The sequence below is a fragment of the Gorilla gorilla genome, chromosome 2 (assembly GCF_029281585.2).
Source record: "Gorilla gorilla gorilla isolate KB3781 chromosome 2, NHGRI_mGorGor1-v2.1_pri, whole genome shotgun sequence".
Taxonomy (NCBI): domain Eukaryota; kingdom Metazoa; phylum Chordata; class Mammalia; order Primates; family Hominidae; genus Gorilla; species Gorilla gorilla.
This window is the reverse complement of record NC_086017.1, coordinates 133,423,768-133,524,965: the sequence shown is the minus strand read 5'-3', so window position 1 is coordinate 133,524,965 and position 101,198 is coordinate 133,423,768. Positions and strand designations below refer to the sequence as shown.

Here is a 101,198-nt window from a genome sequence, read left to right as displayed (position 1 = left end):
TAGTTTGGAATTGGAACTCTGTTATAAGCTGAATGCTTGTATCCCCCCCAAATTCATATGTTAAATCCTAACTCCTAATGTGATGGGCATTAGGAATTGAGGCCTTTGGGAAGTGATAAGGTCATAAGGGTGGTGCCCTCATAAGTCAGATTAGCGCCCTTATAAAAGAGAACCCAGAGGGCTCCTCTCTGCCTTCTGCCATAGGAAGACATGGCAAGAATATGGCCATCTGTGAATCAGCAGTTTGGGCCCTCTGTAGACATGAAATCTGCTGGCACCTTGATCTTAGACTTCCCAGACTCCAGAACTGTGAGAAATACATTTCTATTGTTTATTAGCTAGCCAGTCTATGGTACTTTGTTATAGCAAAACTGAATAGACTAAGACAAACACCAATACCCAATACCATTATCAACAACAAATCTACTAAATAAAGATTTCCTTGTAGTTCTTTTTATCCACTGAATAGAAACTATTGAGGCTGTATAGTAAGAGTACTAGGCTCAAAAGTTACTTGGAATACTTTTTTCCTGAGTATGGTTTTGTTATAAGACACATAATCAGGGTCATCATTTCTGTTTGGATTCAATTTTAGGGCTTTTCCTCATCCTTGTTGACTTTCTTTCTTTTTGGAAATGATAAAATTTTAACACTCAAAAATCAAAACCATATAAAGATATATATTCAGAGAAGTCCCCTAATCCTCTCACTCCATCTCCACTATCTCTGTAGGTAACCAGGTAAGCATATCATCAGTTTCTGGAATATTCTTCCACCGTTTTCTTTTTGCAAAAATATGTGTTTTGTGTATGACCTTTTCTTCTTTTCATGCAATAGGTAACATGCTATAAATAAGTAATCTATATCTGTATCTATACACACAGTTATACTTTGAATTTTACATTTAATATATGCTGTAAGTTATTCCATATCAGATCACAGAGATCTTCCTCATTACTTTTTACAGCTGCCCAGTTCACTGAAGTATAGATATATAGAGTTTATTTAACTCATCTCCTAGGCATGGCATTTAGGGCATCTCTAATATTTTGCAATTACAAATAATGTCACATTGAGTAATCTTGCACATGTTTGTTTGGTTATTTGTTTGTTTTGTTGGGAGTATATTTTCAATGTAAATCCCTAGATGTGGGAATGACAGGTTAAAGAGTAAATGCACATACACTTTCCTTATATATTGAAAATTTCTTTCCATAGGTGTTTCAGTTATCTGTGGTTAGATAACAAACCATCTCAAAATGTAATGGCTTAAAACACAACCATTTTATATTTATCACACTCTGTGAGTTGGCTGGGCAGGGATCAGCCAAGATGGTTCCTCTCTGCTATCGGAGGTGCCAGTTAAGCTTGCTCATACAGCTGCTATTTGGTCTAGAAGATCTAAGATGGCCTCACTCATACCTGGCCCCTCAGCTACGATGGTTAGAATACAGAGCCTTCCTTTGATGTGATCTCTCGGGCAGGATATCCTAGACTTTATATGGCCCTGGCTTCACGGTGAGCAAAAATTTAAATTGCAAGGCTTCTTAAGGCATGGGCTTTGAGGTCACATAACATTGCTTCCCCCATTTGATTGGTAAAAGCAACTCACAGGGCTAGTTCATATTCATTCACATGGAAGGAGACTGATAAGGTTTGGATTTGTGTCCCTGCCCAAATCTCATGTCGAATTGTAATCTCCAGTATTGGAGGAGGGGCCTAGTGGGAGGTGATTGGATCATAGAGGCTGATTTCCCCTTTGCTGTTTTTGTGATAGTGAGTGAGTTTTCATGAGATCTGATCGTTTAAAGGTGTGTAGCACTTCCCCCTTCTCTCTCTTCCTCCTGCTCTGGCCATGTGAAGACATGCCTTCTCGCTTCCCCTTTGCCTTCCACCATGATTATAAGTTTCCTGAGGCCTCTGCAGACATGCTTCCTGTACAGCTGGCAGAATTGTAAGCCAATTAAACCACTTTTCTTTGTAAATTACCCAGTCTCAGGTATTTCTTTATAGCAATGGGAGAATGGACTAATACAGAGACTACACTGGGTATGAATACAGGAAATAGAAGTTATGGGGGCAGCATTTTGTAACAGTCTACCACAATAGTAACTGTACCATTTTACACTGCCACCAGCAATGTATGAGAGTACCTGTTTCCCTATAGCTTGCCAATAGAACATCTTATCATAAAAGTATTGATTATATTATATTTCATGGAAAAAAACAGACTGAAACTCACAAATTGATTTTACAACCCATTATTACAGTAGGATCTACAGTTCATAAAACAGTATAGTAACTCATTTAATTCTCACAACAAACTTATAAGATGATTAATATTATCTCCACTTTATTATGAGGAAACTGGTTAACAAGAGACGTGCCTAACCTAACTGGTTAACAAGAGATGTACCTAACTAAAGACACAGAAAATATCTTGGTTATCAAGAAAATACCAAGGTTAAATATCTTGCCCAAGGTCACACAGCTAGAGAATGGTCAAGCTAGGATACAAACCCAGGCTGTCTTGCCATAGAGTTCAACATTATGCTATACTTTCATAGTGCATACTGCAATGCTCTGCTTGGATCCCTTCTTCAGAGTTATAAGCCCATTCCCCAGCTGCTGGAAATATTGGCTGCTGGCAACTCATAGCAGCATCTCTCATTGGCCTTGCCTTTGCCTCACCTCTCCCACCTATAGCAGAGAATACTGTTGACTCTTATGTTTGAATCCAGGTCTACCTCAAGGCCAAGTTAACTGTATCATGTTTATATGGCCTGAATAACAAAGCTCTGGTAGTGAGTGTATGGGAAAATAGAGACTTTCATACCCGGTAGATGATTTGTTAATTTTTCCTTGTAATATTGCCACTTTCTGCTTATCTTCAGATAAGCAAAATCGATTTTGCTTAATTTGAGGCTATACAGTTTCAAGACTTTTATCTTTTCTTTTAAGAGACAGGGTTTTGCTATGTTGCCCAGGCATGTCTTGAACTTCTGGGCTCAAGTGATCCTCCCACCTCAGCCTCCCAAAATGCTGAGATTACAGGCATGAGCCACCGCACCCAGCCTCCAGTTTCAAAATTTTTATATCTTCCCAGTGAATTGTTCCTTTTTGTCATCAGTGAGTGTCTGCTGTATTCTCATTGCCCTAATGTCCATTTTGTCTTATATTAACATTTCTATGACTACTTTACTAGTTCTTGCCAAGTGGGGCAGATACTTCGAGTAGATTGATTGCTTACTCTAAGATACTCTTTTTTTTCCTTGCAAGGGGAATTTCAATTTTTTTTAGATACTGAGTAGCAAAGTGTTTAGCTAAAATAGATGTTCTTTTGACCCACAACTGACTGATGCTTGGGCTAAGCCAGTTTTAATAATCCAATTCCCTTCTAGTGGGATTGGTTTAGGGATGACCATGTGAGCCAGTTCTAGGCAGAAATATAAAGGGAAGTCCATTGTCTGCTTCTGGAAAACTCTTTCTTCCTCCATAAATAGAGACATGTGAGAAGAAATCATTTTTCTCCTTTTTTTTTTTTAAAAAAAAAAATGTTATCAAGTAGGATGTGACCAGCCATTTTGTAACCTTGAAGGCCAATCTCTCAGAAATCTACAAAGTGCCTGGATATTTGATGGCACCATTGAGCTACAGAACCAACCTTAGAACACCTACCTCAAAATTTCTTGTGAAGTGAGTCAATATACATCCCTGTTATTTAAGCCTGTTTTAGTTAGTTATTCCGTTGCCTATTGCCAAAAGCGTTCTCTCTGATACACCTGAAAAACTTTTTCATCCCTTTTCTGTCAAATTTTCTATGTCTTTAGTTTAGGTAAGTCTCTTGCTAACAGAATATGGCTGGATTATTTTAAATCCAATCTGTCTTTTAATTGGCAAACATAAATTTCTAGATATTACAAATGACTGGTATAGTTAGACTTATTCCCACCATTTTATTTGTGGGTTTTTAAATAAACTGCCTTCTTCCTTGCTTATTTTTCTTCATTTCTTAGATTAGATTGATAGTTTGATATTATTAGATTATATCAAATATTATAGTTTTTATTAGATTGATAGTTTTTTTTTATTCCCTTTTTCCTTCTCTTTTTTGATTGAATTTCTGTATCTATTCTTTTGCGGAGTTTAGACTAAACAAAGTATAAAGCTAGTCAATACATCTCAAAAGACACAAAGACCTGAGAAAAACTTGACCCCTATTTTGCTATCCTTTTGCTATTGTTAACTGTTTTTTAACACTCCAAAATTAGTCTTTTCAGAATTAGTCAATATTTATTTAGCAATATGTTTAACAATTAACAATTATTTTGTTCTAAAGGACTCTTTTTTCTTCCTCATTCAATCTTCTTTTTCCTAAAGTAGATACTTATTCTTTGCAGTTCTTTCTGTAAGAGCTCATGAATGATGAGATTTCTCAATCTATTGGTCTGAAAATGTCTTTAATTTCAATAATTTTTATTTTGAAATAATTTTGACCTCACAGAAAAGTTGCAAGACTAGTATAGAGAATTTTTTATTTCCTGAACAATTTGAAAGTAAATAGCTGACATAATACCCCATCACCTTGAGTATGTTGGAATAGGGCATCGCAAAATATGGCATGCTGCCAGTCAGAATGGCTATTAAGAAGTAAAAAAATAACAGATACTGGAGAGGTTACGGAGAAAAGGGAACACTTATACACTACTGGTGGGAATGTAAATTAGTTCAACCATTATGGAAAGCAGTGCGGTGATTCCTCAAAGACTCAACAGAACTACCATTTAACCCAGGAATCCCATTATTGGGGTATATCCCCAAAGGAATAGAAATCATTCTACCATAAAGACACATGCACGTATATGTTCATTGCAGCACTATTCACAATAGCAAAGATATGGAATTAACCTACATGTCCATCAATGACAGATTGGATAAGGAAAATGTGGTACATATACACCATGGAATACTATGCAGCCATAAAAAAGAACAAGATCATGTCCTTTGTGGGAACATGGATGGAACTGGAGGCCATTATCCTTAGCAAACTAATTAGCAAACTAATGCAGGAACAGAAAACCAAAAGCCACATGTTCTCACTTAAAAGTGGAAGCTAAATGATGAGAACACATGGACACAAAGAGGGGAACAACAGACACTTGGAGCCTACTTGAGGGTGGAGGGTGGGAGGAGGGAGAGGATCAGAAAAAATATCTAGTGGGTACTAGGCTTAGTACCTGGATGACAAAATAGTCTGTACAAAAAATGTCTGTGGCACAAGTTTGCCTACATAACAAACCTGCACATGTACCCCTGAACCTAAAATAAAAGCAAATATATATATATGTGTGTGTGTGTGTGTGTGTGTTTGTGTGTGTGTGTGTGTGTGTGTGTATCATGCTGGCCAAATCCAGCATACTACTTGTTTATGTAAATAAAGTTTCGTTACTTCCCTAACTTGAGCCTGGAATCACTCATTATTCCAATTAGTGCTGTGTTCATCGATTTTAAAGTGTTACTGTCTCAGGCTTTCTCAGTGGACAGTGCTAGGGAATACATGTGTACACACACAAGTGCATTTTTTATTTCTCTCTCTCTTTACATCTATATATCTATATACATATAAAATGATGAGTTTATACTGATACCTCCAGTTCCAAGCCAACACTACAAAGTTCATTCTGGTTTTTTTCCTTTGCATATTTGTAACTTCTTTCTCCAATAGTGAGAAATCTGCCTTCCATTATCCTCAATATATTTACTTATTGGGTCAGTTCCTTCTACATAACTGTGTTGGAGTCTATATAACTGTGCAATATCCTGTGTTGGTTACATACCAATCTCCTGTTGCTACTACCATATCCCCATGCAGCCACCCTCCTCACATTGCTCAGGCATTCCTGGAACTAACCCAACTTGAACATAATGTTATACATAAACAATATATAAATAATATGTATTATTATGTTATATGTAATATATATTATATATAAATAATATACATAATAAACATTATGTTTATGAATAAACATAAACAGGGAATAAACATTCCCTGGGAAAGGCTGACATTTTAAAGCATCTTTTAATGCCACTGAACGGAAGGCTGGTCAGTGGCTGGGAATAAGTGCCATCTGCTCAATCCATGTGTTTTCCACAGCCTAACCAGGAACACCTTGAAGAAAGCGGTAGCGTCCTTCCTCCTTGCAGCCTCAAATTCAGAGTATTTGGACGTTGCATCTATCATCCGCCAAAAAGTGCAATCTTGTGAGCTATTCCACACACAATCAGGTAGTAGATATCTCAAAGCCCTTACATACAAAAAAAATTTGCTCTGAGGAAGAGATTTGGAAGATCTTTTCTGTTTCTAAAAATCAGTCATAAGCCCAAATTAAAATAAATTAAATCCCCATCCTACGTATCAACTTCTTCCCTAAATCCCATAATCTTTTAGTCATTTAAAGACATGAACATGAAAGAAATTTCAGTATAAATGACTCCCTTTTTATAGTAGGCAATGTAGCTAACTTAAAACAATTTTTTTATATACAGCAGGAGGTGAGAACATTATTCCAGTTATCTTTTCCTGCTTAACAATCCTCCCCCAAATTTAGTGGTATTATCCCTCAAGATTCTGGGGGTTGACTGGGCTAAACTAGACAATTCTTTCTCAAGAATTGAGAAAATTGTAATCAGACTGTGGCTGAGGCTGGAGGCATCTCGAAGCCTACTTACTCACACATCTGGTACCCAGCCTAGGATAACTCAAAAAACTGGGGGCTGGACCCTCTGGAGCTCCTCTGGTATCTCTATCAATACGTGGGCTCACCACATGGTTTCTCCAGCATGGTGGCTTCAGAGTAGGTGAACTTTCAACTTGGTGACTCAGCTCCTAAGGCATGTCGAGAGAGAGCAAGAGAGAGTCGAAAGCTCTATTACTTTTTATGACTTAGCCCTTAGAAGTTATAGTTTCACTTCTCAAGCATTCTATTGATTAGAAGTGAGTCACAGCCTGAACAACATAGCTAGACCCTGCCTAACAAAAAACATTTTTTAAAAATTAACTGAGCATGGTGGCGTGCACCTGTAGTCCTAGCTACCTAAAAGGCTGAGGCAGGAGGATCACTTGAAGCCAGGAGTTCAAGGCTGCAGTGAGCTATGATCGCACCACTGCACTCGAGAGAGAGACCCCATCTCTAAAAAAATGAAGTGAGTCACTAAGTCAAGTTCATAGTCAGGGAGAAGAGAAACAGATTCCACATCCTCACTGGAGGGGTATTTAAGAATTTGCAGACATTTGCCTCTCTGTTCTGAGATGGCTGAATAGGAACAGCTACAGTCTGCAGCTCCCAGCGTGATCAACGCAGAAGATGGTGATTTCTGCATTTCCAGCTGAGGTACCTAGTTCATCTCACTGGGACTGGTTGGACAGTGGGTGCAGCCCACGGAGGGCGGGCCAAAGCAGGGTGGGGCATCACCTCACCAGGGAAGCACAAGGGGTTGGGGGATTTCCCTTTCATAGGCAAGGGAAGCCATGACAGACTGTACCTAGATAATCAGGACGCTCGCACCCAAATACTGTGCATTTCCAACGGTCTTAGCAAATGGAACACCAGGAGAGTATATCCCGCACCTGGCTCGACAGGTCCCATGCCTACAGAGCCTTGCTCACTGCTAGTGCAGCAGACTGAGATCAACCTATGAGGCAGCAGCCTAGCAGGGGGAGGGACGTCTGTCATTGCTGAGGCTTGAGTAGGTAAACAAAATGGCCAGGAAGCTCAAACTGGGCAGAGCCCACCACAGCTCTGCAAGGCCTGCTGCCTCCGTAGACCCCACCTCCGGGCAGGTGAACAAAAGGCATAGCTGAACAAAAGGCAGCAGAAAGTTTTGCAGACTTAAACGTCCCTGTCTGACAGCTCTGAAGAAAGCAGTGCTTTTCCCAGCATGTTGTTTGAGCTCTGAGAACGGACAGACTGCCTCTTCAAGTGGGTCCCTGACCCTCGTGTAGCCTAACTGGGAGACACCTCCCAGTATGGGCTGACTGACACCACATAAAGGCGGGTGCCGTATGTAGAAAGTTAAAACCGGATACCTTCCTTACACCTTATACAAAAGTTAATTCAAGATGGATTAAAGACTTAAATGTTAGACCTAAAACCATAAAAACCCTAGAAGAAAACCTAGGCAATACCATTCAGGACATAGGCATGGGCAAGGACTTCATGTCTAAAACACCAAAAGCAATGGCAACAAAAGCCAAAATAGACAAATGGGATCTAATTAAACTAAAGAGCTTCTGCACAGCGAAAGAAACCACCATCAGAATGAGCACGCAACCTACAGAATGGGAGAAAATTTTTGTAATCTACCCATCTGGCACAGGGCTAATAACAAGAATCTACAAAGAACTCAAACAAATTTACAAGAAAAAAACAAACAACCCCATCAAAAAGTGGGCAAAGATATGAACAGACACTTCTCAAAAGAAGACATTTATGCAACCAACAGACACATGAAAAAATGCTCATCATCACTGGTCATCAGAGAAACACAAATCAAAACCACAATGAGATACCATCTCACACCAGTTAGAATGGCGATCACTAAAAAGGCAAGAAACAACAGTTGCTGGAGAGGATGTGGAGAAATAGGAAAGCTTTTACACTTCTGGTGGGAGTGTAAATTAGTTTAACCATTGCGGAAGATAGTGTGGCGATTCCTCAAGGATCTAGAACTAGAAATACCATTTGACCCAGCGATCCCATTACTGTGTATATACCCAAAGGATTATAAATCATGCTACTATAAAGACACATGCACACGTATGTTTATTGTGGCACTATTCATTCACAATACCAAAAACTTGGAACCAACCCAAATGTCCATCAATGATAGACTGGATTAAGAAAATGTGGCACATATATACGATGGAGTACTATGCAGCCATAAAAAAGGATGAGTTTATGTCCTTTGCAGGGACATGGATGAAGCTGGAAACCATCATTCTGAGCAAACTATCACAAGGACAGAAAACCAAACAGCACATGTTGTCACTCATAGGTGGGAATTGAACAATGAGAACACTTGGACACAGGGTGGGGAACATCACACGTGGGGGCCTGTCGTGGGGTCGGGGGCAGGGGGAGGGATAGTATTAGGAGAAATATCTAATGTAAATGATGAGTTAATGGGTTCAGCAAACCAACATGGCACATGTATACCTATGTAACAAACCTGCATGTTGTGCACATGTACCCTAGAACTTAAAGTATAATAATAATAATAATAATTTGCAGACATTTTTCTTTTCATTTTTTATTTTTTTGAGACAGGGTCTCACTTTCTTGCCCAGGCTGGAGCGTAGTGACTCAATCATGGCTTACTGCAGCCACTACCTCCTGTGCTCAAGTAATCCTCCCATCTCAGCCCTGAGTAGCTGAGACTATAGGCACATGCCAGCACACTTGGTTAATTTTTAAATTTTTTTTATAAAGATGGAGTCTTGCTGTGTTGCCCAGGCTGGTCTTGAACTCCTGGGCTCAAGTGATCCTCCTGCTTCAGTGCAGACATTTTTTAAACCACGTATACTCCAAGTCTTTTCCTTTGGATTTGAAAAGTGATTGCGCTTCCTTTGTTTCTTGGCAGGTGTTGCATCCTGGCCAAGTGATCTGAGTTTCCATACATATTCTAGAAAACAGTAGTTAATTACAAGAGCTAACGTTTATTGAGGGCTTGCTAAATGTCAATCATTATTCTAAGTCCCTAAGTTCTCTACCCTGTTTGAATTGTATTTCACTTGATATCTAAATAAAATGTCCGAAATCCCCATTCAGTGCACTGTGGAAAGGCCCAGAGCTCTCTGCAATATCTGTTTTCAGGGACCTACATTTTTCCAGAGAAAGTGCGCAACTAAATCTGCTTCATGGCTCCTGTCTCTGTGGTCCTGTTTTCACACTGCTTCTACTCTAGAAATACTACCCCCATTTCTTACCCCCAAATTATCACTAACATACTTACTGAAAATTAATTACATCTCAATGTAGAAATCAACTCCCAGGTCAAAGTTCACACATAACTATTTCTAGGAATTAATTTATCAGGCAATTCCTGCCAAAACCATTTAACAGTTAACATGGAAAGGTCCTCTCCGACTCCCTCGCTTGAGATCAGAAGTCACAAGTTGGTGGCCACCAAACTGAAGCCTGCCTGAGACCTGCTTTTGAAAAATTCAAATTAGATGCTAACATTTTAAAAGTGAGTCTTCATATAAAACCTCAGATTTACAGCTTATTTGGGGAAAAACAAACAAACAAAAAAACAGATGGTTTGCCATCAGCTGCAACCAAGGGTCCTGGCTCCAGTTCAGCAAAATTTCCATTTGGCTCACTTTGCTCATTGGCATCCCAGCCCCTCTAGACATTTGGGTTTGCAATGCCTTGCCCTAAGATCCACCTCTTCTGATCACCCCCTTCCCCATGTTCCCAGGCCCCTACTGCTTCTCTTTAAGCCACCTAAACAAACTCAAAATCCCTCACTTTATTATACTAAATAATTTAACTTTCTTTAAGTATCTTGCATACACATCTAGTTACCTAGCCCAAGTTTGACTGCAAACTTTTCCCTTAAAGAGAGAGAGAGTAAATAGTTTAGGTTATGTAGGCCATATGGTCTCTGTTGCAACTACTCAGTTCTGCCATCCAAGACCAGAAGCAGCTGTTAGGGAAATATAATTAAAAACCAAATCTCCTGCTGACCCGGAAAACCTCTACACAAGGCAGAAGAGAAAGAAAATAGTATATTATTGAATAAGCATTAAACCAGAATGTGATGCTTATCACAGGTAATCCACTAAAAAGATTTCAAAGATAGAAAGAAATCTCACCTTTTTATGTAGTCCAGTAGATACACCCCATTACACACATGTTCTCAGTTGATAACTAGCCCTCAAGTAAGAGGATTTGACAATACCATTTGTCACACATAGGTCATCCTAAACCACCCAGTAATTGGGTTGGCCATCTGTGTTAGCTAATTGTCTTTATCCAAAGAAATAATAAAATTTCTCATAGTTCTATGACAAGTAGGTAGTTATGATTTGGAGCCAGATGCCAGCTGAAGTCAGGCTCCTGCCCTCCTGTGGAAACCGGGAGATGGGGCACCATCTTCCTTGATGATTACATTTCAAAGAGATGGCTCCCAGGTCCTTGAGAAAACACTCCTGGGTTGTAAAACTGGCGAGAGGCTTTAAAAAAAAAAATGCCTTCAAAAGAGATTTTTATACATCTCAAAAGGGCAGAAAGAAAATTAACAATTACAAATTTTCAAAAATAAAAATGGGAGGAGAGTTTCCTCTTGTGCACCTGAGAGAATTAGATTTTTAATTTTGATTCATATTCACCCATATGCAGCCATAGAATGTACATAAACGAGTGAGTATGGCTGTACTTCAGTACAACTCTGTTATGGACACAGAAATTAAACTTCCTTTTTTTCTTTTCTTTTCTTTTCTTTTTCTTTTTTCTTTTTTCTTTTTTCTTTTTTTTTGTTTTTTGTTTTTTGAGGCAGAGTCTCACTCTGTCACCCAGGCTGGAGTACAGTGGCACCATCTTGGCTCACTGCAACCTCTGCCTCCCGGGTTCAAGAAATTCTCCTGTCTCAGCCTCCCAAGTAGCTGGGACCACAGGCTCATGCTACCACATCGAGCTAATTTTTGTATTTTTAGTAGAGATGGGGTTTTTGCCATGTTGGCCAGGCTGGTCTCATACTCCTGAACTCGGGTGATCTGCCTGCCTCAGCCTCCCAAATTGCTAGGATTACAGGTGTGAGCCACCACACCTGGCCTGGCCTTTTATCTTTCTATCAGAATATAGATTCAACAAAGTCCCTATAACTAAACAGAAACATAGTCATCTGTCCATCTGTGCAGTTTAGGAAGGCAGCAAAAAACTGTATTTTTATAAGCCAATTCAGTGTCCTACAAAGACAATCTCATCATAGCAATATTAAAGTTTTTTAAAAATCTATTTTTTTAAGATCAGATTTTTTTGGAGGAAACAAAAAACTCACAACCCAAAGGATGGGATTTTACATCTCAGGACATCTCCCACATAATAAGTCTATAGATTATAAATCATTTTCAAATTTTACATGTATTTAGGAGAGGGACATTAATCAATCCCCATTTCTATTTTAACAGGGGGGCAAGGTAGGGGAGAGGGAAAAACAGTTTGGTATCTATTTGGAGGGAGAGTAGACATGAAGAGGGCAAACCCTAGCTTCTCATTATCTACAATCAATGTTTTTTTTTTTTTCTTAAAAAAAAGCTTTCAATCTCTCTTTAAAAGCCTACTTCTTAGCTACCAGCCAGTCCACCCTAATTATTTAAATTCATTTGGTACACACTTTTGTTCACTGGGCAAATTATATTCATTATGCCCACTGCTGCAGCACGCATAAACCAACACCCCTGCATGGCTGAGCAGGGCCTAATCTAGGACTGACAGGAGAAGTGCTTGCAAACCAAGATCAAGGTTCTCTGCTAATACTGTCTACCAAGCTGATCCCTACAAAAACGCACACAAAAGCAGGCAAGTTTAGCTACTGTGTTGCAAGAGAAACCAGGACCTTGTTAAATAGTTCTCTCCATTATCATTTATTCTCTCAAGGGAGACTTAAAAAAAAGAAAAGAAAAAGAAAAAACAACCCATTGGCCTGGCCACCTCATAAATCCAACAACCATTGGTATGTCATTTCAGTGGAGAAGGAAACTTGGGGGGAAAAAAACCATCAAGGTTGTGAGAAAGGCTCCCAATTTAACTGTCCCTGTCCCTATTTACCCACCTTTATTCACCACCCAAGATCATCCATTACCCTAGAGCACCCTGATCTATAAAAGGGGTCAAACCATTAGGAGTAGGCAAGGAGTGAGAACCAAAAGACATCAAGAAACCGATTTGCTTGAGAAAAGCAGCGATTCTGCCTTTCACACCTCTCCATGGCTGAGAGAAAATGCCCAAGAGATCATCTATGTGACTTAGAGACTGCTTTTTGGGAGGTTAAGAGTAGCATGAAGAGCTTAAGATGACGACAAGAGTCTAAATTTTTAAAGTTTCAAGGTTTCAACAGAATGTGGATATATTCGAACTTTCAAAAAGGACAGTGTTTAAAAAGGGTAAAACCAGGACACACAAACATTGGGAATTATCATGACCCCCAAGTGCTTCTGGCTCCGGGAAATAACCATTCTTGTGTTTGCTGGAGGTCGCACAATTTTCCCCTATTACCTGATACAAAATGACCCATTACCTCCCAAAAGCTTCTTTTCAAACCACAATTTTCCCATTTATCTTGGTCCAATGCAGTCCTATTCTTTATGGCCTATAGACTCACTCCGAACTACCCCCTTGGAGGGTAAAAAAAAAAAAAAAAAAAGAATGAAAGAATTCCCTCTAGGCTGGCCCCTAAAACTCAGAATTAAATAACAGGAGGGGCTGGGAGCCTCCTGAAGACTAAAACAACTTGAGGCTAAATCTACCTTTCCAAGAGTGAAAAATTTATTTAGATGTTTGAGAATTCATATATGCCACAATAGGATAAAAAAATAAAAGGTAGAAATCTCACACTTTTTCTTATACTTCCTTCCCCTACTGTCCAACCAGATTCCAGACCTTATCTCACTGTCATTACCATTTCCACTAAATGGAGGCTCCTAGGTATTAATCACTCTGGCAACTGCATGGTGACATAACGCACCACAACTTTTCCACTAAAAAGCTGTAGTCTCTTTCTCTCTGGCTATATTGGCGATTCTCCAGTTACTTCAATACTTTAAAGGCTGCAGCAGCATGCAAAATAATTTCACTTAAAAAAAAAAAAAAGAAAGGTAAGAAAAGTCTCCAGGAGATGGTAAGTTTTATTTTGTCTTGTCTGGATAGAAGTTTGATTTGCTCTCGAACGTTCCAGGGTGGAGAGAAACTAGGAGAAAGCACAGGATGTCTAGGTCCACTCGGCGTAATCTTCTCCCTTGTTTTCATCTTCACCAGAAACGGAGACAGCAGCATACTTGCTTGCAGAACTGAACTTGGAAGCTGGATTTTCCTCAGGTTTCTTTGGCTCAGGTGCAGATCTGGAGTCTTGATCCTTTTTGCCATATTTCCTATCTGACTCCTTTCAGTGGTCTTTGTTCCCTCCATCTCCTGGACCACAGCTAGAGTTCCCAATTTGACCTTTTGGGACTTTCATCCCATCCACTTTATTTTCATCTTTCTTTGCTGGTCCTTCCTCAGATGATCGAGCTGGAGCTACTTTTCCCCCACCACTTGTAGGGGATTGCTGCTCTGTGTCTGAGCTCTGAGATGGAGCAGGAGGGTTAGAACTTCACTTCACCGAAGCATTCTCCTTTGGTGGAGGGGCTGGCATTACCTTTGGGTCTGGTAGGATCAGGTTTGAGACGTTTAGAAGTTAGAGAGTGACAATCTTCCTCCTTATTGAGTGTTTCATTTTCTAGAGACTTCTCACTCTTTCCTTCGTGCATTTCTGCTGGATGTGGCGGAGGTCTCAGTCTGCGATGACTCACTTCCTGTCCGCGACCGTTCCATTCTTGAGTTTCTTCACTTTGCCAGCTTGGGTGTCTCTCCCGAGGTCGTCGTTCTAGTTATGGCTCATCCAGCTGACGCTGCAACTTCTCTTGTTCTGTAGCATTTCTTCTACTTCTCTTTCTCTGGCAGCTGTGTCAACGGGCTTTGCCCCTCCAAAGATAGAAGCAGCTCGACTGGACTGGGAGGTACTAACAGAGGAATCATCTTCCTTGGGAGTACTCCAAAGCTTTAGATTCAGTTTGGGTCTTTGCGGGGACCTCTATCATCACACCTATAATCATCCCAAGTGTAATCATCTCTGGAGCTCCATGACCGATCATCCCGTCTGTTGTATCGGTCTTCAGAGCCGTCCCTGCCTCCTCTGTAGTCATTATCCCTGCGGTACCCACTACCAAATGCTCTTCTGCCATTGCCTATCTGGGAATCATAGTCTCTATCATAGTGTCTGCTGCGTGGGTCATCATAGCAATCCTGGCCGCCATATCGATCCATATCCCAGCGTGGGCCATCCCGATACCCCTCCCGATACCCATCGCGATACCGGTCTGAATCATAACGATCTTGATACTTGTCTCCAAAGCAATCATCACCTCTTCTAGGCGAGTAGTCATCCAAGCTGTCTGTGACAGGACGAGCCCTCCAGTCTGTATTTGTTTTGTCAAAATCCCGATTTCTCTCATGGCCAAAAGAACGATCGTCCCTGTCTTTATCCTGTGCTTGATCAGCAACGTCCACTTGAATTCTCCTGTTACCTAGAGATTCTTTATTGAGACTCAGGGCACTGAACAGGGAATCCACGTCGTCAAATTCAGCATAACCAAAACCTTTCAACCTCTCTGGATTGCTGGGTTCACGTGGTAAACGCACTGCACTGATATTTAATCCTCTAAATAATTCCTTAATTGACTCTTCTGTCACGTCTTAGGGTAGGTTCCCTAGAAAAGCAGTGTAGGGTGGCGATTTGGGAAGACCGCTCCGGTCGATAATGGGTTCCCTAGCAGCCCGTGGAGCAGTGGGAAGGATGGAACGGTCAACTGGGGGCGCCCTATACACATCGTCATCGTTACTGTGCCAAGTTGAAACATCTCCTTCCAGGTCATCCGTTTCATCAACCCAGCTGACTGGTTTGGATACATAGCTACTTCCTCCACCGGTCCGCCATCCTCAGCCAGAAAGTCTGTTAGGGAGATAGTCTTCCCCTTCTTATTCTTCTTTTTCGCTGAGGCAGCCATGTTGGGAGAGGGAAAGAGAACGCAAAGGGAAATCTAATGTCTTAACAACTTGACAGAATAATTCACTGCAAGTCTGTTGATCTTAACCCAGCTAGAAACATTTCCTAGGTGTGTCCTTTTCTCACTTTGCTTATGTATATTCATGGTTCTGTTATAGTCATAATGGGTGTGTATGTTCAATTTGGTATTCTTCCTTTTATGTAACATGATTTATCCAAATATTTTCTATTTCCTATAGCACCTTTATATTCATCATTTTTAGTATATCACTAGAGTATATCATTTTGATATGCCATAGTTAGCTTCTTTCTATATATCTGTATTGTTGGGCTCTTAGCTTTATTCCAATGTTTGCCATCATAAAATAAACATTATATATACATATACTTTTTATTAAACATCATTTCCTCAGGATAAATTCTATTACTTGGTCAGGGGTTAGGCATATTTATGATTCTTTCAATAAAGTACCATTTTGCCCTTCAGGAAGACTGAATCAATTTACACTGCTTTCATTAATGCATGAGCATATCTGCTTCCCAAAGCCTTGCAGGCTTTGGCTTTTACAACTTTTTAAAAGTTTTTCTAAATTTTTTTAAGGCACAAAATGAAACTTCACCGTAGGTTTAATTTGCAGTTATTTTACCAACAAGGTTGACTGAATAGTTTTAAAATTATGATTTACTGACAGTGTTTCTTGTTGTATGAACTGTTTTTTAATCATTTGTTTAATAGACAGTTGGTACTTTTACCTATTTGTATGCACTCTTTATACTTTTTAGTTATTGAACTTTGTCTTCATTTGCAAACTTTTTCTCCAGTCTTCTGAATTTTTAAATTTCAGCTTTATTGGTATTCATTCCACCAAAGGTAAAGCTATCTAAGTAATGAACCTGTCCATCTTTTTTTCATTTATATTCCATCGACAGTCAAAAAGTGATTTCCCCTAGTGCTAGTCTTTTATATATGTGTATTTGGGTTTTTTAAAATGTATTTAACTCCCAATCTACCTGGATTTTTTTTTTCAGAGTGTAGTGCAAAGTGTGGGTCTTTTAAATATTCTCATTATTGATATTCCTGTACACCAAGTGTTTCAAATTTGTTACCAGTACATTAAATGTCTGCTAGGACAAATTCTTCTCATCACTCTTTTTGAATCTGAAATACTCTTTGATGTACTTGCTCATTTATTTTCTCCACATACAATAAAAATTATATTAATTTTATAAAGCATCTTGCTTCTAATTGGTGACTTGTATCTAATTCTAATTTAGAATTAATTAAATCTAACCCTGAATCCTCTATGCACTGTGGTGAGTTGAGGCTGAGTTGCGTCCTTGGTAAGGCTCAGCCTGCATTGATTTTACTCCTGCTTCTTCAGGATTTTCAGCAGAAATCCTAGTGTATTCTCCATGCTCTTCCACCTGGTGGGCCAAGGATTCTAATCTTTGTCTTTACAAGACTGCCAAAGGCTCTGTTCCGCTTCAGAGGTTTTCTGCTTCTCTTTTTAGACTCCAGCCTCATGCACCCCTGTAATTTAACAGATGTTCTGTGGAGACCTTCCAAATCTCCTCCCATATCCCTCCTGGCCTCTGCCTCCCAGCAGTGGTCTTCCTTGGGTGCAAGGCCTGGGGTTATCAGTCTCCTTCCCAAGCACAGAATCAGCAGATGACCCCTGGGCACAGTGGCTGCAGAACTCAGCTCTCCCTAGCTGTGATTCTCCCTCTCTGGAGTTTTGGCTCCTTCAGTTATTGCTAACTCAGAAGCCCTTTTCTGCCTTAAAATAGATGCCTCCTCTATTTTGTTCTAATTTTCTGCTTATTTTAGGTGGGAACACACTCTGTCACTAGCTAATTCATCCCACTTGGAAACATAGGTTTATTTCACCTTAAACATTTTTCTTCTACCTTCTTATATTTTAAAACCAAAAAATCTTATTTCTGTTTGACATATTCCTCAGAAAAGCCTATCCTGACTTCTCAGACTCAGTTAAGCAGTACATTTTATATCACTCTCTACCTCTTTTTAAATATTTATTGCAATTTTAATTACTTAATTCTGTAATTTATTTTTTAATTATTTTATTTTATTTTATTTTATTTATTTTATTTTATTTTATTTTATTTGAGACAGAGTCTTGCTCTGTCACCCAGGCTGGAGTGCAATGGTGTGATCTTGGCTCATTGCAACCTCCGCCTCCCAGGTTCAAGCGATTCTCCTGCCTCAGCCTCCTGAGTAGCTGAGATTACAGACACCACTACGCCCGGGAATTTTTTGTATTTTTCATAGAGATGGGGTTTCACCATGTTGACCAGGCTGGTCTCGAACTCCTGACCTCAAGTGATCCACCCACCTTGCCTCCCAAAGTGCTGGGATTACAGGCATAAGCCACTGCGAACTGTAATTTATTTATTTATTTTTAGAGACGGTGTCTCACTCTGTTGCCCAGGCTGGAGTAGAGTGGTGCAATCACAGCTCACTGCAGCCTTGCTCAACCTCCTGAGCTCAAGCAATCCTCCCACCTCAGCCTTCTAAGTAGCTGGGACTGCAGGCACGCACCACCACGCTCAGGTAATTTTTGTATTTTTTGTAGAGACAGTGTTCCGCCATGTTGCCCAGGCTGGTCTCAAACTCCTGGGCTCAGGTGATCTACCTGCCCACTCCTCCCAAAATGCTGGGATTACAGGTGTGAACCACTATGCCCAGCCTGTAATTTATTTATACAATGTCAACACGTCCTGTTGGTTCTGTTTCTCTAGAGAACCCTGACCAATACAATTATTTAGTATCAGGCCAAGTTAAAGGTTTTTTTTGTTTTGTTTTTATTTTTTATTATACTTTAAGTTCTAGGGTACATGGGCACAGTGTGCAGGTTTGATACATAGGTATACATGTGCCATGTTGGTTTGCTGAACCCATCAATTCCTCATTTACATTAGCTATTTCTCCTAATGCTATCTCTCCCCCAGCCTCCCACCACCTGACAGGCCCTGGTGTGTGATGTTCCCCACCCTGTGTCCAAGTGTTCTCATTGTTCAGTTCCCATCTATGAGTGAGAACATGCAGTGCTTGATTTTCTATCCTTGTGATAGTTTTCTCAGAATGATGGTTTCCAGCTTCATCCACATCCCTGCAAAGGACATGAACTCATCCTTTTTTATGGCTGCATAGTACTCCATGGTGTATATGTGCCACATTTTCTTAATCCAGTCTATCATTGATGGACATTTAGGTTGTTTCCAAGTCTTTGCTATTGTGAATAGTGCCACAATAAACATACGTGTGCATGATTTACAATCCTTTGGGTATATACCCAGTAATGGGATCGCTGGGTCAAATGGTATTTCTAGTTCTAGACCCTTGAGGAATTGCCACACTGTCTTCCACAATGGTTGAATTAGTTTACACCCCCACCAACAGTGTAAAAGCGTTCCTATTTCTCCACATCCTCTCCAGCATCTGTTGTTTACTGTCTTCTTAATGATCGCCATTCTAACTGGTGTGAGATGGTATCTCATTGTGGTTTTGATTTGGATTTCTCTGATGACCAGTGATGATGAGCATTTTTTCATGTGTCTGTTGGCTGCATTAATGTCTTCTTTTGAGAAGTGTCTGTTCATATCCTTTGCCCACTTTTTGATGGGGTTGTTTTTTTCTTGTAAATTTGTTTGAGTTCTTTGTAGATTCTGGATATTAGCCCTTTGTCAGATAGGTAGATTGCAAAAATTTTTTCCCATTCTGTAGGTTGCCTATTCACTCTGATGGTAGTTTCTTTTGCTGTGCAGAAGCCGTTTCGTTTAATTAGATCCCATTTATCTATTTTGGCTTTTGTTGCCATTGCTTTTGGTGTTTTAGTCATGAAGTCCTTGCCCATGCCTATGTCCTGAATGGTATTGCCTAGGTTTTCTTCTAGGGTTTTTATGATTTTAGGTCTAACATTTAAGTCTTTAAACCATTTTGAATTAATTTTTGTATAAGGTGTAAGGAAGGGATGCAGTTTCAGCTTTCTGCATATGGCTAGCCAGTTTTCCCAGCACCATTTATTATACAGGGAATCCTTTCTCCATTTCTTGTTTTTGTCAGGTTTGTCAAAGATCAGATGGTTGTAGACGTGTGGTATTATTTCTGAGGCCTCTGTTCTATTCCATCTGTCTATATCTCTGTTTCGGTACCAGTACCATGCTGTTTTGGTTACTGTAGCCTTGTAGTATAGTTTGAAGTCAGGTAGTGTGATGCCTCCAGCTTTGTTCTTTTTTCTTAGGATTGTCTTGGCAATGCAGGCTTTTTTTTGGGTCCATATGAACTTTAAAGTAGTTTTTTCCAATTCTGTGAGGAAAGTCATTGGTAGCTTAATGGGGATGGCATTGAATCTATGAATTATGATATTGATTCTTCCTATCCATGAGCATGGAATATTCGTCCATTTGTATGTGTCCTCTTTTATTTCATTGAGCAGTTGTTTGTAGTTCTCCTTGAAGAGGTCCTTTACATTCCTTGTAAGTTGGATTCCAAGGTATTTTATTCTCTTTGTAGCAATTGTGAATGGGAGTTCACTCATGATTTGGCTCTTTGTTTGTCTGTTATTGGTGTATAGGAATGCTTGTGATTTTCGCACATTGATTTTGTATCCTGAGACTTTGCTGAAGTTGCTTATCAGCTTAAGGAGATTTTGGGCTGAGACAATGGGGTTTTCTAAATATACAGTCATGTCATCTGCAAACAGGGACAATTTGACTTCCTCTTTTCCTAACTGAATACCCTTTATTTCTTTATCTTGCCTGATTGCCCTGGCCAGAACTTCCAACACTATGTTGAATAGGAGTGGTGAGAGAGGGCATCCTTGTCTTGTGCTGGTTTTCAAAGGGAATGCTTCCAGTTTTTGCCCATTCAGTATGATATTGGCTGTGGGTTTATCATAAATAGCTCTTATTATTTTGAGATACGTTCCATCAATACCTAGTTTATTGAGAGGTTTTAGCATGAAGGGCTGTTGAATTTTGTCAAAGGCCTTTTCTGTATCTATTGAGATAATCATGTGGTTTTGTCATTGGTTCTGTTTATGTGATGGATTATGTTTATTGATTTGTGTATGTTGAACCAGCTTCAAATCCCAGGGATGAAGCCAACTTTATCATGGTGGATAAGCTTTTTGATGTGCTGCTGGATTCAGTTTGCCAGTATTTTATTGCGGATTTCCGCATAGATGTTCATCACGGATATTGGCTTAAAATTCTCTTTTTTTGTTGTGTCTCTGCCAGGCTTTGGTATCAGGATGATGCTGGCCTCATAAAATGAATTAGGGAGGATTCCCTCTTTTTCTATTGATGGGAATAGTTTCAGAAGAAATGGTACCAGCTCCTCTTTGTACCTCTGGTAGAATTCGGCTGTGAATCCATCTGGTCCTGGACTTTTTTTGATTGGTAGGCTATTAATTATTGCCTTAATTCCAGAGCCTGTTACTGGTCTATTCAGAGATTCAACTTCTTCCTGGTTTAGTCTAGGGAGGGTGTATGTGTCCAGGAATTTATCCATTTCTTCTAGATTTTCCAGTTTATTTGTGTAGAGGTGTTTTGTTTGTTTGTTTGTTTGTTTTTGAGACAGAGTCTCGCTGTGTCTCGCAGGCTGGAGTGCAGCGGCACGATCTTGGCTGACTGCAACCTCCACCTCCCAGGATCAAGCGATTCTCCTGCCTCAGCCTCCCGAGTAGCTGGGACTACAGGGGCATGCCACCATGCCCCAGCTAATTTTTTTGTATTTTTAATAGAGATGGGGTTTTACTGTGTTAACCAGGATGGTCTCAATCTCCTGACCTCGTGATCCACCTACCTCAGCCTCCCAAAGTGCTGGGATTACAGGCGTGAGCCACCACGCCCAGCCTGTGTAGAGGTGTTTATAATATTCTCTGATGGTAGTTTGTATTTCTGTGGGATCAGTGGTGATAATCCCCTTTATCATTTTTTTTGGTGTCTATTTGATTCTTCTCTCTTTTCTTCTTTATTAGTCTTGCTAGCGGTCTATCAACTGTGTTGATCATTTCAAAAAACCAGCTCCTGGATTCATTGATTTTTTTGAAGGTTTTTTTGTCTCTCTATCTCTTTCAGTTCTGCTCTGATCTTAGTTATTTCTTGCCATCTGCTAGCTTTTGAATTTGTTTGCTGTTGCTTCTGTAGTTCTTTTAATTGTGATGTTAGGGTGTCAATTTTAGATCTTTCCTGCTTTCTCTTGTGGGCATTTAATGCTATAAATTTCCCTCTACACATGCTTTAAATGTGTCCCAGAGATTCTGGTACGTTGTGTGTTTGTTCTCATTGGTTTCAAAGAACATCTTTATTTCTGCCTTTAGTTCGTTACTTACCCAGTAGTCACTCAGGAGCAGATTGTTCAGTTTCCATGTAGTTGTGTGGTTTTGAGTGAGTTTCTTGATCCTTACTTCTAATTTGATTGCACTGTGGTCTGAGAGACAGCTTGTTGTGATTTATTTTTATTTTTTATTTTTATTTATTTATTTTTTTGAGGTGGAGTCTCGCTCTGTCACCCAGGCTGGAGTGCAGTGGCGAGATCTCAGCTCACTGCAAGATCCACCTCCTGGGTTCACGCCATTCTCCTGCCTCAGCCTCCTGAGTAGCTGGGACTACAGGCACCTGCCACCACGCCCGGCTAATTTTTTGTATTTTTACTAGAGACAGGGTTTCACTGTGTTAGCCAGAGTGGTCTCAATCTCCTGACCTTGTGATCCGCCCGCCTCGGCCTCCCAAAGTGCTGGGATTACAGGCGTGAGCCACCATGCCTGGCCTGTGATTTCTATTATTTTACATTTGCTGAGGAGTGCTTTACTTCCAATTGTGTGGTCAATTTTGGAATAAGTGTGATGTGGTGCTGAGAAGAATGTATATTCTGTTGATTTGGGATGGAGAGTTCTGTAGATGTCTATTAGGTCTCCTTGGTGCAGAGCTGAGTTCAAATCCTGGATATCCTTGCTAACCTTCTGTCTCGTTGATCTGTCTAATATTGACAGTGGGGTGTTAAATTCTCCCATTATTATTGTGTGGAAATCTTAAGTCTTTTTGTAGGTCTCCAAGGACTTGCTTTATGAATCTGGGTGCTCCTGTATTGGGTTCATATATATTTAGGATAGTTAGCTCTTCTTGTTGAATTGATCCCTTTACCATTGTGTAATGGCCTTCTTTGTCTCTTTTGATCTTTGTTGGTTTAAAGTCCACTTTCTCAAAAACTAGGATTGCAACCCCTGCCTTTTTTTGCTTTTCCTTTGCTTGGTAAATCTTCCTCCATCCCTTTATTTTGAGCCTATGTGTGTCTCTGCACGTGAGATGGGTTTCCTGAATACAGCACACTGATGGGTCTTGACTCTTTATCCAATTTGCCAGTCTGTGTCTTTTAATTGGGGTATTTAGCCCATTTACACTTAAGGTTAATATTGTTATGTGTGAATTTGATCCCATCATTATGATGTTAGTTGGTTATTTTGCCCGTTAATTGATGCAGTTTCTTCATAGCATCGATGGTCTTTACAATTTGGCATGTTTTTGATGTGGCTGGTACCAGTTGTTTCTTTCCATGTTTAGTGCTTCCTTCAGGAGCTCTTGTAAGGCAGGTCTGGTGGTGACAAAATCTCCGCATTTGCTTGTCTGTAAAGGATTTTATTTCTCCTTCACTTTTGAAGCTTAGTTTGGCTGGATATGAAATTCTGGGTTGAAAATTGTCTTCTTTAAGATTGTTGAATATTGGCCCCCACTCTCTTCTGACTTGTAGAGTTTCTGCCAAGAGATCCACTGTTAGTCTGATGGCCTTCCCTTTGTGGGTAACCTGACCTTTCTCTCTGGCTTCCCTTAACATTTTCTCCTTCATTTCAACCTTGGTGAATCTGACAATTATGTGTCTTGGGTTACTCTTCTCGAGGAGTATCTTTGTGGTGTTCTCTGTATTTCCTGAATTTGAATGTTGGCCTGTCTTGCTAGGTTGGGGAAGTTATCCTGGATAATACCCTGCAGAGTGTTTTCCAGCTTGGTTCCATTCTCCCTGTCACTTTCAGGTACACCAATCAAACGTAGATTTGGTCTTTTCACATAGTCCCCTATTTCTTGGAGGCTTTGTTTGTTTCGTTTTACTGTTTTTTCTCTAACCTTGTCTTCTCGCTTTATTTCATTAATTTGATTTTCAATCACTGATACTCTTTCTTCCACTTGATCAAATCAGCTATCAAAGCTTGTGCATGGGTCACGAAGTTCTTGTGCCACAGTTTTCAGCTCCATCAGGTTATTTAAGGTCTTTTCTACACTGTTTATTCTAGTTAGCCATTTGTTTAACCTTTTTTCAAGGTTTTTAGCTTCCTTGCGATAGGTTAGGTACACGCTCCTTTAGCTCAGAGAAGTTTTTTATTACCGACCTTCTGAAGCCTGCTTCTGTCAACTCATCAAAGTCATTTTCCGTCCAGCTTTGTTCCATTGCTGGCAAGGAGCCGTGATCCTTCGGAGGAGAAGAGGCACTCTGGTTTTCAGAATTTTCAGCTTTTCTGCTCTGGTTTCTCCCCATCTTTGTGGTTTTATCTACCTTTGGTCTTTGATGTTGGTGATCTACAGATGGGGTTTTGGTATAGATGTCGTTTTTGTTGATGTTGATGCTATTCCTTTCTATTTGTTAGTTTTCCCTCTAACGGTCATGTCCCTCAGCTGCAGGTCTGTTGGAGTTTGCTGGAGGTCCACTCCAGACTCTGTTTGCCTGGGTATCACCAGCAGAGGCTACAGAACAGCAAATATTGTAGAACAGCAAATATTGCAGAACAGCAAATATTGCAGAACAGCAAATATTGCTGCCTGATCCTCCGTCTGGAAGTTTCATCCCAGAGGGGCATCCACCTATACGAGATGTCAGTCAGCCCCTACTGGGAGGTGTCTCCCAGTTAGGCTACACGGGGGTCAGGGACCCACTTGAGGAGGCAGTCTGTCCATTCTCAGAGCTCAAACACCATGCTAGGAGAACCACTGCTCTCTTCAGAGCTGTCAGACAGGGACATTTAAGTCTTCAGAAGTTGTCTGCTGCCTTTTGTTCAGCTATGCCCTGTCCACAGAGGTGGAGTCTATAGAGGCAGTAGGCCTTGCTGAGCTGTGGTGGGCTCCGCACAGTTTGAGCTTCCTGACCTCTTTGTTTATCTACTCAAGCCTCAGCAATGGCAGATGCCCTTCCCCCAGCCAGGCTGCCGCCTCACAGTTCAATCTCAGGCTGCTGCCCTAGCAGTGAGCAAGGCTCCGTGGGCATGGGACCCACCGAGCCAGGCACGAGAGAGAATCTCCTTGTCTGCCACTTGCTAAGACCTTTGGAAAAGCATGGTATTTGGGCAGGAGTGTCCCATTTTTCCAGGTACAGTCTGTCATGGCTTCCCTTGGCTAGGAAATGGAAATCTCCCAACCCCTTGTGCTTTCCGGGTGAGGTGATGCCCTGCCCTGCTTTGGCTCGCCCTCCGTGGGCTGCATCCACTGTCCAACCAGTTCCAATGAGATGAACCAGGTACCTCAGTTGGATATGCAGAAATCACCAGCATCAATCATGCTGGGAGCTGCAGACTGGAGCTGTTCCTATTCAGCCATCTTGGAACAGAGCTCAAGAGTGTAAAGTGTTTTAAAAACATTTTTTGAAAGATAGAAATGGTCCAGAAGGGTTTTTTAAAGCAAAATATGTATTTAAATTATGGTAGATATGAAACCATATATAATGAAATATTAACATCTGGATTTTAAATTTTTATTGTTCTTTAAAAAATACATCAGAGAAATTAAGGAAGGAAGGAAGGAAGGGAGGGAGGGAGGGAGGGAGGGAGGGAGGGAGGGAGGGAAGGTATTGCCTTCCATAGGACAAAAATACCTTCATGTTCTCTTCCTTTCCTCCATCTCCAGGCATTCAGCCTCCAGGTCTTTCCATCCAGTAGCGTGGAAGGGCTGGGAAGTTAAGGCTATGACTTTCAACTGACACTGTAGGTTACAACGATTTTGTAGATACTAGAGGAAACATGGGCCTTGCCAAATGCTGAGGAAATGGTTAATATGGTTTGGCTTGTGTCCCCACCCAAAATCTCATCTTGAATTGTAATTCCTATAATCCCCATAATCCCCAAATGTCAAGGGAGAGACCAGGTGGGGGTAATTGAATCATGGGGGCAGTTTCCCTCATATTGTTCTCATGAGATCTGATGGTTTTATAAATGTTTGGTAGTTCTTCCTGCATTCACTCTTCTTCCTGCCGCCTGCTGGAGAAGGTGCCTACTTCTCCTTTGCCTTCTGTCATGATTATAAGTTTCCCGAGGCTTCCCAGCCATGCTGAACTGTGAGTCAATTAAACCTCTTTCCGTTATAAATTACCCAGTCTCGGGCAGTTCTTTATAGCAGTGTGAAAATGGAATAATACCAAGGTTGTAGTCTGGAAAAGGAGGGAAGGCTCAAAGTTGGGAGAAGTTAAAAGAACATGGGAGAAAGGAGAACACAGTAGCACAAGGAAGGGAGGAGTGTTCTGTATCCCACTTGCTTCACCTGGTTAAGGCCTGGACAAGGAGACTGCCCATAGGGATGAGTTCCAGTAAAGACATGAGGTCTCTTTTTCCCCCTTACAGTATGGCTACTTCCTTGGGGTACTCAGAGTAAAGAGCACACGGGGTATCTGTTGCAGTTGCATGGTTGTGTGCTCATACCACAGAGAGAAGAGAATAAAACAAAGTCTCTCACCCCAGTCAGTGACAGACACCTGAGTCACCTTCAATGTGGATGAAAAACTGGACAGACCCTCTTGGAGATGACTGTCAGATAGAGAGTAAGGTTGAATTACCTAAACAGCTTCCATCTTTCTCCATGGGCTGAATCGCAGTTGAGACTTTCTCTTCTTCTATTTGGGAATTAGTTTGCTTAGAGTTATAAAATGTACAATCCATACCATCTTTCCTTTTACTTTTTGTTTGGTGTGTTTTAAATGATGCCTTATCTATAATACACCTAAAGACCCTGACTCGCTCTCCAAAGTGATTACTCTAATTAGTACTTCCACCAGCTATATGAGAGCTCCTGTTCCACAGTCTCAACACTTGATATTGTCGGACGTTTAAATTTTCCTAAACTGATACATACGAAATAATATCTTATAGTTTTAATGAAGTTGAATATTTAAGAAATCTATTTATTGATCATTCAATTTTCCTCTTCTGTGAATTGCATCTTCATGGTCTTGCCATATATTTGTGAGGAGTCTTACTTTTTCTCTTGATTCATAGGAGTTCTTTAGTATTATCTGGATACTAGTCCTTTACTGGTTATATGCACTATAAATCTCTTGTTTCAACATGTGACTTGTCTCTTTCACCTTATTTATTGCTTTTTAAAAATTTTTAAAGAAGTTGTAAAATTTTAAGGGATAGTATTTGTTTTTTTTAAAAAATAGGTAAGACATTGATATGATTTGGCTGTGTCCCCACCCAAATCTCATCTTGAATTACCACATGTTGTGGGAGGGACCCAGTGGGAGGTAATTGAATTATGGGGGCAGGTCTTTCCCATGCTGTTCTCGTGATAGTGAGTAAGTCTCACGAGATCTGATGACTTTATAAAGAGGAGTTTCCCTGAATACTCTCTCTCTCTCTTTGCCTGCTGCCATCCATGTAGATATGACTTGCTCCTCCTTGTCTTCTGCCATGATTGTGAGGCCTCCCCAGCCACGTGGAACTGTAAGTCCATTAAACCTTTTTTCCTGTATAAATTACTCAGTCTCAGGTATGCCTTTATCAGCAACGTGAAAATGGACTAATACAGACATTCATGAAGTTCAAAATTCAAAGGCATGAAAGTACCCAGTGAAAAATCTCCCTCAGGCTGGTCATGATGGCTCATGCCTGTAATCCCAGCACTTTGGGAGGCTGAGGTGGGTGGATCCCTTGAGGTCAGGAGTTCAAGACCAGTCTGGCCAACATGGTGAAATCCTGTCTCTACTAAAAATACAAAAATTAGCCAAGTGTGGTGGCAGGTGCTTGTAATCCCAGCTACTCAGGAGGCTGAGGCACAAGAATCACTTGAACCTGGGAGGAGGAGGTTGCAGTGAGCTGAGATTGTGCCACTGCACTCCAGCCTGGGCAACAGAGTGAGACTCTGTCTCAAAAACAAACAAACAAAAACCTCCCTCCTACTCCATCTAGCCTTCTAGTTTCCTTTCTTGCAAGGAAAACAATGCAAAAAAAAAGCTATGCTGCTACAATAAATAACCTTTTACAAATAATCGTTCTTCAGTTTTATCTGTATGACAAATTCCTAGCAATGGAATTGCTGGGTCAAGGATATATGCACTTGTAATGTTGATAGTTATTGCCAAATTGCCCTCCATAGAAATTGAACCAATTTACCCTCCCACCAACAAAGCCCCCACTTTCCTGCACCTTCGCTGGCACAGTGTGTTACAGAACTGATCTTTGCAAGTCTAATAGGTTAAAAGGAGGGATATCTCAATATAGCTTTTAAAATAAAATGTATTTTATTTTATTTATTTTTCAAATAGGTGATATATGCACATAGTATAAAATTTAAAGGAAACAAAAAGGTAAACAGTAACAATTAAGTCTGCCTTACACCTTTATTCCATAGCACCCAGTTCTGTCTAGAGGGAACACAGTTACTAGCTTCTAGTATATCCTTCTAGAGATATTCTATGCACATCCAAACACATATTTAAATATGGGAGGATTTCTCTTATTTGGACAGACTTGTGTTTTCTTTTGCGTTGCAGTCTACAGTGATCAAAAGGCTCTTGCCATCACTATAGTTAGAAATATCTTCCTGTTGGAATTTTTCTTATTTTTGAGACAGGGTCTTACTCTGTTGCCCAGGCTGGAGTGCCGTGGCACCATCAATGCAGCCTTGACCTCCCAGGCTCAAGCGACCCCCAATCCTCCTTCCTCAGCCTTCCCAGTAGCTGGGACTACAGGCATGTACCACCACACCTGGCTAATTTAAAAATTTTTTGTAGACATAAGGTCTCACTCTGTTGCCCAGGCTGGTCTCAAACTCCTGGGCTGGGCTCAAGTGATGCTCCTGCCTCAGCTTCCCAAAGTGCTGAGATTACAGCTGTGAGCCACGGTGCCTGGCCTCTGCTGGAATTTTGAAAGCATTGTTCCATCGTCTTTAAGCTTCGTGTTGGTGCTAAGAAATCTGAAACCATTCTGATTATTGATCCTCTGTAGATAACCTGTTCTCTTTTCTTCCCTCTAGAAGTTTTTCCTTCGTGTTTCTGAAATTTCCCCATGGTATACTTTGGGGTTGGTCTGCATTTTTTTTTCCATTATGCTGAGCACTAGGTACAAACTTCTAATCTGAAAACTTGTGTTCTTTAGTTTGAGGATGTTTTCTTGAATTATTTCTTTGATTTTTGTTTTTCTCTGCTTTCTGATCTCTCTTTCTGATGTTGGACAACTTGGCCCGGTCCTCTAATTTTATATTTGGTTTTCTATTCTCCACTTCATCGCCTTTTTACTCTACTTTCTGAGATTTCCTCAACTTTATCTTCCAATGCTTTTTTTTTCATTTCTGTTATTATGTTTAAGACCTCTTGCTTGTTTCCTAAATGTTCCCTTTTTATGGCATTTTCTTTCTTATTATAGTTTTTTTTAAAAACCTTTATATTCTGAGTTAGAGATTTTCCTGCAATGTTTGTTAAACCTTGGTTGTCTGTTTCACAAGAGTTTAAAAAACTAGTGAGAATTCTGAGCTGGTGAGTGGGGCTTATCAACTTTGAGTTTCACTCTACAGGATTTGGTGGCCTGTGTGTTGATGAATCTCTAACGTCAGTCTCTTTAGGTAAAATTTCCACTTGTATAGAAATTTTCAGTCTCTTGCTTGGTGAGTAAACTTCTGGCTGCTGCTATTCTGGGAGCCAAATGGTGGAAGGCAGTTTGGGAAGGGCTGTCATTTCAGGATTAAGCATTTAGTGTGCTTTTGGCTTCTGATTTGCCTATTTTTGGTACAGTACCAAATGCCTTGTCTGTGCCTGATATCCTGCTCAAAGACCCTTCAATTTACTTTTTATAGGGAATAGCTTCGAGATTTCTCCTGGAGTAGGAGAAAGGCAGTTATTCTGGGGAAAGAAGGGGCAGAGAGATCTAGGGATGTACTGTTTCTTAAATGGCTCTCATCCTATCTTTCTTATTTTAGCACCTGCCATGCTTTGCTGCTTTACTGTTAGCACCAGAGACACTCTCATTCTCAGTTCCTGAGACTTTTAAAAGTAAATCAGGTGGTTTCTCAGCTTTCCCTCCACTTGCCAACTTAGGGTTGAGCTGTTGTAAGTCTGCAGTCATTATCACAGATCCATCTGCCTCTAGCTTCTAATATGGTGTAGCTACATTTCCTCTTCTACCTCCCTGTTCTGGAGGGGATATGTGTCCTTTAAAATCACATGAATGTGGTTTTCCTAGGTTAGAGAAAGCAAAGTTAGATGCATCTAATTCAATCAGACATCTTAACCCTGAACCTCAATTTTTAAAATGTTAATGTAATCAAACGTATTTATGGTTGTCTCTATGGTTTGTGCTATTCATGACTTCCCTTCCAAATTTTTGGTTTAAAATAGTAATGTGTTTTTTTCATTATCATTTTGGTATTATCTTTAACCCTGGAAGTTATTATTTCAATTTATTTATTTATTTGTTTATTTATTTATTTATTTATTTTGAGATGGAGTCTTGCTCTGTTGCCCCGACTGGAATGCAGTGGCATGATCTTGGCTCACTGCAGCCTCCGTTTCCTGGGTTCAAGTGATTCTCCTGCCTTAGCCTCCCAAGTAGCTGGGACTACAGTCATGTGCCACCACACCTGGCTAATTTTTGTATTTTTAGTAGAGATGGATTTTCACCATGTTGACCAGGCTGGTCTTGAACTCTTGACCTCAATTGATCCTCCTGCCTTGACCTCCCAAAGTGCTGGGATTACAGGCATGAGCCAGCTCTCCTGGCCTATTATTTCAATTTAAATATGAGGAATTGAGGCTGAGTGTAAATGACTTGCCCAAGTTTACCCAGTTAGCACATTATATTAGTTCTAAGTTTAGGACTGACCCCTCCAAGTTTGCTGATGCTAGGCCAGGACTACATGGTGCCAACTCTTGATATTCTGAAATGAATTTTCTTTCCTTCTCTTTTTTTAATTTCTAAATTTTTTTTGTACTTAACCTCTTGAATTTTTACTGTGTTAGGGACTGAATTGAGCTACCCCCAAATTCTTATATTGAAGCCCTAACCTTCAATGTAACTGTATGTGGAGATAGAACCTTTGAAAAGGTACCTAAGGTTAAACGTGGGCATAAAGGTAGGGCCCTAATTCGATAGAATAAGTATCCTTAGAAGGAAACAAAGAGACACCAGGGATGTGAGCACCGAGGAAAGGTCACGTGAGGACACAGTAAGAAGGGCCATCTGCAAGCCAAGGAGAGAAGTCTCAGGAGAACCAAACCCTGGTGACATTTGGATCTTGCACTTCCAGCCTTCAGAACTATGAGAAAAATAGATTTATCTTGTTTAAGCCATGCAGTCTGAGGTGTTTCTGTATGGCAGCCCTAGCAGATTAATGCACTGTCTCTCAATCTGCTTTGCACACCAACCTCTTTTGTTAGTGCATTGGATTAATATTTATTACCTATAGAAAGATAATGACGACCCCCAAATCCCTGAATTGTCTGGCAGCAAAGAACAATCTCAGCAAATGGGTTGTCCTCAGTTCTGTTTCTTGGTTGTGTGGCTTCCTGAATCATAGGCCGCTTGCCTGCCTAGTTTATTCTCTAGGTCTTCATATGATGTAGGAAGAGTCAACATGGTGGAAAGATGAATCCAAAGAAGAAAGGTTTTTTTTCCCTGAAGCCAAGAGCCCAAATGGCCAAGTCTCACACCCCAAGCCTCCTTTCCCTCGGATCTCACCCTGGCCCCATTAGCCTTTCTTCTTTTCTCTTTTCTTTTTTCTTTTCTTTTCTCTTTTCTTTTCTTTTCTTCTCCCTTCCTTCCTTCCTTCCTTCCTTCCTTCCTTCCTTCCTTCCTTCCTTCCTTTCTCTCTCTTTCTTTCTTTCTTTCCTTCACAGAGTCTTGCTCTGTCATCCACACTGGAGTGCAGTGGCACCGATCTTGGCTCACTACAGCCTCCACCTCCCAGGTTCAAGCGATTCTCCTGCCTCAGCCTCCCAAGTAGCTGAGAGGCAGGGTTTCACCATGTTGGCCAGGCTGGTCTCAAACTCCTGACCTCAAATGATCCACCAACCTCGGCCTCCCAAAGTGCTGGGATTACAGGTGTGAGCCACCACAGCCAGCCCCCATTAGCCTTTCAAAGTGAGATGGCTTCTCTGGGGAAGAGCCAGCCCCATGCTTTTCCCATCTCCATTTCCTTCTTACTGCCCCACTTCCCTTGTATGAAAGAGGGAGAAAAAGGAACTGGGAAAAGAGAGTAAAAAGGGTCAATCCAACAGAAACACATCCCTGAGTATCTTGTCTCAATTATTGAGAGATATCCCTGAGAAAAGCGTTCTCCCTTGACTCACACTGGAGTACTTTTCCTTTGCAGGTAGACACACAAGGAAACCATTTAGTTTGTAGCTAAAGTATGCATCACTTAACTTTAGTTAAAAGCTTACTGGCAGGGTGCAGTGGTTCACACCTGTAATCCCAGCACTTTGGGAGGCTGAGGCAGGCGGATCACTTGAGGTCAGGAGTTCAACACCAGCCTGGCCAACATGGTGAAGCCCCATTTCTACTAAAAATAAAAAGAAAAAAATTCGCTGGGCGTGGTCGTGGGCCCATGTAATCCCAGCTAGGAGGAAGGAGAATCCCTTGAACCCAGGAGGCAAGGTTGCAGTGAGCAGAGATCGCACCACTGCACTCCAGCCTGGGCCACAGAGTGAGACTCTGTCTCAAAAAACAAACAAACAAAGAAACAAACAAAACTTAATTTAGGCCAGGCACAGTGGCTCATGCCTGTAATCCCAGCACTTTGGGAGGCCGAGGCAGGTGGCTCACTTGAGGTCGCGAGTTTGAGACCAGCCTGGTCCCCGTCTCTACTAAAAATACAAAAATTAGCCAGTGCCTATAATCCCAGCTACTCAGGAGGCTGAAGCAGGAGAATTGCTTGAACCCAAGAGTCAGAGGTTGCAGTAAGCCGAGACTGAGATCATACCACTGCACACCAGCCTGGACAACAGAGCGAGACTCTGTCTCAAAGAAAAAAAAATTATTTTAAAGTATATTTTAAAACTTGGGGGCTCTTGGTGGACAATCTAAGGTAACAAAATAAAAGTTATTCTAATGGATGTGATTATTATGCAATCCCCCTTAATTGAATGAAGTATCGTTTTTCCCCCAAGGCTATATTCTTTTTTCAATTCCAGGAAATTTTCTCTTTCATATTCTTGACCTGTGGTTTTTCAAGCTGCCTGTTGGTTATGTTTACTCAGAAACCCCTTTGGTTAGGACTTTGAATTTGCATACCCTGTTTTCTGAGTTAATTAAGCCTTCTTGACTTCTTGTGATAGGACTACTTAGTGCTCTTTCGTTTTTCAGTTTTTTGCTGTGTTGGTGTGTGTGTGTGTGTGTTTTTTTTTTTTTTGAGACAGAATCTTGCTCTGTTGCCCAGGCTGGAGTGCAGTGGCACAATCTCAGCTCACTGCAGCCTCTGACTCCCAGGTTCAAGCAATTCTCCTGCCTCAGACTCCCGAGTAGCTGGGATTATAGGCGTGCACCACCACTCCTGGCTCATTTTTGTACTTTTAGGAGATACAGGGTTTTACCACGTTGGCCAGGCTGGTCTCAAACTCCTGACCTCATGATCCACCCACCTCAGCCTCCCAAAGTGCTGGCATTACAGACATGAGCCACTGTGCCCAGCCATTTTTCATTTTGTTTGTTGATTCACCATTTTGTAAGTCAGTATACTGTTTTCTGTTTCCATTCATGCAGTGTGGAGTCTATCAACAACTATGGTCTTTCTCAGAGATTTGACACCCACTCCCAGCACTGCCACTTACTAGCTGAATGAGAGAGGCATGTCAGTTGATCCCTTTGAGGATCAGCGTCCTCCATCAAAGGGTCCCTTCCTCAGAGGACTGCTACAGAGAGAAGTGAGATACTGTATATATTAAAATGCTTGTTGGCTGGGTGCAGTGGCTCATGTCTGTAATCCCAGCACTTTGGGAGGCCAAGTGGAAGGATCACTGGAGCCAAGGAGTTTGACACCACGCTGGGCAACATAGGGAGACATTTTCTCTACTGAAAAAAAAAAATTATTCCAGTGTGGTGGCACGTGCCTGTGATCCCAGCTACTTGGGAGGCTGAGATGGGAGGATCGCTTGAGGCTAAGATGGGAGGATCACTTGAGCTTGTGAAGTCAAGGCTACAGTGAGCCATGATTGCACCACTGCACTCTGGCGTGGGTGACAAAGTGAAACCCTGTCTCAAGAGTAAAAAACAAGGCCTGGGGCAGTGGCTCAAGCCTGTAATCCCAGCACTTTGGGAGGCCAAGGTGGGCAGATCACCTGAGATCAGGAGTTCGAGACCAGCCTGGACAACATGGCAAAACCCCATGTCTACTAATAATATAAAAATTAGCCAGGCATAGTGGCACATGCCTCTAGTCCCAGCTTCTCAGAAGGCTGAGGCACGAAAATCACTTGAACCTGGGAGACAGAGGTTGCAGCGAGCTGAGATTGCACCACTATACTCCAGCCTGGGCAACAGAGACTTCGTCTCAAAAAAAGAAAAAAAAAAAAAGAACAAACAAACCTCTGTTAACAACAGAAGATTTGGCCAGGTATGGTGGCTCACACCTGTAATCCCAGCACTTTGGGAGGCTGAGGCAGTCAGATCACCTGAGGTCAGGAGTTCAAGATCAGCCTGGCCACCATGGTGAAACTCCGACTCTGCTAAAAACACAAAAATTAGCCGGGCGTGGTTGTGAGCACCTGCAGTCCCAGCTACTTGGGAGGCTGAGGCAGGAGAATCGCTAGAACCCGCGAGGTGGAGGTTGCAGTGAACCAAGATGGCACCACTGCACTCCAGCCTGGGCAACAGAGTGAGACTCCATCTCAAAACAAAAAAAACAAAAAACAAAAAACAATAGAACATTGTAAAAGTGTTATTGCTCTATGATGTTTATCTGTTCTAGATTCTAATACTCCTACTTTTACTTTCTGGGTTCTTGCTTTTATCCCCCCATATTTACACTGAAATTTTGTTTTTGTTGTTGGCCCCAGATGTGTTAATTTTATGTTGTTCTTTTTGTATTGGTACTTCCCTTATCTCAGGCACTTTAATTGGAATTTTAGTGGAATTAATATGAAAAAAAGAGCTCCATCTAACACCATAAACTACAAAGACCTAAAGAGAAGCATTTTCATTATTTTTTTTTTTTCCATTTAGGTGGAGGGTTGATCTCGCATTGTACTAATTGAGTAAATTGAATGTGAAAAAGGTGTTGAGAGTTGAGCCATCTAGGTGTGAAGAGACAAGAACACATTAAGCACATGAAAAGAAAAGCTCAGATTGAAGAGGTGGTTGGATTTTGTGGAAGCCAAAATCACTCCTCTGATAGGTCTTAGTTATAGAGTGATAATTTTAGGAACAAGAGACTTAAGGGAGTTAAATACTGTGTAGAAAATGCCCTTCTCAGTGAAATAAAGAAAAGAAGATTAGAGAATATTTATACCCTAGTGACCACAAAAATAACATAAACAAAGAGAAATGGGCCAAAGGTCTTTTAAGTTATTCATACTTTGAATTTAGTTGCAAGATTCCCCTCCTATGTTTACTAATGTGGTGAGACCAAAGCTAGGATATGTAATAATTTAATCAATTAAGCTTGTAAAGCATATTTACTATAAAGCTTATTTACTAAAAGAAACTGTATTTGTTCTAGTAAAGTACTCAGAAGAAATTGAATTTGATCATACTAGCTATGAATGATCTCACCAGCCCTGTGATAGCCTGCCACACTGTAAATGAATTTGTAAACCTTGTGTTCAATTAAGACATTACCATATATACTATGTGGAATTTGAGTGGCTATCTACTATTGGTGCAGAAAAAAATGAAAATATTTCCTCTGATTCACCCAAGCAGAGTGTGTGTCCTTTTTTTCCACAAGTGAGAGAAAGAATTAAAAGAAACAAAAAAAGGAATAAGAAGGAGAAGAATGGTAAGAAAAGCAATAAGAGAAGATATTTGAGACTGTGAAGGCTTCTGTGAAAGAAGGCTGCCAGTCCAGAATTAGAGCTCATGGTCTCTGGTCTTGGATTAATCAGGTACCATTTGCTTGAACTCTGAAGATACAGAGAAAAGAGATGGATTTCTTCAGTAATTAACAGTTTGACAAGACTTCTAATTTTGATACTAAGCTAGATGACAGTTCTTAAGATAAAAGTAGAGACCATTCTAGTCATATAGAGAGAAAACATCAAGCCAAGTGGGAAGGAGATGGACTTAAAGGATGGAAAGATACAATTTAGCTTCAGACTGATGGAAGGTAGAATTTCTAAATAACTATAATTATTGATTGGTTCATAGTTTGTTCCTCAAGAAAGCATAACAACTTTAATAACATGGGTATACTTTACTCAAAACTTTTTTTTTTTTTTGAGACAGAGTCTCACTCTGTTGCCCAGGCTGGAGTGCAGTGGCGCAATCTCAGCTCACTGTAAGCTCTGCCTCCCAGGTTCACGCCATTCTCCTGCCTCAGCCTCTCGAGTAGCTGGGACTACAGGCGCCCGCCACCACGCCCAGCTAATTTTTTTTCTATTTTTAGTAGAGACGGGGTTTCACCGTGTTAGCCAGGATGGTCTCAAACTCCTGACCTTGTGATCCACCCGCCTTGGCCTCCCAAAGTGCTGGGATTACAGGCATAAGCCACCACGCCCGGCCCACTGTACTCAAAGCTTCTGTGTCTTACTCCTGAAGTAAGGGTACAGCAAAATAAACAGGGGAACAACATCCTTGAGTAACAACATTGGAGGAGGCAACAAGTCAGCAGCAGACATTGTAAATAAGAGTCCATCTAACCTAAGTAAAAGGGTCTTTTCTTTTTGAGATAGGGTTTTGCTCTGTGATCCAGGCTGGAATGCAGTGGCAGGATCATAGCTCACTGCATCCTTGACCCCCTGGTTCCAAGCAATCCTCCCACCTCAGCCTCCCAGGCAGCTGGAACCACAGGCATGCGCCACCATGCTGGGCTAATTTTTTTATTTTTGTAGAGATGGGGTCTCCCTATGTTGCCCAGGCTAGGAGTCCTTTCTTGTTCTAACATGGCTCACTAGAATTCTGCACTGGTATTGAGAACCAAGGCCCAGGCAGGAACTGCATTACTTAACCATACTTTGTTCTCTGGGACTATATTTCCTTCAGGCGTGCTACAAATTGCAGCAATAGAGCATTTTAACTGTCTTGTTGAAGGTAGATTAGGATCTTTGCATCTCATATTCTAACCTCATATTTATCAAAAATATAGGTACCTTATTTTGACATGACATGTAGGTAAAAACAGGCAATGAAATACTGTGCAACCATTAAAAATGATACGTAAAATATTTAATGACGAGGAAAATGATACACTGCAAGATGAAACTGATTATTAAACTATAAATAACGATGATTACATTTTTTAAAACTTTATAATTCTATATACATAAAAATAGGGAAAAGATATAAAGCAGAATAACTCTGCCATTAAAATTATGTTTACAGAAAAAATAAGAACACAAGAGAACAACTTGTAATGTTTAATGAAAAATGGTAGAAATATGGGATCTAATTAAACTAAAGAGCTTCTGCACAGCAAAAGAAACTACCATCAGAGTGAACAGGCAACCTACAAAATGGGAGAAAATTTTTGCAATCTACTCATCTGACAAAGGGCTATAATCCAGAATCTACAATGAACTCAAACAAATATACAAGAAAAAAATAAAGAACCCCATCAAAAAGTGGGCAAAGGATATGAACAGACACTTCTAAAAAGAAGACATTTATGCAGCCAAAAGACACATGAAAAAATGCTCATCATCACTGACCATCAGAGAAATGCAAATCAAAACAACAATGAGATACCATCCCACACCAGTTAGAATGGCAATCATTAAAAAGTTAGGAAGCAACAGGTGCTGGAGAGGATGTGGAGAAATAGGAACACTTTTACACTGTTGGTGGGACTGTAAACTAGTTCAACCATTGTGGAAGACAGTGTGGAGATTCCTCGGGGATCTAGAACTAGAAATGCCATTTGACCCAGCAATCCCGTTACTGGGTATATACCCAAAGGATTATAAATCATGCTGCTATAAAGACACATGCACACGTATGTTTATTGCGGCACTATTCACAATAGCAAAGACTTGGAACCAACCCAAATGTCCAACAATGATAGACTGGATTAAGAAAATGTGGCACATATACACCATGGAATACCATGCAGCCATAAAAAATGATGAGTTCATGTCCTTTGTAGGGACACGGATGAAGCTGGAAACCATCATTCTCAGCAAACTATCGCAAGGACAAAAAACCAAACACCACATGTTCTCACTCATAGGTGGGAATTGAACAATGAGAACACATGGACACAGGAAGGGGAACATCACACACCGGGGCCTGTTGTCGGGTGGGGAGAGGGGAGAGGGATAGCATTTGGAGATATACCTAATGCTAAATGACGAGTTACTGGGTGCAGCACACCAACATGGCACATGTTTACATATGTAACTAACCTGCACATTGTGCACATGTACCCTAAAACTTAAAGTATAATAAAAAAAGATTAAAAAAAGAAAAATGGTAGAAATAATATTATATGATTTGTGACAGAACAAAATGTGATTTTGACTTTGTTGAATTTGGACAGAGAAGAAACTGGAAGGGAGACATGAGAAATTGGCAGTGGTTTTCCCTTAGTGCTGGAATTATGAGTGAGTTTGGTGAGCTATTTTTCTTTATACTCTTCTGTTCTCTTTAAATGTGCATGTAATTTATTTATGATAATGTAAATACTTCTTAAATGTCTGTAACTCTTCAAAAGTGATGCTTCAGGATAAATGAGCTGCTAAGCATTTTAAGAATTTACGTAACTCTAATATACTGGAGGGAAGGGATGGATCTGAAAGGCTACCATCAGTAAGAGGAATAAAACTTGCTCTGTGTCCTCCAGAAGTCTGGACAGTGATCAGCAGGTAATAGACACAGAGGAACTGATTTCAACTTTTGAAAAAGAGTTTTCCACTAATTAACGCTGTCCCACAGCAGAATAGGTTCCCTGAAGATGTTGAGTGCTGAAAGTGATCAAGCAGAGGCTAGAGGGCTTCTTGCCTGGGAGCAGGGGAGGGTTGGGGGAGAAGGACAAGACGACAGTGGGGTAGGTGACCTCTAGCATCGTCACTGCTAATATTCTATCTGTGCATTCATTTGCTCATTCACACAGCTTCCAAGATGGCCCCCAATGATCCTTGCCAGTGGAGTATTCATGCCCTTGTGCAATTCCCTCCCAGACTGAACAAGCTGATCAAAATAATCAACAGGATACTCGTGGAAAAGATGGTGTATGACTTCAATCATAAAGATTTGGTAGCTTCTGCCTTGCTCTCTCTTGAGTTGCTCACTCTGGAGTAAGCCAACTGTTGTGTCATGAGGACACTCAAGCAGCCTGTGGAGAGGCCTGAGAGGAGAGGAACTGAGGACTGCCAATACCTGACAGAAACGTGCCAGGTATGTGAGTGATTCACCTTGGAAATAGACCTCCAGCCCATACAAGCCTTCAAACGACCACATCCCCTGACATCTCGTCTGTAACTTCAGAGAGACCCTAGCAGAATGATCCAGGTAAGCCGTGCCTGAATTCCTGACCCATAAAGACTGTGTGGGATTAAGTCACTAAAATTGGGGGTAATTTTTTACATGTTAGATAACAATGCGATACATTTTTACCTGAAATGTAAACAGGTAAAATCTGTTATGATTTGTTCCATAACAGAGTTAATATTCTGTGATTCAGTCATTTCAGCTGAACTATTGACAAGTTTTCTTTAATAAGGCAAAATCCCCAACTGTGATAGATGCATAACGGTAGCCACTCCACTTAAGTAGTACAGTTTAACCCGCCACCATTCGATGTCTTAACATGTTCCAAGAAGAACAATGTCATCTTGGTGTTAAGGTGATGCATCTTGTTTTTTTCTGATAGAAAAAGAATAATGTGCTTTTTATTCTCCTAGAGATTTGGTGTCCGTGAATAGTTGTAGCTCTGTGACATTTACCATACATTTCTCAGCTTCCACCCATCAATTTGCTGAGAAAAAAAGGTATGCTACAAAATCGCAATAGAGCATTTTAAAAAGGTAATTTTCAGCATTTTGGCACCTAAAAGGGAAACTTTCATCTGCTTACACAGGCCAAAAGCAAAGACAAAGATTGCATGTTGTTCTTACTGATGACTTAAATCATCTCTTTGATGATAAAAATATTTTTAAGCCGTGAAAGTTATGAGATATTCTGGGTAAGTCTGATTATCAAAGAATACCACAAATAGCTTTGGAGATCGTGTATTGTTTGTCACTGAGTCAAAGAGATCTGTGGGATTGTGAGGATTCTTGGGTGGAGGGGTGACTAATCCTGCACATCCCTTTGTGAAGACTCCAGTAAGTACTCGCACAACGTACATGTGCTTTCTCCCATTGCTGTCTGGCTTGGAGTAGGTGTCCTTGGCAGAATAACTGGCATCCACAGCAAAATAGGTTCCTTTTCCATAGGATACAGCTGTAAAGAGAAAGACAAAAACCTTCCTAAGAATATAAAATTACACAATGTGTAGAACCATGCCCAGTCTGACAAAATTGTTTTCTAAATGCAGTTTTAGCCAGGTGTGTTGGCTCATGCCTGTAATCCCAACACTTTGGGAGGCTGAGGCAAGAGGATTGCTTAAGGCCAGGAGTTCGAGACCAGCCTGGCTAGCATTATGAGACCCCCTTCTCTACAAAAATAAAACAAAATTATTAGCCAGGCATAGTGGTGCATGCCTGTAATCCCAGCTACTCAGGGAACTGAGGTGGGGGCATCATTTGAGCTCAAGAGATCAAGGCTGCAGTGAGCCATGATCTTGCCACTGCACTCCAGTTTTGGTGACAGAATGAGACCGTCTAAAAAAAAAAAGCCCATTAAAAAAAAAACTGCACGTTAAAGTTACTTTTCATCATTTCTAAAATTTGCTCCATCTTCCCTCAGAAGGTTGCCAGTCTCCTTTACAGTGAAACATGGTGAGCTCTATTCTGACAGTGATAATACAGCTGCCAACCATGGTTCCACACTGCTTGGGTATGAAAAGTCTGAGACTATTGTTTGCCTTATTCTGATCAGCCAAATTACTCACTTCCTTACCATTCTTCCCAGCACAACTTCGATTAAAGCCGTGCTGATTGACATATGGCACTGAGTCTGCATCTGTCCCATGGAAGAGGAGTCTCTCATTATTCTTATGGTCATTCTTGATATCCATTTGCCTTTTCTTTACCTGGTAGCTCTGCCAGAGAAATGCATTCTGTATCCTCTCAATCTGCAGGTAACAAAAGACAAAATATTTCAGAAAGGACCTTGGGGCTCAGTATATTGTACTTGTTGTGGATTTAAAATAAGCAATATGAAAAAGAAGGAAGAGGAAGAGGAAGAGAATTTGGTGAAGGAAAAGGAGAAGAAAATACAAATAGACAGCAAATTCAGAGAGTAGGCAGCTTTCTGCCTTTAGAGAAAGATGGGCCAAAAGTATCTATTAGTGTCTATGCTTTGTAATAGTGCTTGTTGGTATATATTTTAAATAACATAATTTGCGGTTTATATCTAAATGATTACCAACATATATTCCCTGGAATTCCTGGAGATTCACTGACATTCAAACACCTACTCAAAAATTTGTAGTCATTCAATAGCCATGTCCTTAACTCCTCATCTTCCAACTCATTCCATGTGGCTTCTCCTCATAACAATTCTTTCTGTTATTGCTCCAATTATGGTCACAGATCACCTCATAATTGCCTAACCTTATGACTATTTTTTTCTAGACCTCTGAATAGCATTTCAAACCATGAGCCATCCCCTCCTTAAAACTCTGCTCTTCTTTCACTTCTTTTCAAAATATCACTCTCTACTGGTTCTCCTTCCTCCTAGGAAATGGAGTTAACATCCATTCAGTCATCACCTACTGAACATCTCTATGAATCAAGTTTGTGTTGGGTCTCTGTCTTCATGAAACATTCAGTCTAATGGCATGGGGGTGGTGGGCAAGACAAGAAAACTAATCACTACTGCACAGAGTGATAAGGGATGGTCAGGAGAACACACAAGGAGCTATGAAAGTATAGGAAAGGGCTCCAGATAACCTGTGTCTGGGGAAGGAGGAGGAAATCTGAGAGGATGATGTTCTAGAAACAGAGGAAGAAGAGAGGTTCAAGAAGAATGGAGTGAGTACCTGGGCAGCTGTTGAGGAGAATCCAAGCCATAAAAGCAGGTGGGAAAGTTGTTCTGCTGAAAGTAGTGGAGGCCTCCGGGAGAGTAACGAAGGTTTGCAATGGGGAATGTGTGAGGGGGTTGACTGGAGGAAGCAATGAAGGATTCCAAGCAGCCTGGAGGGTCCAGCTGAGGCTGCGGACCATGAATTAGTAAAGATTTTATCTAAGAGCAGCAGCAGAGAAGGTAGGTTATGGGACTAATCCAAAGTTGGGGATTTTCAAAAGAAGTATGAGCCAAGAAAGTGGCAGATATTGTGTAAACACATTTGAAATGAGGTTCTTGCACTTCTTGTACAGTCATCCCTCAATATCCATGGAGGATTGGTTCCAGGACCTCCGCAGATATCAAAATCTGAGGATGCTCAAGTCCCTGATTTAAAATGACATAGGACTGTATTTGTATTAATATATAATCTACACAATCCTCCCATATACTTTCAATCATCTGTAGATTTCTTGTATTACTTCATACAATGTATTAACAAATACTATGTAAATAGTTGTTATATTGTTTAGGGAATAATGACAAGAAGAAAAAGTCTGAAAAAAAAAGAAAAGGTCTGTACACATTAAGTACACTCAACCATCATAGGCCTCACCACACTCTCCATCCGAGGCTGGTTGAAATCATGGATGCAGAACCCATCGATTCAGAGGCCCAGGACTGTACTTCCAACAGCTTTTAACACCACGAGGTATCTCCTCCTTTAAATTCTGTCCTTCCTGCAGGATGTCTCTATCTCCTGGCTCCCCTTTCTCAGGAATTAAGCTCATTCGTTCAATCAAGTTTACTCAACACATATTGTGTCCTACTGTGTGCTAGACAGCTTCCTAGGCACTGAGAATGAAGAAATGAACAAGATGCGACTCCTACCTTAAGCAGCTCAAGCTCACTGTCTAGTTGGGGAACCAGGTATGTGAAAAGTTATCAAAGTACCTTATAAGTGCTGTAATGTAAGTACATAGTTACAAAGTACCACTTTATAAGTGCTCCAAGAGGTAAGTACACAGTTCTATGGAAGCGGTAACAAGATTTTAAATTACTAGGATGCTACACCCTGTTCTGATACACATGGTATGATAATGACCTCGTGATAAACCCCTATAGTTTACTAATATTTTTATGCAGCATAGTGGGCATTGTGGTAATCTTCTAAACATGCATTCTACCCCATCAGCAACCTCTGGTTTGAGTGGGATTGGCCCTACTTATAGTTCTAGGATGGAGTCTAATTGAGTTAAACTGATCAGGATTTCAATATGGATCACACATTGATGGGATCTGATAGCTCAGGCCCAAGCCAACCAGAACAAGGTATTCCCTAGACACGGAGATGGTTGCAGTAGTTGGGATTCTCGTCCAGTAACTGCGGGACAGGACACAGTTGTCTTCTATGGGTTGTGAATGAGAAAACAGAGACCTCCTAATTGCTGCCAGCAGCCATCCAACAACCACAAGGAGAGTCCAGCCTTAAAACAAAGCTGACACAGGACAGCAAAGTTGGAGCAACTGGATCCAGGACACCATCAAGCCGCTGGATCAGAGTTCTCCAAAGCCCATCCTACTTTGGGAATTTCCATTAATTTCCGACACAGTTCTCCTTGTTTAATCAGTTTGAGTGAGTTGGTTTGTGACTTGCAACTGAAAGTATCCTAACAAACACATGTGACTTGGAATCTCCTTCATTACTGCTAATGAATAAACTATGAGATTTGAAGTCTATGGAGCTTGAGTAAGTCTAATTCCAGTTAAAATAAACATAGTAAGGTACAAAGGAAGGAAGGGTGTTATTTAAAAAGAGATAGCTTTTATGTTAGTTCATCAACATTTTTGAACAGTAAATTTTAACACAGTATTACCTTCTCTATTGCGTAGGAAGAACAAGTTTGGGTGAACTTGTCCTTTATGGTATTATATTCTGATTGTCCTGGCTCTAGCTGGACCATGCAAAACAGCTGATGATTCATGTCAGTCCAGTGTTCAGGAAGATTACCTGGAAAGTCAGCATTTGGTCAAAACACAACATTCATTTCCAAAGACCTCTGAAAATCAGGGCACCTCCTCTGCACTTGTCTCTCGTCATCCAAACCTGGTCTTTAAAGTAGAAGTTACACATTTCAGAATTGCTTCTTCTATTATCCTCAGTTGAGTAAATCCAGATGAAGTGAATGGTCTGACACAAATATGACACAATATATTCATTAATGCTCTAGATAAAATATTTAGATAAATTTAGATCCACTGTAGCTTGAAATTATAATTTTCCCAGAGAGTTCTATGGAATTAATTTTGTAAGAAACTAATATGTAAACATTAATGCTAATTTATAGATGCTTTTGCTTTTATCAGTAATATTTAATGTAGTTCTCTTCTATTTTTTGAAAATGAGTACCTTGCTAAAGATATTTAAAGCACATTGTTCTGTACCCCATCTTATACACCAAGTAGAGAAAGCACCATGTAAAGAAAATAGCAGATGTGCTGAGAGAATGCTTTCCCATAAGGTGACCATGCCCGGGTTTCCTTTGTTTTCAGTGGCTTCCTGGAACTTCTAAAACACCAAGGCTAGACATCAACTTGCTAAGATAGCAGGACTAGTGTGAATACGGACACCCTGCATTACAGATACACCACCACAGGTAAAAACCAAAGGATTTCTTCCTTACAAACAAAGCCACAATTTGCTCATTTTTAGTGAAAGATATACCTGGCCTGAGAGAGGGATCCAGGGCACTGTCTTCCTGTTGAGCAAGTCCATCCAGGGTAAGTTCTCGTGACACAGGGAGGCATCTAACCCTAATCAGTAAGCTCTTTTCAAACTCCATTTTAAAAGTCATTCTGGCAGTTTCCCACCAATAAGGTGCGTGATTTCTGAAAGCTACATTCCTTCCTTTCCCCACTGTCCATCTCCTTCAGGATCTTTCTGCCTAATCATTTCTAGTCCAAGGCCTTATAATCCTTTTGGATCTGCTGCTTCCTTTCCCCTGAATACAGCAGGCAAGCCTGGGAAGTAAGGAGGTGAAGGTTTTTTGGGGGCCTTCTATTCCTTTCATGCCCTGAGGCTGGAAAGCAGGAAGCTATCAGGACTTGGAATCAGAAGACCACATCAGCCTCAACCTGTGACCAGCCATATGACATTGAACACATATAACACCACTTCTGGGTGAGTTTTTATTTTCTCATCTGTGTAATGGGAATTATAAGATAGATCCCATGAGCTCTATCTACCACCTCATGGGATTGTTGCAAAGTTAAAATATAGTAAGGAGTCTGAAAGCGCTTTAGGAAATGCCAAGTCATTTGTAAACACAGGGTTATTATTCTTAAAAACCAATCAAGCTTCACATTTTTTACATCCCAGAGGTATTTGTATATTATTATTAATTATTATTTTGAGACAGAGTCTCACTCTGTTACCCAGTCTTGAGTGCGGTGACACAATCATGGATCACTGCAGCCTTGACCTCCCGGGCTCAGGCAATCCTCCCACCTCAGCCTTTCCAGTAGCTGCAACTACAGGCACATGCCACTATGCCTCGGTATTTTTTTTTTGTAGAGATGAGGTTCTGCCATGTTGCCCAGGCTGGTCTCAAACTCCTGGGCTGAAGCAATCCTCCTGCCTTGGCCTTCTGAAGTGCTGGGATTACAGGCATGAGCCACAGCGCCCAGCTGGTATTTGTATATTAATAGAGAATAAAGCATAAAGCCAAAGGTATTTTCTTGAGGGGAAAGACATTTAAATCACACCCTTAAGCCACACCAAACCATGCTATCTACTCCATCTTCTATGTACAAAAGGTGACTTTGGCTAGACAATTTAGAGGAGAGAAAACAGAGTCCCAGGAATACTCACCCAGCATCACATGGAAGGTCATTATCAAAGTGAGGAGCACTGTTGACTTGCAGCCCACGGCTTCACAGAAAATAGCATGATAACTACCCTTTTAAAAGTGTTTCCATGTGCTAGGCATTTTCCTGAGCCCTCTTCCCATACAGCTCTTTGAAAAGATTAGTGTTTTTTAAGACAGGGGTCCCCAAATCCCAGGCCACAGACTAGCACTGGTCTACAACCTGTTAGGAAGCAGACTGCCCAGCAGGAGGTGAGCGGCAGGCAAGAGAACAAAGCTTTATTTGTATTTATAGCTGCTCCCTATCATTCACATTACCACCTGAGCTCTGTGTTCTGTCAGATCAGTGGCAGCATTAGATTCTCATAGGAGCTCAAACCCTATTGTGAACTGTGCATGCAAGGGATCTAGGTTGTGCGCTCCTAATGAGAATCTAATGCCTGATGATCTGACACTGTCTCCCATCACCCCCAGATGGGACTGTCTAGTTGCAGGAAAACAAGCTCAGGGCTCCCACTGATTCTACATTGTGGTAAGTTGTATAATTATTTCATAATATATTACAATGTAATAATAATAATAACAAAGTGGACAATAAATGTAATGCACTCGGACCACCCTGAAACCACCCCCTTCATAACCCAGTCCGTGGAAAATTTGTCTTATATGAAACTGGTCCCTGGGCCCAAAAAGTTTGGGGACCACTGTTTTAAAAGATAAGCTCTACTTTCAAATTCCTGGTGGTTCAGGATAAATGCCCTCACCTGTGGGGGTGGGATTAAAAACCAAGATCCCAGCTGAGCACGTAGGCTCATGCCTATAATCCCAGCACTTTGGGAGGCCGGCGGGTGGATCACTTGAGGTCAGTAATTTGAGACCAGTCTGGCCAACATGTTGAAACCCCATCTCTACTAAAATGCCTGTAATCTCAGCTACTCAGGAGGCTGAGGCAAGAGAACTGTTTGAACCTGGGAGGCAGCGGTTGCACTAAGCCAAGATTGCACCATTGCACTCCAGCCTGGGCAACATGGTGAGATTCAGTCTCAAAAAAAACAAAAACAAAAACAAAAACAAAAACAAATAAACAAACAAGATCCCTGGTTCTGCCCCCAGTCTTCCTCTCCTCACTGTTTATTCTCACACTTAAGCCAATCACACTTAAGGACTTCAATCCCACCTACTCACGTGACTTCCCAAATCTATATTTCTAATATCTGATATATACTTGGTGCTCAATAAATAATCTCTGGACTCAATAAATAGCTTTAACATACATTTGAAAAGTAATTGTGTATCATCTGCACAAATGAAACTCAAAGCTATCCTCTTTAAGTTCTTTTTGGAAAAGGGCTATATGATAAATCCTTACTAAAATTCCAGTTTATCTGAGCCAACAAACTTCCTTTTATCTGATATTTCATCTGTATTATTCCTTTTCTCTAACAACAAAGATGACATAATGCAGTTGTATTGTGGTTTGTTTTTGCCTCGGGTGCCAGAAGTTCAGGTTGAAATCAGTCTTTTCACAGCACTGACAACCCTGCTGTCTCAGAGGGTCAGTTGTCTGCTCATTTTGGTCAGTTTTTTGTTTGCTTCTCTCTTCAACTACACTGTTTTGTTTTTTAAATTTGTAAGTCAGTTTAAAATCTCGATGAAAGCAAAGAGTGATGAACCAATTAAGCTTTATTTTTTACTTTACTGATAATGACTTTACTTTTACTTTACTGTTCTTAAATTTAAATAAAAATTTTCATCTACAAGGGCCAAAGGGAAAAAATGTTAGTTTATATATCCCTAGATACTATAGTAGGTACACACTATTTTTAACTGCCCAGTATCCTTTTCTCCTCTTCTGGTAAAAGCTTTCTGAATTTCCTCTGGGGAACAGCTATTCCCCATTGCTTCGGATGGTGACCCCCTCTAGCTGAAGTGTGCAGCATGTGACTCTGGCTTGGCCAGTGTAATTCCGGTTCCCTGCCTGCAATGATAACCTAAAATGGTCCAATCAGAAAGACTCTCAGCGCTTAAAAGAGCTCTGTTCCCTGGCATCATGTTCCTGATGATGACTGTATATCTCCACCGGATATACTCTTTCCTCTTGAAACTGAGTATGGAAGGATGTGGGCCTAAAGCTGCTAGCAGCCAGCTTTCACCATATGAAGCTTGAGGAAAAAGACAACATAGCTGAGAAGAGAATGAGAGATGAAGAAATTCAGGGTCTAGATGATATTATTATATGAGCACCTGGACCAAACTGTACCTGAACCCAGGAATGTGTGGGCTTTACAATAACATGAGTTATTGAATTCTGTTTTTTGCTTAAGCCAGTGTAAGATGGACTTTCTATTATTTGCCACTGCAAGAACCTTAACAGATCCAACTATTATATTCATGTTTTTATTGTGTGTGTCCTACATGTATTGTGTGTTGTAGCACACCGAGGAGAATACTTGTCAGGAAATAAATGTAGAGAGAACTGACATTTCTTCTGACAGCAGCAGACAATCATTCTCAGTTTAGGGAGGCTGTTGATGGCATATGTGCCTTATCACTAGCAAAACTCACAGTGCTTTAAGGGTGAGTGCTCCAAATGGCTGAAAATAGTGATTGCAAGAGGAGGCTGCAATCCTAGTTATTTTAATAGCAGTACAAATGCCACAAAATAGGGGAAAACGAAATCAGAGGAACAGGTTGGTACAAGTACTTAAAGTATAAACACACCTTACAGAGTAGCAGCTGGGGATCTGGGATCTGTCTGGCTGCTTGTGATGTAGTACACCCAGCTGACCCTAGCCACTCCCTTCTTACATCTGATTCTATTCCAGGCTAACATGTCTATAGGCGGATGATTAGCAGACCAATATTAATCAGCTAGTTCACAGCTCCAAGAGGAAATGAGGGTCAATACCAACCAATCAATAAATATTGGCTAGACTATTGGCTAGAATTTGCAAAGCCTCCTCCCCTCTTTCTGCTTCCTCACTTCCATTCTCTTCCTGTTTATTTACCATTCCTATTTCTCAGGCATGATTTTGCCTCTCAGGAAAATAATCAGTTGACAGGAGGTTGCATTCTCTAATTTTTATACTTTTCCCATGGATCATAAGAAGTTGTCTGAAAAGTCCTAAAACGAATAGAAAACTATAAACTCAGTGTACATTCACACTTAAACATGTTCTAAGTGATTATCAGAGCCAGCAGGGTGATTTTTAAAAAGTGAACATCTTACATGTAGTCATGGAGAATGTGGACTGAAAGTTCGGTGATGCAGAGAGGTCTCTTTTTTTCATGCTGTCGTAGAATACATTTAGCAGCTCAGGTTGAAAAATGACAACTTTAACTGTTTTTAATGATGGGGTGGAATGTTGCGATGAGAAGTCTGCAATAGCATCGATTATGTTATCAGCAACTGTGATTGGGTTTTTTCTGGCATTTCCTGAAAAAAAAATTTAATGACAAAGAAGTTTCCACCGATGTTGCTAATATGATGAAATATGGCAAATCCAGTTCTCAGTGCTGAGAAACAGGAAAGCCCCTCACAGCCAGGAACTGATCTGACACTCACAGCTAGTTGGTGTTCTTTAGCTGAATACAAACAATTTCATAGTACATCATCCATGTAACCACTCTGACCATGATGAATTAACACAAAAACAAGACTACTCCATAATTATGTCTTATCGCAGACAAAAACATAAACCCTGTCCAAATCACAGAGATGGCCAAATATCCCCCTATTTTGACTAATAAGAGTGCCAGCTGCTAGGCCAGGTGCGGTGGCTCACGCCTGTAATCCCAGCACTTTGAGAGGCTGAGGTGGGTGGATCACGAGGTCAGGAGATTGAAACCATCCTGGCTAACATGGTGAAACCCCGTCTCTACTAAAAATACAAAAAATTAGCCAGGCGTTGTGGCGGGCACCTGTAGTCCCAGCTACTCGGGAGGCTGAGGCAGGAGAATGGCGTGAACCTCAGAGGCGGAGCTTGCAGTGAGCCAAGATCGCGCCACTGCACTCCAGCCTGGGCGACAGAGCAAGACTCCGTCTCAAAAAAAAAAAAAAAAGAGTGACAGCTGCTGCATTACCAATCATACATTTAGCCAGAATGCATCCTCCTTCCTTCTAGATAAGATACCCAATCATAGAATTATGTCTGTTTCCTAAAAGTCTCTGATCCAGAGAAAAGCCCCACTTACTTGAGACTGCCACAGAATCACCTAAAACAAGCCCAAATCCATTAAGTCCTTTCTAACACTCTCCTACTGAGATGCTGCAGAGCTCCCCGTAGTGTGTGTTCCTGGTGATCTTTAGCTGATGGGCATTGGCAGTGCAGAAATAAGAACATGTGATCTGGATGCAGAAGAGATGAATTTATGTCCTGGCTCCACTACTTACTAGCTGTCTGATCTTGGGTAAGTCATTTGATCTCTCTTGAAGTTAGCTAGGGCTGCGGTACAAAAAGCCATGGACGGGTGGCTTAAGTAAGAGAAACTGATGTTCTCATAATCTTGGAGGCTAGAAGACTGAGGCCAAGGTATCAGCAAGGTTGACCTGTAGATGGCTGTCTTCTCTCTGTGTCTTCACATGTTCTTCCTTCCATACCTGGCAGTGTCCTAATGTCCTCTTCTTATAAGGACATTAGTCATATTGGTTTGGGGCCCACCTTAATGGCCTCATTTTAACTTAATTAGCTCTTTAAAGACCCTATCTCCAGGCTAGGTGCTCACGCCTGTAATCCCAGCACTTTGGGAGGCCAAGGCGTGCAGATCACTTCAGGTCAGGAGTTTGAGACTGGACTAGCCAATATGGTGAAATCCCGCCGCCACTAAAAATACAAAAATTAGCCAGGCATGGTGGCGGGCACCTGTAATCCCAGCTACTCGGGAAGCTAAGGTAGGAGAATCACTTGAACCAGGGAGGTGGAGGTTGCAGTGAGCCAAGATCGTGCCACTGAACTCCAGCCTGGGTGACAGAGTGAGACACTGTCTCAAAAAACAACAACAAAAAAACAAACAACAACAACAACAACAAACAAAATCCTATCTCTAAATCTGAGGTACCAGGGTTAGGACTTCAACATATGAATTTTGGAGAGACACACTCAACCTATAACACCTCTACACTTCAGTTTGCTCAGCTAGAAATTGGGGGTAATAATAGAAGGTAATAGGTAATAGGGATAAGAATATGGTAGGTAAGAATAGAGTAATTAAGAACATAATGGTAAAAAAAAATGTAATAGTAAAAAAAAAAAGTAATGGTAAAATTTGTGCAGGATTTGGGACCAGGCTGCATGGCTTTGAACCTAGCTCTGTTGCTAGGTTGAACTTACCCCTCAAGTTCCTCATCTACAAAATGGGGACACAGAGTATAGGATGGATCCAGGTTTTGAAATTTATATATCTCAGAAAAAGAATAAGTATACAATTATGTATAATGGTGAATATTTAGAATCAGAAAAGAAACCACAACAAAGTGTATCTTTTCAAATGCTGAAAATTAGATTCCTAAAGCAACTTTCCTTAGCTGTATCGCATACATGTTTACAGCCACCCCAGCATCACTCAGTGCAAGGGGAAGTATGAGACGTCAAAGTGGGGGAAACAGTGGTCTTAATTCATGATGGTTAAAATATCCTACTTTTGAAATTCTACTAAGTCATATAACCAGGTGAAGACATTATTAGGGCTCCTCTCAGGATCTTTTAAAAAGCCTGTGCAAGTGAAGTCTGATCACTTAAGCTTCATTATCTTCACAATAAACTTGTCTTTGCTGATAGTTTCCATGTCACAGGTATGAAGACCAACCCTCCCAGTTTCCCCAGAGCAGAGAGGCTGCCTGCAACATGGGACTTTCAGTGTTAAAACCAGGAAAGTCCTGGTCAAACTCGAAAGAATTGATCACCCTATATAAGGTTACTGTGAGGAATACATGAGCTTTGACATGTAAAACACCTAGAACATACAGTAAGGACTCAATAAATCTTAGCAATTATTAATATTACTACTACAACTAATGTAGCTATTCCAGCTACTTCACAGGAGTTTAGTGGTATTCAAAATAGACTGCGTCTAGTAAGCATTTATTTTTTCTTTCTTTCTTTTTTTTTTTTCCGAGATAGAGTCTCACTTTGTTGCCCATGCTGGAGTGCAGTGGTGCAATCTCAGCTCACTGCAACCTCTGCCTCCCGAATTCAAGCGATTCTCCCACCTCAGCCTCCTGAGTAGCTACAGGTGTCCACCACCACGCCTGGCTAATTTTTCTATTTTAGTAGAGACAGGGTTTCACCATGTTGGCCAGGCTGGTCTCGAACTCCTGACCTCAAGCAATCAAGTGATCCACCCGCCTCAGCCCCCCAAAGTGCTAGGATTACAGGCGTGAGCCCCCGCGCCAGGTCTGGGAAACATTTCGAAAATGTCCGTTGAAATCAATGGGGAAGAGAACATCCATGAGCATCTCTGAAGGCGTCATCAAAATCACCTGTTATTCATTCATCCATTCAACAAAATTTAATGGGCAATGATTCTTCACTCAACACGGGGCAGAGAAGACACAAAGATCTGGTCGTTCCCTTTTGAGGATCTCACAATGTATTCACAGTCGAAGAGGTGTGGCACAAGCATTTCATGGCCTCCCACTTCCTCCTCTGGGGCTTTGCACTTACTCTCCTCCAACACTTACGATTATTGGTTGGTTCTTTTGCTGACTTTTCTGCCCTTTCCCTGCCACAATCTACCTGTGGGCATTTCTCACTGTTCTGGTCTCAGCCCTCTTCTCTTTCTGTATGCAGTCCCTTGACAGGCTCATTCCACCTATCCAGTTGCAACCCTTCCCACTATGTGGCTGAACACACCTACACCTGTGACCTCTGCATTGGGTATCATTTTTGGTTACTATGTCTTGCATCTGTTCCAAAATCATGAACTCCTGAAGGGGCCAGAGCTTACTCCACTCTGTTTGCCCAGTGCCAAGTAGCAGAGTGCTTGCCCTGGGTGATGGGAACAAAACAATTTGGGTTTGTGAGAGCTGTAATTTGCCAGATGGTGTGGGAGAAGCTCCAGATCGGGAGAAATGCATGAATAAAAGAAACAAAAAGTGGTAACAAAATGCCTGCAGCACATTCCCCCTGGCTTCCCTATTGGCCTCATTACCACCGATAGCAAAAGGTTATAATAACAAAAGGTTATCTTGGTGTGTGGAAGCCAGGAAGAATGTACTGCAAACATTGGAGGGTGCCCTGGGGCTCATACGAGAGGGGCCTGGGATACCTGCAGGAGCATTCTGTTTTAATCTGGGAAGAGGAAGGAAGTCTACAGAGTTGAGCTAAAATGATGGTGGTGGCTCTAAGACCAGGAATTTAATTGCTGAAAAACTCTCTTAGATTAATGGTAATCTGTGGCTACATACTATTAATACTTCCCAAGTAAGAAGCCCTCACTTCCATGAGAGTGACAGGGGACATGGATGTGAATGAATCAGGAAGTGAGTGACCAGTAGCACTGTCAACTAAGAAGAGCAGATGACTGGATGATATCATAGAGATGAGGAAAGCGTTCCTAGAAACTGTGAGCAGGACAAACCTGAGTTTGTTGCTCATGGGGAGTGACTGCATCTTACTCATGATTTTCTCCCCAGTGCCTTGCACAGAGCCTAGGTAACGGCATTTCAATTCAATGAATGAATGCACAAATGAGGAGCCGGCTGGGAGACGCTGAAGTAAACCAGATGGGGGAGGTCTGAAGGGTTTGGAAACAAAAAGAAAGGCTGGAATTCAACAACTCTCTGGAAGAAGATTCAGCAGGACTTGCTGACTGTGGGGGTCTGGGGACACAACAAAGCAAGGATGGCAGGCCAGGGCAGCTGGGAGCGTCATGGCACCACCGAAGGAGGAAACGAGAAAGCCCGGGAGCTCAAGAGGAGTGTCTGTTTTCAAGGGAGGATCATGAGTTTGGATTCTGATGTAATGAAGTTTCTGATAATAGAAAACTCCCCCAGAGGAGATCCTGGAGAGAATGAGAAATGCTGATTTGGGAGTCAATGCAGAAATGTTACCAGACACGAGACTGAATGAATCCCCCAAGGAGAAAAAATGAAGAGTGAGAAAACTATGAAGTTAAGGACCAAACTTGGAAAGATACTTAGGGAACATAAAATAAAGAAGAAAGGGGTGGGCACAGTGGCCCATGCCTGTAATCCCAGCACTTAGGGAGGCTGAGGCAGGCGGATTGCTTGAGCCTAGGAGTTTGAGACCAGCGTGGGCAACATGGGGAAACTCTGTCTCTATAAAAAATACAAATATTCGCCAGGCATGGTGGTACACACCTGTGGTCCTAGCTATTTGGGAGGCTGAAGTGGGAGGATTGCATGAGCCTGGGAGGAGGAGGTTGCAGTGAGCTGAGATTACACCACTGCACTCCAGCCTGGGCAACAGAGTGAGACTCTGTCTTGAAAAAATAAAGAAAGAAGAAAGATGGAGGAAAGAGGCTTGGGCCCAGTAGCTGGTGGTGCCCTCTGGATCTAAAAGATGGCTCCCTCTCTGATTTACATCATTGTTCCCACTTTCAGATGGATTCAGCATTGATCTGCTTAAGAGTGAGACTAATTCTAAAGGAATTTGTATCACTCAAATTTTATTATAGAATGATAAGCTGCAAACCTGTTCCGATGGCTGGAAGAGAAACCGATGTGTACTTCCTCTGCTCACACTCTTCTAGAACACTGGTGACCGTTTTCCTGACATCTTTTCCCCCAGGAACATGAATTATTATTTTGCACTTTAAGCATCCACCTGATGTAATTATAAAATCTCTGTGAGGCTGTGCAGCTGAAAAAAAGGAAAGAAAAACAAACATGCAGCCCATTAATTACTGGAGGCAACACTTTGATTTTTGAGAAATGAAAATAGCTGACATCCGTGAAGGCTGTGAAGCCCAGTCTCACTCGAGCTTGTTGGTTTCATTCACTGGACTGTGACAACCACATTTTCTTTACAATCAGAATTCTCGAGCTCAACAAATACACTGTTGAGTATTTGGGGTGCTGTTCAAAAGTACTTTATCTGCATTAATCTGCTCAATCCTCAAAACAAGCCTATGAGGCAGGTACTGTTTTCCCCATTACACACATGAAACAGCCACAGAGAGAGGTAAGGTCAGTAGCCAAAGATTGCCTAGGACTCGAACCCAAGCAGCCAGTCTCCATAGCTCTTAACCCCCACTCTGCTGTCCCAGAAGAGCAATTTCTATGCACATTCAGCCACATTAATTTTGAAGGAGGTAAAAGCAACGTACTCTGTGGCACAGAGGTATGAAAGGATGAAAACTTCTCCTTGGCTCAGGACCCTAGAGCTCTTGAGCACATGGAAATTATGAGGGCCATTTTAAGGCACTGCTTCTTTGGTTCAGACTGCTCTGAGTAAGGCTGGGGCCAGCAAAAGGGAGGAGGAAGAGAGTGGATCCCTGCCCATCCCATCCTGCCCTCCTGAGGAGCACCTGTGCCCAGGCACTCCCTAGGGCCCCTCGGGTGTCCCTCCCACCCTCCCCTCCCAGGCAGCCTCCTCAGGCTTTTCCAGCTTGTCCAGCCCACCTTCATCCTCTGCTCCTGCCTCCCAGACACAGTGAGCTCTCCCAGTACTCAAACCCCTGCTAACGTCCTCATGTTAGTAATCAAATATTACCTTCCTTTGCTGTCACTCCAGAACTTTATTCACTCCAGAGAAATTTCTTAATCAGAGGACAGCTACTAAGATAGGAGTTTCAGGCATTGTAGCAGGTCAGTTGCGGGAATACATTGTCAAACATGGTGCTCTATGACTTCCTGAAAGCATACTCATAGCTGACTGTCTACCCTACTCTGCAAGGGATATTTTGAAGGACAAACAGTTTATAATCACTACCTTAGGTTCCCCACTCAAAGTCCACACTCATTCATAAAATGATTAGAAGTTGGCTATATGCAGTTGTGCTGGAAGAAGTAGAACAAGTTTGGGGAAAGTTTGTACAGCACTTCACAGTTTACAGAACTTTTCACATTAATTATTCCTTCTGATCCTCAAAACCACCTGTGGCACAGCTTTGCCACACTACTTATTAGTAGAACTTTCCTACTGATGAGAGAAGCAAAGCTCTTAGCAGTTAGATGACGTGCCTAGGATTGCTCAGTAAATGGCAGAGCCTGGATTATTAGGACCCAGGCCTGGGTTCTTTTTACTGCTCAGGAAGTAAGAGACAGATGAGATGGTGGGATGAAGAACCTCTCCCCCATAGCCTCCAAGTTCCACCACCTCTGCCTGCTCTTCCAGTGAACCAACCTTCTTGCAAAGTTTTGCTCGCTACTTACTCCACCTCCAGTCCTCCTGTACATCCTCTCACTGTAATCTCAGCCCTCTGATTTTCAAGTTTGTAGTCAAAAGTAACATGTGCCCATACCTAGTACAGCACATTCACTTTCCACAGCTTGTCCAGCACCTTCTAAAATAGCTTTTGACACACCTAAATAAGACATGTTAATGGTAAAAGGCATCAGTTAGAATTCAATAAGTGGTTATAGTTTTTGTACATTAGACTTCTGCTCAACTCACCCTTTTGTGCATAATCCATTGACCACCCCCACGCCCAACCAACTGCTCTTTCTATAGCAACCTCCACCCAGTGGCTGATGAACAGTCTGATCTCAGTACCATGGAAGTGCCCAGGAGCTGAAAGGTTGGCGCCTGCAACTTTACCTTCTCTATTTATACAGGACTGTTTTTGCAGTTATTTGAAATTTTTTACATTCTACCCTTATTATTTTGTAAAAACGAATGAAACTATAAAAATAAAAGTTCTGATACTAATGAGAAGCATGGATCTCAAAACTGTAATAAAATCAAGCACTTTACTAAGTTCTTTGATTCCCTGCCCTGCTCTGTTAAACAGCTGGTTTCACTCCAGTGAATCTTCCAGTCAAAGTCGTAGCTTCACCACTTTGGTCAAGTCTAATGACAGCTGGGTCGAGTCGTTAAAAATATGGACTTTGCATTTTGACAAATTGGGTTGAAGTTGACTCCAGTATTTACTAGCTAGTATGTGACTAATAAGTTCCTCATCTGTTACACAGAGGCTAATATGGCACTTCCCTCACAGGGTTATTTGTACATTAAAAGAGATAATGGATGAAAAATGCTTAGCACTGAACCTGGCATGCAGAAAGTATTGAATGAATGTTAGTTGTTATGAAGATATCTATATCTCTATATCCTTGATTATATATGTGTTATAAAATGTCTCTTTTTAAAAAAATCTCTTTTCAATTTGTTTGTTCTGGTCTCTGTCTTTGCTGTGAAGATTTTCCTCAAATGTCAAGAGATCTTCACCAGTCCATTCCTATTTAAGAGTGAGCTTAGAAGCTCTATGCAAGAAGGCTTGTTGACCAGCGGGCTTCAGTGTAAGGCGAGCAGGCAGCACCTCCTGTCTGCTGCTCTGGGATCCATGCAGGGACAGGGGCTGGGCACTCGATGTTTGGTACACAGATGTTCTCTTAAACAGTTTTCAGCCTAGCTCCTCATCTCACCTATGCCTGGTGCCCTAAGTCCAAAATCCCTCTGGTTCTGTTTCTCTAGAGAATAAACCTCCCATCTCTGGCCAGGGAAGAGCAAGGAAAGTTACTGCTGTATAGGATGGAGGATCCAATCAAGTAGTCTAACTGCTACTGATCTGGAATTTCATTCAACCTTGTTTTCATCTCTGTACTTGCCCCCTGCCTTCCCAGATACCAGCAGCCTCTAATTCCTGTGTCTCTGGGGCTACTCTTCTCGCCTGCAGGTACTAAATTTTCTCTACTCCATGGCAGTTACCACCCTTGGCTAGCAGCTCCCCATCGTCTAAAAATTTGTTATCTTTTGTTCATAGTTGTTTTCCTTCCAACGTTCTTTTTTCTTGTGTGTTTATATCCTTTTCATTCCTTTACAGTTGTATTAATGGAATTCCAAAAGGGGACAGGGATAAATGCATAGATTCAACCTAGCATGTTTCAAATAACCAAATGTTCTTTATGTCTACATTTTAAATGACTGAAAAATGGAATGACCAATGAATTAAATGGATATTCTACAGATTCACTTCTGCATGGTAAGTTCCATAATATTTTTCAACTTAGAAAATATTTAAATTCTATTTCTGTTTTATTTTACCCTTTTAATTTAAAAGTCAACATTTTATAATATACAAAAGTTTAAGAGGGCTGGGCACGGTGGCTCACACCTGTAATCCCAGCACTTTGGGAGGCCAAGACAGGCAGATCACCTGAGGTCAGGAGTTCCAGACCAGCTTGGCCAACATGGCAAAACCCCGTCTCTACTAAAAAATAAATAAATAAATAAATTAGATGGTGGCACATGCCTGTAGTCCCAGCTACTCAGGAGGCTAAGGCATGAGAATCACTTGAACCCGGGAGGCGGAGGTTGCAGTGAGCCAAGATTGCACCACTGCATTCCAGCCTGGGCGACAGAGTGAGACTCTGCCTCAAAAAACCCAAAAAGGTTAAGAGTGTATGTGTATAAGTTATAAATTAATAGACATATGAGGGGAGGGCATGCCCGAATGTGTTACTATAATGGGAGTCAAACATTTCAGGGAAAATAAAGAAAAACGGTTGCGTTTCATTTCTCGGTCAGTGTAATGTAGAGAAGAGCTACAGAAGGTGAGTTGTAAATGCCAAGTAGGTTACATAAAAAGGAAAATAAAAATAGAGGAACTTAGAGGTACTAAACTATACTTGTGGAAATTCAACAGTTGAGAGCTGACACTAAGTACAATGCGTCAGTTAAACTCCACCTTTATATCAGTTAACACCCCATCTAATCCTCTCCTGGGAAATAGGTGTTTGACAGGCAAAGAAACTGACACTCAGAGAGGTTAGGTGACTTGTCCACGGCTACACATTGCTAAGTGGCATAGCTGGGATTCAACCCACGTCTTCCTGAGTTCAGGGACCACATATTTTCTACAACACTCTCTGTCCACTCAGGGCAAATATTAGCCACAATTTCCCTTCCAGAAATTAGTCATACTAATAATTACAATATATTGCTTAAATAAAGTACCTGATTTCCGATTAAATGTCCTTGCTGTTGAGTTTACAATAACATCTACCTGTTCAGTGGCTATATCTCCAGTAGCAACCTGAAAAGTAATTGCACCGATTTTCATTTCATATGCTGTGAAACAAGGCTTAGAGACAGTCCCGACCACACCTGAAAAGAAAGAAAATAGGTAAAGAATGGGCTGGCTCAGCTTCTGGAGGAAGAGCACTCATCTTGGGGCCCTATTCTCTTCCCAGCTCAGCCCTCTTTCTTTTCCCCCAACATAAACCGAAATATTGCCACATCTCCTGGCCTCTTAAACAGCTTGGTTTTCTTTTTAAAGGAAATTAGAAAAAAACGCTTTGTGACAGTAAGCATATCTACATTTTCTGAGTTACATAGGATGAGGCAGAAATATCCGATTGTGCCAGTCTGTTTACTGGCAAGAGCTGCTGGGGTGTCAAGAGAGAGGAGTGAGAAAAAAAGGGAGTGTGAAAAGGGCACTGTCCTTTCTTGCAGACAACACTGCTAGGAGGGTCTTTTATTACCACAGGTGTAGCAATATAGAGGCTGCTCCAAAATCCCAGCACTTTGGGAGGCTGAGGTGGGAGGATCACTTAAGGTTAGGAGTTCGAGACCAGCCTGGTCAACGTGGTGAAACCGTGTGTCTACTAAAAATACAGAAAAATTAGCTGGGTGTGGTGGTGCACACCTGTCATCCCAGCTACTCGGGAGACTGAAGCAGGAGGACTGCTTGAACCCAGGAGGCGGGGTTTGTAGTGAGCCAAGATCACGCCACTGCACTCCATCCTGGGTGACAGAGCAAGACTCCATCTCAAAAAAACAAAAAAGACTGCTCAGAGGAAGTTAGCTTTAACCTGTTGGCATATTACTCTCCACTCCACACTCTGAGGCTTACAACTTAGCTGTGCCACTTCAGCTCATCCCTTAAACCCTTTAGATCTACCTTTCAACGTTTATACAGTGGCAACAGAACCACCTGCCACGGGGCCATTGTACACGTTAAATAATATACTATATATGAAAGCAATCAGTAAAGTATAGTGTACCAGGCACAGTTTAGTTATTATTTTATTACCATTTCTTAGAAACTCTGGTTTCATTACCATTAATTTGGTTCATGTTAATATGCGATTGCTTCTTTGTGTGCCCAGACAATGGGACATGCTCTAACACCTCCCCCATCACAGATTTGTTCTTCATGTGAATTAGCTTTGCCTACTTCTATTGGACTTCAACTACCACTGAAGAGTTGCTCAGCAAAAGGAAATATTTCCTTAGCAGAACGACTTTACCAGACCTTGGGTATCTCCTGCCATGGGAATCCTGGCCTTGTTGGGATTTATTCTTGACCAGTTAGTGAATTCATCTAAAAATGCCTGGAAATAGAAACAGTTACTGACTACAACAATATTGTGTAAAAATATTAATCCAGTTCTTTGGAGCATTGATCATCAGATATCAAAGAGTTGATAACAATAGTTCTCAAAATATTTCCTCTTCCCTCAGAGACTTCTTAAAGGATTGCGGTTCAACCTAGGAATTTTCTCCACAAATAGCAGTGCTGATTTGCTTTACTTTGTGAGTAAACTAACACTGTCCAGGCAAGTATGTCAGCAGGGGTGCTGACTGTGGCTCTGCAGGAAGTCACATGCCTTTTTTGTGACCACTATCGTTATCCCTCCTCTTTTGAAGCCCCATAATTCTAATCTCCTACATCCAATGTGCTGAGGGAAGTGTAGAGTATTTGTAGGTGAGCAGGGGGCAGGGCAACAACGTTCCTTGGCATCTTTGCCTGTTAGGTACATTCTGGGGTTGATTAACAACAAATACATACAGTATGCTTCATCTCTTATGTCCAGCCAAAGCCTCCTGAATGAAAACACGAAAATCCACGTTAGAAAACCTCAGACATTGAAGTTTTGTTTAGAAATGGAAAAAACAAAAAGGCATTTTGGTCGTGTGAGTGATAAAATTGAGCAATGGGCGACAGAGTAGAGTTATAAAGTTTCACTTGGGTTGTCTTCATCCATTTTCTTTCTTTTCAGGTATCTTTGGGACTGTTTCCACTTTTTCTTTTTCTCTTTCTTTCTTTCTTTTCTTTTTTTTTTTTTTTTTTTTTTTTTTTTTGCAGACAGAGTCTCATTCTGTTGCCCAGGCTGGAGTGCAGTGGCATGATCTTGACTCACTGCAGCCTCAACCCCCTGGACTCAACTGATCCTCCTACCTCAGCCTCCCAAGTAGCTGGGACTACAGATGTACACCACCACGCCCGGCTAATTTTTTGTATTTTTTGTAGAGACGAGGTTTTGCCATGTGGCACAGGCTGGTTTTGAACTCCTGGACTCAAGTAATCCCCCTGCCTCAGCCTCCCAAAGTGCTGGGATTATAGGCGTGAGCCACTGCACCAGTACATGTTTCTAATTCTTGGTTAACAATGAAATTTGGGGCAGTTACTTTCCAGATTGCTACTGAAGATGTCACCCCAATAAAGGGCAGATGTTATTGTGAACTCAACAAGGACACAGATATCACGAACAGTTTGCTAATAATAATTTCCCCCAGTTTATCTTTGAGCAAAAAAATATGTCTCTGGATATTTTATATTTACCAGGGGAAAAAAACTAAGAACCTTTGAGGGTAAATGTTGTTTTTTAAAATATTATTATTATTTCCTATGGATAAATTTGCTTACAAACTACATCATGCAATACTTTGAAGTGTTTCTGGGGAACTCTGGGAAACATCTCTGGAAAGACCACACTTCCATCCAGAATGGGTAAGTATAACTAAGAACTTAAAAAACAAAATTATCTTTCATCCAGTTTAAGTGGTGATGTTAGTAAGTTGTAGCAATTGCTTGTCAGTCCTTAAAGTTGGGTAATGACTACTACCAGTTTTGGGGGGTTTCTATGTGCTAGATATCATGCAAAACACTTCAAATACACCCGTTTTTTTAATAGAACAATTCCGAAAGGTGTTATTACCACACTCATCTTACACTTGATAAAACTGAGATTCAGGCTGGGCACAGTGGCTCACGCCTGTAATCCCAGCACTTTGGGAGGCTGAGGTGGGTGGATCACCTGAGGTCAGGACCAGCCTGGCCAACATGGAGAAACCCCATCTCTACTAATAATACAAAAATTAGCCGAGTGTGGTAGCACATGCCTGTAATCCCAGCTACTAGGGAGGCTAAGATGGGAGGATTGCTTGAGCCCAGGAGGCGGAGGCTGCATTGAGCTGAGATCACACCGCTGCAGTGAGCCCAGATCACACCACTGCACTCCAGCCTGGGTAACAGAACGAGACTCTGTTTCAAAAAAAAAAAAAAAGCTGAGATTCAGAGAGGTATGTCACCCAACTTTTAAATGGCAAAACTGAGATTAAACCTAAGTATACCATTTTCTAATGTCAGTGGGAACTACTTAGTTAGTGTGCCTTAACTGCTTCTCCACTGCTGAATATGGTGCTGCTATTTCTAGTTTGTAGACACTCACAGACTTGTGTAGACTGGTCTATTCTATCCAAATAACTAAATCCTTGAGGCTTCTCTCATTCTGCCCTTTCCCCATAGATAAAGCCATGACTTAGCTTTCATATAGTCAATGTTAAAATGTCTAGGCCATTTTTATGCCAATAACTTTCCACTTCTTTCTAAGAATGCATTTATTACAGATTAGCTTGTCTCTTGATGAACTGTCTAGGAACATGAGTTACCAGTGTTGGCTCATAGTTAAGTCATATGACAACCTCCCATTAGCAGCCATCACTTATAGGCACAGGATTAGAAAACACGGTTATTCCTAGATCTATAAAAACATCTGAATGCGCTTGGGTTCACTTGCCAGAATTAACCAGATGGGATATGTAACCATACCTGACAGCCTTCATCGTCATTTGTATATACCAGAAAGTGGACTTCTTGTAAAGGGCTAGTTATCGGCCTTGTGCTGCTACTGTATTCGAACACTTCTGAAAGGATTAGTTTAGCAAAAACAGCTTTGGGAAACTGCAAACTTCCTGTTCCAATCATGGGAAATGTGATTGATGAGAAAGACAGCACTTCTACAGTTGTCAAACATTTCTTGATTATATTTGCCATGATCTGAAATGTGCAAAGTACATTTACATAAGTTAGGGCTTAAGCTAGTGGAAAACAGAAAGAGTTGTGGTCCCAGCAACTCTGACAAGGACCTCTCTGCTATTGTTGGCTTAGTCAGGGCCTGAGAAGTCAGAAAGAGGAAACAAAAACAGGGCAGAGTACTTTCCAGAGAGAGTCACACTCATTCAGGAGAGGCGGGTCCAACAGTGTGGGAATGGCTGCATAAAAATGGTAGCTCAATGTAACTAAAAGTGGTGTTTATGAAGAGTCTTTAACAACATGCAGTATTTATGTTAAGTTAAAAAAAAAAAAAATGTATTGGCCGGGCGCGGTGGCTCCCAGCACTTTGGGAGGCTGAGGCAGGCAGATAATGAGGTCAGGAGATCGAGACCATCCTGGCTAACACGGTGAAACCCCGTCTCTACTAAAAATACAAAAACAAAATTAGCCAGGCGTGGTGGCAGGCGCCTGTAGTCCCAGCTACTTGGGAGGCTGAGGCAGGAGAATGGCGTGAACCTGGCAGGCGGAGCTTGCAGTGAGCCAAGATCGTGCCACTGTACTCCAACTCCAGCCTGGGTGACAGAGCAAGACTCCGTCTCAAAAGCAAAAACAAAAACAAAAACAAAAAAACTGTATTTAAAAATGTTTAAAGAGAATATTGGTCCAAAAAAAAAAAAAAAAAGAGAGAGAGAATATTGGGCCTAACACAGTGGTTCACACCTGTAATCCCAGCACTTTGGGAGGCTGAGGTGGGCAGATCGCTTGAGCCCTTGAGTTCAAGACCAGCCTGGGCAACATGGTGAAACCCCATCTTTACAAAAACACAAAAATTAGCCAGGGATGGTGATGTGTGCCTGTTGTCCCAGCTACTCGGGAGGCTGAGGTAGGAGGATCACCTGAGCCCAGGAGGTGGAGGTTGCAGTGAGGTAAGATCACGCCACTGCACTCCAGCCTGGGCAATAGAGTGGGACCCTGTTTCAATTAAAAGAAAAAAAAAGAAGAGAGAGAAAGAGAGAATCTCAACTAAGACATAAATATGCTGTCCAGTTGTGGTGGCTCACACCTGTAATCCCAGCACTTTGGGAGGATGAAGCAGGCAGATCACCTGAAGTCGGGAGTTCAAGACCAGCCTGACCAACATGGAGAAATCCCATCTCTACTAAAAATACAAAATTAGCCAGGTGTAGTGGCACATGCCTATAATCCTAGCTACTCGGGAGGCTGAGGCAGGAGAATTGCTTGAACCTGGGAGGGGGAGGCTGCGGTGAGCCAAGATCGTGCCATTGCACTCCAGCCTGGGCAACAAGAGCAAAACTCCATCTCAAAAAATAAAAAAATAAATAAATAAATATGCATAAAGTCATAAAGTTGACTTGAAGGAAATATAGTAAAATGTTAACTAAAGTTACCTCTTAAGGCCAGGCACAGTAGCTCATGCCTGTAATCCCGGCACTTTGGGAGGCTGAGGCGGGTGGATCACTTGAGGTCAGGAGTTTGAGACCAGCCTGGCTAACATGGTGAAACCCCGTCTCTACTAAAAATACAAAAATTAGCCAGGCCCCGTGGTGGGCACCTGTAATCCCAGCTATTCAGGAGGCTGAGGCAGGAGAATCACTTGAACCCGGGAGGCAGAGAGGAGGTTGCAATGAGCTGAGATGGCGCCCCACTGCACTCCAGCCTGGGCAACAGAGCGAAATTCGGTCTCAAAAAGAAGAAGAAGAAAACAGTTATCTCTTGGTGGTTGGATTATTATTTTTATTGTCTTTTTGTACTTTTCTATATTTTCCACAATGTATTTGTATTACTTTTTTGTATTCTGAAAAAAAGTTGGGAAATTAAACTGGGAGTGGAGGTGGGAATGATGTTATCGAAAGAAGGGTACTGACTCTTTTTTCTTCTTCACCACAGTGCTGGGCGCACCTCTTTGCTGTACTGAAAGATTATTACATTACAACTTAGACACCCCTCCTGTAGAATCCCATTGAATGTTACTACCTCCAAGGGTCAATTACTCGGAAATAACTGGTAGTTGTGATGAATTCTCCATGGAATGTAATAAAGATTTCAATAGATAGACAGGGTTCAATCAGTACAAGGGTTTCACAGCCTAGGGCAGACACTTCTTTCTTGTGGGGGCTGGTGTGTGCATCATAGAATATTTAGCAGCATCCCTCGCTTCTACCCACTAGATACCAGCAGCAGTTGTAACAACCCAACTGTCCTCTGTGGGGCAAAATTGCTTCCCTTGAGCACAGATCTATACCACACCAGAAGGAGATTCCCAAAGCCACCAAATACATTGGAGAACTAAGAGCGTTCCCTACCTGCCAAGAAGTCTCTGCTCCATTATTCCAGTATGGAGCCACAGCATGGAGCACAGCTTTGCAGTCCAGATTGCAGCCGCTTGTCATGAATATGTTACCTACTTTTTCCTCTGTTTCCCGCCTTCTGTCATCTAACTCTTTCTGGAGCATGGGACCAGCTTTCTGCAAAAATGCCCGAGATAGTGGTCCTCCTCCAAGCTGAAGATTCATGGGAACGCTGTTGACAATGACATCGGCCTTAACGAAAATAGCAACAGTTAGAGATTGAATCAATAATACATAATGATGGAGCAACTGTAAATTTATTAAGTATTGTGGGGTAATGTACGGATATGTTTTGCCTGTCATACTAACATGTCAGCCCCACCCTCAAGGAGCTTACAGTCTATTGTTAGCACTGAAACACCATGATGAGGTCACTTCCAAAACTTAGACATTAAGGAAATATATTAACCACTGCTGTGAAATCAACACGTAATGAGTCAGAGTAGAGCTATGAAAATGAGTCAGAGACCAGAGGCAGAGAGTCAGAGACGAAGACTGAGAGAGAGAAATGGAGAAAGAAGAAAAATGAAAGTGAAAAACAGAGACAGAGATGGACAGAAACAAAAACACAGAAAGATTGAGACAGAGAGACAGGGGAAGGGAGAAAGAATTGCTCTCAGCCTGGCAGGAACTGAGAATACTTGTTTTGAATTTAACAATATACCAAAAGAAAGACTAGGTCGATGTGAAGGAGGGTATGGTCGGCCCTGAAGGCCTTGGCAAAGGAAAGTCACTAAGGTGAAGGTAGGCAGTATCCATTCTAGCCTGTCCAGGGATGTCGAGTTCTCCAATGTCAATGCTAAGGCTGTTCCTTTGGTGAAGTGAGGGTCATAGCCTAATGCCATGAGATGTTACATATTCAACTCATAACTCCTATTACTCAGATTTTGTGCTCTCCAGAAACCTTCTGATTCCCTGGTAATTTGGGAGTAAGAGGAGACAAACACTCTCATCATGTGGCCTTTTTTTTTTTTTTAATTTTTTTTTTTTTTTAAACACGATTTCGATCTGTTCCCCGGGCTGGAGTGCAGTGGCATGATCTCAGCTCACTGCAGCCTCTGCCTCCCAGGTTCAAGCAATTCTCATGCCTCAGCCTCCTGAGTAGTGGGGATTACAGGCATGTGCCACCATGCCTGGCTAATATTTGTATTACTAGTAGAGATGGGGTTTTGCCATGTTGGCCAGGCTGGTCTTGAACTCCTGATCTCAAGTAACCTGCCCACCTTGGCCCCCCAAAGTGTTGGTATTACTGGCATGAGCCCGGCCTGATCATGTGGATTTTTAATGTCCTGGTTCTTTGGGGAACTCTTCTTCATTGTAAATTAAAAGATGTCTATGTCCCTGGGACATATAATAGGTTATATTTCTCAACCTAATAATCGGCATTCTTGGATCCACTTATATAATGTTAGTTAGCATATGAGGTGTTATATGAAGTTAGCATAAACTAATCTCAATATCTGAGAAGCCCCTTGCAGAGACAAGAGTGAGCAAGCCATCCAAGAAACAAAACAAAACAAAACAAAACAAAATTAGATCTAGCCCATGTTCTCCTCACTCCCACTTGCAGTTTCATTCTCCATTTACTGATTCCTACACAGTTTAGGGAAGCAATATATTAACATGTAAAAAAATAGGCTGGGTGTAGTGGTTTACTCCTGTAATCCAGCATTTTGGGAGGATGAGGCAGGAGGATCACTTGAACCCAGGAGTTCGAGACCAGCCTGAGCAACACAGTGAGACTTTGTCTCTACAATTAAAAAAAAATTAGCTAGTGGCCTGTATTCCCAGCTACTTGGAAAGCTGAGGTGGGAGGATTGCTTGAGCCTAGGAGGTTGAGACTGCAGTGAACCGTGACTGCGCCACTGCACTCCAGCCTAGGTGACAAGGCAAGACGCTATCTCAAAAAAAAAAAAAAAAAAAAAAAAGTAACCTTGTTGTAATGTTTAAATCAATTCAAGGTAATCAAAAGACATTGTTAAATATACAAATATTAGTTGGTATAGAATTTCAAAAAAGATAGGAAATCATTTAGATTGGAATAGTGAGTGAAGGCTTTTTAAAGGGGATAAGAATTTCAGATTTCAGATAGGCCTTGAAGAATGGCTATAATTGGGTCAGGTAGAAAGAAGGCAGCAAGGCATTCAAGGTGTGTGGAATATTTAAGAAAGCATAGGATTGTGGCCGGGTGTGGTGGCTCATGCCTGTAATCCCAGCACTTTGGGAGGCCAAGGCAGGCAGATCACCTGAGGTCAGGAGTTCGAGACCAGCCTGGCCAACATGGCAAAACCCGGTCTCTACTAAAAATACAAAAATTAGCTGGGCATGGTGGGGGGCGCCTATAATCCCAGCTACTTGGGAGGCTGAGGCAGGAGAATCACTTGAACCCAGGAGACGGAGGTTGTAGTGAGCCGAGATCACACCACTGTATCCAGCCTGGGCGACAGAGCGAGACTCAGTATCAAAAAAAAAAAAAAAAAAAAAAAGAAAAGAAAAGAAAAGAGAAAGAAAAAAAGAAAGCATGGGATTGTGAAAGATCAGAAAGTAGTCCAAATTTAGCTAAAGCAGAGGTTCAGTAGTGAGAAGAGCGGCTGGGAAGAGATTTAGGGCCAGACGATGGAGTACTTGGAAAGCCACACTTTTTTGGACTTTGCCCTATAGGTAGTAGGAAGACACCGAAGATATGTGTGCAGAGAAGTACCTGCTAAAATAATGTTTTTGGAATATATATCAAACAGCGATGTAGAAGACAGATTAAAGAGTGACAAGGAGGTAAGGGTAGTACTGAGGCGTGATTGGAGGTTGGGAGTGGTGTGTACCGAAACACGGGTAGACAATGGCAATGAAAAGGAAAGACATGTACATGAGATATTTTGAAAGAGGGCTTATTAGGGCTTGGAAACTAACTGGATAGGAGAAAGAATTCAGAGAAGAAAGATAAAGAGGATTCCAGAGTTTACACAGCACCATCCAATGGTAAGAATAGGTAAACCCCAATATGAGTTGACACAAAATTTATAATCAACTCAGTGTACTGCATAGTGAAAAGACCTTGGTTTCTTTATCTATAAAATGTGGGTAAGTCATATATTTCTTCATTAGGTTGTAGTACTAATTGAGTAAGGTAAAATATAAAGTGGCCCATCATAAGGGGATAATGATAATAGCTACCATTTTTTTGAGTCCTTATTATGTGCAAGGCAGGGGATAAGTGGTTTATATGAATTATTTCATTTAAGCCTCATAACAACCTTCATATCATCATCATCCATATTTATAGATAAGAACTCTGAGACATAAGATGGATATTGACCAAGATCAGTGGCTGCTGAGTGGTGGAGCAGTATTTGAACCCTGCCAGAACTGACTTTAGAGTTGGTCTGCTTACCCACCACACTATGCCTACACCTAGAGTGAAAAATAAATTTACTGTCCTTTTATATCATCCAGTTCTTCTGGTCATATCACTCACCAATCACTCTCATAATACTCAGTTGCAGAGCTCACTATTACCAGTAGCCATGGCAATTATCTTTCTCATTGCAAATGAAATAATTACAATTCCAGTGTTATAAGTAAATCTCTTGAGTTTGATTAGTGTGAGTCAGATCAATTCTGTGTAAAATGACAAGATGCAACTTCTCAACCTGCTGATTTGAGGACAAGGTCCTGAACCCACGTGACAGAGGACTCTAAAAACTCTAGAGAACATGAAGAAAGCAGCCGGCCGCCTCCCCTCTGCCATCCCATTAACTACAGCAAATGCAAAGAATATTTCCAGTGGCTCATAATCCAGAAGAGTCTCCCAATTTCTCAGCAGCGTTCTCTTTCTGTTAGTCCTGAATGTCTGCCATCTGAAGGTAAACATCAGGTGTCCAAATGGTGGGGCTATAGAATTCTAAGAAGCATCTGAACCAGTGATTCTCAGCCCTAGCTGCATAAGATAATCACTCGGAATGCTTTCAAAAACTATTGTCGCCTACACCACATCCCTGACCAATTAAAGGCAGGATATCTAGGGGTGGGGCCTGGGAGTCCGTATTTTTAAAAGGTCCCCCGGATGATTATGATCTGCAGCCAGGATTGAGCATGATGGATGTCAACTATAGGAGGAATATAGGGCCTGTATCTTCTGTTAACTGGTGATTCCAAGGAAGAGGAAACAGTAGGAGAGGAGGGGTAGGCAGGAGACAGGCTGAGGATTTAGCACCTCTTCTGGTAAACTTTATCCCTCCTCATTCTTCCTGTGTTTCTGCAAAGTGCTCAGGCAGGAGCAAAGGCGTGTTTGTGAAGGGTGATTCTATAGTGTGCTGTACACATATCTTCCTCACTAATGCTGACTGATGCAGGAGAGAAAAATAGAACTGGGTTGAGAGTAAGTCAAGATCAGTTACAGAGAAATAAAAGAGATGGATTTGCAAACTCTTGTTTGTGGTTAAACTTGAACCCCTCCACATGAGTACATGTGGAAGAATATAGGGGATGGTAAGTATATATCTGCATAAACTTTAAGTAGGTTTAACTTCTCAAATTTATCTTTGATATCTTTAATCTTTGATTAAGATAAAGAACAAATTAAATCATGGAACAACTCACAGAACAAGTTAAATAGATCCCACTGTTCCTTGGTAGATTTATTAAATGGCATCACCTACCCAGATGTACAGAACATCTCCACTTATCAACTTGAGATTCAGACCTTCTTTGGTTTGGATTGAAGCTACAACATTCCTGATTGAAAGACAATCTTTCTTGCTGAACTTGTTGTCTCTGGACTGTGGAGAAAACAGTAAAGCATTACCAGCAATGCCAATTTCAAGAGTTCTCTTAGGCCAGGTGCGGTGGCTCAGGTCTGTAATCCCAGCACTTTCGAAGACTAGGTGGGAGAATCATTTGAGCCCAGGAGTTCAAGAACAGCCTGGGCAACATATTGAGACCCTGTCTCTATGAAAAAATAAATAAATAAAAAATTAGCCAGGCTCAGTGGCATGTGCCTGTAGTGCCCACTACTCAGGAGGCTGAGATAGGAGGATTGCTTGAGCCCAGGAAATCAAGGTGCCGGTGAGCCATGATGGCACCACTGCACTCCAGCCTGCGTAACAAAGCGAGACCCTGTCTCAAAAAGATGAAAAATAAGTAAATAAGTAAACTTTCCTTATAGGTGTTCATATAGAAAATAACTATTACATTTCACAGAATTCTCTAACTAAACTCATAACTTGGCTCTGAGATTTAAAAGCAGATAGTTTATTATTATAATGTTTGAATATCAATTGTATTTAATATCCCAAATGCCAGTGAGTTTTTTACTTATTCCCCCCAAGAATCCTAGCATAGCCAACCCTGTCTGTATTCCCCAGCCCTTACTACTTAAATGTACCCCGGATATATTTCCAACTGTATTTCTTGCCTGGAGACTTTCTCTAGTGCCAAATCTCATTTGGCTTGCTGGTGTAGCAGAGAGGAAGTACAGGTATACTGAACCCCCTCCACAATCCCCCACCACCAGCCCTCATCCAGTGATTGACAGGAGCTGGTATAAAAATACAGCAGCAACCTTGCCTCCCAGAGAGATTCACTATGAGTTTCCCCAGTGGGATTAAGTGGGAGCTGATTTGATGATGCGCCCTACCAGTTTCCTTTACTTTCTTTCTTTCTTTTTTTTTTCTGAGATGGAGTGTTGCTCTGTCACCCAGGCTGCAGTGAAGTGGCGTGATCTCGGCTCACTGCAACCTCCGCCTCCCGGATTCAAGTGATTCTCCTGCCTCAGCCTCCCAAGTAACTGGGATTACAGGTGCACACCACCACATCCCGCTAATTTCTGTATTTTTTTCTTTTCTTTTTGAACAGAGTCTTGCCCTGTCACCCAGGCTGGAGTGTAATGGCACGATTTTGGCTCACTGCAACCTCTGCCCCCTGGGTTCAAGCGATTCTCCTGCCTCAACCTCCTGAGTAGCTGGGATTACAGGCACTCGCCACCACACCCGTCTAATTTTTTGTATCTTTACAAAGATACAAAAATTATCTTTTTAATTGTTGGCCAGGCTGGTCTTGAACTCCTGACCTCGTGATCTGCCCGCCTCAGCCTCCCAAAGTGCTGGGATTACAGGTGCGAGCCACCACACCCGGCCCTACTTTCTGTATTTTTAGTAGAGACACAGTTTCACCACGTTGACCAGGCTGGTCTCAAACTCCTGACCTCAAGTGATCCACCCGCCTCGGCCTCCCAAAGTGCTGGGATTACAAGCATAAGCCACTGCACCCAGTCTGTTTCCTTTATTTTCTTAGTTAAATAAGTTGCACTTGAATCCTGTCTTAGGGTCCTCTTCAGGAGGCACTCAAACTAAGACATATCCCTGAGTACTCCATAATAATGCATTTGGAGTTTGACTATTAATCGATCATAGAATTTTAGAATTTAAAGGGTCATGACAGACCATCCAGGATAGAAACTTCATTGTCCTGAAAAGGAAACCAGTGTGCAGATGGATGAAATCATTTGATCAAAATCAAACTACTAGCTAATGAAGGACACAGTACTTGAATGTGGTCTCTTGACACCCAGTTCAGTTCTACTCTTCATGGAATCTGAGCTTATCTACCTCATGGTATTTCTCACACAAATGGTAAAAATATAGTACATGTTATCCCTCTTGCACTTGTGACAGACATTACTAATCCATATCAGCATTCTTTTTCAATCAACCCAGATCCAGTCTCAGAATCTTCCTCAACACAGAGCTCCAGGCAACAATTATCATTTGGTCAGACGTAATCCATGAAACTAAATCTATTTCCCATGCCTGATCTCACTCAAAAAGGATATCAATTTTTTTTTGTTTAAAGTTGTCTTTTATTATTTTTCAGTCTGTGCTTTGGCAGTGGGTTTCTGGGCAATACTTTCATTTGCTCAAGAATTTCATGATTTGTTACTCTTCTGCATGCACGCTGGTATGTTCCATGAAAGTTTTATCCGTGATCTCCCACCCAGAGAATTCTTTGGGTGAGAGTCTTAAAGCATTGATGTGAAGACTAGAAAACCTCCCAAAAGAACCAGCTATATTCTCAGTCACATTTTGGTTTTCCTTTTTGTTTTGGTTGGTGCTTTCTCTTATTGTCTTTAATTGTGTTACAACTCTTCACATCCTCCAGACAACCAATTATTATGACCATCTCCTTGAACATATCAAATTCAATCAAAATCCTATCATCCTCTAAACTGTTTTTTATGTCCTGCCATACTGCTGGCTTCATATTCAATCTGGTGACTTGATATTTAGACACAATGCAGGAGGATTTTTTTAGAAACATGTTCTCTACAGGTCTTGATGACACTGATTTTTTTTGGTCTTCCTTGAGTAAGCTGGGTGGTTGTAGACCTGCATGTTACCTCCAACCCCTTACAGCTGCCTTGGGGTCATGTTACCTCACAGTGACAACTTCTCATCCTGTGATTTGTCATTCTGATCAGGTGATGCATTTTAGGCAGGAACTTCCATATGTGAGGATCCAGGGCCACCAGGAGTGGTGCTGGCCTGGCAACTTTTTCAGGGACTTTTCCCCTTGATACAAGGCTGTGCCCAAAGACACATAACACTGGGACACAGAAATGGGCCTTTCATTGAAGACCCAGACTTTTTGGTCAAGTAGGTATTCACCGCCAAAAATAAAAATAAAGGGTAGGCATCATTCAGACAAAACCAAATGGTAATATTTTAAAGAGCAAAAGGTACCTCTGGCACATAAATGCTGACACTCATGAGACTAAATAGAGTGTCTTCCTAAAATGGCACCACTGTCAACAGCTCAGTGAAAGATGTGACATTCGTAAATGCAATGGAGGTAATCCTCAACTAATGGAACAAGTCAATTCCATGCATGTTTACTTAGCCATAAAGTTTTATCACATTGGTCTGATTTTCCCATTGACATTCGTTGTAATATTGAAAAGGTAATTCTTTTCCTGAAAAAGTCTTGCCCTTAGAGATTCAATAAATACAAGCAACAATGCAGGAGCAATTCAAAATAACCTCTTTAAAGTAAGGTCATTACTATTTTTGAAAGGAATGGTTATAATAGTCAAAAATATTAGAAACAATTTTGTGCTATAATTGAAAGAAGTCATAAAATTAGGTCAGATTCCCTAGCAACAGAGCCTGAGTTTGGGATTCATATGCAAGTGATTTATTAAGGTTGTGCCCGCAGGAGAAACGTGTAGGAAGTAAGAGATGAAGATAGAGAAGGGGAAGAAGCTAAGCTAGAATATGTTTTTCGGTGTACCCTGGTATCTGCCTGATCTCCCAGGGAGCTCTAGAGTATATAACTTCCATAACAGCACTTGTCCCTCCTAGGGGCAAGGGAGCTCAGTTCCTCTACCTCCATACCAGTCAGTTATTGTCTACAGACCATCTGATCAGGAGATGAATGTCAACTCCCAGGCACCTCCGGGAGAGGCACCCTTCAGTCTCCCAAAGGCAGTCCCCTGGGAAAGAATCCAAATGTGAGTCCTTAATAGTAATACAGTCAATAAGCAGTTGGCTTATGAATGCACCTGATAAGTAAAAGAGACCAAGCCCAGGGCATCTGGGAGAGGCACAAAAGAAAAGAAAGACCACTAAGGAAAGTCCAAAGAATAACTGCACAAGTTTGAGAGAAAGAGAATGCGGCTCAGCAGCTAAGTCATATAAAAACGTCTAAGGGATCCTGATTGGCAGTAAACTCAGTACAAATTAACAGTAATGTAGCTCTGTTTAAGGAAGAAAAAAAAAAGGCCACCAAATGCAAGGATGTGGAGCAGCAGGAATACTCATTCATTGCTGGTGGGAATGCAAAATGCTACAGCCACTTTGGAAGACAGGCAGTTTTTTACAAAACTAAACATACTCTTCCCATATGATTCAGCAGTTGCATTACTTGGTACTTACCCAAATAAATTGAAAACTTTTGTTCACACAAAACCTGTACATGAATGTTTCTGGAAGCAATAAAGCTTTATTCATAACTGCCAAAACTTGGAAGCAACCAAGATGTCCTTCTGTAAGTGAGTGGATAAATAAACTATGGTACTTCCATACGATAGAATATTATTTAGCACTAAAAAGAAAAAGAACTGAGTTATCAAGCCACAGAAAGACATGGAAGAAACTTAAATGCAGATTTCTAGGTGAAAGAAGTCAGTCTGTAAAGGCTACATACTGTATTATTTAACTATATGACATTCTGGAAAAGGCAAAATTCTAGAGACAGTAAACAGATGAGTGGTTGCCAGAGATTTCAGAGAAGGAGGGAGGGATGAATAGGTGGAGCACAGGCAATTTTCAGGGCAGTGAAACTATTCTGTATGATATTGTAATGGTGGACACATGACATTATGCATTTGTCAAAAACAATGGAACAGGCCAGGGCAGTGGCTCATGCCTGTAATCCCAGAACTTTGGGAGGCTGAGGCAAGTGGATCACCTGAGGTCAGGCGTTTGAGACCAGCCTGGCCAACATGGTGAAACCCCATCTCTACTAAAAATACAAAAATTAGCTGGGCGTGATGGCAAGCACCTGTAGTCCCAGCTACTTGGGAGGCTTGACCCAGTAGGTGGAGGCTGTAGTGAGCTGAGATCGCACCACTGCACTCCAGCCTGGGTAACAGAGCAAGGCTCCATCTCAAAAAAAAAAAAAAAAAAACCCACAAAAGACAAACAAAAACCAATGGAACTATACAACACAAAAAGTGAACTCTAAACTATGGACATTAGTTAATAACAATGCATTGGTTCATCAATTGCAACAAATGTATCACACTAATGCAAGATGTTAATAATAGGGGAAACTAGGGGAGAGGGGGTATTTGAGAATTTTCCGCTTTCTGCTAAATTTTTCTGTGTACCTAAAACTACTCTAAAAACAAAGTCCTTTCCTTAAAAAAAAAAAAAGGTAATAATGAATTTGGGGGCAATACTAATAGAAACATACTAACAAGAATGGGCATGAATAACGACTTTATTCTACTTTTCACTGTTAAAAACAGGCAACACCTGTGGTATGTGCTTACTTCAAAGTGCCAAATGTTGCAAAGGGATTATGAAAACTAGGTATGTGCAGAATAGAAAAACCGATGCCCTGAAAGGATGCAAAACCATGTCACATGAGGATATGCAGAAGGGAATGAGAATCTTTAACTTGCAGGAGTAGAGTTAACGAGTGGGGTGGAATGCAAGAGCAGTTGTCTTTAGACATTTGAAGAGCTGCCTTATGAAGGAATGATTTCTACTACTCTAAGTTGGTATGTACAGTTATAGTAAAACATATTTGGGCTTAACATAAAGCTACGTTTTAAAATAATTAGAACTGCCCTAAGATGGAATGGGTAGGTCAACATGGGAAACAATAACTTCCCAGGCAAGCAGAAGATAGACCATCACTTAGTGGTCTGGTTTTACATCTAAGTGAACTCTTTTGCCTTTTTTCTCCCATATTTTTCTTAATTGAACTCCCTAGCCTACTTTGAATGCATTTTACTAGTAAAAATAGTTTTATTTTAGTACTCTTATGTCAGAGGTGATAGCAATGAAGGACAGTGAAAATGAAAGAGTGAAATACTTAAATAATATTTAATAATGGCATTTTGTGCTTATATCTGCTAAGAATTATAGTTATCCAAAACACAATTCATACCTGTTATTTCTCACCAAATTAGTAACTTGTGTTTCCCATTTGTTCTTAATTTGATAATTATAATAGCTTTATTTATTGGGTACCTGTTATGTGTCAGATATTTTGTAAATATTATCTCACTTAATTTAATCTTAACAATGAGCCTGTGAGATAGATACTTTCTGAATGAGGAAACAAGCCTGGTGCAATGGTTCATGTCTGTAATCCCAGCACTTTGGGAGGCCAAGGCAGGAGGATCATTTGAGGCCAGGAGTTCAAGACAAGCCTGGCCAACATAGCAAAACCCCATCTCTATGAAAACATTGAAAAATTAGCTGGGCTTGGTGGTGCACACCTGTAATCCCAGCTACGCTGGAGGCTGAAGTGGAAAGATTACTAGAGCTCAGGATTTTGAGGCTGCAATTAGCTCCGATTATGCCACTGCATGCCTGGGCAACACAGTGAAACCCTGTCTCAAATAAGTAAATAAATAAATGAAGAAAAGGAAAGAAAGAAAGAAAGAAAGAAAGAGAGAGAGAAAGAGGGAGAAAGAAAAGGAAAGGAAAGAAAAGAAAAAAGAAAAAAGAGAAAGGCAAGTAAGAAAGGCAAGAAAAAGAAAGAGAGAGGAGAGAAAGAGAATCAGAAAGTGACTTTGCCATTGTTATCCAGCTAATAAAATCTGGAAGGAATTAGATCTATACATTTGGGATTTTTTTTTTTTTTGAGACAATGTCTCGCTCTGTTGCCCAGGCTGGAGTGCAGTGGCCCAATATCATGGCTCACTGCAGCCTCAGCCTCCTGGGCTCAAGTAATCATCCTCTCACCTCGGCTTCCCAAGCATATGGCACAGCCATGTGCCACTACACCTGGCTAATACATTTGGGATTCTAAAGGACAGGCTGGGCGTGGTGGCTCATGCCTGTAATCCCAGCACTTTCGAGGCTGAGGTGGGCAGATCACCTGAGGTCAGGAGTTCAAGATCAGCCTGCCCAACATGGTGAAACCCTGTCTCTACTAAAAATACAAAAAATTAGCTGAGCATGGTGGCGCACGCCTGAAGTCCCAGCTACTCAGGAGGCTGAGGTGGGATAATTGCTTGAACCCGGGAGGCAGAGCTTGCAGTGAGCCAAGATCATGCCACTGCACTCCTGCACTCCAGGGTGACGAGCAAAACTCCATCTCAAAAAAATAAAAAATAAAAAAAGAATAAAATAAAAATAAAGGACAGTGGTGCTCTAGTATTTCTATATAGATGGCTTAGGTGTGACAATCTGGCTAGAAGTCGAGGGTGGTGAAGGGAGCCTGTCTTGAAGCTGTACCTTCTTGGATAGTGAAAGTAAGATCACTCTCGATCCCTACCTCCTGGTCATTGAGCCTTTGCGTAGTCTCCTTCCATATCATATCAGAGTTGGCTGTGTGACCAACAAAATATGGCAGAATTGACGCTATGTCACGTCTGAGGCTGGTGTATGAAAAGCACTGCAGCTTTCTGCGCTCTCATGGCCTCTCTTTCTCTCTCTCTCTTTCCCCCTTCCTCCCACGGATAACTCAGTCTGGGGGAAGTCAGCTGCCATATTATGAACAGCCCTATGGAGAGGCCCTCGAAGTCAAGGGACTGAAGTGTCTGACAGGAGCCATGTGAGTGGGCTCAGAAGCAGACTCTCCAGTCGCAGTCAAGCCTACGATGACTGCAGCCCCAACCAACAACTGAATAACCACGTCATGATAGATATTGAGCCAGAATCACCCAGCTAAGCTGCTCTCAAATTCCTGATCACAGAAAGTGTGTGATAATAAATGTTTGTTATCTAAAACACCCAAGTTTTGTGGTAATTTGTTATGTAGCAATAGAAAAGTAAAAATATAAATTGTATGCTTATATAGGATGGCTTGAGGAGGCAGGCTGGTAGAGACAGTGGGGATAAGGCTGAAACTCCCATCCCCTAATCCTTTTTAGCAAAGTCATTGCTGAGAGCCAAGCTCTAACCACTATACCAGCAATATGAAATTTAAAGGTCTTAACAAAAAACGTGTAAATATATATCCATGGGTTCAACCAACCATTGATTGAAAATATTTTTTAAAAAATGCAAAATAACAATACAACAGTGAAAAATAAATAAAAATACAGTATAACAACTATTTACATAGCATTTACACTGCATTAGGTATTATAAAGTAATCTAGAGATGACTTAAAGTATATAGAAGGATGCATGTAGGTTACATGCAAATACTAGGCCATTTTATATAAGGGACTTGAGGATCCATGGATTTTGGCATTGCTTGGGGTCCAAGAATCTATCCCCTGTGGATACTGAGGGACAACTCTGTGTATTATAATATGCATATATATAAAATCTATATCTATAGACTAGAAAAGAAAATGCATCTATTCCTTAGCAGCAAATGCATATATTGCAACAAAATTTATTTTTCCAAATTGTAACAAATACTGTTCTTTTAATATAAGGTATGGACTGGGATATAAAATATATTTTTTAGGATGTATTGTGGAAAAAGAAAAATAAAAAAGCTGGGCGCGGTGACTCACATCTGTAATCCCAGCACTTTGGGAGGCCGAGGCGGGCAGATCACCTGCGGTTGGGAGTTCGAGATCAGCCTGACTAACATGGAGAAACCCCATCTCTACTAAAAATACAAAATTAGCCAGGTGTGGTGGCGCATGCCTCTAATTACAGCTACTCAGGAGGCTGAGGTAGGATAATCACTTGAACCCAGGAGGCGGAGGTTGCAGTGAGCCGAGATCACACCATTGCACTCCAGCCTGGGCAACAAGAGCGAAACTCCATCTCAAACGTCTCACAAAAAAAAAAAAAAAAAAAAAAAATGTTGGCCAGACGAGATGGCTCACACCTGTAATCCAAGCACTTTGAGAGGCTGAGGGGGTTGGATCACTTGAGCCCAGTAGTTTGAGACCATCCAGGGCAACATGGTGAAACACCCTTTCTACAAGAAAAACCACAAGAAAGCCAGGCATGGTGCTGGGCGCCTGTAGTCCCAGCTAGTTGGGAGGCTGAGGCGGAAGAATTGCTTGAGCCCAGGAGGTCGAAGCTGCAGGGAGTTATGATCGCACCACTGCAATTCAGCCTGGGTGACAAGAGTGAGATCCTATCTCAAAAACAATAAAAGTTTATGAAATGAAATGCTACTGAACTGTACTCCACTCTGCCTCCCCTATTTATTTCTTTACTTCTCTAATGGCTGGAGTGCAGATTGAGTCTCCTAGACAACCAAACTTGTACATGTCATCTACAGAAACACTGGATATGCTTAAACATTAACCATTTAGCAGAGTATAACCACGATGGAAAAAAAAAGAAATTTTAAGGGCTCTCCAGATGTCAAAAGCAGCATTATGGACTAGGTGATGAGTATGTAAGAGAGATGAGGTCTTCACAGTCTACCAGTTTGGGAAGTTGGTAGTAATCCTAAGATTGCTATAGTAGGAATCAGATATTTTGGCTGGGTGCAGTGGCTCATGCCTGTAATCCCAGCACTTTGGGAGGCCAAGGCTGGTGGATCACTTGAGCCCGGGAATTCAAGGCCAGCCTGGGCAACACAGGGAGGTCCCACTTCTAAAAAAAATAAATAAATAAATATAAAAAATTAGCCAGGTGTGGTGGCATGTGCCTGTTGTCCCAGCTATTCAGGAGGCTGTGGCAGGAGGATTGCTTGAGTCCAGGAGGTTGAGGCTGCAGTGAGTTGTGATTGTACCCCTGCACTCCAGCCTGGGTGACAGGGTGAGACCCTGTCGAAAAAAAAAAAAAAGATATTTTACTCATCAACTCCAGGATGGAGTTAAGTCTATTAGCCGTTTTTTGTTTGTTTGTTTGTTTTCGAGATAGGGTCTTCTTCTGTCACCTAGGCTGAAATGCAGTGGTGCAATCATAACTCACTGTAACCTCAAACTCTTGGGCTCAAGTGATCCTCCCACATTAGCCTCCCAAGTAGCTGGGACTACAGGTGCGTGCTACCATACCTGGCTAATTTTTTAATTTTTTGTAGAAATGGGGTCTCCCTGTGTTACCCAGGTTGGTCTCTAACTCCTGGGCTCAAGTGATCCTCCCACCTTGACCTCCCAAAGTGCTGGGATTACAGGTGTGAGCCACCGTGCCTGGCCTCTTTTAGCTTTTTAAACCACTTGCTGGCAGGGGGAGGGGGGAGGGATAGCTTTAGGAGATATATCTAATGCTAAATGACGAGTTAATGGGTGCAGTACACCAGCATGGCACATGTATGCATATGTAACTAACCTGCACATTGTGCACATGTACCCTAAAACTTAAAGTATAATAATAATTAAAAAAAAGAACAAAAAACCACTTGCTATGGTCTGAATGTTTGTGTCCCTCCAAAACTGATGTTGAAACCTAATTTCCACTGTGGTATTATTAAGAGATGGGGCCTTTAAGAGGTGATTAGGTCATAAGTGTGGAGCCCTCATGAATGGGATTAGTGCCATTATTTTAAAAAGGCTTTCGGAAGCCTTCTACCTGTCTGCCACGTGAGGACACAGCAAGAATGTGCCATCTTTGGAAGAGAAAATAAGCCCTCATCAGACACCAAATCTGCTAGTGTTTTGATCTTGGACTTTCCAATTGCCAGAACTATGAGCAATACATTTATGTTGCTTATGTATTACCCAGTCTAAGGTATTTTGTTGTAGTAGCCTGAACAGACTAAGACACCACTATTGAAAGTTAAGCTCCTTTTCTTCGTAGATAGCCTCTCAACTTTTAGCTCTCCTACCTGACTGGTTTTCATTGAAGCTATGTGAGGAGGATCTTAATATCTGCTTCTATCCTCTGACTTTTCCCCCAGTGTTCTCTTCCCACCTATAGTTTCAGGGATACTTTTTGGCTTCACCACTTCTTCCTCATGATCACAGTTGGGAAGGGACATGCAGGTGAGGTACAGCCATTAAAAAATGATGTTTATTTGGTCATATTATCCAAAGTATAAGTATAAGCTATTTTGTGCATGGTAAAACCTTCAAGAAAATGTTACTGTCTTTAAAATGGTTCATTCCATTTTCTAAATGCTTTATGTTTTATTTGACAAGTGATCAGATTCTGAATATATCTTGAAGGTGAACAGGATTTCCCAAAGGAAAATAGAGGATATGAGAGAAACAGAAGAGTCAAGATGACTCCTGGGCTTTGGTCTGAGCAACTAGGAGGATAGAGTTGCTATCCACTGACATGAGAAAGTCCATGGGTAATGCAAGTTGATGAGGTGGGGTGGAGAGGGTAAGGAGTTTTGTTTAGGACATGTTACGTTTGTGCTTTTTTTTTTTTTTTTTTTTTTTTTTTGAGATGGAGTCTCACTCTGTTGCCAGGCTGGAGTACAGTGGCGAGATCTCAGCTCACTGCAACCTCCGACTCCTTGGTTCAAGGGATTATCCTGCCTCAGCCTCCCTAGTAGCTGGGATTACAGGCACATGCCACTACGCCCAGCTAATTTTTGTATTTTTAGTAGAGACGGGGTTTCACCATGTTGGCCAGGATGGTCTTGATCTCCTGACCTTGTGATCTGCCTGCCTCGGCCTCCCAAAGTGCTGGGATTACAGGAGTGAGCCACCGCACCCAGCCATGTTTATGCATATTCTTTTAGACAACCAGGTATGGAAGTCTTCTGGGCAGTGAGCATAGACATTGGAGTTTTGGAGAGAGTCTTGACTGCAGATAAAAACTGAGTCATAGGTACACAGTATTTAATGCCATTAGATCCTAGAGAGTGTAGAGAAAGAGGAAAAAAAGAACCAAGGACTAAGTCCCACATTAAGAACTGGATGAAAGAAGAGGAATGAGAAAAGAAGAATAAAAATGAGCAGCCAAGCCAGCGTGGTGGCTCATGCCTGTAATCCCAACACTTTGGGAGGCCAAGGCAGGCAGATTGCTAGAGCTCATGAGTTTGCGACCACCCTGGGCACTGTGGCAAAACCCTGTCTCTACAAAAAAAATACAAAAATTAGCTGGGTGTGGTGGTGCATGCCTGTAGTCCCAACTACTAGAGAGGCTGAAAAGGGAGGGGGAAGTGGCAGTGGGCCAAGATCGTGCTACTGCCCTCTAGCCTGGGCAGCAGAGCAAGACTAAAGTCTCAAAACAGACCAACAAAAAGCAGCCACTGAGGTAGCACAAAACTGAAAAGTATGGTGTCCTAGCAGCGAGTGAAAAACCTGTATTTAGGAAGAAGGAGCCATCAATTGTATGAAATGCTGCTAAGAGATCGAGTAAAAGGAGGACTGAAAAGTGGCTATTGAGTCCAGCAAAGTGGAGATCATTTGTGACTTTGACAAGAACAGCTTTGGTGGAACACTGGAGGTAAAAGCCTGTCTGGAATGGATTTAAGAAAGAATGGGGGGAGAGGAAATGGGGATGAGGTAGACAAATTTCGATCAAGAAATTTTGCTGCAAAGGGAAGCAAAGAAATGAAGTAGTAGCTATGTGGAAATTGGGGTCAAGGGAAGCTTTGTTTTGTTACTGTGAAAAAAAAAAAACAATTCCTTCAGCTAGATCCCCATAGAACCTGTTCAAAGCTTGAGTTAATTAACAGCATATTCCGGTAAGAATGTTATGGCTTTGATGGGTTTCCTTATCACCTGTGCAGCCTCTAATCTGACTTCATCCATGCATTAAAAGCTGAATAACCACTTTGAACATCAAGAAGGAAGAGAAATTAATCCTTTGTAGTCAGAAAACTCAACCAGGGCTGAACCCTCCTCTGGGAAATACTGAACATTGGTTACTCTTTCTCTTCCATTTTTGGGATTTTTGAAGAAAATTGTTATGTAATTATGTTCAACATCAAGTGGCATATTTTCAATCTTAATGGTTGTTGTCTGTTCCAAAGGTTCTGGGGAAATCTGAAGTTGCTGAACTTCCATGGTGTCCATCACAAACATTAATAAATGTGTTGACATCTAGAATAAAAATCAACTTATTGGTATTGTAATTTTACTTCATATTAGAAGAAAACAGATTTTTAAAAGTAATTTGATTTAGAGGCGATAACCACAAATTAAAATTAGATGCTAATTTCTATGTAAAGTTAGATTTCACAACGTCAATTTCAACCTCCCCTACCCTACATCAATTTCAACTTACCCTACGTTGCCTACCCTGAATACACAGCAATCTTTAACAATGACTTCCAATTTGAGATCATTTGGGGAACAGGATCAACAGTTACCTCTCCAAGTGTAATCAAGGACGTGGAGCTACTTTGTAATACAATAATAGTAATAATTGTTACACAATATTGTTTTCTAAATCTGATTTATCTTTGTCTCCCATACAAACTCACCCATACCTTGATATCTATTTGGACATGTCATGATTATAAAGTCATAAATATCTGATTCTTTGTTGTTGTTGTTGTTGTTTTTCTGTTGCCTAGGCTGGAATGCAGTGTCCCATCATAGCTCACTGTAACCTTAAACTCCTTGGCTCAAGTGATCCCTGACAACAGCCATGTCATATAGCTTCACTATTAAAACTCACTGGCAATTTGAGGGGATGTACATAGCAGTTAAGAAAATACACTCAGAAGTCAGGATGTCTAATATGGAATTCTGAAACAGGTACTAGCTGTGTGACTGTGAACATGTCATTCAATCCTCTCTAACCCCCAATTTCATTCTTACTAATAGTACCTATCTCATATTGCTGTATGTTTTAAGATAGGGTAAGTAAAAGTCTAAGCACAGTGCCCGGCATAGAGTAAGTGCTTAACACATGTTAGCTATTAGTAGCAGCAGAAGTAATTATGCATATTTCCCTCACAATTCTCTCTTACTGAGAGTTAGAAAGAACACAACTTTTTCTTTTCTTATAGGATTCTACCTTTTCAAAACAAACGACAAAATTTCTATAAATGTAAATATATACTTGTGACTTCATGGTAAAATTGATTTCCCAGTTTGGGGCAGGTGGGGCTGGGAAAGGCTGAGGGAGTGAACACAGAAGAAAAAGTAAAACACTAGAGAAAACAAATGTGTTTATAATAAAAATGTATGTATGTATAATGTCCTATACATTAGTATCATTTTATCTATATATTTGCATGTATGTATCAAAAGATGTATAAATGCGTGGTTACTGAAATATTAAGTTATTAATAGGATTATTTTTGCATTTTTCCATATATATTTTTGTACTAATTTCTTTTGTAAGTGAATCCACGTTATCTTAATAACATAGAAAAAAACATATTTAAAAATATAAGTTGGCCAGGCGCGGTGGCTCATGCCTATAATCCCAACACTTTGGGAGGCTGAGGTGGGTGGATCACTTGAGCTCAGGAATTCGAGACCAGCCTGGCCAACATGGTGAAACCCCGTCTCTATTAAAAATGCAAAAAAAATTAGCCAGGCATGGTGGCGGGCATCTGTAATCCTAGCTACTCGGGACACTGAAGCAGGACAATAGCTTGAACCTGGGAGGCGAAGGTTGCAGTGAGCTGAGATTGCGCCACTGCACTCCAGCCTGGGCGACAGAGGGAGACTCTGTCTCAAAAATATAGATAGATGATAGATAGATAGATAGATAGATAGATAGATAGATAGATAGATAGATAGATAATTTTATCTTCTAGTCTATACATATATATATATATGTTCAAGGTGACTAGAAGATAAAGTGATTTACAAATTGAATGTTCAAGGTGACTAGAAGATAAAATGATTTACAAAAATGAAGTAGCAGAATTCATTCCTGGTATAGTGGATAAGGGCACACACATTGGAGTCAGAGAGATTTGATTTTGAATTCTTGCTGTAGCATTAATAAGGCCATTTAGTGTAAGGCTTAAAAGCAAGGGCTGCCTGGGATTTGAATCCCAGCTCCACCATTACTGAATGTGTGACTTTGGGCAAGTCATTTATCTTCTCTATGCCTTAGTTTCCTCATCCAGAAAGTGAGGATAATGATTCTACTTGCCTCGTAAGAAGATTAAAAGAGTTAACATTAGTTTAATGGTTAGAACAGTGCTATGTGCATGCTTGACTTTCCCCTCTTTCTTTGCCTTGTCTGGTTTTCTTTTTTTTTAATTTTAATTTTAATACTTATTTTAAGTTCTGTGGTACATGTGCAGGATTGCAGGTTTGTTACATAGGTAAATGTTTGCCATGGTGGTTTGCTGCACCTAAATACCCATCACCTCAGTATTAAGCCCAGCGTGCATTAGCTATTATTCCTAATGTTCTCCCTTCCCCCACCTCACTCCCCGACAGGCCCCAGTGTGTGCTGTTCCCTTCCCTGTATTCATGTGTTCTCACTGTTCAGCTCCGGCTTATAAGTGAGAACATTTGGTGTTTGGTTTTCTGTTCCTGTGTTAGTTTGCTGAGGATAATAGCTTCCAGCTCCATCCATGTCCCTGCAAAGGACATGATCTCATCCTTTTTATTGGCAGCATAGTATTCCATGATATATATGTACCACATTTTCTTTATTCAGTCTATCATCATTGGGCATTTGGGTTGATTCCATGTCTTTGCTATTGTGAAAAGTGCTGTAATGAACATATGTATGCATGTATCTTTGTAACAGAATGATTTATATTCCTTTGGATACATACCCAGTAATGGGATTGCTGGGTCAAATGGTATTTCTGGTTCTAGATCTTTGAGGAATCACTACACCATCTTCCACAATGGTTGAACTAATTTACATTCCCACCAACAGTGTAAAAGCATTCTTATTTCTCTGCAAACTCACCAGCATCTATTGTTTCTTGACTTTTTAATAATCACCATTCTGATTGGCGTGAGATGGTATCTCATTCTTTTAATGAAGACCCATTGTGGGACGCCTGGAATCTCAAAGTAGCATGCAACCATAGTTTGCAAATGAAAGGTGAAAGCTATAGTCTGTCTTATCAATACCTTTTTTTTTTTTTTTTTTTGAGACAGAGTCTCGCTCTGTCACCAGGCTGGAGTGCAGTGGCGCGATCTCGGCTCGACTCACTGCAATAACCGCCTCCCTGGTTCAAGCAATTCTCCTGCCTCAGCCTCCTGAGTAGTGGGGATTACAGGCATGCGCCACCATGCCCAGCTAATATTTGTATTTTTAGTAGAGACGCAGTTTCACCATGTTCACCAGGATGGTCTTGATTTCCTCACCTCGTGATCTGCTCGCCTCGGCCTCCCAAAGTGCTGGGATTACAGGCGAGAGCCACTGTGCCTGGCCCCAATATTTTTAAGAAAAGTGACGACTTTAATGTTGTGTGTTACTCCCACCCTGAAGTCACCATTGGCTTCTGGCAGGCCAGTAACAGACTCCATGAGCAAGGATAGCATGTTCTCAGTCATGATGTCTTGGATATTGTGAAGTGCAACCAAAAGAGAGACTTGTAAAGGATCCCTTTTGCAAATTCATCTATTTCATCCGTTTCCACTTCTTCCATTTTATCCACTCTTCTGGAAAGTATTACTTTTGTGCCTGAATGTTCCAACTTACTGATTTTTAAGGAGACAGAAACACTCAGGATATTTTTATATCTGATTTGAGATTTGAAAGGATTTGGCCTTTATATTACTTCCTATTTTTAAATACTTTGGAAGAAAATAGATTTGACTCATTGCTTTATTCTTTTAATAACAAGGAAAATGGTAACTCATTGGCTAAAATATTGCATAAAGTTAAACATTATATTTTGTAAAGTCAGATTTACTCACCAAATCATGGGGAAAAAAGTAATAAACATGATAGTAAATGATGGCGATCATCCACTGATTTAAGTTAATAGAGCTACAACATTTTACCGCAAAGAAAGTTTCTGTTAGTGCATAACAAAAGGGCAGTCTACGGATGTAACCAAGACACAAAAGTGTTGCATATTCAGAAAGAAGACTGGGTTTAAGTAGACTTTTATCACAAAGGAAGGGGACAATAGAGACTCTGACTTCCATTTTTCATTGTTTTTTATCTTTGAAAGAGAAATAAAGGAACTTTCCCTTAGCATAATAAAGAGTCAAAGTCAACAGTATTCACAGTGAAGAAGTCACTCTCCTTAGAAGTAGTAAAAATCAAAATAAAACAAAAATCAGATATGTATACTGATATGTATACTTTGCTTCAATATATTATTTGGGGCTGGGCACGGTGGCTCACGCCTGTAATCCCAGCACTTTGGGAGGCCGAGGCAGGTGGATCACAAGGTCAGGAGATCGAGACCATCCTGGCTAACAAGGCGAAACCCCGTCTCTAATAAAAATGCAAAAAAAATTAGTTGGGCGTGGTGCTGGGTGCCTGTAGTCCCAGCTACTCGGGAGGCTGAGGCAGGAGAATGGCATGAACCCCAGAGGTGGAGCTTGCAGTGAGCCGAGATCATGCCACTGCACTCCAGCCTGGGCAACAGAGCGAGACCCCCGTCTCAAAAAAAAAAAAAAAAAATATATATATATATATATATATATATATTATTTGGAACTCTTCTTGGTCATCCAAATAAGGTGAGGAAAAGAAAAGAGGGTAAGTATAGAAATGAAAATGATAAAAAGTTATGCTTTACAGGCCGGGCGCGGTGGCCCATGCCTGTAATCCCAGCACTTTGGGAGGCCGAGGCGGGTGGATCATGAGGTCAGGAAATCAAGACCATCCTGGCTAACACGGTGAAACTCTATCTCTACTAAAAATACAAAAAAATCAGCCAGGCGTGGTGAAGGGCACCTGTAGTCCCAGCTACTTGAGAGGTTGAGGCAGAAGAATGGCGTGAACCCAGGACACAGAGCTTGCAGTGAGCCAAGATCGTGCCACTGCACCCCAGAGACAGAGAGAGACTCTGTCTCAAAAAAAAAAAAAAAAAAAAGTTATGCCTTACAAATAATACAACATTTTGTGAAAATAAAAAATAATATGAATGAGAAAGTGAAAAGACAACTCACAGAATGGAAGAAAATATTTTCAAATCATATAGCCAATAAGACTTGTACCTAGAATATATAAAGATCCCTTACAAGTCAACAATTTTAAGAAATCCAATTTAAAAACCAACAAAGGATTTGAATAGACATTTCTTAAAGGAAGATATACAAATGGCCAACAAGGACATTAAAAAGATGCACAACGTCGTTAGCCATTAAGAAAGTGGAAATCAAAACCACAATGAGGTGCCACTTCACCCCACTAGAATGACTAAAATGAAAAAGACACATTGCTGGTGGAAATATAAAATAAGGCTACGATTTAGGAAAATAATGTATCAGTTCTTTAAAAAGTTAGTTACCACGTGACTCAGCAATTTCACTTCAAGGTATATACCCAAGAGGCATGAAAACATACGTCCACACAGTAACCTCTACAAAAATACTATGGACTGAATGTTTGTGTCCCTCTTTAAATTCTTAAGTTGAAGTCCTAATTCTCAATGTGATTGTATTTGGAGTTGGGGCTCTTGGGAGACAATTACGTTTAGATGAGGTCATGAGGGTGGACCCCATGATGGGATTAATATAAGAAGATGAAGGGACAAGCCCATGTGAGGAAACAGCAAGTAGGGGCCATCGACAAACCAGGATGAGAGAGCCCTTACTAAGAACTCTACCATGCTGGGACCCTGATCGCAAACCTCCAGCCTCCAGACTATGAGAAAAAAAGTTCATTTTTGAAGTCATCCAGTCTATGATATTTGATACAGTAGCCCAAGCTGACTGAGACAACAAATGTTCACAGCAGCATTATTCACAATCATCAAAAAGTAGAAACAACCCAAATGTCCATCAATTGAATGGATAAATAAAAGGTGATATATTCATACAATGGAATATTATTTGGTTAAAAGAAGAAAAAGTAATGAAGTTCTTATACATTCTGCAACATACCTGGAAAAAACATGCTAAGTGAAAGAAGCCAGTCACAAAAGGCCACATATTGTATGAATCCATTTATGTGAAATGTCCAGAATATATAAATCCATGAAGACAGAAAGTACAGTAGTGGTTACCAGAGTTTGGGGGAGGAGGAAATAAGCGGTGACTGCTAATGCATATGGAGTTTCTCTTGCGGTGATGAAAATTTCTTTGTTTTATTTATTTTTATTTTTTAGAGACAGTCTTGCTCTGTCACCCAGGCTGGAGTGCAATGGCGCAATCATGGTTCACTGCAGCCTCAATCTCCCTGGCTCAAGTGATCCTCCCACCTCAGCTTCTGAAGTAGCAGGGATTACAGGTATGAGCCACCACGCATTGCTGAAAATTTCTAAAAGTAGATAGCAGTGGACTCAGTAAACATACTAACAACCACTGAATTGCACACTTTTAAAGAGTGAATTTTATGGCATGTAAATTATATCTTAATAAAGCTGGTACCAAAAAACAAGAATCAATAAACCAAAAAAAAATCAATAAACCAATTCCTAGAAAATATATAGATATGATACATGAGCTCATAGCAACAGAATAACTTAATTTTAATGGCAAAAATAAGCCTCAACAGATATTCTCTGCTCTTGCATAAATATATTACAAATAATAATAGTCTCCAAGGTAATTATAGATATAATAAAATAAAACTTAATCTCAAGACACTAACATGATAAACTATAAAATTTGGTAAAATGAAAGCAAAATGTAGATATTTTTAAAAAGATAATACCAAAGGAAATGATTAGGAACTTGGCTTGCTACACTTTAAAATGCATCTTTCCACAGACTGGGAGAAAATTTTTGCAAAAGATATATCTGATAAAAAGAAGTGTTATCTAAAACATACAAAGAACTCTTAAAAGTCAACAATTTTTTAACAAAACACCAAATTTTAAAATGAGCAAAAGATGTGAACAGACACTTCACCAAGGAGGATATACAGACAGTAAATAAGCATATGAAAAAATGCACAATGTCATGTTAGTGAGTTGCAAATTCAAACAACAATGAAGCAGGGTGAAGTGGCTCACACCAGCCTGTAATCCTAGTACTTTAGGAGACTGAGAAGGGAGGATTTCTTGAGTCCAGGACTTCAAGACCTGGACAATATAGTGAGACCTCATCTCTACAAAAAATAAACAAAATAAGCCAGGTGTGGTGGCTTATAGTCCCAGCTACCAGGGAGGCTGAGGTGGAAGGATCACTTGATCCCAGGAGGTTGCGGCTGCAGTAAGTGATTGTGCCACTGCACTCCAGCCTGGGGGACAGAGCGAGACCCCAGCTCAAAAAATAAATAAATAAAAATAAAAACAAAACAACAATGAGCTACCCTATACGCCTGTTAGAATGGTGAAAATCCAGAACATTGGCAACACCAAATGCTGGCAAGGATATGGAGCAACAGGAACACTCATTTGTTGTTGATGGGAATGCAAAATGGTACAGCTACTTTGAAGACAGTCTTGCAGTTTCTTACAAATCTAAACATACTCCTCTCATATGATCCAGCAGTCATGCTCATTGGTATTTACCCAAATTACTTGACAACTTTTGCCCATGCAAAAATCTGCACATAAATATTTATAGCAGCTTTATTCATAATTGCCAAAGCTTGGAAGCAACCAAGATGTCCTGCAGTAGGTGAATGGATACATAATCTACAGTACATTCATACAAGGGACTATCATTTAGTGCTAAAAAGAAATGAGTTATCAAGACACACACACACAAAACCACAGAGGAAACTTAAGGCATATTACTAAGTGAAAAAAGTCAATCTGAAAAGGCAAAATACAGTATGATTTCAACTATATGACATTCTGGAAAAGGCAAAGTTATGGAGACAGTAAAAAGATCAGCTGTTGCCAAGAGGGAGGATGAATAGCAGAGCACAGAGAGTTTTTAGGGCAGTGAAATTATTCTGTATGATACTATAATGGTATATACATATTATTAAACATTGTCAAAATCCATAGAATGTACAACAGCCAGAGTGAACCCAAATATAAACTAGGGGCTTTGGGTAATAATGATGTGTCAATGTAGGTTTATAAATTGTGACAAATGTACCACTCTGGCACTGGATGTTGATAGTTGGGGGGATTGTGTGGGGGTGGGGTGTGAGGGGTATATAGGAACTCTGTACTTTCTGCTAAATTGTGCTGGGAACCTAAAACTACTCTAAAAATTAAAGACTATTTTTTAAAAATGCATCCTTAAATACCAATTATAAAACTAAATAGTTCTAAGTTAAGAACGGATAATATAAGAACCACAATAGCAATTCTAGAAATAAGCCTTAATCTCTCAAAAAGTTTAACATATGGGTTGGGCATGTTGGCTCATGCCTGTAATCCCAGTACTTTGGGAGGCTGAGGTGGGAGGATCACTTCAGGCCAGGAGTTTGAGACCAGCCTAGGCAACACAGCAAGTCTTCATCTATACAAAAACTTTTCAAAAAATTAGCTGGGCATGGTGGTGTGTTCCTGTAGTCCTAGCTACTTAGGAGGGTGAGGTGGGAGGATCACTTGAACACAGGTTAGAGTGAGTCATGATTAGGCCACTGCACTCCAACAGAGATGACAGGAGAAAAAAATACGTTTAACATATGAAATATTAAGAATAGGAGAGTGAAAATATGAATCATCACTTAATAAATATTGTTGGGAAAGTTGGGTTTTATTATGAAGAAAATTAAATATCAATTTATACCTCACAACCAACACCTAATCACAGTAAAACTAACACTGATGGGTTACAATTTTTAACTTTTAACACCCCAAAATTAGTAGAATAAAAGTTCTATATTTATTTAACTAACTGTACTAAGGTGAAAATGTGTCAACTAATAAAGCAAATAGAAGATCTACCAATGGCAATTGATATGGATTTGCATAAAATACTAAAACATTAATTTTAAAAAAAGACATTTGCAAAACAGCAGTTACTCAAGAAATGTCGGTTCATAAATTGACACAATGGAACACAAGGCTGTATCCTCAACCAGGGTGGTAAACTGTCTAAAGTTCCAGAAATGGAATAGGGGATGGCTGTTTATGGAGTCCATGTGATAAATCAAAATAGTCTTCTATCAGATGATTGACGAAAGGGCGAGTTCAGTATGCAAAAATGTAAATGTATCAGACCAGTCTGGTTCAGCTTTTATGTAACAAAGTTGTAAGTTGTTTTTCAGTTGCCATAGACCCCCAGGTTGAAGGTCACGTAGCTGAACACCCAAGTGTGCAACCACGGGCAGAACCTAAGTGTTCAGGAGCAAAGAATGGGGACTGTATTAAGTAGTGGACACTACATGGCAGGATCCAGGATCCAATCAGATAAAGCCCTGATGTCACTCCATAACAGGATCCAGTCAGATCATGTCTCTTAGCACTACCTCTTTGCAAGATCCAATCAGATCATACCCCATTATTCTATGGCTATAAAATCTGACCCAGCCTCCAGATTGGAGAGATAGATTTAAACAAGGTCTCCCTCTGTCACCCAGGCCAGAGTGCAGAAGTGCAAACGCTATTCTCTGCAGCTTTGAGCTCCTGGGCTCAAGCGATCCTCCCACCTCAGCCTCCTGAGTAGCTAGGTAGATTTAAGCACTTCCTCCTGTCTGTGTCAGCTGACTCAAAATAAATCTTTCTCACTGCAAAAACCTGGTACTTTAGTATTTGGCTTTCCATTACACAAGCAAATAGACCCAGTTTAGTTCGGTGACAAAAGGGCACTTCGGAGATATCAATGTTTAAAGCACTAGAATATGAGTTACATAAAAGTCAAGCAAATCAAGAATGGGTGAGTTTTTGAAAATCTATTACTATAATTCACCATATTAATAGGTTTAAGGAAAAAAACCCAACATGATTATTTCCAAAAATACTGAAAAAGCTTAGACCAAATTTAACACCGATTCCTAACAAAATCTCTTGAAAAATGGAAATGGGCCCGGCATGCTAGCTCATGCCTGTAATCCCAGCACTTTGGGAGGCCACGGCGGGTGGATCACCTGAGGTCAGGAGTTCAAGACCAGCCTGACCAACGTGGTGAAACACCGTCTCCACTAAAAATGCAAAAATTAGCCAGGCATGGTCACACATGCCTGTAATCCCAGATACTCGGGAGACTGAAGCAGGAGAATCGCCTGAACCCACAGTGTGGAGGTTGTAGTGAGCCAAGATTATGCCATTGTACTTCAGCTTGGGCAACAAGAGTGAAACTCCATCTCGGAAAAAAAAAAAAAAAAAAAAAAGAAAGAAATGGATGAATATTTCCTTAACATGATAAAAACAGATGAACTTCAATCCCAAAGGAGCATCTTACTTAGGAAAACTTTGTAGGTATTTTTTCATTAACGTCAGGAACAAGGTAAGTATGGTAACTATGATTTAACATTGTTCTGTAAGAACTAACTAATGCAATTATATTGGTCAAAAAACAAGATCATAGAATAGAAAAAGATGAAATAAAACTGGCTTCACTTGAAGGTGACATGATTTATACCTGGAAGACCCTAAATTAAGTGGAAAATAATAATAATACTTTTAAAAACTCAGCTGGCAGTAATATATAAAATGATCATGCAAACATCAAAAGCTTTAGGACTTCTACTTAGGCAAATATGAGTAACACACTTCCTATCCCACTTTAAACAATTAGAAATTTGGTTAAAAGATATCTAAAATATTTTTTGAGATATTTGATAACAGGCAATATGGGACAGTGATTCCTTGGAGAGAAGAAACAAATAAGGTGAATGCTACAATTACTCCTTTTAGGCTTACCACATGGAGAGCGGTGCAAGCCACAAAGCAGGAAAAAGAAACTCAGGAGAAGCCTGGAAGCCTCACTGAGCTGAGGAGACAGACAGACTTGGGACTTACCGGAGGCTAAAGTGACTAGAAATTACAAGTCAGAGTACTGGAGAGGAGAGAGTTGCGCAAAGAGCTCCAGAAGTCTACAGAGGATCCCCCTTGAGTCTCAAATGACAAAAGGGCTAAGAATAGTGCCTGTTCTCAATAGCCACAGTAGAAAAATCTCATAATTCTTATGGTATAGGGTAAAGCATTCAGAAGGGTTTTGCCTCCATGGTGGAAAAATTAACTATAGATTAAAGATCACTCTGCTCCTGCCTAACAAAGCGTAAAAGCAAGCCTCAAACAGGTGAAACAGTTCTCAAGTAACTTAACTGTAACCCAGATACAATCTCAAGAATATTTGTTAAAGTGCAAAAATATTCAGGACTCAACAAGGTGAAATTCATATAATGTCTGGCATCCAATCAAAAATTACTAGGCATGAAAAATGTAGCAATATATAATGCATAATGAAGAGAAAAATAAATCAATTGAAACTAATTTAAAAATGATACAGACTGTGCTTGGTGGCTAACACCTGTAATCCCAGCACTTTGGGAGGCCGAGGTGGGTGGATCACCTGAGGTCAGGAGTTTGAGACCAGCCTGACCAACATAGTGAAACCCTATCTCTACTAAAAATACAAAAAAAAAACTAGACAGGCATGGTGGCAGGCACCTGTAATCCCAGCGTTTAGGAGGCTAAGGAAGGAGAATTGCTTGAACCTGGGAGACAGAGGTTGCTGCGAGCTGAGATCATGCCATTGCACTCCAGCTTGGGCAACAAGAGCAATACTCCATCTCAAAAAAAAAAAAAAAAAAAGATACAGATGATAGAATTAGTAAACAAAGATATTAAAACAATTATTATAATGGTATTTCATACTTCCAAGAAGGTAGAGGAAAACACGGGCATACTTAGCAGACACTTACTATAAAGGAGAACCAAATCAAACTCCTAGAGAGAAAAAATACAATGCTTGAGGTAAAAAAGAAAAAAAAAAAAACACTGTATGGGATTAACAGCATAATTATATACAACAGAAACAAAAGACAAGTGAAATTTAAGTCACAGCAATGGAAACTATGCAAAATGAAAGACACAAAGTAATGAATAAATTATTAGTAAGCTATGGCAAAACTTTAAGAGGACTAAAGAGAGAGAGCAAGGTACAGGAGAAAATATTTGAAGAAATTATAGCCAAAAAAATTCAAATTTGATGAAAACTATAAACCAAGAAGCACAATAAACATGAAGAAAAACTACACCTAGACACATCTACTTGATTAAAACCAGTGATAAGGAGAAAATCTGAAAAGCAATTAAAGAAAAAAGAATTACACACAGAAGGGTAAAGATAAGAATGACAGCAGACTTCTAGTTAGAAATAATGCAAGCTAGAAAACAGTAGAGCAATATCTTTAACTGTCAACTTAGAAAATGTCATTCATGCTGAGTGCAGTGGCTCTTACATTTAATCTCAACACTTTGGGAGGCTGAGGTGAGAGAATTGCTTGAGTCTGGGGGTTCAAGACCAGCCTGGGCAATATAGTGAGACCCCATTTCTACAAAAAATGTTTAAAAACCAGCTGAATGCCAAGATGGTGCATGCTTGTGGTCCCAGCTACTCAGGAGGCTGAGGTGAGAGGATCACTTGAGCCCAGGAAGTCAAGGCTGCTGTGAGCAGTGTTTGCACCACTGCATTCCAGCCTGAATTACAGAGGGAGACCTTGTTTCAAAAAAAAAAAAAAGGAAATATCATTCACAGTAAATGTGAAATAAAAACCTTTCAGACATGCAAAAGCTGAAAGAACTCATCACCAGTAGACCAGTGCTATAAGAAATGTTAAAAGGTTTTCAGAGAGAACAAAAATAATGCTAGAGGAAAATGGTAAAATGTGAGTAAATATAAAAGACTGGTTCTCTTATTTTTTAAGTCACTTTTAATCTCCAAATAACCAAAACTATCTTAAGAAAGAACAACTAAGCTGGTGATCTTTCACTTCCTGATTTCAAAACATATTACAAAGCTACAGTAATCAAAACAGTACAGTACTGGCATACAGAAGACATATAGAACAATGGACCAAAAAAAAAAGCTTGATGGCATTGAATTTGGCAATGATTTCTTGGATATGACACCAAAAACACAGGCAATAAAAGTAAGAATAAACAAATGGACTACGTGAAGCAAAAAAACGCATAGCAAAGGAAACAATCAACAGAATAAAAAGCTGACCTACAGAACAGGAGAAAATATTTGCAAATCATATATTGGTGAAGAGGTTAATATTCAGAACATACAAAGAACCCCTACAACTCAACTTCAACAAAAACCTGATTTAAAAATGGGCCAAGGACTTGAATAGACATTTCTCTGAAGAAGATATACAAATGGATGACAAGAATATAAAAAGATGCTCAACACTGCTAATCATTAGGGAAATAAAAATCAAAAGCATGGTGGAATATCACCTCACACCCATTAGGATGGGTGCTGTGAAAGAAAAGGAAAGGAAAGGAAGATGGGAAGGAAGGAAGAAAGAAAATAAATAACAAGTATTGTCAAGGATGTGAAGAAATTGGAATCCTCGTGTACTGTTGGTGGGAATGCAAAAATGATTTGGTTGCTATGGAAAACAGCATGGCAGTCCTAAAAAAATTAAAAATAGGATTACCATATGATCCAGCAATCCCAGTTCTGGATATAAATACAAAAGAATTGAAAACAGGATCTTGAAGAGATACAGTAATCTGTCACTTAATGATGGGGATACAGTCTGATAAATGTGTTACTAGGCAATTCTGTCATTGTGTGAACATCATAGAGTGTACTTACACAAACCTAGATGGTATAGCCTACTATACACCTAGGCTATATGGTATAGTCTATTGCTCCTAGGCTACAAATCTATACAGCATGTTAACATACTGAATACTACAGGCAATTGTAACACAATGGGATTTGTGTATTAAACATATCTAAATATAGAAAAGGTACAGTAAAAACACAGTATTATAATCTTCCAGGACCAGCATGGTTTACATGGTCGGTCACTGACTGAACTTCATTATGCAGAGCATGACTGTATTTGTACACCCAAGTTCATTATTATTAGTCACAATAGCCAAAAGGTGGAAGCAACCCAAATCCATCAGTTGGTGAATGTATAAACAAAATATGTTTATATATACGTATAAAATATTATTCAGCCTTAAAAAGGAAGGAAATTCTGACACATGCTATCACATGGATGAACCCGGAAGACATTATGCTAAGTGAAATGTCAGTCCCAAAAAGGCAAACACATACTGTTTCAGTTTTGCAAGATGAAAAAGTTCTGAAGATTGCCTATGCAACAATGTAAACACACCTAACACTACTGAACTGTATACTTAAAAATGGTTAAGACGGTAAATCTGATGTTATATGTATTTTATCATTATTTTTAAAAATAAAAAGAAACTTGATAGATTTCAGGGCAAATATTATCAAGGGTAAAAATGTCATTTCATAATGACAAATGAACCAATTCATCAAGAGGAAATAATCCTAAACATTTTATTCCTAATAACAGAGCTTCAAAATATATGAAGCAAAATTGAGAGAACTCCGAGGAGAAAATAAACAAATCCACAATTATAGTTGGAGATTTCATCATCCTCTCTAAATAATTGATAGAACAAGTAGACATAAAATCAGTAGGACATGAGGACTTGAACAACAACCAACTCCACCTAATTGACATTTATAGAACACTCTATCCAATGAGAGAATGTACTTTGTTTTCAAGTGTGCTTGGAAATTTACCAAGATAGATCATATTGTGTCCATAAGACAAATGTCTCTGTGTGTGTGTGTGTGCACGCGCGCATATATATATATATATATTTGCTGTTGTTGTTGAGACAGAGTCTTGCTCTGTCACCCAGGCTGGAGTGCAGTGGCGCAATCTCAGCTCACTGCAACCTCTGCCTCCCAGGTTCCAGCAATTCTCCTGCCTCAGCCTCTTGAGTAGCTGGGACTACAGGTGTGTGCCACCACGCCTGGCTAATTTTTGTATTTTTAGTAGAGACGAGGTTTCACCATGTTAGCCAGGCTGATCTTGAACTCCTGACCTCAAGTGATCCACCCACCTTGGCCTCCCAAAGTGCTGGGATTACAGGCGTGAGCCACCGCGACCGGCCCTCAATACATAGATTTTAAAGAATTCAAATAATGAAAAATATGTTTTCTGACCACAATGAAATTTAACTATTAATAGAAAGCAGTAGCAAATTAGTGATACCTAAGGCTCCAAAGACTCTCTGCTGGATGATTTCATTTACATGACGTTCTGGAACTACAGGGACCAAAAGATGACCCTAGTGATTGCCAGGAGCTCATCTTGAGTGAAGAGGTTGAAGACAAAGAAACTGGTAGAAAATTCTTTTATATCTTCATTATACTGGTAAACATTTGTCAAAACTCACAGAAGTATACACTAAAAAGTATGAATTTTCTAAATATAGAAAAGCTGTCTGTAAATTACACCTTAATTTTTAAAATGAAAGAAAACATCAAAGCATACATACACGTAGACAATATAGCGAATGAGTAAACCTCATATATAATATTGAGAAAAAAGAAAAATTGAAATGTTTTATGTGAAGATAACTATAAACCTTCTTTAAAGACACAAAAGTAGACTTAAACAATGAAAAGGCATCCTTTGTTTCGCTTCCTTTTCTATGTGCTTCAAAACATTCCTTCATAATGGAGATTTCATTGGTTGTGTCGAGGATCAGTACACAGATATTTCAATTTGTACACTATTCTTAACATACACACAAAAAAAAGTTTAAAAAGTCATGTATTGTAATTGTTTTTAAAAGTTATTCTAGTGACTTTCCAGCTTAAAATTTGGAGGCAAATTTTCCTTAAGAGGATATGAAGTACCAGTATCTACAATTGTTGATAAGCTGTTACATATGTCCCACCAATTCACAATTTAATATCATATACATTACATACTCAAATTTTCAATCTTTCACAGCACAGTAGGTTAGACCATGTCAACACCACCTAAAGATATCAGCTCTCTGTAATTTATTAATTTAATGCAATCCCAATAAAAATTCCAAAGAGCTTTTCTTTTTTTTTTTAAACTGATCATACATCAGAAAAGTTCATAAGGAAAAATAAACAACAAGAATAGCTAGGAAAATAGTGACAAGGAAGCACTCTCTAGGAAGACTAGCCCTGACATTGAAACATACAGCGAATCCTCTCTAAAGCAGATGAATAAACGGGTCAATGGATGAAAATAGAAGGTCCAGAAATACCCGAACCACACATGAAAGTCTAGTACATGATAAAGCTGGTATCTCAAGTTACTGGGACAGTGACAACCTTTATAATAAATGGTGTTGGGACACTTGATACCCATTTAAAAAAAATAATTAGATTCACTCCTCAAACCACACACAATAACACACTCCAAATGTATTATAGATCTAAATGTAAAAAATACATCAGTTCAAGTACTAGAAGCAAGCATGAGTGAACTCTTCTATAACTTGGGTGTAGGGAAGAGTATGACTAAAAGTCATATATTAAAATATGACTAAAAGTCTAGACGTCATAAAATAAAAGACTGGTAAGTCTTGCCACACAAAATTTAAAATATTTGCATGGCAAAGAGAAACAAAAGCCCCCATAAGCAAACTCAAAAAACAAAAAATAAATTGGGAGGACATATTCATAACACATATCACGAATAAAGGACTCATATCCTTTCAAACTTTATAAAGAACTTTTAAATTTTAAGGGGAAAGAAAAAACCCACCAGAAATGCTAAGGAAAAAGCAGCAGCACGCATCCCCCTCTTCCGGAACAGGGAAATCAGTGTAGTCGGCGCCCCCTAGAAGAGAGGGTTCTGCGTGGCGTGGGGTCTCTGCGCCCGCTCGGGCTGCTGGGTCTTGCGGGGCCCCAGGCTCAGCCCTGCTGTCCCCTTCCCGCACCCGTCCCCCGCGCTCCTCACCATACTCCGGGAGGAAGAGCGCCGGGAGGCCTTCCGCGCCCCACGGTTCCCGGCCGGCAGCACGCTCCCCGCCTCCCGATCTCGTCCGGCTCTGGAAGTAACACCTGCAACTCCGTGCATAAGTTCTCTGGGGGTCGGAGCCCCTGGACTCAGAGCAGCGGCGGGAAGGGGGCCTGGCGCAGCCATCCTCAGCTCGCTGGGACTGCAGGTGCGCCCCACCCAACAGGCTTGTGCCTCGAACTTCTTTTCTCTGAAAACCGCTTCCGTCAAAGATTGAGGCCTCGAGTTTGCGAACAGCTGCCTCAGGATTGTGTCGCCCTTTGGGACAGACGTTGCTGCCAGACAAATCCTGGGTCAAAATCCTGAGGTCTGCAATTTTATTAATTATGTAGCCTCAGTCAATAGCATCTGTACAGTGGGCACAGCCATAACTATTTCATGTTATTATCATGAAGATTAAATGAGATAAAGTCTGTAGAATGCCTGGCACATTAAAACACAAGAATCAGTATTCCTTTCCTTTTCTGTTGGGCATCCCACTCCTTTCCCCCCAATTCTCCCTACACACCCATATTTAGACAAATACACTGGGTTCTTTCCTGTGCTCCCTAAGCCAGGGCTGGAGTCAGGTTCCCCTCCGGCCCAACAGGGCATTATTTAATTCAATCAACGCGTATTGAAGGCCTTTGATATGCCTGGCACTGTGTTAAGATTATAAAGATGAATTAGACACAGACCCCCTCTCTTTGGAGTGAGGGGGGAAGTAGGAGGTGGAGAAATAAAACATAGATTAATACAGTTACCTGGTGTATCACGAAAAGTCCTGGCAGTATACAGATGGTATACTCAAAATTAACAATTGAAGATAATTTAATAAAGAAATTATTTACGCAGGTGTGGGCAAAGGGTTAAGGAAACCAGTGAGAGATGGTGAAGTAGCCTCCTCCCCTTACCATCTAGGCTGAAGGGGCAAGGGAGGGGGCATCTCCTGAACTTGGTAAGATCTATACCAAGT

At 40.8% G+C, this 101,198-nt stretch overlaps 1 protein-coding gene, 1 long non-coding RNA gene and 1 pseudogene across 3 annotated transcripts; 1 reads left to right on the top strand and 2 right to left on the bottom strand.

Moving 5' to 3' along the window:
• Nucleotides 1-13,501: 13,501 nt before the first annotated feature.
• Nucleotides 13,502-15,826, bottom strand: LOC101145899 (eukaryotic translation initiation factor 4B-like; annotated as a pseudogene).
• Nucleotides 15,827-37,397: 21,571 nt separating this feature from the next.
• Nucleotides 37,398-100,744, bottom strand: PARP15 (poly(ADP-ribose) polymerase family member 15). Of its 2 annotated transcripts, XM_004036178.5 has the most exons (12): nucleotides 100,184-100,744; nucleotides 70,425-70,544; nucleotides 65,725-65,961; nucleotides 63,176-63,403; nucleotides 60,596-60,674; nucleotides 59,296-59,445; nucleotides 56,642-56,704; nucleotides 54,871-55,038; nucleotides 49,446-49,652; nucleotides 44,228-44,361; nucleotides 41,244-41,418; nucleotides 37,398-40,625 (listed from the first exon to the last, which is right to left on the bottom strand). In XM_004036178.5, the coding sequence occupies exons 1-12, from the start codon at nucleotides 100,367-100,369 to the stop codon at nucleotides 40,336-40,338; spliced, it is 2,037 nt and encodes a 678-aa protein (XP_004036226.3). In that variant the 5' UTR covers nucleotides 100,370-100,744; the 3' UTR covers nucleotides 37,398-40,335. The 2 variants fall into 2 exon arrangements, with proteins under 2 accessions (XP_004036226.3, XP_055239780.2); XM_055383805.2 differs by lacking the exon at nucleotides 63,176-63,403.
• Nucleotides 61,935-76,039, top strand: LOC129532768 (uncharacterized). The gene is made up of 3 exons (XR_008678685.2): nucleotides 61,935-62,074; nucleotides 68,431-68,541; nucleotides 75,791-76,039. It is a non-coding gene; the product is annotated as an uncharacterized lncRNA (long non-coding RNA).
• Nucleotides 100,745-101,198: the final 454 nt, after the last annotated feature.

What these genes read in the sequence shown, in the direction of transcription:
- PARP15 (XM_004036178.5), bottom strand. Translation starts at nt 100,369, where the DNA reads ATGGCTGCGCCAGGCCCCCTTCCCGCCGCTGCTCTGAGTCCAGGGGCT. An exon ending in GAGATGTTCTGTACATCTGG is followed by an intron (nt 65,962 to 70,424) that starts GTAGGTGATGCC and finishes ATTTTCGTTAAG; the next exon opens with GCCGATGTCATTGTCAACAG. An exon ending in CACATTCTCCATGACTACAT is followed by an intron (nt 44,362 to 49,445) that starts GTAAGATGTTCA and finishes CTGACTTTCCAG; the next exon opens with GTAATCTTCCTGAACACTGG.